Consider the following 101,129-nt stretch of genomic DNA (forward strand, 5'->3'; position numbering starts at 1 on the left):
CTATGACTAGCGGCCATAGGATTGCTCCCTAAATCTGTATTTTCAATATCTACATTGCTGCTAGGTTTTATTCTGGGTGTATTGTTATATTGTGGTTTTAATGCTTTCATATTTTATATTGTTTTATCTTGCGCTGCTTGGTTTTGATTTTTGTGAACCGCCTAGAGAGCTTCAGCTATTGGGCGGTGTAGAAATTAAATAAATAAATAAAATATGTAGCATGATTTTTAAAAACACATTGGCAATGCCCTCTGGATGTGAACTTCAGCTCCCATCATCCCCAGCCACATGACCGATCAGGTTGGGGGAAGGCTGTGCTAGGTACTGATAGGCAGTTGTTCTCCAAGGTTTCTGTCTAATCGCAGATGTAGGATTGAGAAAGAAAAATCCACTCAGCAAGAGTAAAAGAATAAGTAAAAGAATAAAGGAATCAGCTGGTCAGGGAAGCAACTGACCAAAGTGATTTGCTAGTGATTTGCTAGCAATCTCTCAAGATTACATGTTTGTGCATTTGAAGAATAGTTTCCTGAGGCTTCTAGCTCAAAGCTGTAGTAAAAACTGGACCAAAGGAGAAAGCCCTTATACTTAGAGGAGTTAGTCCTTGTGAGCTGAATGGGACTTTACTCCCAAGAAAGCGTACACAGGGCTGAAGTCTGTCTTTTATGAATTCCTCTTCATAATTCATAATGTCATATTTCATAATTTCAAAATGAACTTCCTGTTCCCTTTGCTGCTTCCAGAAGCTATTCTAATGGCTGTTAATACAGCTAGTGACTGTTTGGAAATTCTGGATATTCCTGTGTTTGGAATCCATGCATTCCAATGACTATTCTCTATCTTTCATTTTAATATGTCCCATGACTGAAGCCTGTTCAGACACACAGCTCTGCCTCCTTCACACAAAAAATAGGGATACAAAAATTCAAAAGCTATATTAGGGCAATCCCTTTATTAGGCTAACACAGCTTTCACAGTATTTTGTGACCCTTGGCTTGGCCTAAGAAAAGTATTGTCCTAATATGGATTTTGAAAAAATGGGGATCAACTATAAGGCTCAGGTCCAGCTTTTGCAGGGCCCTTGACAAGATGGACCCCCATGCTAGGTCTGCGGCACAGAGAGAGAGGGGGCAAGTGGCTGCTGCAGGGGCAACTTCTCCTTACTGCTGCTTGCTTGCCCACCTGCCTCAGCAGGTTGGAGCTGCTATTTATCCATCTTGCCCGGTATTGTCTATTTCTACTCTGGAGCAGCTCTCCTGCCATTGTTCCTGAGGTGCAGCACAGGAAAAGGGAAGCCCCATCACATAAAGGCATAAGAAGAGACATGCTGAATCTGACCAAGGGTCCGTCTAGCCCAGCATTGTGTTCGCACAGTGGCTAACCAGCTGCCTGTGGGAAACCCACAAGCAGGACATGAGCGCAACAGCACCCTCATGCTCGTGTTCCCCAGCATACATAGGCATACCCCCCTGATACTGGAGGCAGCGTACAGGCATCAGGACTAGTAGTCCATGATAGCCTTCTCCTCCATGACTTTGTCTAATCCCCTTCTAAAGCTATCCAAATTGGTAGCCATCACTACATCTTGTGGTAGCAAATTCCATAGTTTTATTATGTGTTGTTTGAAGAAGTACTTCCTTCTATCAGTCCTGAATCTCCCACCAGTCAGCACAGGAAATGAAGGAAAACAGGGACCAAAACTGTACACGATATTCCAGGCAGGCATTTGGGGTGGGTTAGGGTATTTTAGAAAATGTTTTTACTGTAGAATTTTACTGTTTTAAACTGTTTTATTGTATGTTGTACATCACCCAGAGTGGCTGGGTGGCCAGCCAGATGGGCGATTAATAAATTTAATAATAATAATAATAATAATAATTCCAGGTGTGGCCATGCCATAGATTTGTATAAGGGCAGTATGATATTGACAGTTTTATTTTGGATGCCTGTCCTAATTATGGCCATCCCTCTGTGCAGTGAGGAAAAGAAGGGCCCTAAGTTCAGGTTCAACAGGAGAAAAGTTGGAGAAAAAAACCCTCCTCAATCTGACCCCTAGCCTGTGAGAAGCTGCATCCTGCGAGAAGTGATGTCTGGTTCTCTGAGGACGGGTGGGATGTCCTAGAGTCTCTGTGATCTGGCTCTCATATTTAAATGTTTTCTTATTAGCGCTGCTTACGTGATACTTCTCCAAATGGACATTTAGAACAGAACTTCTTAACAATGTGATATTATTTTTCTAAACCTCCCAGCTATGATTTGGGGTGTTAAATTTGCTTTATATCTTGTCAGCTTCTCAGAACCACACTTCCCTTCAAAACAGGATACCACTTGCTTCTCTTTTGTAGGTACTGTTTGCTCCTCACAATATTTTATGTCATTTGCGTCATAAGCAGGACATGTGGACAATAGTCCACTAAGCAGTTACCTTAGCAGTTATCTTCCCTCAGCTTCCTTGTCTGAAATATCTGCTGGCCTTTCCTGAGTTCAGGGAAAATTTAATCTTTCTCATAGCAGGCTCCTGGGTCTGTAAAAGTTACAGCATGTATGCTTCTGTTGCAATGCCTCTTGTAGAATCAAACTTAATACAGGAATATATCAATATTTCAGTTGTTTCTTTATACAAATTATAGCTTAGGAGAATGTAGCAATTTTATTTATTTATTTATTACATTTATATCCCACCTTTTTTCCTCCTTATGGAACCCAAGGCGGTGTACATAATCCTCCTCTCCATTTTATTCTCACAACAGCCCTGTGAGGTAGGTTGGGCTGAGAGTCAGTGACTGGCTCAAAGTCACCCAGTGAGCTTCATGGCTGAGTGGGGACTAGAAACCGGATCTTCCGAGTCCCAGCCCAACACTCTAGCTACTACACCACACTGGCTCTCATGAGAGGACCATGTAACTTACATTATTATTTATTACATTTCAATAAATTTATGAGGAAGATGTGGAAGACCAATAACTCTTATTTTTAATAAATATTTGCAAGGTAGCCTAGTGTGGAGGCTGGTGCAGAAGTCTTGCAAGATGCAAAGGCTTCTGGGGCAACTGTTTGTCACAAAGGGATCCACATTGCTTGCAAAAGGGTGGATCTTCTACAGTTGATACAAGGACATGAAAATGTATAAGCCTGCATAGCCTGTTTTCTGGAACTCATTTCATTCTCACTGTTTGCAAAACCCTCCAGAGTGCATTTTAAGACAGGAAAGGCACTTCCAAGGCCACGTGTCATCCAGCACAGCCTGTAGCCCTGTTCAGGCATTCTCTCGGTACAAACCAGGGCCGGCCCTACCATTAGGAAGAATGCAAGCAGCAAATGTTGGGAGGCAGCAGCAAGGTGTTGGGAGACCTGTGTGCCATGTAGTCTGTTCTGTGCCCCCGACATAACTGCTGCTTTCAGATTCAGTGGCAGATGCTGCCCCACCATCAGTGCTGAAGACAGATTAATCTGCCAGTCCAGTTGGCTTTTGTAGGTGGAATGGGAGGAGCGCCATCTTGTTCTTTGCCTCAGGCAGCAATATGTCTTGGCCCAGCCCTGGTACAAATGCACAAGGAAAGGGAGCACTCCAACCCCACCCCCTGTTGTCACATCTGCTCCCCTTAGTCATGGAAGGCAACTGTAGACCCTCCTGTGTCTGTGGAGTCTCTCCTGGGACCTTCTGCACGTTGTACCACTCAGTTTGGCCTCAGCTCTGCACCTCACCCGCGTAGGACTGTGCTATTGATTAATCTGCAAATTAACAATGTGCAGCTCTTGTGTATATATAACCAAGTCTTGCGGTATCTTAAATACTTAACAGTGCAAACCTAAACATCCTAAACCCCTTAATTTTTGTGAACCGCCCAGAGAGCTTCCACTATCAGGCAGTATAGAAATGAAATGAAATAAATAAATAAAATGTTCTCAGATGTAAGCGCTATTGGGTTCAGTGGGGTTGGAGGAAAGCAAGTGTATAGGATTGCAACCTCAAGGTGCAATCCTATGCATGTTTAGACAAAAAAAAAAACACACCTCAGTTCTACAACTCCCAGCCTTCCCCAGCCAGCATAGCTGGGAGTTGTAGGACTTTATTCTCCCTAAACATCCATAGGATCGTGGCCTAAATCTATCAGTTTTTTAGATACTGACAGACTCTCTTTGGTTTTGGTGCAGCAGACTCTCAGGGTTGGATTGGAGCCCATAGAGCCCCAAAGCAGTTCTGATTCTGAGGAAGAGATAGAAACCGTGGGAGAGGAACCCACATGCTGTTCACATTCCTGAGAGCGGTAGCAACCCTGGCAGGCAGGGGGAGGGACAACTGGAGCTTCGGGATGCTAGGCGCCGGCGTAGGGACAAGCGGGAGACAGAGGGCGCCGAGAGGAGGCGTGACGTCAACAGCTGTGCCCGGATGCCCCACGGGAAAGGGGTGGACTTTCGCCTCCTAGCCGTTCAGTTCAGAGGCTTCCCGCCTTTACCCCCAAACGGAGATCAACTGATTCACTAAGGCTAGAAACCTCAAGTAGGCAGTTTCTCTTAAGTTTCTGCAATCAGCGTCTGTAAGCGTCATTAGGTTGAATGGAAATAAAGCCTTGGAAAAGAGCCCTAGCGTCTGCGTGTTGATTCTGGCTACTTGAGGATTTCAGAAGGCAGCAAGGGCGCTCCTGACACGGACTAACACGGCCACCCCTCCGGACTTTAGTGTAGATGTATTTGCCATACAAGTTGTGCGTCTTCCCACCACTTTTTAAAAACATTTAAAAAAAATGGGATTATTCTCTGAATACTGAGACACACCAACAGAAACAAAAAAGGTGCAGATTCTGTTTTATTACATTCGTATGGATTTTTACCCTCCCCAAAGCTCAAGGCAGCATGCCCCCGCCCCCTTTCTCCTGGAGCTCACCAGGAAGGGGAGGAAAGGCAGCAGTTGAGGCCGAGGGCCCCCTCGCAGAGCTGTCAGAGAGGGAGCAGGGAAGGGCAAACAGACCCGCAGCCTTATCCTACGTTGCTTGAGTCAGAAGAAAAGGCTCACCGAGTTCAGTGGACTTTCTCCCAAGTATTGGTGCATACGCTTGAGATGGCAGCCGTGCAACCCGCTCCCGCGCATTTACCTGGCGGGGAGAAAAAACCATTGAACGCCTCCGGACTTCTTCCAGAGTAAAGCCGCACAGAATCCGGGCTAACAAATAAAGCCGCAAAGGGCTCCCCCCCCCCCCGCCGCCCCGAAAGGTTTCCGCCCCGGCAGGCACTGAATTTCCAGCCCTGAAGAACCGATGGAGGAACACATCCACCCTCGCTCCATCCATGTGCTGAGGGAGCCGGATGGGAGCGGGGTAGCTTTGGGGGGTTCGCGGCAAGAGAGTTTTTGGCCTTGCATGCAGATCACAGGGTGGGGAGGGGGCGAACAAGGAGCCAGCCGCAAACCACTCCCCACTGGACGGCGTATAGAAAAGAAGGAGGGAGGGGAGGGTGCGTGTCGGGGGTCTCGATTAAGGGTGGCTGGGTGACCAGCCAGATGGGCGATTAATAAATTTAATTAATAAATAAATTTAATAATAAATAAAGACACACGGACACGCAGCTCGCACGTCCTCTCTCCATCTTGGAAGTTGGAGATGCGGCGAGGATTGCTGAAGCAGCCAAAGAGGGTCAGAGGGATCTGCCGAGTAAAGAAGCCCTTGAGGATCCCGCTTCTTGCAGGATTCGTAGTGAGTGTGGCTTTCAGGGGGCGGGGGAGATGGCGCAAGCGGGGAGATGTGGGGATAGCAGCGCCCCACGGAAAGGATTCTTCCAGGGCTGCAACCCGAAGCACCGGGCGGTACTGTTGTTGTTCAGTCGTGTCCGACTCTTCGTGACCCCACGGACCAGAGCACGCCAGGCCTTCCTGTCCTGCGCTCTCTCCCGGAGCGTGCTCAAGTCCATATTCATTGCATCGGTGATGCTATCTAGCCGTCTCATCCTCTGCCGTCCCCTTCTCCTTTTGCCTTCAGTCTTTCCCAGCGTCAGGGTCTTTTCCAGGGAGTTTTCTCTTCGCATTAGGTGGCCAAAATATTGGAGCTTCAGCTTCAGTATCTGTCCTTCCAATGAGCACTCAGGGTTGATTTCCTTTAGGACTGACTGATTTGACCTCCTTGCAGTCCAGGGGACTCGTAAGAGTCTTCTCCAGCACCACAGTTCAAAAGCATCAATTCTTCGGTGCTCAGCCTTCCTTATAGTCCAGCTCTCACAGCCAGACGTTGGTACTGGGAAAACCATAGCTTTGATTAGACGGACCTTTGTCGGCAAGGTGATGTCTCTGCTTCTTACTATGCTGTCTAGGTTTGCCATAGCTTTCCTCCCAAGGAGCAAGCGTCATTTCATGGCTACAGTCACCGTCTGCGGTGATCTTGGAGCCCAAGAAAGTAAAATCTGTCACTGCTTCCAGGCCAGTACTAGCTAGAGGCTAAACCACTGTGGCCCCTTCATGGATCACTGCCTTGTTGTGGCGAAGGGGCTTGCGTAACTCAGTGAAGCCATAAGCTATGCCATGCAGGGCCACCCAAGACAGACAGGTGATGGCAGAGAGTTCTGACAAAATGTGGTCCACTGCAGAAGGAAATGGCAACCCACTCCAGTATTCTTGCCAAGAAAACCCCATGGAACGGATCACAGGGCTAAAAGATATTATGCCGGAAGATGAGCCCCTCAGATCGGAAGGTGTCCAATATACTACTGGGGAAGAGCAGAGGGTATTTCCAAGTAGCACCAGAAAGAGTGAAGCGGCTGGGCCAAAGCCGAAAGGACACTCAGCTGTGGATGTGTCTGGTGGTGAAAAGAAAATCCGATGCTGTAAAGAACAATATTGTTTAGGAACCTGGAATGTAAGATCAATGAATCAAGGTAAGCTAGAGGTGGTCAAACATGAGATGCCAAGATTGAACATCGACATCTTGGGAATCAGCGAACTATCAGCGAATGGACAGGCATGGCGAATTTAATTCAGGTGACCATCATATCTACTACTGTGGGCAAGAATCCCTGAGAAGAAATGGAGTAGCACTCATAGTCAACAAAAGGGTGGGAAAAGCAGTACTGGGGTACAATCTTAAAAACGATAGAATGATCTCAGTACGAATCGAAGGCAAACCATTCAACATCACAGTAATTCAAGTCTATGCACCAACCACTGATGCCGAAGAAGCGGAGGTTGATCGGTTCTATGAAGACCTACAACACCTTCTAGAACTAACACCAAAAAAAGATGTCCTCTTCAGCATAGGGGATTGGAATGCTAAAGTAGGAAGTCAAGAAATCACCGGGATAACAGGCAGGCATGGCCTTGGTGTACAAAATGAAGCAGGACAAAAGCTAATAGAGTTTTGCCAAGAGAACACGCTGATCATAGCAAACACTCTTTTCCAACAGCACAAGAGGCGACTCTACACATGGACATAACCAGATGGTCAATATCGAAATCAGATTGATTATGTCCTTTGCAGCCAAAGATGGAGAAGCTCCATACAGTCAGTAAAAACAAAACCTGGAGCTGACTGGCTCAGATCATGAGCTTCTTGTTGCAAAATTTCGGCTTAAATTGAAGAACATAGGGAAAACCACTAAACCATTCAGGTATGACCTAAATCATATCCCTGATGAATATACAGTGGAGGTGAGGAATAGATTTCAGGGATTAGACCTGATAGACAGAGTGCCTGAGGAACTATGGACGGAGCTCCGTAACATTGTTCAGGAGGTAGCAACTCAATCCATCCCAAAGAAAAAGAAATGCAAGAAAGCCAAGTGGCTTTCTGATGCAGCTTTACAAGTAGCTGAGGAAAGAAGGGAAGCGAAAAGCAAGGGAGAAAGGGGAAGAGATATCCAACTGAATGCAGAGTTCCAGAGAATAGCAAGGAGAGACAAGAAGGCCTTCTTAAATGAACAATGCAAAGAAATCGAGGAAAACAACAGAATGGGAAAGACTAGAGATCTCTTCAAGAAAATCGGAGATCTCAAGGGAACGTTTTGTGCAAAGACGGGCATGATAAAGGACAAAGAAGGCAGGGACCTAACAGAAGCAGATGAGATTAAGAAGAGGTGGCAAGAATACACAGAAGAACTCTACAGGAAAGATCTGAATGTCCCTGATAGCCATGATAGTGTGCTCACTGAACTTGAGCCGGACATCCTCGAGAGTGAAGTCAAGTGGGCCTTAGGAAGCATTAGTAACAACAAAGCTAGCGGAGATGACAGTATTCCAGCTGAGCTATTTAAAATCCTAAAAGATGATGCTGTTAAAGTGCTGCACTCAATATGCCAACAAATTTGGAACGCTCAACAATGGCCGCAAGACTGGAAAAGATCAGTTTACATTCCAATTCCAAAGAAGGGCAACGCCAAAGAGTGTTCAAACTACCGCACAATTGCGCTCATTTCACATGCCAGCAAGGTGATGCTTAAAATCCTACAAGCTAGGCTTCAGCAGTATGCGAACCGAGAACTACCGGAAGTACAAGCAGGGTTTCGAAGAGGCAGAGGAACTAGAGATCAAATCGCCAACATTCGCTGCATCATGGAGAAAGCAAGAGAATTCCAGAAAAACGTCTATTTCTGCTTCATTGACTATGCTAAAGCCTTTGATTGTGTGGATCACAACAAACTGTGGCAAATTCTTAAAGTGATGGGAGTACCAGACCACCTTACCTGTCTCCTGAGAAACCTGTACGAGGGTCAAGAAGCAACAGTAAGAACCAGACATGGAACAACCGAGTGGTTCAAAATTGGGAAAGGAGTACGACAAGGCTGCATATTGTCACCCTACTTATTTAACTTATATGCAGAGTACATCATGAGAAACGCCGGGTTGGATGAATCAGAGGTCGGAATTAAGATTGCTGGGAGAATTATCAACAACCTCTGATATGCAGACGATACCACCCTAATGGCAGAAAGCGAAGAGGATCTGAAGAGCCTCTGGTTGATGGTGAAAGAGGAGAGTGCAAAAGCTGGTTTGAAACTCAACATTAAAAAAACTAAGGTCATGGCATCTGGCCCCATCACTTCCTGGCATATAGAAGGGGAAGAAATGGAAGCAGTGACAGATTTTACTTTCTTGGGCTCCAAGATCACCACAGACGGTGACTGTAGCCATGAAATTAAAAGAAGCTTGCTCCTTGGGAGGAAAGCTATGGCAAACCTAGACAGCATAGTAAGAAGCAGAGACATCACCTTGCCGACAAAGGTCCGTCTAATCAAAGCTATGGTTTTCCCAGTAGTAATGTATGGCTGTGAGAGCTGGACTATAAGGAAGGCTGAGCGCCGAAGAATTGATGCTTTCGAACTGTGGTGCTGGAGAAGACTCTTACGAGTCCCCTGGACTGCAAGGAGGTCCAATCAGTCAATCCTAAAGGAAATCAACCCTGAGTGCTCATTGGAAGGACAGATACTGAAGCTGAAGCTCCAATATTTTGGCCACCTAATGCGAAGAGAAAACTCTCTGGAAAAGACCCTGATGCTGGGAAAGACTGAAGGCAAAAGGAGAAGGGGACGACAGAGGATGAGATGGCTAGATAGCATCACCGATGCAATGAATATGAACTTGAGCACAATCCGGGAGAGAGCGCAGGACAGGAAGGCCTGGCATGTTATGGTCCATGGGGTCACGAAGAGTCGGACACGACTGAACAACAACAACAAACCACTGTGGAGTAGTGGTTAGGCAATCCTTTTCCCCACCCCCGGGCCCTTCAGATGTTCTGGACTAGAACTCATGTCATGCCATGCCAGGTTAATTCATTTCATTTGTTATATTTCTATACTGCCCCATAGCTGCGCGGTTCACAAAAATTAGTTAGACTAGAACAAGGGAGACCAAGATTTAGATCCCAACACTCGCTATGCAGCCTTGGGCCAGCCACATACATACATGCTCTCTCTCTGTTTGTCTGAGTGTAGCCCACCTGGCAAAGATGTTGCAAGGAGACAATGGGAGTGGGGAGGACCATGTAACTTATGTTATTATTTATTTATTACGTTTCAATAAGCTACTTTGGGTTGCATGGAGGAAAGTGGAAAAGAGGTGTGATAACTACATAACATACTTGGAAATAAGCCTCACTCAGTGTAGTTGGGTTTATACTTTAGCAATTGTGTTTAGGATTGCAGCTGTTTTTGAAATCTCTATTTTCCTGACCCATTTTGCATTTTCTCTTTCCTTTTGATAATTTCTCCATGGAGGTTTGCCATCTTTACTCGTTCTTGTGGTTAAAACACACACAGAATTGTAGTCTCTGAATTCCCTTCATTCTTTATTTACCAAACTAAACTAAATTAAAATTCAACACAGATTGAGATTACAATACCATTTCAAAACACAGCAGCACTAAATGGATTTTTTTTTAAACCCATCACTCAACGGCTGTCCACATTTAGACTCCACCAAAGTATTTAGTATATAAAACAGACTGTATGTGGCATTTATTATTATTATTATTAATAATAATAATAATAATAATAATAATATTTGTAGAACCTGCAACAAAATGTTGCAGTGTGCCCTCCAAACAGGAGTGCTTCTTTTCAGGATTCGACCCAGCCATGCTGCCCTCCAGGATCCTGTAAACCTGGCTGGGAATTTGGGAGTTGCAATCCCAACACATCTGGAGGGCACCAGGTTGGGGCAGACAGTTCAAAAAGGGGCTCCAGCAGGGAATTCCACACTCTTTGTATTCCTCATCCCCAGTCCATTTTCCCCCAACTAATGCTTGCCATTCCATGTCTCTTGGAGTCCACTGAGTATGAACAATTTGGGGTGGGTAGGTTTGCCCCCTTTGTTTGTTGTTTGGACTGCTGCAAACCTTGGTCTTCTTGCAAACATGCTGATGTTCCCCTTAAGAACATAAGAAGATCCCTGCTGGATCAGACCAAAAGCCTCTCTAGCCCAGCATCCTGTTTCTCACAGAAGCCAGCCAGCTGCCCCAGTGGGAAGTCGGCAAGCAGGACATAAACGCAACAGCCCACCCCTCCATTTTGTCCTTGGCTTGTAGCAGTCTGTAAGATCCTACGTCCGAACGTGGAGCTCCTACTGAGCTATCATGGCTAACTGCTGTTCATAATGGAACCGTCCTCCATCAATTTGTCTAATCCCCTTTTAAAACCTACCTTGGTAGAGTTAGGTGGTTGCCTCAGCCAGCTAGTTTGGGGTATCATGAAAGAGCAGCAACTTGTTAGTTATTTACTATAGTGGGTCTTTAATGGTAGGGAGGTGGAGAAGAGCTTGTGAGACTTCCTGCTTCAGGACACAAAATGAGCCAGATTGGATGTAATGCAAAGCAATTCCTCAGTTGTTTAACCTGGGAATTGTGGGAGGAGTGGATAGTTGTTGGGTTAACTATGGGTTGTTTAACCATAAACAGCCCAGAGTTTCTGGATTCAGATGTCACAAAACAATGTCCCTGGGCTGTTAATTGAAATTGGACGTGGTTCTCACATTTGTCTCCCCCTGTAATTCCTGGGTTAAACAACCCTGGAATTGCACAGTGTTACATGCAAACCAGGTCAATAACTTGACCAGCATTCAGTACTGTGCACTTTGATATTGCTCTACTTGAGGGAGCCAAGTGTCCCGGGACAGCCCTGACTAGACCCTCAGTGAAGAAACTTGTTCTATCTTTTTTGCTTGCCAAAATTAACAGAATTTCCTTTTCTTCTCTGCCACTGATTTCCACCCCCCCCCAGCCTAATCTCCCATTTAGAAATACTTGTAATGTCACAATAGGCCTTTAAATGCTCCCCTCACATTTTTATCAGCCCCCAATATTGTGGACACAATCATGTTTCTGGGAATCAAACAGGGCTTTATAAAAAATTTCCCCAAAGGGGTTTTCACTGGTAAGCATGGATCAAGGAAGGGAATTTCAAGTTAACAGCAAAAGTATAACAGGTTTGAACTTCTCAAAATACAAACTTTTACTTAGAACATGGAACCATCAAAAAGATAAGTGTGAGAGAGATTTATATTGATATCGAAGCAAAGGAGAAGTTAATGCATCCTTGATTCCTTGTTCTTTACTTTCCCAAACAGATTGGGCCTCGATGGCCTTGTAGGCCCCTTCCAACCCTACTGTTCTATGATTCTATGATTGTAAAGTTGGAGGCTTTTCTTTATAATTACTGCCCCTGGGCTGGATTTTAGGGTGTCTCCATGACGGACCATGTCCACCTCACTTTGCAGGCCAAGATCCCACCAAGCTGGCTATCTTCTTCCCACACAGGGATTGCCCTCTCAATATGCCTTTTTACTAGACCCCTCCCCTTTTGTTTCTAAAAAGTAAATGATTTGAAAGAAAGTTTAGAAAGTTCAGTGACTGGCACTTCCTGGATCTTCCTTGCTAGTGACCCTCCCTCTTTCTCCACCAGGCAGAGTCACTGAATGTCAGTAGGTAGGGGGAATCTGGGTATGCATAGGTATTTATCTGAGCCAGCTAATTGCACAGCAGTAGTCCTACCTGGAAAGTCTGGTTTAGATTAACCTCTGAGCATAACCAGACTGCAGACTAGAAATTCCTCCACAAAACTAAGAAGTATACAAAAACCATATTTGGGGTGAAGAGTCCTTTCACTATACCTTGTCTGCACCAGTCCCACATTTTCACATTCATTCATTTTTTTTCTCTGCTGATCAGAGGCTCCAGATATGATGGAACAAGAGAAGGAATGCCGAACTATAGTTCTCCAGGATGTGGAGAACAAGACTTCCCCAGATGCCCACTCAGGTAAGGGATGGATGCCCAGAGAATTTGTCATTATAGGTAAGGAAGTGGGACTTGGAACAAAATATTGGAGGGTGATTTTATTGTGAAACATGCTAGTTGTTTTTTAAAACAGTCCTGTAGAACTTATATGCCATATCCAGTTGTTCTCCCGTCACAGCTTGTAAGTTCTAAAAGTTTGGAGGACTTAAAAGGAATTAGTGCTGAGCTCATAGTGGGCTGGGAAGCCAGTTTATGGGTTTGAAAAGGAACGTTGGTCTGAAGAAGAGTGATGGATAGCCATGGATTACAGATCTGTGGGCAGTTCCACAAGTTTGGGTGAGAGAACTGAAAACCCAGCTCCTTCAAAAATACAGATATTGAGCAACCTCTGGTGTTTGAAGGGAACATCCACCACTACTGTCAAACCTTATCTCTGCTCCTTATGTCCTTCTCTTGATTAGGGTATGGTATTTTGACAATAAAAGTAAAAGAAGAGGAAAATCCATGGGTACTGAATAATCAGGACACTGAGGAAAGTGAGACCTTCCCAGATGCTCAGTCAGGTATGGGACCTTCCCAGATTCTCGCACGGCTAACTCAGGGTGTCGAAAGAATGAATTCAGTGTGACTCTGTTGCCAGACATATTGTAGAACACCACACGCATGCACGCAAAGCATCCAGGATTGAACATGGTGAATGCCTGTTGAGATGATGATATCGCCAACTGTTCACACAAGTGGCCTAACATACGTGAGCAGAATAACATCAGAAGAGACTACAAGTCATCGTTCATGACGAGGGAAATAGTAAGTATAGCTGACTGAATGTCATCTGAGTTGGCTCCCAAAAGTAGGCTAAAGGTGGGTAGCAAAAAGTGCAGGCCTCCGGTGGCCCCTGGAGCCCTATCTGACAGCCTCGAGACTCTCAGGATCTGTCACTGCTGAAAGGAGGTGGGAGGAGAGGAAAAAAACACTTTAGGAACAGACTCTGTGGTGCCTGCCATAGAAGCCTTGTTCCTAGAGCCTCTCTGGAGTTCCTGCCTACTTCCTAAGATGCTCTGGGGATGCTCCAGGAACCACGGAGTCTGTTCCTAGAGCACTTTTTCTTTTGCCAATTGGAACAGATTCTATTGCTGCGAGACCAAGACCTGTTGCTGTTGTGGGGGGAGCGAGTGCGTAGGGTGGGGGTGTCTGTGTGAATGCACACATTGGGCAGTCCCCACCAACCCAACAGATAGCTGTTATGACCTTTTGGGCTGAAAATATTGTGCACCTCTTATCTAAACCAAGAGTTTGCAAGCTTTCTATTTTTAAGGGCATCCTTTCTGCAACAGAGGAACCCCTTCATGTCTGCCCCAGAACCCCTATGCATTATAGACAATTCTGGGTCATGTTCTAGTGCTGCCCAGGGCAGTCCTCACTGTCACTGGGTGCAGCCTAGGAAGCAACTCTTCGTATGACTACACATTGTAGGGCAAAATCGGTAGTGGTGGGCAAACTGTGTTCAGGGAGCGGGGTTTGCTTTCCGTTTAATTATGATATTTCTATCCCACCTTTCCATTTAAAAGAATTCACAATGGAACTAACAAGCAGAAGAAAAAAAATCTAGTACAGAACATAAAAAGCCTAACATAATTGACTATGAAATTTTAAAAACCAACAACAAGTAAGCCAAATATAAAGAGGATTAATTAATATTTAATCCATGCCAAATAAAAAATCCCAAAGCTTGTCAAAATAATGCAGCCTTGTTCAGCCACCTAAAAGAGAACAGAGAAGAGGCAGAGGTGCACATCCCTAGGCTGAAATTCCACAGTGTTGGTGCCACCACTGAAAAGGCCCCACTTTACCTGGCCATCCATAAGGAATGGGACCAGGCTTTATGGGGAAAATCAGAAATAATTTCACATTATCATTGAAGTTATAAGGGAACTTTCCCCTTTTCTGATTCTTGAGTCTGGGGTGTGTTTGTCCCCATCCCCCACTTTTTGCCTTCTTGTGCCATTAGAGACAGATAGCCAACTCTGAGAAATCATTGGCCAAAACATAATTGGGATCTGCATAGAAACGAGCAGACATTCACTGGCAGCTACTTGAGATTGGAGGATCAATCCCTACTTCATCTTGTGACGTCTGTCTCTTGATCAGGGCCCCCTGACATAAACATAAAGGTGAAAGAGGAGGAGGAACTGTGGGCAAAGGATCATCTGGTTTCTGAGGACGATGAGACATCTCCAACTGACCATTCAGGTGAAGGATCTGTACAAGAAATCGGGTACATAGATCATTTATTCAGACATTGTTGCAGACTTCCTCACAATTTCCCAGGTTTCCAGAGGGGCAGCTGCATTGATTTGTTGTAGCAAAAATGAATTTTTGTGGGCCCTTGAAGATGAAGAGATTTATTGTGACTGAAGCTTCCATAGACTAGAGCTCAGTCCTCTAATTTACTGGGTTTATATATCTGTAGGGGGAAAAATCTACACGATCGGGCTAAAAGGCCAAGAAAGCAGTATATGCTATACAGGAAACCAATGAAACCGAGAGCTGGTCAGGATGCCCATGACTTTCTTAGCAAGAAAGGTAGCGGCTTAGTTCAGATGTAAAGGTTCCAGTCCCCCAAAGAATGGTTTGGATTGGGAGTGGGCCCTGTGCTTGTGTGATCCCTCCTCCTCCTCATGTAGTCAGCTTAACTAGTAGATCACTGGCTTTTGAGAAAACCATGATTTGCTGTACCATACAAACAGCGAACGGTGGTTTGTGGGAGGCTTCCAGACTAGGATCACAAACCAGGCATTCAGTCTGATTTGCAGTCCTGGTTCTGTGTGCGATCCCACTAACCGCCTTGCACACATTGGATGTACCTGTGGAAGGGGTTGAGAGAACAGACTTCTGATGTATTTCAGGTGCTCCTTTCAAGCTGATTAAGTCACCTTCTTTTGCGTCTAACAGGATTTTCTGATCTCAAACCCAAATTGAGTCCTAAGACTGAGGCGGAGGAAGAGGGTTTGATGCTGGAGCAAGAGTTCATAGAAGAAAATGAGGCTCCAGACCATAGCTCTGGTGGGGCAACAGAGAACACATCTCACTTGAAAACCATGAGGTCTTGGGGGAAACTCTGGAATTTCCACTGCAACTTAGCTGCCAACCATTACCTCCTCTTACCCCTCTCTGTTTACCAGGGGTTGCTGATGTGATGGTAAAGATGGAAGAATGGGAAGCAGCCTTCCCCCCTGCGCATGAAGGATCTGGGATGAGCCAGGCTGTCGGAGCTCCGTGCTCAGGTAAGAGATGGGTTCATCTAAGTCAGGGTACACAGGTGACTCATTCCAAATCTGTGACACCCTTTTGTTTTATAAATCATTCACAGGTTCCCTTTTCATACCTTTACCCCAGCAACATCCAGGATTTGAACGTTCTCGTAAAGTGGGTGATGGGCTTGAGAAATATTTACTTTGGCATTTGATGGAAGAGGAGGGCAGAGCAGCAAAGGTGGGGACCCACAGCAAAATGTTGCAATGTCTGCCCAGGCTCAGGGTTCTGCAGCTCAGGGTTCCAGCCAGCCTGGAAGAGAAGCCTTGTTCAGGCCTCACAGAAGCCAGGTGGCTCCAGGGGGAACGGAAAAGGACAGCTTGGTTTATCTTTTCCTATACTGGAGTGCTTAATTGGTGTGGAGCTGGGGGGAGATTTCTGGAGAGTGAGAGAGAGGCAGCAAAGAGCTCCACCAGGATCTCTCCATGCTGGGGGAATGGGCATTAAAGTGGCAAATGCAGTTCAAGTAAGGAAGTGTAAAGGGGATGGACCCTTGGGGCAAATCATCCCAACTTCGCATATTCGCTGGTAGGGTCTGAGTCAGCCATGAGAAAGAGATGTTGAGAAAGAGTTGCCCCTCTGCATTGATTAGGTTTTCCTGATGAGACAGTAAAGAAGGAAGAAGAGAAACCTGTGATCCCCCCTGCTCATGAAGGCTCAGAGTCAAGAGAGGCTGTTGGAGCTTCCTGCTCAGGTGAGAGAAGGATGTGATTTTTAATTTGGGCTCCACAGGTGGATTTGTTCTGAATCTCTGGATGTTTCTGTATATAAACCATTTACAAGTTACTTTTTCACACTTCCCCCCCTAGAAACAGACCTGGAAATGTTCCCCAGTGTGCTATAAAGCATTAGAAGGCTCAGGTTCAGGCCTAGCTGTAAAGCACTAAAAGGCTCAGGTTCAGGTCTAGCTGCCAGTCTTGTACCTGAGTGCTTTATTGCTATGGAGCTGGGGTGAGATTTCTGGAAAGTGACAGAAGGAAAAGGTTTTCTGTCCTCCCCCACTCCTGAAATCTCCCCAAATAGCACCCCCTAATCCCCCTTCCAGAATTGCTATAGAAGGTGTCCTTTTTCTTTCCTTCCTCCTGAAAACTCCCCGTATATTGCAGGAAAGGGGGGAGGGGTCTTTAACCTCATGACATGCGTTTCCCTCACCTTCCTCCTGAGGCACTAACTGACTTCTCAGGAAAAGATTTATTTAGGCCCAACAAGTTTCAGAATAAATCCTTCGTCAGGAGTTTAATTTTAACTCTGGTTTTATTTCGCAGCCAGGAACACTTTACCTAGGTCCTGCTTTAGGTGAGTCCCTATAAACCTCACCCCAGAGGGGAAACCATAGTTCTTGGTTTTCTGCCCTCCTTTTTGAATTGAATAGCACAGTCACTTTATAAGTAAAACACACAAACTTTATTTAGGGCGCAATCCTGCTGAGACAGATGTCAGCCCTGGCCTCAGAGGCTGACACCTATCTAATTAAGGGTGGGCAGAGCACAGAGGGGATTCTCTCCTCTGTGCTCCAGCCGCCCAGCATTTGTGGTTAGATGCACATTTTCACGTATCTAGCCGCAGCAAAATCATTAGGTCTTGTTTCCACTGAAATTAAGTTGATAACCATTACCTCCCCTTACTCTTTCTATTGAACCGGGATTCCTGATGCAGCGGTAAGGATGGAAGAGGGCGAATTAGCGGTCCCTCCTCCTCATGAAGTCTCCACGACAAGCCAGGCTGTCAGAGCTCCCTGCTCAGGTAAGAGATAGGTTCATCTATGTCAAGGTGCACAGCGGATTCATTCTGAATCTGTGACACCCTTTTGTTTTATAATCGTTCACAGGTTCCTTTTTTATACAGTTACCCCCAGAAACATCCAGGATTTGAACATTCTCAGAAATAGGGTCATGGACTTGAGAAACGTTTATTTTGGCATCTGATGCCAAAGAGAGAGCAGAGCAGAAAAAGTGGGGACCCACAGCAAAATACTGCAGTGTCTCCCCAGGCCCTAACAGGGATGCTTCCACTCAGGGTCCCAGCCAGCCTGGAAGAGGAGCCTTATTCATGCCTCACAGAAGGGAGGTGGCTCGAGGCCGGGGGGAGACATCTTGTTTCTTCTTCTCCTATACTTGAGTGCTTTCTTGCTATGAAGCTGAGAGAGATTTCTGGAGAGTGAGCAAGGGACAGCAGAGACCTCTAAAAGGATCTCTCCAACCTGTTGGAATCAGAATTAGAATTGTGAATGCAATTCAGTGTAAGTAAGTGTAAAGGGATGCACATGGGTAAAACATCCCAACTTCTTATATAGGCTGATAGGGTCTGAGCTGGAGGTGAGAAAGAGGTCTTGAGGTTGTGCTAGATAGTTTGATGAACATCTAACTATTTTCCAGGAACATTTTCCAGGAGTGTGGAGCTGCTGTGAAAAAGTCAAATCCCATGTTGGGGATCATTAGGAAAATATTTGAAAATGGAACTGCAAATATCATACTTCCCTTATAGAAACCTATGGTGTAACCACACTTGGAATACTGTGTACAGTTCTGGTCACTGTGCCTGAAAAAGTATATTATAGTGCTAGGAAAAGTGTAGAAGAGGGATGCCAAAGTGATCAGAGGGGTGGAGCAACTCCCCTATGAAGAAAGGTTACAAAATTTAGGGGGTGGGGTAGCTTAGAAGGCAAGTAAGCAGGAACATGATAGAGGTATATAGGACTATGCATGGTGTGGAGAAATTGTCTAGTATCTCTCAACGCTAGAACTCAGTGGGGGTCATCCTGTGAATCTGAATGGTAGAAGATTTGGGAAAGATAAAAGGAAGGAGTTCTTTACACAGTGCATAGTCAAACTATGGAATTTGCTACTACAAGATGTAGTGATGGCCACCAACTTGGATGGCTTTAAAAGGGAATTTGAATAATTCATGACTGTATATTACTGCCAGTATCAGAGGCAGTATGCCTATGTACACCAGTTGCTGGGGAACATGGGTGGGAGGGTGCTGTTGCACTCATGTCCTGCTTGTGGGTTTCCCATTGGGGCATCTGGTAGGCCACTGTATGAACAGAATGCTGGACTAGCTGGACCCGTGTCTGATCCAGCTGGGCTCTTTTGATGTTCTTAACTGGGCCAATAAAACCTAAGCTGGAAAGGGGCAACATGTCCTGTAGTTCCGAGGCAACTGTCTAACTATATAGTTAACTATATAGCATCCGAGTTAACTGGAATCACTCTGTGAGATGCTTGTGTGGCTGATTTCTCCTCCCCTTTTCTCCAGCTTCTCTCTGACTTACCTCAGAGCCTGTTCGAGAAGGTATATGCATCTATTTTGCCTCCTTGCATTAAATTGGCAGTACTAAAGAATTAAAACCACTTCCAGTTTCCAGTTGAGTATATTTATTCAAGAACCAACCAGAGAGAAGTTCAGAAATGGTCAATTGCTTTTGAAATGAAATGTAACCTAAAATTAGCTAACATAAAATGAAATGAAACCTAAAATTGGGGAGCGTGCAAGTGCGGGAGGCCCACCTGGGATTTGGCAGCATGGCTTAGTCTTGACTCTAGACAGAGGAAGATTTTGCAAACAAAGGTATTTCTGTGGGGGATTGGAAACAAACTGACCAATCAGTAGGCTGAGATCATGTGTCCTCCAGCTGATTCCTGCCTGTGTTTATTTAGTGTAAGGCATTAGTTTAGAGGAGTGTGGGGAGGCAAGCCTCAGATGTGGAGTAATGCAAAGTCTGGCCATGTCCTTTGTTCAGAGATACAGTCTATCAGTGAGCTGGGGGGAAAGTTGGATTTGTCACAGTTTCCCATTTCATGTTTGATTACAGGTGTCCTTATGTCCGCATTATGTCCACAGCCAATCAGCTATTTAGTCCTCACCTTTTCTGTCCCAGTTAACAACCAAGGTAAGTGGTGGAGGTGAGGGGAAGATAGGAGTGGGAGAAGGATACAACTGTGATCTGGGGAGTATGGGGAACCTTTGCAGGCCAGATTTGACCTGCAGGCCAGAGGTTTGCCATCCCTGATCTAAATGACATGTGAACTGGATTAAACATCCCAAACCTAATGATAGATTTTGTACTTCTAAGTGCTGAAGGTTGTTGTTGTTGTTAATAAAACATCTACATTTCCTAGGTACTGTACAAAAGGTAATAAAGCCACAGAAAAAGCGCAGAGTCTCAAAAGCTAAAGGTAAAGTCACATTTAATATTTCATTGCCTGTAATATTTCTATGCTGCCGTTTATTTATTTTCATTAGATTTCTATACCTCAACATAAGATACAATGTGAAAGTTTAAAAGTACAGTATAAAATAGAAGTAAAAACCAAAATAAAACCTAGCAGCAATGCAAAGTTTTAAAATACAGTAAGAGAGCAATCCTATGGTCACTGGACACTGTCTAGATGGCCATAGGATTTTTTGGTTTCTGGAAACCGAGGTGGTCTGATCTCGGTTTCCAGAAACTGCGCTCCCCATCCCCTGCTGCTCATAAACAGAATGTGGAGAGGGCGAAAGGGGAGGTCCCAGAGGTGGGAAGGGGAGGACACCTCCCCCACCAGCTTCATGTAGATGTTGAACAGCATGGGGAATAGAATAGAGCCTTGTGGAGCCCTGTAGCATAGCTGCCAAGGCACAGAGCAGTACTCCCTCAGCACCACCTTCTGGCATTGGCCATCCAAGTAGGAGCAGAACCACTGCAGCGCAATGCCTCTGACTCCCAACCCAGACAATGTATCCAGCTCCCAATCTTTTTGCCAAAAAAAGCCCCAAGGAAAGGAAAAGAGAAGGGAGTAAATTGTGAAAAGCCACATCATAGAATCATAGAATAGTAGGGTTGGAAGGGGCCTACAAGGCCATCGAGTCCAATCCCCTGCTCAATGCAGGAATCCAAGTCAGAGCATCGCTGACAGATGGCTGTCCAGCCTCATCTTGAATGCCTCCAGTGTGGGAGAGCCCACCACCTCCCTAGGTAATTGCCACCTCCCTAGGTAATTGATGAATTAACTAGGACTGAATTCAATGCTCTCATAGTCTATCGGCATTGTCCTTCCCCAGGCTTGTGCCCTTCAGATGTGGTGTTGGAATACAACTTCCAATGTCTCCCTGCCAGCATGGCCAGGCTAGCTGTGGGATGATTGGAGTTGCAATCCAGCAACACATCTGGGGGGCATCAAGCTAATGAAGACCAATATGCTATGCACATGTACAGATAGGATGTGTGTGTAGCTTACAAACAGTACATACTATGTACACTCAGCATAGCCACCCTGCGCTCCGTGTAAGGAAGGGCGCAATATAAATGAAATAAAATATATTAGGATCTCTCCAAAGAACCTCCCCTCCTTCATGAATTTGTCTAATCCTCTTTTAAAGGCAAGCCGGTAGCCCACGCCACATCTTGTGGCAGCACATTCCACAATTTATTCGTGCCCTGAGTACGGACGCCTTTTCCCTCTGTCCTGAATCTACTGCCCATCAATTTCACTGGGGGAGCCTGAGGTCAAGTGTTATGGGAGAGGGACAAAAATGTGTGTGTCCATTTTTTTTTCCTTTTGGCTTAAAAGGAAGTGTGCCTATTTTGTCTTGGATTGATAAGGCAGGACAAGGGCCAGAGCTCAGTGGCAGAGCTCATGCTTTGCATGCAGAAGGCCCAAGTCAAATTCACAGATCTCCAGGTTGCTGGGCTGGGAAAGGATCTGCGCCTGAGACCTCGGAGAGCCAGTGCCACCCAAAGTAGACTAGCGGGACCAATGGCTTGACTCTGTGTAAAGCAGCTTCCTGTGTTCAACGTCGCTTTAGCTATCATGAGCTATAAAACAGCTGTCACCACAACAAACATGGATTAGAAAAATCTAACATAGGTTTTGCATTGGATTCTGGCCACTCCCCCACCTCCCCACACACACGCACACATTTAAATCTTAAAACAGGTGGGTCCTGTAACAAAATGTTGCAGTGTGGAGTACTTTACTTCAGGGTAAGAGGCTGTCAGCCATTCCCTTTTCCAGGACATTCCATTCCATTCCCCCTCCCTCAATCCCATTTTCCATTTCTCTCCCTCCAGCCATTGGACTTCTACTCATTGGACTGTTTTTGGGGTCCCCCACCTTGGGATTTTTCTTCTAAAAGGATTGTGTTTGTATTTCAGCCAACACTGGGGTTTCAGCACATCATGGTACAACAAAAAGAAATGGCTCTGTGGAAGTGCTACCAAAGATGCCCTGTTCTGCTTTCCCTGTTTGCTGTTTGGGAGTGATAAGTCATGGACACAGACAGGAGTCCAAGACTTAAAACATCTTGCCGAGAAGACCAAGAAGCACGAGGAATCCCAAAGCCACATAGAGAACTGCGTGCAGCTAACCATGTTGGGTACAGATGCTGATGCACAAATGGATGAGGGCGATCATGTAAGAAAGCACAATCAAGAAGTTGAGAACAACAAGTACATCCTTTCGAAAATCATTGACTGTCTACAGTTCTGTGGTGCTTTCGAGCTAGCACTTTCCAGTCACAGCAAGACGGGTGATTCAGAAAATCCAGGAGTGTTCAAAGGACTGGTTAATCTCGTGGCATCCATCGACTCTGCCATGGAACTTCACCTGCAGAGTGCCACAGTGCTGAGAGGTCTGCCAAAGACAGTTCAAAATGAACTGCTTGACTGCATGTTGGCGGTGGCAAAGGATCACATTAAAGAGCAGTTGAAAAGCTCTCATTTTGTAGCCATCGAAGCCGATTACATAACACATTTGATGACTGACTGCCAAACTGCGCTGATTTTCCGGTACATCGATGACGATTGCTCACCAGTGGAACGCTTCTACGGATTCACCCGGGTGGAAGACTCTCGGCCTGAAACCATTGCTACAGTTTTGCTTCAGCAGCTGGGAGACGTGCTTCCGGAGGCGACAGACAAGCAGAAACTCATTGCTCAGAGCTACAGTGGGGTGAGCGCAACGCGTGGTGAGCACACAGAACTGCTGAACAGGATTCGGGAAATATTTCCCAATGCCCACTATGTCCACTGCTATGCCCATCAGTTGAACTTGGTGATGCCAGAAGCAGCGTACCAAATCCAGGGAGTGCGCATTTTCTTTGCACAGCTTTTTGCATTCCCCGAGTTCTTTGCCCACAGATCAGAAAGGAAAGCAGTTCTGGAGGCAGTTGTGAGAAGACAACACCCCAAATCATCTCAGACAGACTGGAACCTGAACATCCAAAGAGTTAATGTGGTGAATGTGGTGTCTGAGAAGAGACTGGAACTAATTGAATGTTTTCATGAAATAAGAGATGGGAGGTTTGATCTGAGCGCAGTCCATGAAGCCTATTTACTTCTTCAACTGCTGGAAGATGATGGCGAGTTCCTGTACCTCTTGTCCCTGTTCCACAGAATAATGCCTCATGTGGATACCTTCGACAGGCAACTCCAGAGACCAAACTCTGATTCTGTAGCAGTCAGGAAAGCTACCTGGGACTTTGTGAGGGCCATCAGTTCAGTCAGAGATTCTATTCCAACCTTGTTCTCCAAGTTGCCTCCAGAATCTCTGCTGCCCAGAGGCAAAACAAAAGGGACCCTGGATCAAATTGCATCACAGGTCTGCACCATCATCATTGCACATGCAAAAGAACGTTTTGCCTTTACTAGTCATCTTGCAAGTTCAACACTGGTACAGGGGTGTTTGTTTCCAGCGCATAAACAGAAATTCCTACAAGAGGCACTTAAAAACACTGTAGAGGCCTACCCCATGCTGCAGAAAGATAGACTGAAGACGGAGCTCACCATCTTGTACAAGAGCCACGAATTCTACAGTTGCGAGAATGCTTCCACACTCCTGCGCATGCTTTTGGAGAACAATCTGGAGACAACTTTGGAGCAAACTGTGACATTGCTGAGGATCCTGATCACCACTCCAGCAATGACGGCTAAAGCGGAGCAGACGTCCTCTGCTCTGAAGAGGGTCAATGCTTTCTTGCGGAACATCATGTCAGAGGACAGGCTCAGTGCCTTGGCAATGCTGTCCATTGAGAAAGAGATGATTAAGCAAATTCCAGATTTTAATCACAAGACAATTGAACTGTTTGCAAGACAGACAGAACGTCATGCCAGTTTTCTTTGCAATCAATGAGAATAAGATGCAGTCCTCCACTTTTTTCAAGGCTTGTGTTTTACTGGAAAGCTACATTTCAAAGAGCTGGGGCCAAACTCCTTGTTCAGGCAGGAGCAGGGCATCTAACTGGGGGGGATCAGGGTGGCTGCAAGGGGTGGTGGAGGCCACACACTTTCTCCCAGTACAGAACCAAGTGTGATAGCCCTTCTGAATCAACGTAAGACACCAGGCCAGCCCTAAGGTAGATAGCATTCTGCATGAGGAGTGCCTTAGGTCCCCCACCCCCAAGTCAGTCTTGCCATTTTTGTAGCTTGTGCAGAATCACAGGACACATCAGTGCAACAGGCCCAACCTCTCCCAGGCTTTCCTAGCATTGTCCATAAAGAGGGCCCAGAGCTGCCTCTCAGTAATTTTACTGCTTTGCTGCCAGTTATTTTGCTCCAATTCTGGGATCCCATTGATGTCTCACAGGCTGTAGCTGCCTTTTCTCTCTGCAGGTCTTCCCCATCATCCTTTTTCCAGACTAGTTCCTGTCTTTCCAGAGAAAGAGCACTTCCTTATCTAGGTCAGGCTGAGTGAACAGGGGCTCTTGATTGATTTAGGCCCAATAGTCTAAATAAAGCAGAAAATCAACAGCATTGGGCAATGAGAAAAGTAGTCCTTGAAGATCCCTCAGTGCAGGAGCTGGATCTTGTGGGTTTTTCTCTTCACAGGCCCCAAAGCTCTCTTTCCTCTTACACAGGCTCTTCACCTCTACTTGGCCTCTTAACCATCCCACTGGTGAGTTGGTGTGGGTTACATCTGATCTATTGCGTTGCTCAGAGATTTCATTAAATACTCGTGAAAGATTGACTGTGGGGGGTTTTGAACTTTGAATATTACCATTTCCCTGAAACGTTAGAGCCGTTGTAACTACGTGACCAATCCAAACAACCACTTTGCATGCCAACCAGGGTTGTAGTGCAAGAAAGGCCAATACCACATATCAAGGTGGTATACGCAAGAGTCGCGACTGGTGTATTGTAGAAATGGCTTCGGAAATGCTGTCTTGGGCTCAGACTAGAGAATGCAAAGCAGAGCAATAGACCCAGTGTCAGAAAGATGCCGGTAGCATGAATTTCCTTCAGCCTGTTGGAACAATGGGTTCTTCATGCAGTGATAGTGTGAATGTTTGCGTAGCACTGTGAATTCTTTCGACGTGTCCAGTTACAGTTGCCCGTGGTGAGCATAGCTTCTCAAAGCTCAAGCTCATCAAAATGTACTTGTGAGCCTCTCATCCGCCATGGTAGGTTCATGGTAGCTCTTTCGTTTCCATTGAAAATTACATCACTTGAAACCTTGATCTCTCAGCTACCGTACTACAGTTTGCACAAGCCTAACCTCACAAAGCCACATTCTGAGTGGCCCCAGCACACTATGACAAGACAGCAAAATGTGTGGCAAGCATTCTTTATTTTATAATACATGTTAAAAAAAATTAGCTGCCCCGGTCTCCTCCAATCTCGTCTGATCTCGGAAGCTAAGCAGGGTCAGTCCTGGTTAGTACTTGGATGGGAGACTGCCTAGGAATCAGGCTTCCTGCATTGAGCAGGGGGTTGGACTTGATGGCCCCTTCCAACCCTATGATTCTATACCTCCTTCTATACCTCTAAAATATTCTTAAATGTTGAACCAGATTTCCTCCCATCCTATCCTACCAGGTTGGGTGTAAATTCATTTTAGACAAGGTAGACTGACACCTTGACCAACTTTGCTTTGGAATGCAACAAATGCTATCTATTTTTGGAACCATTATTGGATCCAGAGATATCATTCCTCATCTCTTCAGCAGGATATTTTGGATTTATTATAATATTCTTTTTCTCTTTAACACCAAGAAGATGTTTGTATTTTTTCTTTGAAAATAATAAATGAATAGTTATAAATTATCCAGTTTTGAAATTGACCTCTTACGGTTGTTCTTATAGCTTCCATTCACAAAAGGTTGTTTGGTGATAACACAGACATCATTGCAATAGTGGACCGATTAACATATGTTTCATTATTATAACAAAACTAGGGAACCTCTAGGTGCTCTATTATCTTTCTCCAATCTGGTACCCATGAGATGAGAACTTCAGCTCCTGTCATCCCAGCCACATAGTCAATCAGGTTGGCGAAGGCTGCACTAAATACTGACAGGCAGCTGCCCTCCAAGTTCTTGTTCCTAGTCTCTGAGCTTCACACCTGTAGACTCTGTGCCTGTGAAGAGCTCCATTTCAAGAAACTGATAACTGAGGAATTTTCGTTGGTAACCCTCCTACCGTCCCTGGAGGGTTCCTGCCTATTCCCTGTTCTCTGTTGACTGCCATTGTGGTACCCTTGTTTGGGAGCTTCTCTTCATTCAGGCAGCCATCTCCATGATGTGCTGGCTTTCCAGCCTTGATGTTCTCCGGCTCCTCAGTACGGAAGGGACATGCCTCTAGATTCTATGAGCAGAGCAGGTATTGATCCCAGTTGCCATTTTCTGAATGAAATGAACTGTCTGACTGGGCTATGATTGGGCTCCTCACAAGAGACCTCGTGTCTGGGAAGTTCCTCTCAGGGATGACCGAAGGTGTCAAGTACGAATCCCCCAGCACCACCTTCTGAGATCGCCCCTCCGTGAAGGACTGGAGCTACCATATAACTGTCAGGAGCGCACTAGCTGCCTCTTGCAATCCCCTCCAGTAGCCAACTCAGGACACAGACGACGAGGATTCTTTCCAAGGCTTTATTCCTTTATTCCTTTATGACTCTTACAGATACTAATCACTAGCGACTAAGCAAGAAATTGCACTGGGGATAGATAGCAGAGTAGCCTAAGCTCCAGGTAAGGCAGTTGGTCCCCGTTTGAAGGAGAACCACGGGAAAACTCTGAACTTATGGGCTATGGAAAAATCCTCCCTCTTTCCCTTGGGTCCTCGGGACGCGACCATTGTTTTAGCGCCAAACGAGTGGAGCGCCTCCTTTCGGCGCCCTCCATCTGTCATCGCTCCCTGCGTCTGCGCCGAGCGTCCAGCAAGCCCCCCTCCAGCGCTCTCTCACTGCCAGGGTCACTATCTATCCCAGGTATGCTGGCAGGAGGAATCTCTGCCAGCTGCTGTGCTTGTGAGAAATGAGCGAGCTCCTCTCCCACAGATTGCTGTTCCTCCTCAGAATCAGAAGTGCTCTGGGGCTCTATGGGCTCAGTTTCCACCCTGACAATAACACTGCCTTCCAATCCCATCTTGGACAGATGCCTCAGAAGGATGCCATGGTTAATGGTAATGAAAGCTACTGAAAGGTGCAGCAGAACTAAGAGGGGCACACTCCCCTGTCCAGTTCCTGGCATAGTTCTCAAGGTGACCAAAGTAGTCACCATCCCATAACCAGGCCTGAAGCCAGACTGAAATGGTTCTAGATAATCCATCTCATCCAGAAATCCCTGAAGCTGCAAAGCCATCATATGTTCCAGTGCCTTGCCCAAGAGTGGAATATTGGAGACTGGCCAGAAATTATCCAATACATTGGGGTTCAAAGAGGGGTTTTTTTTAATGAAGGTCTTACCACTGCCTTTTTCAGGCAAGACAGAATCACACCTTGCATAAAGAGGCATTCGCCACTGCTCTTACCCACTTAGTCCCCCTAGCTGCTTTTATAAGCCAGGAAGGACAAAGGTCTAGCACACAAATGGTAGCTTTCACCTCTCCAAGGATTCTGTCCACATCCTCGGCCTGTGCAAATTGAAAAGTATCCATCATAACTGGATAAGCAGGAGCCAAAAGTTACATCCACTGGACCTGTTATCAACTATGGGCACCCAAGTTAGAATGGATATGATCCATTTTATCGGCAAAGTGTCATGCAAATGGGTCACAGCAGGCTATCAAGTGGTCCACCTGTTCTTGTGGGCAGAGCATAACAGGCCTCTGATCACACGAAAAAGCTCCGCTGAGTGACACTGAGCAGATGCAGTAGTACTAGAGAAGTACAATTTCTTCACCACCCTCATTGCCATGGAGTAGGTTTTCAAAGGAGCTCTAGCCCCCGTTTGAATGGACTCCTTCTGAGTTTTATGCCAATGTCACTCTAGTCAATGTCCCACTCATTTCATTGCCTGCAGCACCCTGGAAAACCAGGCAGCTTGTTTGGCCATCACCTCAGCCACCCAGGTTGGAATTTCTCCATTCCCGAGACCAACCAAGACTGACGGAATCGCCTCCTGAGGTGACAAGAGCCATCAGAAAACCATCCAGATCCATCAGTCTGCTAGGGCAGATCATCTTAATCAGCCCTCTGCCCTTGCAGAGGCTCCAAGTCCCTGCAAATCTAAACCCCACCAGGTAGTGATCTGTCCATGACAATGGAACTATAGAAAGTTCCTCCACTCCCAGATTACCATCACTCCACCCTACACAGAAAACCAGATCCAAAGTGTGCCCTGCTGAGTGAGTGGGGCCATATGCTAATTGGGACAGGCCCATGGTTGCCATGGAGGTCATAAAGTCCTGAGCCACTCCTGAAAAGGTGGCCTCAGTATCTGTATTGACGTCTCCCAGCACAACAGGCCATGGAGACTCCAGCGTCAAACCCAAGACCATCCTAGCTAGCTCAGGAAAGGGGACCTTTGAGCAGCAGGTCAGGCGGTACACCAACAGAATCCTTATTCTGTCCCGAACACCCACCTTCATATACACACACTCGAAACTGGAAGACATCCCATCCAGGTGGGATGGGGCACCTGGACAGCGGGATAGAATCACAATAGACCCATGCGGCTCTGCTTCCCAGCCCCCCAGGTCTTGCCTGCTGCAACATAGAGAACCCAGGAGGACAAAGCTGGGAGAGCTTTACTCATCCAGCCAGATCTCCGTGATACAGGCCAGGTCAGCATGCTCACCCAGGATCAAGTCCTAGATCGCTGTTGTTTTCCTATTCATTGATCTGGCACACAGCAGCAGTACCTTCAACCCAGGAGGACTGTCACCAGGGCTATTCAGGCTCTCTGATATGGGAAACAGATGGTGAGCAACCAACACCCTGTTGTGCCCCCCATTATGACCCCACTTCCTCCACCACCATATCTCCCTCTGCCCTCTACTGTTCCAGTGCCCACTCCCTGTACCCCTCCACCTTTCTGTTCCTTTTAAAAACACATTTTCCCCACCAACAAGCAATAATTGTACCACTGTATATATACCCAAGAAGGATATAATACCACTATATATATATATCCAAGAAGGCAGATGTATAATCCCTTCCCTCCTCCACTCTGTCAAACAGGGTGGCCCTTGCCCCTGTTCCCCCCCCCCAAAGTGATTCCCCCAGAGGGGCTGCCCCCTTTGGTGCCGTCCCTGTGGTGGCAGCCCCTGCCGGTGGTAGGCCCATCCCCAGGCTGCCCAGGTTTGTATGCACCCACCCACAGGAGCTAATGCAATCCCTTGCAGCTTGTAGAAGGTCTCTTGGAGAGAGTGCAAAGTCAGGGGTTCGGTCCTGCAAAGAGGCAGCGTTTACTGGCCCCAGAAAGTCTCTCTACCTGAGCAGTGTCTCTTCAGGTCATTCAATGTGATGACCAACGAGGCCATGGAGTCTGTACAGAAGGTGAAAAACACTACATGCAGTATGGGGCTGGGTCAGCTACTTGCTCAGTACAAACAATGCCAGTGGTCTCGTACATCCTCTTATCCTTACCAGCAACAGTCTAGAGCTGGGCAAACTTAGACGTCCGACTGGCACACTGAAAAAACAATATTCAGGACCCAAGTATTGTGGCCCTCATGGGAGGGGTGATGGGGGTAACAAACATCGCTTTTCACTTCCCTCTTCTATCTTTGCCCCTCTGCTTTTTTCCCCATATTTGGAACTTGTCTGTCTTCTTTACTGCCATCCTGGACCAGCATACCATCAGACTCTTGGGTCCTCTCCACCATCCAGAAGGGCTACAGAATCAAGTTCAACATTCTCCTTCCTTTCAGTGTTGTCCAGCCAATGGCCCCCTTGCCAGCACTGTGCACTGAGGTAGAGCTGCTCTTGGCAAAAGGGGTGATAGTATGTGTATCATTCCATCAGCTTCATAATGGCTTCTGTTCATGGTACTTCATGGTACTGAAGAAGGATGGAGGACTTTGTCCAATCCTGGATCTCTGGGATATGAATTCCTTTGTCACACCCAAGAAGTTCTGTATGTTCTTGCTACCCTCGATCCTTCTGCTGCTTTGCAACAGAGATTGGTTCACGGTCGATCTAAAAGATGCATACTTTGACATCATTGTCAAGAGGACCTACCAGTGCTTCTTCTGCTTTGCCATTACTACCAACTCTTACCAGTTCTGTGTGTTGCCCTTCGGGCTGGCCACAGCACCAGGTATCTTCACAAAATGCATGGCAGTAGTGACTGCTTTCTTGAGGGTCCAAGGGATACAGTTCTACACTTAACTCTACAATTGGCTGCTGGTCGCTTCTACCAGGCGGGAGCTGCTTCAGTCAATCAACATTATCTGTGGCCTGGTCACTGCTCTGAGGTTCTACATAAATGTAGAGAAGCTGAAATTGATGCCGACACAGAAGCTCCAGTTTGTCAGAGCGCAGTCAGACTGAGGTCAGCCAAGCATTCCTTCCACAGGACTGGTTTGGCTCCTTAATTTCTCTAGCAAAGGAACTGATCGACAGCGATGATACAATGGCATTGAACATCCAACACCTGAGATTGATGGCTGTGATGACATAATTTGTACAGTATGCTTGTCTTCACATGAGGATACTAAAAAATGGATTTATCTGAGCTTTCAGTTCCATGGAGGATGCATGATGTACTTGCCTTCAGATTCCTGATCCAGTGAAGGACTCACTGGACTGGTGGACCACATCAGTCTGCTGGAGTTGATGGTTACTTAGGGTTTTCAAGCTGGGCAGCTGGCTGACTTGTTTGCGTGGTCTTGGACAATACAACCATCATTGCTTTCCTGAACAAGCAGGGAGGAATGCAATCTCATCCCCTTATCAATCTCACCCTTCAGATTTTCCATTGGTATGTCCACCATCAGATCGGTGTGTCCTCCATCAGTACAAGCAGCATTCTTGCAGATCAGCTCAGTTGGACATTCCTTGCCTCCCATGAGTGGGAGCTGGACAGAGGGGTGTTGACAGAACTCTTCCTACATTGGGACACGCCAACGGTGGATTTATTCACATGAAGTGAGAATGCTGTTTGCCCAGTGTTCTGCAGCAGAGTGGGTCTGAATCTGAGATCCATAGGACATGCCTTTGTCTTCACTTGGGAAGGCATCCTGTTCTATCTGTTCCCTCCATTACCCCTGATTACCAAGATTCTGGCAAAAGTTGGAACAGATGGAACGAACTGTACTCTGATCATGCCGTAGTGACTGAAGCAATCCTGGTTTGCCCCCTTCTCCATCTAGCACATTTGACTGCCAGCATTGCCAAATCTACTCATTTGGGATTGAAGGAAAGTCCAACACCCGGACATTCATACCCTCTGAATGACTTCATGGAGGATCTGGTGATCAGTACAGTCCCCTCCATCCCAGCTGCAGTACAGAAGATCCTTGATGCCACCAATAAGCCTTCCATGAGACATTCTTATACCCGTAAGTAGGCAGTTTTCTATTCTTTCACCACTGTCGGTGGCTTTGACCCAATGAGGTGCCCCCTGTACCAAGTTCTGCAGTTCTACCTTTCTCTGTTCAAAAAAGGTGTGAAGCTTTGTTCAATTTGAGTATACCTTGCAGCCATCTTGGACTCTCATTTTCCTGTCGAAGGTATTTCTGTGTTCTCTCATCCACTTGTGCATTCGACAACTTATACCTCCAGTCCGACATACAGTGCTGAGTTGGAGTCTGTCCATCGTGTTACAGGCATTGACAAACAAGCCCTTCGTACCACTCTCAATGGTGGATCTCTGCCTCCTGTCCTTCAAAATGACATTTCTAGTAGCCATTACTTCGGCCAAGTGCACCAGTGAATTGTGTGCGCTGCATGTGAACCCACCGTATCTTACCTTTCACTGGGATAACGTGATCCTTCGTCCAGATGTCATTTTAATGCCTAAAGCGGTGTCGGAGTTTCACCTCAATCAGAATGTGATTTTTCCTGCCTTCTTTTCTTTATCTTGCACTCCACTTGAGTTGACACTTCACATCCTTGATGTTCACCGAGCACTAGCCTTTTATACATGGTGGACGGAGTCTTTCAGACAGTCTCCCCATCTGTTTGTCTATTATGGTGGCAAGAACAAAGCTTTTACCATCTCCTCACAGTGTTTTGCCTCATGGACCATCCATATGATGTGTATGAGCTGACAGGCCTTGAACTGTCTGCCCCAGTTTGAGCTCACTTGACTCGTGCAATGGCTACATTGGTAGCTTTCAACAAGGGAGTTGCCATTCCAGAACTCTATAGACCTGAGACCTGGTCCAAACCTTAAACGTTCATTCACCACTACCGACTGGATGTACAGGCCAGTTCGGACGTCCTATTCTGTCTGCTGTATTGCAGTACACATGGACCCGTGTCCAGTAAGTGAGCTTGCTACTCACTCATATGTGTGATGCACAGAGACCATGAAGAAGAAAGTACTTTGCTTACCTGTAACTGTAGTTCTTAGAGTGGTCATCTGTGCATTCATACAATCCATCCACTGGATTGTATGAATGCAATTGTCAATGTTGATTGAATGATTGTCAATGTTGATCTCAAGGTTGACACCAAGGGTTTCTCTCTGTTTCGAGGCTACAGTGGTTGGTCTCAAGGAACTGAGGGAATAGGTGGGAAACCACCAGGGACATGTGTACTGGGATAGTGAGCAGGATTCCCACTGAAAATTCCTTAGCAATAAAAGTTTCCCAAAATGGGAGTCCACACAGGCGCAGAGCCCATATGTGTGAATGCACGGATCACTGAAAAAACTACAGTTTTAAGTAAGCAAACTGTCTTGTCTGTGTAACTGCAGATGCAGGAATGAGAAATAAAAGATGCATTGGCGACAGAACAGGGGAGTAAAAGAATAAAGGGATTGGCTGGTCAGGGAACCAACTGAACAGAGTGATCAGGTCCAATAATCCCCCAAGCGTACGTATTTGTGCATTCAAAGAATAATTTCCTGAGCCTTTTTGGCTCAAAGCTGAACTTGGAACTGGACCAAAGGAGAAAGGTTTTTCATGTTTTTCGTGTTTTTCCGTGGCTAGAGTGTTGGACTGGTAGCTGGGAGATCCGGGTTCTAGTCCCCACTTGGCCATGGAAACTCATTGGGGGACTTTGGGCCAGTCACAGACTCTCAGCCCAACCTACCTCACAGGGTTGTTGTTGTGAGGATAAAATGGAGAGGAGGAGGATAATGTAAGCCGCCTTGGGTTCCTTGCAAGAGGAAAAAAGGCGGGATATAAATGCAATAAATAAATAAATAAATTTATTTCTTCCCTTTGAGGCTAGAGACAAGATGTTGTTTTTGTGTATCTCCCTCCCGAATTTAAGGTGTGATGCATTCCCCTTTTGCCTCTGGTAAACACATCTTTGTATCATTTAAAACAACAACAACAACATAAACCTGTTTGTTCAAGGGCAACAAACAACGGAGCATGAGAGATCTGTATAACAAATGCAACAACACAGGCTGCAGGCCTGAAACGCACTTAACTCGGAGTAAATCCCATTGAACTCAGAGAATTCATTTTGAGCAGACATGCATATGATGTGGTCAGTTCTTGAAAATTATTGTCTTACGGGGCAATCCTATGCATATCTACTTAGAAAGAAGCCCCAGTGACTTCAGGGGGACATAATCCCCGATAAGGATGTATAGGCAACATTTCCCCTTTTGAGGAGTCTACCTTCCCTTCTGATCCAAGGCTGTTCCTTCTCCTAAATTTCCCCTCCATGTTCTGACTCTATTGATATTTTGCAGTCTACTCTTTTACCTTCCTCTGGTACACACCACATGGGGCATCTTAATCTGATAATTATACCAGCTTCATCTCAGGTGCTCTTTCTAATGGGCACTTCTATACAAAATGTTCAGTTCTAAGTAGAGATGTGAAGGCCCAGGAAAAAAAGGAAAGGGGGGGGATTTGTCCCCCCCATTTTTTTTCCAAGGTCTGTTCTCATTTTTTCCTGAAAAATTGAACAGATTTGGATTATGAAATATTTTCTTTTAGAATGATGAATAAAATATTTAAGACATAGTTATCCAGCCTTTAATCCCCCCAAATGATTTCTAAAAACTATGTAATAAGATCACTTTTATAGAAAAATTCTGGAAATAATGAAGCCATGGGGTTCATGAAAAGTTTTTTTCACTCCTCTATAAGGTTCCCAGCATAGTTATTTCTTCCATTCCTTGTTAAAATTATTGATCTAATGTTTCTTTTACTGATAGACATATAGGGATGCACCAAGTCACGCTCAGTTTCCCAACATATGAGTCACTATATCATAATATGGAGGGAAATGTGCATTTTGGGGTTTTATTCTATAGAACCTTGTGTTTCTGGGCTTGTTCTGTTTAGATGCTATAGCAGTCAATTAATGAAGTTCTGATCAAAAACCCACAAGTGAAAAAAACACTGTAGGTTATCCCAACACTGCCACCAGATATGACAGAATAGCATATGTGTTATCCAACCTATATTTCTTTTCTTCCTTTTTTAATTAACTTTGAGGCTTGGTCTATAGAATTCACTGCCACAGTTTTTAATAAAGTTCTCATTTATATTTCACCACTAGGGAATGTTGCCACAGGTATAAAACCTTTTGAACTGCTGCCACTGGAATAAACCCTCTCTACCTGAAAGAAACTCTGTAGCCTGGTTCCTATAGTGTAGGCGTGGAACTCACATCACCACTAGGGAAAACTTTCAAAATGAACAAAAAAATAAGATGTTGATTAACTGACATTATTTAAAAACATGAATAAAATGTCACTCTTCAGATAATAGGTTGAGATTGCTTAAAGGTTCTTAAATTAAATATGGTTTCTTACCAAGTGAGAGAATCTTTCCTAGCTAAATAAGATCTCAACAGCTTTTCCTTCAGATTTTCCTAAACGACACCCTACAAACAGGAACAGGTTTAGGAATTTCCCTAAACGTCCTTACAAACAGGAACAAGATGCAGTACACCAGTTCTTCCTGCTTCTTGTGGCTTCTAGGATGATTCATATGTTTCAGGGACTTCTTGCTGAACTGTGGTCAAACATAAAATAGGAACCTAAAATGTATTACGTATAACTTGCTCTGCTCATAAATTTATGTTTGGTATATTAAATTTAAGAGTATAGTTTATTCACACAATAATTACAAATTTACTGAGCTTACTTGTAAAGGTTTTAATTTTAATTATAATGTTATGAGCAAACCAAGATGTAAATAATATAATTTATGTTCTTAATCAGAATGAGTTTTGATCTGTAAAGAGGGCTAAAAAACATATTACATATTTTTCCATTTCCCCCCAAATTTGTTTTTTCCTTAAAAACCTAGGAAAAGTAAGGGTTTTTCCATGGCTTTAAACTTCCCAGAAATTTTACATCTTTAGTTGTAAGACAGATTTGCAAAGTTATAATGAGAATTTTGTGCAGTTCTGAATCCGTAGCCAAATGAAGAAAATAGAACTTTGTTGAATTCAGCAAACATGTTGCAACGTACATCATTGGTTCTTTTTGTTCCTCAACCTATTGTAATCTCTGACATCCGTTCAGGGTTGGAATTCCTGCTGGCCTCATCCCAGGAACTCTGAAGTTCAAATCCTAAAAATTTACTTTTATAATTAACTTCAGGGAAGGCAGCATAGCATGGAAATATGGCTGCTCTTTACCTTTTGATCCAGTAGAGCAGCCCTTCCCCAACCAGGTGCCAGGTTGTTTGAACTACAACATTCAGCATTCTTGACCATTGGCCATGCTGGGCTGGGGTTGATAGGAGTAGAGGTCCAGAACATCTGGAAGGCATTAGGTTGCGAAAGGCTGGTATCAACTATCTTCCTACATAATATATAAGGCAGCTTCATACACTTCTCAGAGTGAAATAATCCATATCCTGCTACAGGTGAGGCCTCAATGTCAATGCATTTCGATGTTTATTTTCTGTCTTACATCTAAAATTATCCCATGATTGAAACTTGTTCAGACAAGCTCTGCCTAGTTTACCAAAAAATAAGGACACAAAAAGCAAAGGCTAATTACGCTGGACATAAGAAGAATTCCAAAATCTTTATTAGGGCAATCCTTTTATTAGGCCAACTCAAAGCCTGCACACTATTTTGTGATCTTTATTGTTATTGTCCTAAGATGTTATTGTCCTAATAACATATAAAGTTATTGTCCTAAGATGGATTTTGATAAAATGGGGTCAACTTTGTCATGTTTTCTATTTACGGAGCCCCCTGCCAAATATGAACAAATCTCAGGTCCAGCTTTTACAGGGCCTTTGGCAAGATGGACCCCCACACTAGGTCTGCGGCACAGGGGGGGGGGGCAAGTGGCTGCTGCAGGGGCAACTTCTTACTGCTGCTTGCTTGCCCACCTGCCTGAGCAGCTTGGAGCTGCTATTTATCCATTTTGCCCAGTATTGTCTATTTCTACTCTGGAGCAGCTCTCCTGCCACTGCTCCTGAGGTTCAGCCTAGGAAAGGGAGGGAAGCCCCAACCTCCTCTATGTAATGAACACCCCCCCCCCCGGCCCCAAATCCTCTCCTCAATCTGGCCCATCAGATCACAGTATTCCCACAAAGTTGGGGAGTTAGAGGAACTTGTCAACCAGTCCAAGTTGCCTCATGTTGGCACAACTCGATGTGGGGGCTGTACCTCAGTATATCAACAGGTTGACTGTACCAGACCTCCCCTTCACACACACACACACACTTAGAAACAAAAAGGCAGTGCATTCTCCGGTGAAAAATCATGGAGTTCCAGCTTTTCTCTCCACTTTATTTCTGAGGAGATTATTAGACCTTCTTTTCCCCCAGAAACAGGAAGGGGTGAGCCGTCTGGTGAAGAAATTAAAGGTTTCCAAAACCCTTTCCCCACCATCTAGTGAGTTTTATACATCCTCCCCCTCAGAAGCAGAAGGTGCACTCTGTCTAGGCAAAGACTAGGGAGCTCCATCCCAACAGGGCCTTCCTGCCCTTTTTCTCTGAAGCAACTAGACTGGGAGGAGCCATTTTTGTTTAGGGAGGCATCTGTCTCCCCCAAGCCCTAGGAGGCCAAGGGGAGGTTTCTAAGGGCAACCGCAAAAGAGCCTATTAGCTGGTCAAGATGGCTACAACTTTTTAAAAATAAATAAAAATTGCCTCAAGGTTGTATGAGGAAGCGTTCCCCTAGTGCATGGTCCTGTAGCTACACTTGTTGCTAGCATCCTGGTTCCAAAGCCTCAGCATTAGCCATTGTATTTATTTATAGTATTTTTATCCCGCTCCTCAGCCAAAAAAGGATCCCTGAGCGGCTTACAATCAATGAACAAAGAAGACAGTCCCTGCCCTCAGGCTGACAACCTAAAGAAGGCAACACACACAAGGAAAAGGTGATGGGGAGGGAAGAGGGGGAAAAATTACGTAGACTGTCAGCAGGGCTGGTGGGATGGCCCTGTTCCCCCCTCTCATCTCCCAAAGGAGGGGCAGCCCAACTGGAGCAGGCCCTGATGTGCATTAAAAACGTGGTTGTTCAGGCAGGCATTTGGGGTGGGTTAGGGTATTTTAAAAAAAAAAAATTATGGTAAAATTTTATTGTTTTAAATTGTTTTATGGTGGGTTGTACATCGCCCAGAGTGGCTGGGTGACCAGTCAGATGGGCGATTAATAAATTTAATAAATAAATAAATGATGTTCCCTTTGCCTGCTCCTGTCTCCCTTGTTCCTTCTTCTTCCCCACAGGGCCATTAAGATGGCGTGGTCGCCTTTCTTTCTACCAGGGCCTCAAGCCTTTGGCCTAAGAAACTCCTCGAATGCGCACCTCAACAGAACTTAAATTCTCTGTTCGGTTTAGGCGAGCTTCTTCCCCTTGATGAGAGATACGAGATTAGTCCCTATACATTTTTCTGCCAGCAGATAAGTTCACTAAATGTTTGAACATCTAGTAATATATGGAATGTACTCTACAAGTCTGTTGATTTGTTTTTACTTCTTTGTTTTTACTCCTATTTTAGGCAGGTACTCCTTTTGGAGAGTCTTGGGAGATGATAGAATAGGAGCAGGACTTTGAGAGGGTATGTTAAAGGGACATGGAAATTTTCATGAATCTGAATGGGTTTATTGTGCAGGCCTTTAGAATTAAGTTTATAGTTATTTCTGTCCTGTTGACACTATGTTACATCCTGAAACTGGGAAGGAGCTCTCTCCCATCCAGGCAAGTCTGATTAGCATTACCCCTGCCTTCGGGGGGAGCGGGGGGAGCAACCCATTTGAGGGCACCTTCCATCCTGAAGAAAATGGGATGGCGTGAAAGCCGGAATGGAACAGGCCAGAATGGCCCATTTATATTTTTTAAAATGCCAAAAACAGTGGCATGTTAGAAACGCTTGAGAACAGTATTTTAGGACTAAAACCCTTGTAATATATTATGCCCAGAACACATTCAGAACAGAATGGAATAACCTGGAACGGCCACTTCTGAATGAGTGAAATCAACCAAACTCACCAGTCACATACAACTCCATGGCAGGGATGCAATAAGCCACAAGATGTCCGCAGAAACCATGTTCCAATACCCATTCCAGGCAACAGTCCGTATTGAAGAAAAATGGCCTGGAACAGCAAGTTGCAAGTCAGCCAAATCAACCAAACTCACCAGTCACACATTGCTACATGGGACAGATATAATAAGTTCCAAAACGTTCCCAGAAATCACGTTTCAATAGTGGTTCCAGGCCGTAGTCTGTATTCCGCAAAACAGGCGATGGTGACCACCAGACTACACAATAACCCACGATGTTAAAATATTGTTCTCATTCGTTTCTAACACACACCATTTTTGGCATGCCTTTTAATCTAAAAGGGCAATTCCACCCTGTTCTGGGTTTTACACCATCTTGAAGAAAATGAACTTATTTTGTTAAACATTCCATTCCTATCACCTTTTATTTAAGTGGAGATGCTGGGGTGGAACCCAACAACTTATGCATGCTCTACTATTACGCTTTGGTCCCTCCTCTGAACTTTGTCTGCACAGGATTGCACAGTTGGTTGATTAATCTACAAATTAAAAATATGCCAGTGCTGTATAAACAACTCTTGAGGCATCTTAAATGGTTAATAGTGCAATCCTAATGCCAAGAGAAAACTCGCTGGAAAAGACCCTGATGCTGGGAAAGTTTGAAGGCAAAAGGAGAAGGGGATGGCAGAGGATGAGATGGCTAGATAGCATCACGGATGCAATGAATATGAACTTGAGCACACTCCAGGAGAGAGCGCAGGACAGGAAGGCCTGGCGTGCTATGGTCCATGGGGTCACGAAGAGTCGGACACGACTGAACGACTGAACGACAATCAAGTATACTCAGAAGTGCCATTGCGATTCAATGGAACTTACTCTCAAGTAAATGTGTAGGATTGCAGGTTTTTCGAGGTTCTACAAGACACTTTGCTTTTGCTGCAACAGAGTAAAATAGCTTGTTGTTGTTGTTCAGTCGTGTCCGACTCTTCGTGACCCCATGGACCATAGCACGCCAGGCCTTCCTGTCCTGTGCACTCTCCCGGAGCGTGGTCAGGTTCATATCCATTAGCTATTCCTCTGTAATTTAGTGTAGATACATTTCTTATATATGTGAAGCTTCTTTTAATTATTTTTTAAGTATATCGCTTTCTGAATATTGAGACACCACAACAAAAAGAGGGTAGAATCTGCTTTATTAAATTTCTATCGCTTTTCTCCTCCCAGTAGCAAAAGGATGCGTGCATTTCTCCCCTCCGCCGCCGCCTCCCGGCCCTTATTTTATGCTCCTTCTCCACCAGGAAAGGGAGGAAAGACAGTAGTTGGCCCAAGGTCACCCTCGCGGAGGAGTCAAAGAAGGAGCAGGAAGGAGCAGAAAGACTTGCAGCCTGATCCTGTGTTGCTTTACTCGGAACCAAGCTTCACTTAGTCCAATGGACTCCCACGTAAGCGTGCACAAGATCCGGATGGCAGCCGTGCAACGCGCCCCCGTGCATTTACGTGGGAGAAAAACAAAGCTGCCGAGGGCCCCGCCCCCCCTCTCGCCCGCTCTGAAGAATTCCGCCTCGGCAGACATTGAATGTCCAGCCCGAAGCAACCGATGGCTGAGCGCATCCACCCTCGTTCCATCCATGCGCTCAGGTGGCCGAATGGGAGGGTTTGGCTTTGGAGGATTGCATTGCAAAAGAGTTTTTGTCTTGCACGGATCGCACGGTGGGAAGGGGGAAAACAAAGAACAAGCCGCTAAGCCCTCCCCATTGAACAATATATAGACGAGGAAGGAGGAAAGGGGAGGGGGGTGTCTCGATTTATTTCCAAACTCGCTCTCCCTCTCTCCATCTTGGAAGTCGTAGTTGTGGTTGGGGAGATGCGGTGAGGATTTCTGGAGCGGCCGAACAGAGAAACACGATCGGAGGGGTCGGCTAAGCAAAGAAGCCGTTGAGGATCTTGAAAGATTAACTGGTGAGTGTGGCTTTCAGGGTGTGGGGGAGGAGACGGATTCTTCCAGGGTTGCCCCGGGCCGATCCTAAACAGAGGTGCAATGCGAGCCTAAGCCACTGTGGAGTAGAGGTTAGACCATCCTTCCCCCACCTGAGGCCTTTCAGCTGTGCCGGATTTGAAGTCTTTTCATGCCCAGCCAGGCTGGGTTAAACGGTTGGACTAGAAGGGACCGAGGTTCAAATCGCAAAACATCTACGAAGCTCACTGCTATGCGACCTTGGGCCAGTCACATACACGCATACTCTCTCTCAGCCTAGCCTACCTGGCAGGGTTGTTTTGAGGAGAAAATGTGGGTGGGGGAAGAACCATGTAAGCAACTTTGAGCTCCATGGAGGAAGAGGAGGAGAAAAGTGTGATAAATATGTAGCATATTTACTCTGATGTAAGTCCTACTCAGTTCAGTTGGGATTACACTTTAGCAACCGTGTTTAGGGTTGCAGCCATTTGGAGCCATTGCAGTTGGCTCTTTATCTCATTTTGCATAATCTCTAATCTTCTGATAATATCTCTCCCAGAAGCTTTCTGTCTTTGCTCCTTTTTGTGGTTAAACACACACCCATACACACAAACTGTCAAGTCCCAATTTACCTTGATTATTTATTTTTAAATTCTTCCACCTTTCCATCAAACTGAAGTTCAAGGCAGTTTTTCCAAACAAAACCAAATTAAAATCTAATGCAGACTGAAATTACAATACAAGTTCAGAAGACAGAAGCACCAAATAGATTTTTAAAATCAACAACATTGAACAAATTTCCACGGTTAAAACCTCCCAAACTCATTAGTAAATAAAACAGATTTTACCTGCATTTTTATACTAATAATAATGATAATAAGTGGGACCTGCCACAAAATGTTGCAGTGCACCCTCCTGAAAGAAGTGTTCCTTTTTGGGATTGGACCCAGCCATGTTCTCCTCCACGATCCTGTAAGTTGTAAGGGACTTCAGTGGGGCATTCCACACCTTCTATTACCCCCCCCCGCCCCCGTTTAATTTTTCTTTTTTAGCTAACACTTGCTATTCCATGGTCCTTCGCCTGTGGTTTGTTGGTGGGCTAAAAACTCTGCACTGTTTAACCCTAAATATCACAGAGTGCTAGGGCCGCACATCACAGCAACAACACAGGAATGCGCTGTTCCTGGGTTGTTTACAAAACCAGATGCAAAGCAGAAGCGACAAACGCATGGGGGGCAGCTTGCTCTCCCCCATAGTCCCCAGGCAATTCATGGGTTAAACAACCCATGAATTGCCATTACCCACAAACCATGGCACCGTGTGACGGTTCGCACGATACAACAACCCATCATCGATTAATTAACTCTCAAGGAGATGTGATGTGTGCTAGCCACCATTTTGAATATACAATCCCTAATTGGGTTGTGTTTAACCCAATTAGATGTGTTGTCCGAACCCACCCATCAGGGGTTATGCGAGGGTTAAACAGTTTATGGGTTAAACAACCTTCACATAACCTTACAATAAGCCAAGGGTTAACCCCTGATGGCTGAGTTCTGATGACACCCGCCAATTCGGGGTTACATATGTAAAATGGTGCCCACGAACACCGCAGCTCATCATGGGTTAAATAACCCACGGTGAACCACAGCATGTCATGCAAACCAGCTCAGCATCTTTAGTGGTAGGGAGGTGGACAGAAGCTCCTGGGACCTCCTGCCTCAGAAGACAAAATAACTTGACCAGCCATTTAATGGAGGAGGGATGTAATTTGCCATTCCATCTGAAGAAGCAAAATTGTTTGGGCCCAGCCCTGCCTACACCTTCAGTGAGAATTGCTCTCCTCCTGTCTTTTTGCTTGCCAGAATTAAATAAAATAATGGCTACGTTTGGACTTCATGATAACCCATAATAGGTTAATAAGTTACTCACAGTGGCTTATTTTTGAAATAGTCCATGATCCCCCACCACATGAATGGGCTAATAAACTACTGTGAATAGCTTATTAAGCTACTGTGTGTAATTTGACTCCCCCCCCCCCCCCCAGCAGTGGTGCTGTTTCACCTCTAAAGCACTGGAAGTTTGCAGTTGGGAGGCACTCAATCCAATATCAAAACTCCGCATTACTACTCACCGAGGAGTGAAAATCCTGAGTGCACCAAAAAAGGGGGGTGACTAGGTGACTATAAAACTTTGGGGCTTTGCAGGATGGGGACAACACTAAATACACAGCTTCCCCCAGTCGGGAGCACCTGATCCAACAACAAAACCCTGCGCAATTACTCACTGAGGAGTGAAAATCCCGAGTGCACCAAAAAGAGGGTGGTGGCTATAAAACCTCTCCTAAACAGGAGACACTGAATGCACCATCAAAGGAAAGGAAAGGTTCCTCCTGTCCAAGCACCGGGTCATTACTGACCCCTAGAGGGACGCCGCTTACCCTGGTGTTTTCATGGCAGACTATAGTGGGGTGGTTTGCCATTGCCTTCCCCAGTCGTGACTACCATCCCCCCAGCAAGCTGAGTACTCATTTTACCGACCTCAGAAGGATGGAAGGCTGAGTCGACCTGAGCCGGCTACCTGAGACCCGGCTTCCGCTGGGATCGAACTCAGGTCGTGGGGAGAGTTTTGGTTGCCACCTACCACACTGCGCCACATGAAGCTCATGCACCATCATGCACTCCCCCTCCCAGACATTGCTGGCAGAGCCACTTCTGTTCGCTATAGCGAAATTGTGCAAAAAAGCCCCCCCTACCCATTGCTGGCATAAACCCCTCTGCAATTACCCTAGAGGAGGGAAAACCCTGGGTGCAACAAAAAGGAGGTGGAACAAATAGACCTTTGGGTGGTTGCAGGATCAAGATAAAACCAATTGCACATTTCCCCCCATAGTCATTCCTGACATAGACACCTTTATTGTTGTCAAAATCGATGACAATAAAGTGGAGTTGTGCACTTCACTCCCCCTCCCAGACATTGCTGGCAGAGCCACTTCTGTTCGCTATAGTGAAATTGTGCAAGAAAGCCCCCCATACTCATTGCTGGCATAAAGCTTTTATTGTCTAAAATCACTAAAGCACTGTAGCAATCAGGGGAGTTGTGCATTTCATCCCCCCACACACACACATTGCTGGCAGAGCTCCTTCTGTTTGCTATTGCGCTACAGTGAAATTTCACAAAAGCGCAATTGCGCATCACCCCCCCCCCAGCTGCCATTTTACTGCTCATTGGAAAAGTGACCAGAGAAGGAACAGGGCGATTGGAGCTATAATTCCCTGACAATTTGCTGGATTGGGGCGGAATTGCACAAGTGAGGTGCTCTCTTGGGGAGCCTTCAGTTGCTGTAGTGGATAATTGCAGAACTCCGCTTCTTCATGGAAAAGTGAGCAGTTCTTCCCCTATTTCCCAAGTTGCAAAGTTTCAAAGTAGAGATCAGAGAAGCCTGTCATTGTATAACTTCGCTGTAGTGGAGTAGCGTGATAGCACAGGGCTGTCATTGTACTTGGGGAAAGCTGACATTTTGTAATTGTAGTGTGGTATCAGGGAAGGCTATACTTGGTTGGCTGTAGTTGTCCCTGGGCTGCTTGTCAGATCTCGGAAAAAGGGCTCTGCAGGCTGGAGCAGAGCAGCCACAGCAGTTTTGGTGGCTCTTGCCAGCCAACTCTGTAGGTGACCAGAATAAGCCACGGTGAGCGCCAGATGACACGATAACCCACGGTGGGTTGAATAACCCTTACTGCAGACCATGGGTTATCAGAGTGGGTTATTTCTGCCAAATAAGCCATTGTGAATTAAAAAATTACTGACAGATGACACGATAACCAACAATGGGTTAAATATGCCACCATGGTTTATTTAACCCATCGTGGGTTATTGTGTGGTCTAAACCCAGTCTTCAATTTCCTTTGCTTCTCCGCCACTGATCAGTCCCCCCGCACCCCCAGCCCCAACTTCCCATTTAGAATTGCTTGTAAATTCACAATAGCCCTTTAGACACTCCCCTCACCTTCTCTCTCCCCTCTCCCCCAAAATATCCTGGACACAGCCATGTTTCTGGGAATCCAATGGGGCTTTATAAAAATTTCCCCAAAGGGATTGGTAAGCATGGATCAAGGAAGGGAATTTCAAGGTAGCAGAAAAAGTACAACAGATTTAAACTTCTCAAAGTACAGACTTTTACTTAGCGTGTGGAACCATCAAAAAGATAAGTATGAGAGAGATTTATATTGATAGCGAAGCAAAGGAGAAATAAATGCATCCTTGATTCCTTGTTCTTTACTTTCCACAAACCGATTCTACAGTTAGAGGCCTTTCTCTATCATTACTGATCTTGGGCTGGATTTTGGGGTGTCTCCACGATGGACTCTGTCCACCACACCTCATAGGCCAAGATCCCACCAAGCTGGCTGTCCTCTTCCTGCATAGGGATTGCTTTCTCGATATATCTTTTTACCAGTCCCTTCCCCTTTTCTTTCTAAAAATTCAATGATTTGAAAGGAAGTTTAGGAAGTTCAGTGACTGGCACTTCCTAGATCTTACTTCCTAGTGACTCTCCCTCTTTCTCCACCAGACAGAGTCACTGAATGTCAATATGTAGGGGGAATCTGGGTATGCATAGGTATTTATCTGAGCCAGCTAATTGCACAGCAGTAGTCCTACCTGGAAATGCTGATTTATGTTAAGCACTGAGCATAAACAGAGTACAGACTAGGAATTTCTCAGCAAAATGAAGGAGCATACAACGATCACTTTTGGGGTGAAGAGTCCTTTCCCTATACCTTGTCTATACCAGTCCCCCATTTTCACATTCATTCTGGATTGAGTTCAGTTATCTTCATTAGTACACAATGTATCTCAGACCCCACGTCTCATAGGATTGTGTTGTTGTTTTTGTCCTCAAACAGGCTTTCTAATTCGCAAGGCAGGCTTTATTTTCCAGCTTTAATAATACTGGATCCCTGATCACTGAGGATTGGAGGAAAGAGAGATCACATCAAAACATAGTTTGGGTGAGAGAACAGAAAAATTAATCGAAAATTTTAGGACGCAACATTCTTGGATTTGTATGCAAACAAACTGTGTTCTTTCTGTCACCCTAGATGGTCAAAATCTCTTTCCTGGGCACTGCTTCTGGTATTACTCTCCTGATCAGAGGCTCCAGATATGATGGAACAAGGGAAGGAATGCCAAACTCTAGACCTTCAGAGATTGGAGAACAAGACTTCACCAGATGCCCACTCAGGTAAGGGATGGATGCCCAGAGAATTTGTCATTATAGATAAGGAAGTGAGACTTGCAACAAAATGTTGGAGTGTGGTTTTATTTTTAAACACACTTGTTTTCTTTTAAAACACTCCTGAAGAACATGTGAGCCCTACTCAGTCGTTCTCCTCTCACAGCTTGGAAATTCTAAAAAATTTGAGAACTGACAAGGAATTAGTGTTGGGCTCATAGTATGATGGGACACCAGCATATGGGTTTGAGAAGGAACATCATGTGGTCTGAAGAAGAGGGATAGATAGCCATGGATTATGGATCAGCAGGTGGTGCCACAGGGCCATAATTTGGGTGAGGGAACCAAGAACCTAGCTAATTCAAGACCTTTATATAGATATAGGGCAACCCCTGGTATTTGAAGAGAACCTAGTCAACATCCAACACTACTATCAAACTTTACCTCCTCTCCTTATTATGTCCTTCTCTTGAATAGGGTATGCTACTATGACAATAAAAGTGAAAGAGGAGGAGGAGGTGGAGGAGGAAAAACCGTGGGTACCAAATAATCAGGACTCAGAGGAAATCGAGACCTTCCTATACGCTAACTTAGGTATGGGACCTTTCTAGATTCTCACTCAGCTAACTCAGGGAGCCTAAAGAATGAATTCAGAATCTGTTGCCAGCCATGTTTTTAAAAAATCACACACGGTATACAGGATTGAATAGGCTGAGTGCCAGTTGAGATGATGATCTAACCAACTGAATGCTTGCAAATAACTGGTCACACAAGTGGTCTAACTCATGAGAGTGGCATAATGTCAGAAGAAATCAGAAGTAGGAAAATGATTAGGCAAATGATAAGTTTAGCTGGCTGAATACCATCTGAATTTGCTTCTTTAATCTGGGGTATGTTTGTCTTCCCCACTTTTTGCCTTCTTGTACCATTGGAGACAGATAGCCAACTCAAAGAAATCATTAGTATATTGGCCAAAACAATGTTGAGATTTGCAAAGAAACTAGTAGACATTCACTGCCTGCTGCTTGAGATTGGAGGATCCATCCCTACTTCATCTTGTGACATCTTTCTCTTGATTAGGGCTCCCTGACATAAAGATAAAGGTGAAAGAAGAGGAGGAATTGTGGGCAGTGGATCATCAGATTCCTGAGGAAAACAATATTCCCCCAACTGCCCATTCAGGTAAAAGATCTGTTCAAGCAATCTGATGCATAGGTAATTTATTCAGAATCTGAAGCATACTTCCTCACTATTTCCCAGGATTCCAGGGGGGTAGCTGTGTTAACTTGTTGCAGCAAAATTGATTTCTTGTAGGCCCTTGAAGGTGAACAATTGTATTGCGACAGAAGCTTCTGTAGGTTAGACTCCAGTTTCTCACATACATAATGTGGTCTCCTCCCATTTACTGGGTTTGTATATGGGGAAAAACCTACATGGTGAGGATAAAAGCCAAGAAAGCAGTATATGCTGTGCATGACACCAGTGAAAACGAGCCAGTCAGGGTGGCAGTGACCCCATCCCAATGTTAGCATAGCAAGTAAGATACTGACCTAATTAGTGGCCAGGTTCACACATCACTTTAAGCCATGGTGGCTTAATAAGCTACTCACAATAGCTTATTCTGAAAATAAGCTACTGTTATCCCCCACACGATCAGCCAAATAAGCTACTGTGAGTAGCTTATTTTCCCTGCCCTTGCCCCTCCTCCCTCTCCAGTCCTCCCACTCTGTTGGATGGTATCCCAGCTTCACTTGGGTTGCAGTTGTCATGGAAAAGTGAGTAGTGTCAGTCTTATCACAGAGGGCTGTAAATGTGATACTTTGCAATAGGGGAAACATGCGATCAAGGGAAGTTGTGCTGTATAGCCCGATTTTGCTTTTTTCACGGAGAAGTGGCCAGAAAAGGGAAAATGGGGTGGCAGTTATAACTTCTTGGCAGTTTGCTAAAATGGGGTGAAATTGCACAAGTGTGGAGCCCTCAGGGGGAGCCTCCAAAAGCTGTAGTGCATAACTGCAATTTTGCTTCCTCGGGGAAAAGTGTGCAGAAAAGGAAAAACGGGGTGGGAGTTATAACTCCTTGGCAGTTTTCTGGAATAAGACGAAATTGCACAAGTGGGGACCCCTTTTATGGAGCCTCCAAATGCTGCACCACTTTTTCATGGTGGCTCCCCATTTATGGAATAAACTCCCTGGTGAGGCCCACCTGGCTCCAACATCATCATCTTTTTGGCGTCAGGTTAAAACTGCCCTCTTCTCTCAGGCATTTGGCAGCGTATAATGAGTCTCTGATTGTCTCTGGCCGATGGTGTGTGTTATTTGTTTTATGTCATTATGTGAATGGTTTTTATATTTTATATAATGTATTTTAATGGTTTTTTATTTTTGTGAACCACCCAGAGAGCTTTGGCTATGGGGCGGTATAGAAATATAAGAAATGAAACGAAACGAAACAACACAGTTTTACGTTTTCATGGAAAAGTGAGCATGTTTTTCCCCTACTCCCCCATTTTCCCCTATTCCACAAGTGCCTCTGTTCCTCTTTATTTTTTTATTTTTCCTTTGCACTTTTGTGTATTTCCGAATGTGCACATTTTCAGAGTTGCGAACAGGGATCTTTTCCTCTTTACTTTTCTGTTACAGAGATTCACAAATGCACATTGGTACATTTTCACAGTAGTGATCAGGGAAGTCTGTGACTGTGTCACTTTGCTGGAGTGGGATTGCACGATCTGGGAAGGATGGCCAGAAAAGGAAGAAGGGAGTGGGAGCTCTAGGTCCTTGACAGTTTGCTGGAATGGGGCAAAATTGCACAAGTGGGTGCCTTCATGGGGAGCCTCCAGAAGCTGTAGTAGATAATGGCAGAACTGCAGTTCTTCATGAAAAATTGAGCAGTTCTTCCCCTATTTCCCAAGTTGCACAGTTTCAAAGTAGCCGTCAGAGAAGCCTGTCGTTGTGTAACTTTGCTGTAGCAGGGTAGTGTGATAGTGCGAGGCTGTCATTGTGCTCGGCGGAAGCTGTCATTTTGTAACTGTGGTGTGGTATTAGGGAAAGCTGTGCTTGTTTGGCTGCGGTTGTCCCTGGGCTGACTGTCAGTTCTTGGAAAAAGTCTGCAGGCTGGAGTAGAGCAGCTGCAGCGGTTTTGGTTGCTCTTGCCAGCCAACTCCATAGGCAATTAGAATAAGCCACGGTGAGCACCAGATGACATGATAAGCCATGGTGGCTTAAATAAACCTTGCTGCAGACCATGACTTATCAGAGTGGCTTATTTTGGGGAAATAAGCTATTGTGGTACAGGAAAACCACATGCAGACAACATGTAAACCACTAAGGCTCATTCAGAAAAATAAACCATCACGGCTTATTGTGATGTGTGAACCCAGTTAGTATGTCATGACTGCAAATCATGGGTTAATTAAGCCATGATTTTTAAGGATGCACACCATGTTCAAGCTGTTTCTGGTTTGCATAAGCAACCTATGAACACCCTGTTTGTAGGTTGTTATTGTGACATCCAAACCTGGACCCTTTGGCTTGTTGATGAGTTGGACAACCCAGAATTAAACTGTGATTTGTTGTTACCACCATGACATACGAACTGGCCCAGTGAATTGGTTCAGATGTAAAGCTGCCAGTGGCCCAGACAAGAGTTTGGAGGATTGGGAGTGAGCCCTGTACTTGCGCAATCCCACCTTCTGCCTCGCCTTCCTTCCCTCCCTCCCTCCCTCCCTCCCTCCCTCTCCTCATGCAGTCAGCTCAATGAGTAGATAACCATAGTTTACTGTTCCATACAAACTAACAAACTGTGATTTGTGAGAGGCTTCCAGACCAGGAGCACAACCAGGGATTCAACGTGGTTTGCAGTCCTAGTTTTCTGTGCGATCCCACCAACCCCGTCACACACATTGGATGTACGTGTGGAAGGTTTTGAATGAGCAACATTTTAGTGTATTTCAAATGCTTGTTTCAAGCTGATTAAGTCACCTTTTTTTGCGCATAACAGGATTTTCTGATCTCAAGTCCAAGTTGAGCCCCAATGCTAAGCAAGGTGAAGAAGCTCTGATTCTGGAGCAAAAGATAGTAGAAGAAAATGACGCTGCAGACCACAACTCAGGTGAGGCAACAAAAAAGACATCTCACTTGAAAACCATGAGGTCTTGGGGGAAACTCTGGAATTTCCACTGAAACTTAGCTGCCGACCATTACCTCCTCTTACCCCTCTCTGTTTACCAGGGTTTGCTGATGTGATGGTAAAGATGGAAGAATGGGAAGCAGCCGTCCCCCCTGCGCATGAAGGATCTGGGATGAGCCAGGCTGTCGGAGCTCCGTGCTCAGGTAAGAGATGGGTTCATCTAAGTCAGCGTGCACAGGTGACTCATTCCGAATCTGTGACACCCATAAATGGGTCATAGGTTCCCTTTTCATACCTTTACCCCAGCAACATCCAGGATTTGAACGTTCTCGTAAATCGGGTGACTGGCTTGAGAAATATTTGCCTTGGCATCTGATGGAAGAGGAGGATAGAGCAGCAGCAAAAGTGGGGACCCGCAGCAAAACGTTGCAGTGTCTGCCCAGGCCCCAAGAGGGATGCTGCAGCCCAGGGTTCCAGCCAGCCTGGAAGAGGAGCCTTGTTCAGGCCTCACAGAAGCCAGGTGGCTCCAGGGCGAAAGGAAAAGGACAGCTTGGTTTTTCTTTTCCTGTACTGGAGTGCTTAATTGGTGTGGAGCTGGGGGGAGATTTCTGGAGAGTGAGAGAGAGGCAGCAAAGAACTCCACCAGGATCTCTCCATGCTGGGGGAATGGGCATTAAAGTGGCAAATGCAGTTCAACATAAGCAAGTGTAAAGGGGATGGACCCTTGGGGCAAATCATCCCAACTTCACATATTCACTGGTAGGGACTGAGCCAGCCATGAGAAAGAGATGTTGAGGTTGTGGTAAGATAGTCTGATGAAAACATAGATCCAGTGTGCAGTTGCTGTAAAAATGCATGTTGGGGATCATTAGGAAAGAATTTGAAAATAGAACTGCCAATATCATAGTGTATTATGCAAATATAGGATTATGCATCCCATGAAGCTGAATTGTGGGAAATTTGGGAAAGTTAAAAGGAAGGAGTTCTTCACAAAACACAAGCAGGAGTGTGCTTCTGCGCTGATGTCCTGCTTGTGAGCTTCCCACTGGGGCATCTGGTGACCACTGTGTGAAAAAAAAATGCTGGACGAGATGGACCCTTGATCTGACTGTGAAGGGCATTTCTAATGTTCTTAACTGGGCCAATAAAGCATATGCTGGAAGGGGGGAAATACAGGGGCATCTTGTCCTGTAGTTCTTGCACAATGTCTGACTATATATTATTGTTTCTGAGTTAACTGGCATCACTCTATGAGACACTTATGTGGATGATTTCCTTCTCCCCTTTTCTCTGCCTTTTCTCTGACTTACCATGACAGGCAAGAGCCTGGTTAAGAAGTTATATGCATCTGCTTTTTCTCCTTGCATTAAAGTTAAGAACTAAAAAACTAAAATCACCCCTAGTTTCCAGCTGAGTACTCAAGAACCAAAAAGGGAGAAGTTCAGAAATAGTTGCTTTTAAAATGAAATTCATCCTAAAATTAGCTAATTAAAACTTCATTACTAGGAACCTACGTCCTAAGAATAACTAGCCAGAGCATCTTGTAGGTGGGGGAGGAAGGCAGTGTGTCAGTGGGGGAGGCCTGCCTGGGACTTAACAGCATGGCTTAGTCTTGCATATTGAAACTAATCAATCAATAGCCTGAGATCGTGCATCCTCCAGCTGATTCTTGCCTGTGTTTATTTGACCTAAGGCATAAAGTCACAGGATAGCAACAAGTCAAGCCTCAGATGTGGAGTAATGCAAAGTCTGCTACCTATGAATGTCTGGGCATGTCCTTTGTTCAGAAACATGACCTAGCAGGGAGTGGGGGAAAGTTGGGTTTGTCACAGTGCCCCATTTCGTGTTTGGTTACAGGTGTCCTAATGTCCGCACAGCCAATCAACTATGTACTCCTCTCCTTATCTGCCCCAGGTAACAACCAAGGTAAGTGTTGAGGGTGGTGGGCAGATAGGAGAGGGAGAAGAAATATAAACGACTCTGATGCGGTTTAATTCTGTATCCATTCTAAATCAAGGATGGGGAACTGTATTTGGAAGGGGGGCGGGGAGATGACCCTCACCCAGTCCTCCATGGGCTGAATGACATCATGGGGCTGGGCACCATTCCCTGACATCATTTGGTCCTGGAGCTCCTCCAGCCACCACTTCAGCCAGGGACCTGGCATTGCTGTGCACAGGCCTTCCCCAGCCTTAAATTTTTTAAAATTCATTTGCATTTTCCAACGGTAACAAGAACATCAATCCCTCCCTCCCAATCCCCAAAACTAACAAATAATTACACAATATGTCAAATACAGTTAAATACACAATAATTTACAATACACCTGTAAATTATACAATTAAAATATTGTATATATTGTTAATTGGTCGGTTTCTATGCCAGATTAGAATCTACTACACCAAAAATCCAGTTGATTAGTTGGAGGTTCATCTTCAACATTTAGTTCAAGGAAAACCATTAAGCCTGGGGAAGGCTCCCCCAGCTTGGGGAAGACCTGTAGCCAGCAAAACCATCCGTTCGAGTGGATGCAGAACAGACAAAGCACCGCCCCCCCTGAGCAAAGGCGACTGGGCAGGCTTGGCTTTGCTCTGTCCAGGCTTTCCGTGGCCAGAGAAAGGCTGGGCGGAGTGAAGCCGTCCAGGTGGGAGGATGAATTCCATGCTAAATAAGGGGAATCGCCATAATGCTCCCTATCTCACAATTGGACAGGAGAGTGGCACTCAGGGTGGGGTAGGGGAATCTCTACTTTAACTTAGATCAGAGATAGCAGCGGGGATCCCCCTCCTCCTCCCCCCTCCTCCCCACACCCCCTGGCCCCATGGAGATTGCCCACGCCTCTGCAGGTAGGGGAAACTGCAGGCCGGATTTGGCCTGTGGTCTGGTGATTCTCCATTCCTGATCAAAATGACATGTTAACTAGATTAAATATCCCAAACCTAATTATAGATCTTGAATGTCTAATTGCTGAAGGTGGTGGTGGTTGGAGTTATTATTATTAATAAAAATGTACACTTCCTAGGTACTGTACAAAAAGTAGAAAAACCACTGGCGATATGCAGAGGCTCACAAGCTAAAGGTAAAATTACGTTTATTTTTTATTTTTTTGCGATTAATATTTCTGTACTGCCTTTTTTGCCAAAAAGCCCCAAGGAAAGCAAGAGGGAAAGAGGGTCAGTTGAGAAAAGTCAGATGAATTAACTAGGACTGAATTCGGTGCTCTAACAATATCATCCTTCCCCACTCTGGTGCCCTCCAAATGTGAGGTTGAACTGTAATTCCCATCATCCCCCAGCCTGCATGGCTGTGCTGGCTGGGGGATGATGGGAGTTGCCCTGCACAACACATCTGAAGGGCACCACTATGGCGAAGACCAGTCTGTGTTATGTACTTATACAGATAGGCGAGTGTTTGTATATACTGCTTATATACAGTAATACAGTGAGGTGCTTCGCATATAATGACAACTCATAATATGTTGAATTCTTGGTTGTCGTTCGGTGTGAACCATGCCCTAGCCCTAACCAGCTCTGGGTTGTTAACCACAAGCAACCCAGGAAGCAATCCTATGGTTTGTTGTTGGGTTGTGAACTCTGGATCCCTTGGTGTCATTGTGTGCAAAGCCAAACCATGGGGTTCCAGGCTACAGAATCAGTGGGCAAGCAAGGTGAAGAAAAAAGGCTGCTCTGCATGCTGCCACGATCTCATTAGCCCTTTTCCCTTACTGGGAGAAATGGCAGAGTTTGCCTGGCAACAGCAGCGAGGCTGACGGTTCCGCCGTCTCCCTCCTGCAGCTTGGCACTGCCCCTGATAGGGTTGGGATGCTGGGGCAGCCTCATTGCCTTGCACATACTAAGCGATGCCTCGATGATTATGTGGTAGCTTGGAATTCCCCCCTCCCCCGTGCACACCCAGGTGCAGATAATTGGCCTGCTGGTGATGCCGATCCCGTGATGGTTTGGGTTGCATTAAGCACCTGGCACTTGTCTCCACTTCCTGTCCTTTGAGATATATCCCTCCGTTGCTATGCCATCCTGAATTGCCTTTAACACGTGCTGTGCTCAAAGTCCATTGTGTACCATCCTTAAAACTACTAGCGAGTCCCATTTCTCACCCCAAAGAAAGCATTTGTCCTGCGTACACAGTGCCCACCACTCACCCCAAATTAAGCATCTCTCCCCCTCACCCAGTGCCCACTTACCCACCATCAGCCTTCAGAAAAGTGCCCACAAATTACCCCCAAAGAGGCAGCCTCCAGTCATCCCCAAAACAGCTCCTAGTGAGTTCCATCCCTCACCCCAAATTAAGTATCACTCTTGCTCACAGCGTGCCCATTCATCCACTACCTGCCTTTAGCAAAGTCCTTGCAAAGAACACCCCCAAATAGCCAGTTTCCTGTATACCAGACCTTTACACTGCCCTTGGCAATCTACAGTAGACGTGCCTCTTTTAAAAGAACTTACCCAAGGATGTTCCCAGCTCCTTCTTTCTGTGTAGGGGTGGGTATTAAAGGTTGGGTGAAAATCACAGGGAGGAATGGTGGCTGACTTCTCGCTGGTCATCCATTACTAGTTCTCATAGTGAACTAATAGACCTGACTGGACTTATCTGGAACATATGATGGTTGGAAAATCTCTACACTCCACAGAGCCAAGAATGGGTGAGGAGGATTCACGAGATGCGTTTTGTCCTTATTCTTCCTCACTATTCTCCACCACAGATGAGCCCACCTCACAACCCTCTCAGCGGACAGGGACACAGCAGTCGCAGATGCATTCCCGGGTCAACGGTATCCAAGACTCGCAGAGAATACGTGCGAAGTTCTGGTCTCATCGTGAGCTGGGTCTGTTCATCGATCTATGGATCAGTCCAGAGGCACAGCAGACCTTGCAAAGAAACTACAGAAACGAAAGTGTGTACACCTGGATTTCTGAAGAAATGGCAGCCCAGGGCTTTACACGCAGCCCTGCCCAGTGCAGGGAGAAGATAAATGGACTTAAAAAGAAGTTTAAAGAGGTAACTACCCACAACAAACAGTTGGGTGTTGAACCACGCACCATGCCATTCTATGACAAGTTGGCTACAATACTGCTTAAGAGGAAGGATGTGGCGCCAGGATATATTGCTGGCAGTGGCATCCCAGTGGCACATCAGCTGAAAGTTAGGCATCACGCCAAGCAGGTGAGCCTTTTGCCTCAGAGGGACTTCTTGCCTACTCAGGACCCATCACGGAGAGCATATGCAAGCCAGTCGCCTCCACCGCAGCCCCACCAACCACTTGGTGGGGCAGCGTGTCGGCGTAGAGCCCCCTCGCTCTCAATGCCGCCCACCGCAAACACCGCTGTCCAGTGTTCTGCACCCTCAGCAACAGGTCCATGTGTGCCTAGCGCTGCACCTCCCACCAAACTACCACGTATGGAGCCGGAGAGAGAAGGGCAACCCACACCTTCTCAGGACCTTGTTCGGGCCAAGAGAGAACACACTGCCTGCTCAGGGAGCCCATCACTTTTGGCAGTGCAAGGGACTCAGCCTGCGTCGAGGACTAGCAGCCCAACTCTGCCCTCTAGAACAGGTAGTCCAACGGTGTTTCAGACTATGCAGAAGCACCTTGGTGTGCGTTCACGGGCCCTGGTTACTAGCTGTCGTTCCTCCCCCACTCCCTCCCCAGCGCAGGAGACAGAGCAAGAATCTCGAGGTGTGACTTGGAACACTTTTCCCCAGGCGATGCTATCAGAAGTAGATTTGGCCACAGAGGCAATCATGGAGGTGAGCACCGCTCTCCTTCCTGACAGCTCCGTGCTCGAGAGGGTCCCGCCACCACTGTCCCAGGGCAAAGAGCAGGAGCTGTCACATTTCCTCACCGATGTTGACGATGTCATTATGCGCTCTTTGGCCCGAACGGGGGAACCGCCAGCTGAAGAGGAATTACTGAATGACAGTATTATTCTACCTGAAACTGAAGAGCGGGAAGGACGCAGTGCGGATGAAACCCCCCTGATTGAAACTACCTTGTCTCGGCTGTTTGAGGACCGGAGCAGCACAACCTTTCTAGGATTCCCAGCTGGGTCAAGAGAGCAGGACCATTCACAGTACACAGATGCCACTGGTGAGTTACGATCCTGCTTCTCGGAGGTGGGGGGTTGGCTTGGAAATGCTGTTCTGAGAGGGTGAAAGCCATTGGGGGTTGATAAGAGTCCTAGTTATAGCCAGTGTAAATGTAACTTATCATGCATTGACATTTTAAAAGTGTTTTGGCAGCCTACGCTGAGCAAGCTATTCGTTAAAAGTAGATTTAAAAAGCAGCGAAAGCATGGCATTTATGGTATCTTGCTTGTTAATTAAAAACACCTAAAACAGGCATGATAAAATAATTGCGATAAAAAACAGGTATCACTATATCAGCTAAGCAATATATGACCTGAAACCATTGTCCAATCCCCTCCCTTTGAAACCCCTGCAGAGGAGGAGCAACCTCTCAAAGCAGAGGACCGGGAAAGTGGTCCTCTGAAGGCCCGGTGCAAACCCCTGGAAGAAACGCCACAGGAGAGAGTGGAGCCTGAGGGGCCGCTGACAAATGCACAGAGAGCTGCACGGCTGAGGAACAGGCGCAAGACTGACCGTGTTCAGCTTGCAAAGGACTTGGTGCGGGCCATAGAAATGACAGGGGAACACACGTGTGAGGTTCTCCAGGAGCTGGATGCAAAGGAGTCTCAGCGGAGGGCGAGGGACCACCTGCTGTCAGTTTGGGCAACACGCCACACTGCTCGAAGCATACGGGACTGTGGAGAGTTGATGTCTACTACTCTGCGGGAGTCCATGCGGGCCTCTGACCAGGCGTTTGAAAGGGCTATGGCAGAGAGGACAGCCGCCATCGAAAGGCAGACTCATGTGTTAGACAAGCTAGCAGCTGCCATGATGGCAACGTTGCCTGGACCACAGCCGCATGCCCCCTTTCAGCAATTCCCATATGGCCCACAGCCCTTCCTGCATGCCTCATCACCCACCGCTCACCATCACCCACAGGCTCAGGTACCCCAAATTGGGTCCCCAGTCAGGGAACACCAACCGCACCACATAGAGCATCAACCAGTTGTGCCTGCCTTGCCCCCAGAACCATGTCTCCATCAGCAAGTTGAGCAGCAACAGGTTGAGGCACCGGTGCAAATGCAGTACCAACCCCCCGAAATCATTGCAGATCCTCCAGCACTAGCACAGAGCCCAGTTCAACCCCAGATCCACACCCCAGAAAACCTTACCTAAGACTCAGCAGCCAGTGCTGCATATGCAGACCTTGATCTGCCTAGCAAGGGGCGGAGGGTGCCTGTGAGTACGAGAGGATGGGGTCACTGACACTCAGTGTAACCTTTTCAGACCTATTCTTTGAAAGTTCATTGCTATCTAGAAACGCTAATAAAGTTGACATGTTACAGTAGAAAGAGCAGTGCCCCATTCTTTCAGCACAGCAAGATAGGAGAGGAAGCTTCTCAAGGAAGCGTCTCTTTATGAGAGAACATGTAACCAGTGAAACGAAGCTGGAAGAAAAGGAGAGCAAGCTTAGTATGTCTTTGTGAAGCGTGTACATTCCAACAGTCTGTCTGAGAGGAGGTATAGAGGTTAGAAGAAGGGTGGGCAAGACACAGGCAGTGCAGGATTTATTCCTTCCATAGGATAGTCAGGAGCTTGAAATGGAACAGTGTGTTCCTCAGGAATGCTCCACCAGGGAGCCGGTGATGGGTTGCGTTCATCATTCTGTCAGGACAGAGGGATTAACAGTTAACTTTTCTCTGTCTTCTCCTGACTTTCCCTCCTCCCTCACCCTACCATGTACATCAGCAAGAGTATACAAGAGGTAGTACATGGTTCTCTGCAGATTCCTTCTACAAAATGTGCCAAGAACAGCTGGAGTGGAGCAGTCTGTGCTTGACATAGCCCATAGACTCCACAGACTAGAGAGTCCAGTTTTCAGGCCCTGCACCCAAGTGGGTTGATGCTGTGTGGGTGAGGGAGGTGAATGATCTTACATCAGGGTAGTGCTGCTATAGGCTCCTCCTCACTGTTGTAGCACATAACTACAGAATATCAAAGGACTGGGGAGAGTAGAACACACAAGGAAGACCCTAGATGCAGTATGTTTCACGCTTTCAGTCTGCTGTTACAGGATAAGGGGGTAACTTACCATGCCATGCATTCCTCTCCCTCTTCCCTCCCCTGTTCCTCCTCCTCCACATACAGCAAGCACGCATAAGGTGCGCCATCAAAGCAGTTACCGCCTCCTGCTAATACTGTGATTTCGCCCTCCTGTCCTGTGCTCTTTCCCAGCTAGTAAAGCGTTGAAAGAAAGTACGGGGGACTATGGCAAACAAGTGGCCACCGTTTATGCCATTCTGCAGTGCATTTTGGAGAACTCGGGCAGCTGCAGTTGAAACCTTAGAGCATCATAGCACTGCCAGTTCTACAGATGAGGCTTCTCCCCTGTGCTGGGAATGCCAACTGCTCAGCGTGCACAGGAGCCATCTGTCGAGCATGTATTGGAGAATTGCTGCTGCTGTGGAAAGGGCCTGTGCAACTGTTGCTGCCACTGTAACGGCAGAATAGCTGAACACTGAGCTCTCCATCTTTATTTGTTCGATGGTGTCTGCCAAGAACAGAAGCAGGCTGGCTGTCAAGGCTCAGGGTCAAGGAATGGGATGATGCAAGGTTCTCTGACAGTTCAGGATGTCCCAGGTGACCTTTGATACTTTGCCGATGTGCGTTATAATGGTTAAAGTGTTGGGCTGGGATTGGGTGATCCGGGTTGTACTCCGCACTCAGCCATCAAGCTCACTGGGTTACTTTGGCCCAGTCACTGTCTCTCAGCCTAACCATGTCTCAGTGTTGCAAGGATAAAATGAAGAGGAGGAGGACATAAGCTGCCTTGGGTTCCTTGTAAGAGGAAAAAAGGCAGGATAGCACTGTAATTATAGATAATCCAAAGACAGGATACTGAAACACATGCAGCAATCCCCATAAGAAGACACATAGCAATTACACTGTACAAACTGGCACTCGACCTGGGCTATGTCTGGCTCAGCATCACCTTCAGTGTTGGCAAATCGACACAGCCTGTGAAATATTCAGGGAGGTGGTGTGAGTCCTGAATGAGCTGTACCTGGTGGACATGATAAAGTTGGGTGATGAGAGAAAAGTCCTTCAAGGTTTCAGAGAGCTGGGCTTTCCTCAGGTGTGGTGTGCTTGGCCCTTCCCGCACCAGGATCTTTGCTCTTAAGGGGCGCAATCCAGAGTACTACAGCATGGTTCTGCAGGTGGCGGTAGACACAAAGGGCAGGTTCATGGGCGTTTGCACAGGTGTTTCCAGGAGAAGTCATGACGCTACAATCTTTTGGAATTCCCCTGAGGCAGATAAGCTTTCAGTGGGCATGTTCTTCACTGGCCCCCCATTTCAGTGGACAGGCTGCTAAGCATGTCCATTCATTCTCTGACCAGGTTTCTGTGCTTCGGCCCTAGCTTATGGCACTACACCACTCGCCGAGAACACCTGAGGGGGAGGAACATCTACTACTACCACAGCAGGGCCAAACAGAGAACATTTGGATGGCTAAAGTCGAGATGGTGGTAGCTTTATCCACTTCTGGATGTTGAGGAAGACCTTGTTGTGGATATCATTGTCATCTGCTCCAGAGAATGGAAGGGGCCTATAAGACCATTGAGTCCAACCCCCTGCTCAATGCAGGAATCCAAGTCAGAGCAGCCCTGACAGGTGGCTGTCCAGCCTCATATTGAATGCCTCCAGTGTGGGAGAGCCCACCACCTCCCTAGGTCACGGGTTCCATTGTCGTACTGCTCTAAGAGTCAGGAAGTTTCTCCTGATGTTCAGCTGGAATCTGGCTTCCTGTAACTTGAGCCCATTATTCCGTGTCCTGTCCTCTGGGATGATCGAGAAGAGATCCTGGCCTTCCTCCCTGTGACAGCCTTTCAAGTACTTGAAGAGCGCTATCATATCTCCTCTCAGCATTCTCTTCTCAAGGCTAAATATGCCCAGTTCTTTCAGTCTCTCCTCATAGGGCTTTGTTTCCATTCCTCTGATCATCTTTGTTGCCCTCCTCTGAACCCTCTCCAGCTTGTCTGCATCCGTTTTAAAGTGTGGTGCTCAGAACTGGACACAGTACTCCAGATGAGGCCTAACCAGTGCTGAGTAGAGGGGAACTAGTACTTCCCGGGATTTGGAAGCTAGGCTTCTATTAATGCAGCCCAACATAGCATTTGCTTTTTTTGCAGCCACATCACATTGTTGGCTCATATTCAGCTTGTGATCTGCAATAATTACATCCTCCGCAACATCTGCGAGTCGAGGGGGGATGTACTCCTGGAGGATAACTCAGCTTCCAGGACCCCTGGCAGAGGAGGATACCATCCCCATAGCATCATAGTGCCTGCAGGCACCTCCATGTCCACTGAACCCCCAATCTGGGACAGTGTTACATTGGGAGGTGAGAGACATACATGCAGCAATAGCAGAGTTCCTCTAGGAGCATTATCCAGATGTTTCTGTGGTTAAGGACTGCATGTTGCTCTGCCAACTGACAGTCCTTACTGATGTCGGGAGCCCCTTTCACTCTGGCCACTTACACTCCCACCCTGTCCTTAGTTGGTTTATCGGAGGCAGACGTATGCCCACGCAGAGCATAGTACTTGCACCATATTAAGTAGCTTATTAGAATCACCTGCCTTCTAGGTTAGAAATAAGCAAACATTAAAATTATTAAGTAAATCCACGTGTGCTGCTCTCTTCGTCCAAGCTACCAGCACATGTGAAGGGGACTGCAATCTGAACTGCATTGCAAATAGAAGACTGTGTTTGGGAATACAGGTGGGGGGGGGGAACCAAACTCATTTTTGGGGAACAAACATGGGGGGGTGACTGGGAAGCTAAATGGAGTGGGGTGGCATTGATAGAGTATTGGTGAGTGGTACATTGTTCCTGTAGTTCTTCCCTCATTTTGCAGAAACAACAGAATGCGAATGGATTACTTTTCATTAAATGCCATGTTTCAAGCACTCCCACAGGGACAGCAAGCGGGAAGAGAGGGGGGAACTTTTCATTGGGACTATATGAAGGTTCCAGGAGTAGCCAAAGAGTATCACACATCCAGAATGGGGAGTGGACTAATGACAAAGAGGCAGCTGATAAACTGAAGGCTTGCCAGTACTTTGGTGCGGCAAATGCTTTTGGGATATGAGGAGGAAGGGGACAAGAAGCAAACAACCAAAGAACTGAAAGAAACAACCCCTGGTTTGATCGTCTGGCAGACAAATCAAGGGCTTATGCTGGGTAAGGCAACAATCCATGAGTAAATTACACCATGGGTTGTCATTATGTACAAACCAGGTCAGTGTATATAGCGGGGTGTCCAGCCTTTTGGGGTGAGCGCCATGGGTGCTCTCACAAAATGACTGCCATGGTGGGCATGGCCCATCACAAAGCATTCATTTCCCCGAAGGCCAACTGGTAAGTCTAAAAGAAAAGTAACTTTCCCAAGAACCTGAGACAAGGCAGAGGTGGGCTCCGAGTTCTGCACCCTCTTTGGATCCACAGTTTTCTACTCAACACCCATTTCCCTGAAGGCAAACCAGTGGGGCATAGAGACAAGTAACTTGGCCAAGAAATAAAGTGCAAGGCAGAGGTGGGCCAAACCTGTAATATGGGGGTCTGAGCCCTGAATGCCAAATTACGTGTTCGGCTCACAAAGCACAACAAAATACCCATTTTACCAAAGGCGAACTGGTGATGCTCAAAGAAAGATCACACACACACGCACACACAGGCAACACACATGCAAAGAACACAGGGAAAACACTTCCCTTGCTCCCCACCCCCCTTGTCACCAGGATTCTCCCTACCATCCCCAGCTTACCTTTTTCTGGGTGGCTCAGTGCACTTCAAAACTAAGTGCTGAACTGCAGCCAACCACCATTTTTAGTTTCCAAGAGTGCCTCGGGAACCTATATGAGGCCCAGGGACTTCCTTGGGAAATAAAGATGATCGTTCTCCAGAGCGGCACTTCCCTTTGCAGCGTGCCAGCCTTCCAGGTGAAAAAATAATAATCAGGAGGGACAGGGAACTTGGTGGGCACATTGGTGCACATGAGCATCACGCTGAAGACTGCATAGATGCCCTGGGCTCCATGCAAGGAAGGGTGGGATATAGATTAACTAAATAGAATTATGTATGGTTTCTCCAAAGAACCTCTATGAATTTGACTAATCCCCCTTTAAAGGCAAGGGGGTTGCCTACACAGTAGCCTACACCACATCTTGTGGCAGAGCACTTCCATAAATTAATTGTTTGCTGGGCATAGATGGCCTTTCCCTCTGTCCTGACTCTACTGCCCATCAATTTCACTGGGGGAGCCCGAGCTCAAGTGTTACTGGAGAGGGACAAAAATGTGTGTGTGTCCATTTTTTCCCCGTTTTTCTCAAAAGGAGGTGTGCCTGTTTTGTCTTGGATCGATAAGATAGGACAAGGGCCATAGCTCAGTGGCAGAGGTCATGCTCTGCATGCAGACTTTTCTTCAGGTTGCCAGCCTGTTCAGCCAGGCATAATCCATTCTCTTCCCCTCTCCCAGCACCCATTTTCCATGTTCTTCCCCTCCAACACTCAGCTAGCTTTCCGTGCTCTCATGCTCAGTCCTCATGGGACTGTTTTGGGGATCTCTGCCCCCCCCCATTTTTTTTTTTTACACAAGGGCGGGTTCAGCCAACCTTGGGGTTCCTCCAGGCATGCTGATGCATCCCTCCGGTGTGTAGCTAGTACAGCTTTGCCTACATAAGAATCCAGTTTCAGAGAACGATGAGTTCACTGTTAGTATTTATTTATTTGCAGGGCAACAGCGCACTTCCTCTTTGCTTCCAGCACCACAAAGAAGTGTCAAGATGAATTCTGTAGAAGCACTTCGGCAAACGCCTTTCTTCAAGTTGCCTCCAGCGACAAGCTACGACTCAAAGAGATGGGTCCGGAGAGGCCTCCTCTGATGCTCCACCAGTCTGGATGTGACAGTGTATGTGAACTCAAGGTCACAGCTCTGAACCAATGAAGTCTTCTCCCCATCATTCCCACTTGAAAGAGGCACACGACAAAGCTGTCCACTCTCTGCACTGATATTTAACATCTGTCTGGAGCCATTGGCCTTTGCCATCTGGCAAAACAGGCAAATTCAGGGTTTTGAGCATCTCGCCACAGAATATAAGGCTATTCTTCATGTGGATGATGTGCTATTATTTATTGATGATACTGATAACTCTTTACTGGCATTAATAAAGTTAATAGATACTTTGGGGGCACTATCGGGATGCACGATCAGTTGGACCAAATCAGAACTCATGCCTCTGGGGGCAAACACCCCCAGTACCCTTTTTTCTAGATGGCTATTTAAACAATGTCCAAAAGCCATCATTTGCGGTCCCCCAAAGATGTTTCACGGATGGTCAAACTAAATCTGTTACCCCTTATACATGAGATTGCCTTAGATCTAGAAAAGTGAACTTCACTCTGTGTGTGGGGAAAAAATCAATATACTAAAAATGAATGTGCTGCCTTGAATAGTATACATCCTCAGAGGGATTCCATGGTCTATACCCAAATAATTTTTCCAAAGATTTAACACATTATTTAGGAAATGTATTTGGGGAAGTTTCCCCCAATGCTTCTCAAAAAATTACAGCTAGCTGTGGAAGGAGAAGGTTTAACTTCCCTGATCTAAATCTTTATCACGAAATGTTTCTTCTCTCGTGTGCCAATTAGTGGACTGCCACCCCCTCATCACATCAGCCTCCCTGGGTAGGTTTAGAATCCACATATCCGACACCAACTGCCAAATGGATGGTGTTGGGTAGAGAAGACCTTACCCCACCACCCATTTAGGTAGCTAGAGAGACATAGCACAAGCTAACTCACCAGCTGTGCTTTGACCCTTCTCGCATGCCGAACTAACAATATGGCGCAACCCTGGCCTGAAAATTGTAGGCCACCTTTTTCTTTGAAGGCAGCGGGCTGAGAGGGTTATCCTCGCTTTGGATCAACTATCAGGTGGAGACTGTGAATTTCTCCCCTCTGCAGACCTAAAGAGAAAATATCAGTTGCATCGAAGGGCACATTGGCCGCACCTTCAAATAAAGCATATGTTGTGCTCCCTATATAGGCCAGCGGCATTCAGTGCCTCAGAGGCCCCAGAATTACTGGAGGACCTGATTAGCTCTATGCAAGCAGCCAAACCAATAATTGCTATTTATAGAAAGCTCTTGACATACGGTAAGCTTGGCATTAAAGCATTCAGAGGAGTGGAATGGAGAACTGGAATGTCACATCCAGCCATGCAAGAAGGTGGCTGTGACTTTGATACGGAATAGTTCTCCTGACCTGAAATTGCATCGAATACAAAAGAAATTGCTCTTTTAGGGTGTATTGGATGCTGCAGTGCCTGGCTTGGGAAAAACCATCACCAATAGATGCTGGTGCTGTGGGATAGCAGATACACCATTGGTGCATATGATGTGGGCATGTATAGTGGTGGTTCCCTTCTGGACAGACATTAGGTGCATCTACTTTGTCTTGGCTACTTTATTACAGTTCAAAGTTATCTCTGTGTTACTCTGTTATATTCCTACGGTGTGGAACTTCTACAACGGCCTGTGGCAGTGGACCATCCAGGCTGTCATGGTGGGCAAGAGACTCATCGTGCAGTGGTGGAAGGACAAGGTACCCTCCCCCCTGAACCATACAATGGTCTGAGGATCTCGCAGCTCTTGTCTCCTTTGAGAAAGTATATTACCAATAACCGTGATGCCCTGACAAACATTCCATGGTAAGCATACATCAGCCTTTATGAGTAACTTGGACCAGCAGTAATTTTACATGGATTTGGATTTTGTATTGGATATATTTTTTCTTGCATATGTATATTTCTATATGTATTCATAGTTGTCTTTATTTGTTTTCTTTATGTATTTATTTCTTGTGAGAGAGTTTGCTCATATTTGGAAATGTAGAAATTAAATAAAGGAATGTGAATATATATTTTTTTAAGTCAGATATTCCATTGGAAGCTTGTTCTCTGAGTTACTTTCATAATCTCTGCTACCCAGCCATAGCAGAACAAGGAGTCCCTGGATCAAATTGCATCACAAGTCTGCACCATTATCATTGCAAATGGAAAAAAATGTTTTGCCTTTACCAGTCATCTCGCAAGTGTAACACGGGTGCAGGCATGTTTGTTTCCAGCACATAACCAGATATTCCCACAAGAGGCACTTTAAAAACCTGTAGAGGCCTATCCAGTGCGGCAGAAGGGTAGAGAGCTTTCCATCTCGTACAAGAAGGAAGAATTCTACAGATGCGAGTGTCTTGCTATGGCTGAATCAGACTGTGTTAGGGCAAATTATGGAGCAACTGAAACGGCAAGGCAAGAAGACAGGCAAGTATCAAGCACAAAGGTTTCAGTCCAATATATGATCAGGCTAAGGCAGGAATGGTCAAGATACAGGCACAGACCAAAGCACAGTTAAGCAGCCAGATACAATACACAGTCCAGAAGCAGAGTCAAGCAGGAGTCTAAGGGTCAGTAGCATGGAGATTCAATCACAAGGCAAGATCAGCAAAACAAGATACATGAGACTGGGTCCAGAAAAACAATGTTCAAGCACTGGCTAGGCTAACACTGAAGGCTTATATAGCCCTAGCTTCCCGAACCTCACCCAGGGCTCAGCTGCAGCGTGTCACATGCCCTCTGGCAAAAGTCCTACGCGGGAGGAGGGTCTTGCTCTGAAGGAGTCCTTTCTTCTTGAGGAGTCCTCCTTTATCATTGAGCACTTCATCTCAAAGAACCTCTCTTGGCCTGCCTCTTGAGACAACGAGGTTCTTGGGGGCTAGGTGATTGCCCAGCCTCTGCCACTGAGGCTGAACTCTCCTCCTCCTCTAGGGACGGACTAGCAGTGATCTCCCCTGAGGGCCCAGGTTCCCCCAGATCTCCTGACATGGGTGGCTCCTTGGCATTGTCTGTCTCTGGGAGCTCTAGCATTTCCTCAGAAGAGGATTCCTCCAACCGTGAGAACGCTTCCAAACTCCTGCGCATGTTTTTGGAGAATAATCTGGAGATAATTTTGAGGCAACCCATGACACTGCTGAGGATGCTGAGCCCCAGTCCAAAGGTGACAGCAGAAGCGGAGCAGATGTCCACTGCTCCGAAGAGAGTAAATACTGTTGTAGGGCTATGCGGGGGTTGTTTAGCAATGGCAGATGGAGTGTGTAGAGCCCCTTGAGGGTTAATTAACCCATGATGGGTTGTCATGTCATCTGAAATAGGTCATGCACACAGAACCTAAAGGGCAGCAAATTCTCTGGTGAGAAATCCTGTGAATTCTAGTATTTTATTTTTATGGAGATTGGAGAGGAGAGGTAGCTATCTGGTGAAGAAACTAAAGGTTTCGGAGGGAGCAATCCTATGGCCGCTAGTCAGCGGCTAGACGGCCATAGGATATGTCAGTTTCCAGGAACTGATCTCGGAGCCTGTGCTCTGAGGTCAATTCCTGGAGAACCAACGTCCCCCTACCCCTCCGCTGCCTTGCAGGCAGCTCAGAACGGCCCCGTGCTCAGAAGAGGAGCGCGGAGCGGTGAAAACGGGGTGTTCCAGGGCGGGGAAGGCAGAAATGCCAGTACGACACATCCTATGTGTCATCTGGCAGCCGCTTCCCCCGCTCCACCTTCCCACAGCTCGACAGCTGAAATCTGCTGTCTAACTGCAAATGCAAGGTGGCTGAAGCACAGAGGGGACAATACCCTCCATGCTTCTCCTGCCCTGCATTGGATAGGTGGTCGCCTCCGAGTTCGGAGGCGGCCACCTATCCCCATAGGATTGCACCCTAAACCTTTTTTTTCTCTGGAGAGTTTTATATAGTGCTGAAGGAGTTGCACTGGTTACCAGTTGTTTTCCGGGCCAAATTCAAGGTGTTGGTTTTGACCTTTAAAACCCTATACAGTTCCGGCCCAGCCTACCTCAAGGAGCGCCTCCAGCAACACCAGACAGGCCGCTCAACAAGATCAACCTCAGATGGCCTTCTCTCTGTCCCATCAGCCAGGACAGCTAGGCCGGTGAGGACGAGGGAGAGGGCCTTCTCTGTGGTGGCCCCTACTCTGTGGCACTCCCTCCCTAGGGAACTCCGCCATGCCCCCTCTTTAATGAGCTTCCGCCACACATTAAAAACATGGTTGTTCAGGCAGGCATTTGGCATGGGTTAGGGTATTTTTAGAAATATGTTTTTAATGTAGTATTTTATTGTTTGAAACTGTTATTTTGTTGTACATTGCTCAGAGTGGCTGGTTGATTGATTAGCCAGAGTGGCTAATCAATCAGATGGGCGATTGATTAATAAACAAACAAACAAACCTCCCCCACAAAAGCAGAAGGGGAAGCATCTCTGGGAGCTCCCCACAGCTGAGGACTTTCTCACCGTTTTTCTGGTTTCTGTTTAAAGAGCTGCCTGCCCTGCCCAAGCGGGGAGGGGGGAACGTCGCCAACAGCAGAATACCCTGTTAGCTGCTCTAGAAGGCTACATTTTTCTTTATAAATAAGTAAGAATGACCTATGATTGTATGAGGAATTCAAGTGTTCCCCTCATGGCCCTGTAGCTACACACTCGTTGCTAGCATTCTAGTCCCAAAACCTCAGCATTAGCCATTAAGATGGCATGGTCGCCTTTCCTTCTACCAGGGCTTCAAGCCTTTGGCCTAAGAAACTCCTCGAATGTGCACCTCTTTTTTGTCTTTTGTTCAGTCGTTAAGTCATGTCTGACTCTTCGTGACCCCACGGACCAGAGCACGCCAGGCCTTCCTGTCCTCCGCTCTCTCCCGGAGCATGCTCAAGTTCATATTCATTGCATCAGTGATGCTATCTAGCCATCTCATCCTCTGCCGTCCCCTTCTCCTTTTGCCTTCAGTCTTTCCCAGCATCTGGGTCTTTTCCAGGGAGTTTTCTCTTCGCATTAGGTGGCCAAAATATTTCAGCTTCAGTATCTGTCCTTCCAATGAGCAGTCAGGGTTGATTTCCTGTAGGATTGACTGATCTGACCTCCTTGCAGTCCCAGGGGACTCGTAAGAGTCTTCTCCAGCACCACAGTTTGAAGGCATCAATTCTTCGGTGCTCAGCCTTCCTTATAGTCCAGCTCTCACAGCCATACGTTGCTACTGGGAAAACCATAGCTCTGATTATGCGGACCTTTGTCGGCAAGGTGATGTCTCTGCTTCTGACTATGCTGTCTAGGTTGGCCATAGCTTTCCTCCCAAGGAGCAAGCGTCTTTTAATTTCATGGCTACAGTCACCGTCTGCGGTGATCTTGGAGCCCAAGAAAATAAAATCTGTCACTGCTTCCATTTTTTCCCCTTCTATATGCCAGGAAGTGATGGGGCCAGATGCATGTATGTGCACCTCAGCAGAACTTAATTCTCTGTTCGGTTTAGGTGAGCTTCTTCCCCTTGATGAGAGATACAAGATTAGTCCCTATACATTTTTCTGCCTGTGCTCTGGCAGCACATACGATCAGAGTTAATGTACAGGTGATAATATATATATTTCAAGTCTGAGGTGGATTTGTTTTTACTCCTAATCTTTGGCCTGTACTCCTGGAGAGTCTTTGAAGACGTTATTGTAATAGAATAGATGAGAAGCCTTCCAAGCACTTTACTAGTTCATTATGTCTCTTTAAGAAGCAGTTTAAGTGCAGGCATTATAGGAACTTCACAATTTTTCTAGCAGGATGACACTATGCTATCAGGACGTAGGAGGGCTCAAGGTTTCAACTTCCTGGAGAAGTTTTCTGCACTAACAGAAAACAGGGCAGGGAGGGGCAAAAAGACCTTGTAGCCTGATCCTGTGTTGCTTTACTCAGAAGTAAGCCTGGTAGAGATCAATGGATTTATTCCCAAGTAATGGTGCGTAAGATTCGGATGGCAGTCTGTGCGTTTACCTGGCGGGGAGAAAACCATTTGAAATCCATGGGAATTATTTCAGAGTAACCCTGCAAGGAATCGGGGCTAAAAAAAAAGCGGAACAGGGGTTTCCCCTGACCTCTCTCAAGGATTCCGCCCCGGAAGGCACTGAATTTCCAAATTTCCAGCCCGAAGCAATCGATGGCCAAACACATCCACCCTCGCTCCATCCATGCGCTCCGGTAGCTGAGTGGGAGGGCTGTAGCTTTAGAGGATCGCATCGCAAGAGATTTTCCGGCTTTGCCCGGATCACATGGTGGTAAGCGGGAAAACAAAGAAGCCGCAGAGCTTTTCCCGTTGAGCGATGTATCGATGGGAAGGGAGGAAAGGGGGTGGGTGTGTCTCGATTTGTTTAAAAACTTTATCGCCCTCCCCCTCCCTCCCTCCCTCCATCTTGGAAGGCGTAGTTGTGCGCGGGGAGAGGCAGTGAGGATTTCTGGCGAAGCCAAACGGAGAGAGGGTCGGAGGGATCGGCCGAGTGAAGAAGCCCTTGAGGATCCCGCTTGTGGAAGGATTCCTGGTGAGTCTGGCTTCCAGGGGGCGCGGGAGATGTGGGGGCAGCAGAGCCCCACCGAAAGGATTCTTCCAGGGCAGCAGCTCTAAGAACATGCGAAGCCCTTGGCTGACCGCTGGTAAGCAGAGGTACGGTGTAAGCCTAAGCCAGCGTGGAGTAGTGGTTAGAGCAGCCTTTCCCCACCTGGGGCCTTTCACATGTACAGAACTAGCACTCCTATCTTCCCCAGCCAAGCTGGGTTAGACTGTTGGACTAAAACAGGGGAGAGCAAGGTTCAAATCCAACACATCTACGAAGCACACCAATCACATACGTGCATCCTTCCTCTCTCTCTCTCTCTCTCTGAACCTAGCCTACCTGGCAGGGCTGTTGCAAGGAGAAAATTGGGGGTGTGGGGAAAGGCCCATGTAAGCTTTGAGCTCCTTGAAGGAGAAGTGAGATAGAAGTGTGATAAATAACATTACTTACTAACTCAGAAGTAAGTCTCACTCAGTTTAGTTGGGTTTAAACCTTGGCACCTGTGTTTAGGATTGCAGCTGTTTAGATCCATTGAATTTTTCTCTCTTTCTGTCTCATTTTGCATTTTCTCTGTTCTCCTGAGGAGTTTGCTGTCTTCGCTCCTTCTTCTGGTTAAGACACACACAAACTTTCAAACACTAATTCCCTTTGATGCTTTTTTTTTTTAATGGTTCATCCTTTCCATCAGATTGAAGTTCAAGGCAATTTACCAAACTAAACTAAATCAAAATGCAACAAACATGGAAATTACAATTCCAGTAGTACTAAAGACAGCAGTACTAAATCGATTTTCATTTTCTTTTTTTGGAAAAACACACATCAGCTGTCCACAGTTAAAAAAACTCCAAGGCCTTCAATAAATAAAACAGATTTTATCTGGTATCATAATTGTTGTTGTTGTTGTTCAGTCGTTCAGTCGTGTCCGACTCTTCGTGACCCCATGGACCATAGCACGCCAGGCCTTCCTGTCCTGCGCTCTCTCCCGGAGCGTGCTCAAGTTCATATTCATTGCATCCGTGATGCTATCTAGCCATCTCATCCTCTGCCGTCCCCTTCTCCTTTTGCCTTCAGTCTTTCCCAGCATCAAGGTCTTTTCCAGGGAGTTTTCTCTTCGCATTAGGTGGCCAAAATATTGGAGCTTCAGCTTCATTATCTGTCCTTCCAATGAGCACTCAGGGTTGATTTCCTTTAGGATGGACTGATTTGACCTCCTTGCAGTCCAGGGCACTCGTAAGAGTCTTCTCCAGCACCACAGTTCGAAAGCATCAATTCTTCGGCGCTCAGCCTTCCTTATAGTCCAGCTCTCACAGCCATACATTACTACTGGGAAAACCATAGCTTTGATTAGACGGACCTTTGTCGGCAAGGTGATGTCTCTGCTTCTTACTATGCTGTCTAGGTTGGCCATAGCTTTCCTCCCAAGGAGCAAGCGTCTTTTAATTTCATGGCTACAGTCACCGTCTGCGGTGATCTTGGAGCCCAAGAAAGTAAAATCTGTCACTGCTTCCATTTCTTCCCCTTCTATATGCCAGGAGGTGATAGGGCCAGATGACATGATCTTCGTTTTTTTAATGTTGAGTTTCAAACCAGCTTTTGCACTCTCCTCTTTCACCCTCAACAAGAGGCTCTTGAGATCCTCTTTGCTTTCTGCCATTAGGGTGGTATCGTCTGCATATCGGAGGTTGTTGATAATTCTCCCGGCAATCTTAATTCCGACCTCTGATTCATCCAACCCGGCATTTCTCATGATGTACTCTGCATATAAGTTAAATAAGCAGGGTGACAATATGCAGCCTTGTCGTACTCCTTTCCCAATTTTGAACCAATCGGTTATCCCATCTCTGGTTCTTACTGCTGCTTCTTGATCCTCGTACAGGTTTCTCAGGAGACAGGTAAGGTGGTCTGGTACTCCCATCTCTTTCAGAATTTGCCACAGTTTGTTGTGATCCACACAATCAAAGGCTTTAGCGTAGTCAATGAAGCAGAAATAGACGTTTTTCTGGAATTCTCTTGCTTTCTCCATGATGCAGCGAATGTTGGCGATTTGATCTCTAGTTCCTCTGCCTCTTCGAAACCCAGCTTGTACTTCTGGTAGTTCTCGGTTCGCATACTGCTGAAGCCTAGCTTGTAGGATTTTGAGCATCACCTTGCTGGCATGTGAAATGAGTGCAATTGTGCGGTAGTTTGAACACTCTTTGGCGTTGCCCTTCTTTGGAATTGGAATGTAAACTGACCTTTTCCAGTCTTGTGGCCACTGTTGAGTGTTCCAGATTTGTTGGCATATTGAATGCAGCACTTTAACAGCATCATCTTTTAGGATTTTAAATAGCTCAGCTGGAATACTGTCATCTCCGCTAGCTTTGTTGTTACTAATGCTTCCTAAGGCCCACTTGACTTCACTCTCTAGGATGTCCGGCTCAAGTTCAGTGACCGCACTATCATGGCTATCAGGGACATTCAGATCTTTCCTGTATAGTTCTTCTGTGTATTCTTGCCACCTCTTCTTAATCTCATCTGCTTCTGTTAGGTCCCTGCCTTCTTTGTCCTTTATCATGCCCATCTTTGCACAAAACGTTCCCTTGAGATCTCCAATTTTCTTGAAGAGATCTCTAGTCTTTCCCATTCTGTTGTTTTCCTCAATTTCTTTGCATTGTTCATTTAAGAAGGCCTTCTTGTCTCTCCTTGCTATTCTCTGGAACTCTGCATTCAGTTGGGTATATCTTCCCCTTTCTCCCTTGCTTTTCGCTTCCCTTCTTTCCTCAGCTACTTGTAAAGCCTCATCAGACAGCCACTTGGCTTTCTTGCATTTCTTTTTCTTTGGGACGGATTTCGTTGCTGCCTCCTGAACAATGTTACGGACCTCCGTCCATAGTTCCTCAGGCACTCTGTCTATCAGGTCTAATCCCTGAAATCTATTCCTCACCTCCACTGTATCATAATAATATCATAATTATTTATTGTTTATTATTATTAGGACCCGCAACAAAATGTTGCAGTGTACCTTCCTAACAAGAGTGCTCCTTTTCAGGACTTGAGCCAGCCATGCTCTCCTCCAGGATTGTGTAAGCTTTACTGGGGATGTTGGGAGTTGTAGTCCAAGGGGGAGGCATCTGTGGGGGCTCGAGCAGGAAATCCCACACTTGCCATTCCAGGCTCTTGGAGTACACTGAGTACGGACAATTGGTGCGGGGGGGGGGGGGGGTTGCCCCCTCAGTGTTTTTGGACTACTGCAAACCTTGGGCTTCTTGCAGGTCTCCTGATACTTCCCTCTTAAGAACATAAGAAGAGCCCTGCCAGATCAGATCAAAAGCCTATCTGGCCCAGCAATTTGTTTCCCACGGTGGCAAACCAGGTACCCCAACGGGAAGCCTGCAACCAGGACATGAATGCAACAGCCCTCCCCTGCATATTGCCCTTGGTAATGACAGCCCATGGTTTAATTAACCCATGGGTTGTTGCCTTACCCAGAGTTAACCCATGATTTGGCTGCCAGATGATCAAGCAAATCATGGGTGGTTTTTTCAATTCCTGGGTTGTTTGGTTCCTTCACCCACTCCCTCCCTTTATCACACATGCCTTTGTGGCACTGTAGTACTAGCATGAAGAGTGGCTGGGTTGTTGTTTTTTACTCCTCTTGCCACTGCTTCTGTTGCCTGGCAAAACAACCCATAAACAAGCCATAGTTCTGGGTTTACATGTAACGACAACCTATGGTTTAAACAGCCCACAACCCAACAACAAGCCATGGGGCTAGTTTGCACTGTCACCAGGGTGGCTTAAGAATAATTACTGTCTGGGCATCATGTTAGGTGGCATGGCTTGTTGGAGAGTTAACCCTCAAATAACCCAACAGCAATAGCCCTGGTGGTTATTACTTAAATTGTGCTGCAGTAATCATGTGAACCAGGTCATGGGTTCTCGTCATGGATTTTGTGGTTAACAACTGACACTTAACCCATCATACTGGGTTCGGTCAAGATGTAGGGTTTTTTTTAATGGCTTGTTGTGTTGGATCAGTTTGTACATCTTCAACAGTTTTCCCTGTGTATTCAGCCAATTCCTGCTTTCCTGCAGGTGGGAAACAGATAAATGTGGGGTTCCTCTGTTCAGGAAATAGACCAACCAAGTCCTGTTCTAGAGGTGGTGTTTCGCCACCCCTCCCCCCTTCAGCCAACTTTGGTAAAACTGTACTTTTCAGTACGAGCCCTTCCTCAGCTGGAGGGAAGCCGGTATGGTCAACAGAGCCGGTATCAAGCTCATCAGGATCTCCCGAGAGTACCGACGTGGCAACTCTCCCAGGCAGAGGAGCTCTCACACTACATAATAGCGGACCTTGATGAGCTTGTGATGTGCTCTGTTGGCCATACGGACTCCCCTTCACCCAAGCAGGGGTTCATACTGGAAAGTACCGTTCAGTCAGAATTGTCTGAAGGGGGTGGGTGCTGGAACAGGACTTGGTTGGTTGGTTTGCTGAACAGAGTGACCCCACGTTTACCAGTTTCCTGCCCAGGGCAGGAGAGCAGGGATTGGCTGAATATGCAGGGGCAACAGCAGCTACAAGCGGAGGAGCAGAGAATTGCTCTGTGAGGGGCTGCCAAAGCGCAGGAGGAGGGTGCAGAAGGATATGCGCCACTGACTGATGCACAGAGAACAGCATGTTTGAGGAAAAAACACAACTGACCATATGTAGCTTTGTAGGGACTTGGTTTGTGCCCCTGGGGAGTACACCTATGAACTTTTCCTGGAGCTGGACGCTCGGGAGCTTAGCTGTAGAGTGAATTAATGTCTCCTGTCTGTGTGGACCACATCTCACAGAGCACATGAGTTTCTGGAGAGTCAGTAGCTACTGCTCTGTGTGAAAGCATGCGTGCATGCCTCAGATCGGACATTCAAGAGGGCCGTGGTGAAACAAACTGCCGCGATGGAAAGGCAGACCAACGTTCTACATGAGTTGGCAGCAGCCTTGACAGCAGCTGTTCCAGGGCAGCAGGCCCCAGCCACTTGTCATCCCTACCTGGATGCCCCCCACAGCAGCTTCTGCCTCTTCCCGCTCAGGTTCAATTTCAGCAACATGTTCAGGTGTCCCTAGTCAGCCTGCAACCCTATGACCCACAGGCACATGATGCGCTGCTTCAGCCTGTGGTTCTGGGTGTGCGCTTCCCAGAGTTTATAGTGGTACCAGACCGTGTCCAGCCGAAACCATAGTGGGGAATGCAGCACCTGCATGGCCAGGATATTGCAGTGGGTCAGCAAGCAGGCCAGGATTTCCAGCAGGCCCACATTTGGATGGAAGAAGAGACCCCCAGAGGCTGGCTCCGAGCAGTCCCCCTCCCCTCCTCCATGTGATGAATGACCAAAGTCTGCCCTTTCTTCTGCTTTCTTTCCCCCGTCCTCCTCCTAACAATTACATAGCAGCACTAGAGTGCAGAAACAGAAGTGAAAGAAATGGGTGAGGTTTCATCTCAAGGACGTTTCTAGCCAGTACAGAGCAACACCGTTGCTGGTGCAGCCCCCCTAGGTCAGGTGAACGGGGGAGGGGGTGGATCAGTTATATTTTCACTTCCATAGAGGCTAGAAGGGACGTGGGGCTAACAAGCACACATCCCATACAAATCTTTGCCTCCCTCCGTAGAAAAGCCCAACATATGAGGCGGAAAGGTGTGTCTCGAGGTGTTAATCAGGCACGGTAGTGGTGTGTGCTTATGTGAATCATGCTGTTAGTGTAGAAATAACTGTGATTTTTCTTCTGTCCCCCTGCCTCCCCCCACCCACCCCACCCTTGTCATCCACCCTCCTCAGTGCAATTCTTCAAGAGTCAGTACGGACTGCTTTGCAGATACCTATATCAAAATGAACGTAAAGTCCGTGGGATGTGCCAAGATTTGCTTGCTGCAAAGTGTAGTCTGCTTAGACTAGAGCACACGGGACTCAGGCCCCATCGGTGCAGACTTCAAAGCGTAGGCACAAGGGAGTCTAGAGGGCCTTTGTCATTTCCTAGCTGCTCTGTTTGCAGCTGACAGCACACAGCACCACCGAAACAGGAACTGTCTTAGGAAGTCAGGGGGATGCAGTGCCATAGATTAAGGGTAACGATTTCCTAATGGCCGTTAATGCCAGGGGCTTCAGTGGGGCTGAGTAGGCAGAGGAAACCTATCTACCATCCGGTTCTTTAGCATCCTTCCCCCCTCCTCTCCCTGTTCCTCCACACCTTTTCCCCCACCCACAGCTGGCGTCCATTTGCTCCATTCCCACCCAAAGCTGTCAGTACACCTGCCCTGCGGAGGGCCGCATCTCACGTCTCAAACACCAAAGTCTGTGAAGCAAGTATGGGCGACACTGCTGCAATCGTGGCCGCCATGTGCACAAGCCTGCAGTGCATCATCGAGTATCGTGACTCTGCGGAGGAGCTGTTCCAGTGGCGTTTGAGGTGCCGCACAGCGGCCGTTGAAGCCTTGGAGCAGCACCTCCACGCAGTTGGAGCAGCGGAGAAGGCAGTCCTGCGCTTCGAAAGAGACCGGCTCCGTGGCCACATGCGAAGCCTGACCCGGATGCGCCGGAGGATGTCCGCTGCAGTCAAGCAGGCACGAGAAGCTGTTGCAGCCATTGTTATGGCTGAGCACCTGAACACAGACCTGTGCTTGACGCGCCGCTGGTCTCTTCCACGCACGGAAGCGGTGTGGGCTTCAATGCTCGAGCTGGACAACTGGGACGATGCACGCTTCCGGGGCAGCTTCCGGATGTCGCGGAAGACATTTGACACCATCGCTGACGAAATCGGCCCAATCATCCAGAAGCAAAATACGGTAATGCGCCGGGCTGTCCCCGTAAAAAAAAGGTTGGCGCTGACACTGTACAAACTGGCCTTCAACCTGGGCTACCTTCCGCTCAGTACCACCTTCGGGGTCGGGAAATCAACAGCCTGTGAAATTTTCAGAGAAACGGTGCGAGCCCTGAACAAGCTGTACCTGGCTGATGTCATCAAGGTGGGAGACGAGAAGAAAAACATCCAAGGCTTCTATGAGCTTGGCTTTCCTCGGGCAGGGGGAGCCCTTGATTCATCCCACGTAAGAATTCTCGCTCCAGAGGGGAGGGGGCCAGAGTACTATAACCGGAAGTGTTTCTACAGCATGGTGTTGCAGGCAGTTGTGGACGCAAAGGGCAGGTTCATGGATGTACACGCTTTTGTTTCTGGACGAAACCATGACACAGCTATCTTTTGGAATTCACCTGTGGCAGATAAGCTAGCCGCGGGCACATTCTTCACTGCCCCTGCTGTAACAGTTAACGGAGTCCCGGTGCGTCCTCTCATCCTGGGCGACCAGGCATTTGCACTTCAACCTGGGCTCATGGCACCATACCACACGCCGAGAACACCCAAAGAAAAGAACTTTAACTACTACCACAACAGGGCAAGGCTACCAGTGGAGAGAGCGTTTAAGCGACTGAAGGCGCGGTGGTGCTCTCTTTACACGGTTCTGGATGTTGAGGAAGACCTAGTAGCGGATGTTATCATCGTGTGCTGCATCCTTCACAACATCTGCGAATCGAGGGGGGATGTGCTCCTGGAGGAGAACCCCCAGCTTCCCGGACCCGAGGCAGAGAACGACGCCGTTTCCACCGATCCCCAGAGACAGCAGCCTGCTCCACGTCCTCTGAGTCCCCACTCAGAAATAGCATTGCGTCGTGAAACGCGAGCAATACGAGCAGCTATAGCTGACTTCATCTGGGACCATTATCCACACGTTGTCCGTAGCTAAGTACTGTGTGTTATTGTGCATGGCCACTAGGCGCTTTTCTTCCTCCGCTCACCCCAGCGAAGTGCTTGTCTGCCTCCTGTATAACCCGAACAACACATCTAGTAAAATGTATTGTGTAATCCACGTCAGAGTGTTTTTTGTCAAAAAATATGTGAGGGGAGCCTGCCTCCCTCTTTGGAAGGGAAAGGCATTGGACAGACGGGGGCGGGGGGGGGGTGGAGGACAGAAAAGGTTGCACCTTTGGCTCCAACTGCTCATTTCCCCCACTGACTAGTCTCCGAGGAGGAACAGTACTGCATTTCTAGCAATATGCCAGGAGTCCACCTTCTGAAAGGCTTTACATGAGAAAGTGAGCCACTGGGCTCGAGCGGGGAGGGGTGCTGGAAAGCCGGGAACTAATAGAGTGGTGGGCGCTTTGATGTGCTCAAAGCACCTCACCAAAGGGGGGGGTAGGCGATGAGTCGAGGGAGGAGGGAAGCTTCGCAGCAGCAGGCGGGAGTGCAGGTACACAAAAGGGGCATCTCCAGCCAGCATGGCACTGCAAAGGGCAGTCAAGTCCCGCAGCTCCTTTCAGCACTGACCAAGGGTGGCAAGGATGTTTTACTGCTAACACAAGGTTGCAGTGGGAAGCAGGTGGCCTGGGGGTGGGGAACGTTTTACTGCCAACCCAAGGCTTCAAGGGGAAGGGTTTCATCGGGACAGTGTGAGCATTTCCAAGAGCAGCTGGAGTTTAATACACAGCCAGAACACACAGAGTGGACCAATGGCAAAGAGGCTGCTGACGTAGTGAAGTCTTGCCAGTAGTTGCCTACCCTTCATTGTTGCAAAGGCTCCAGGAATACATGCTGGGAGTGGGCAAGAAGGGCTGAGCGAAACAACCCATGACCTGGGAAAACAAGCTGCACAGCAGTCGTATCATCTGTGGCTGTACTGTGGGTTAGCTATGGGCAAAACAACCCACCGTGGCTTAATTAGACCATGGGCTGTCGTGCTGTGTGAACTGGCCTACTACGTCCGAATGTGGAGCTCCTATTGAGCCATCATGGCTAACTGCTGTTGATGATGGAACAGTCCTCCGTCACTTTGTCTGATCCTGTTTGTTGGAGCGAGCCAGTCGCCTCAGCAGCTAATCATAAAAGGGCAGCAAATTGTTACTTATTTACTATATTGTGTGCTTAGTGGTAGGGATGGGGAAACGTGCTTGTGGGACTTCCTGCCTCAGGAGATAAAATGAGTTGGTTCGGATGTAATGCAAGGCAATTCCTGGGTTATTTAAATGGTGAGAGAAGCAGGTAATTGTTGGGCTAACTTTGGTTCAACGATAACCAGCCCAGAGTTTCCGGGTTCTGACATTACAAAACAACGTTCATGGGTTGTTAATCGAAACTGGAAATGACTTCATGTAGGGGAAGGGCTGTGGCGCAGTGGAAATGGCTCTCGTGTTCAGCTCCCCCTGCAATTCCTGGGTTAAACAACCCAGGAACTGCCCAGTGTTACATGCAAACCAAGTCAATAATTTGACCAGCCTTCGGTACTGTGAACTTTGACATTGCTCCGCCTGAGGGAGCAAAATGTCCTGGGCCAGCCCAGACTAGACCCTCAGCGAGGAGAATTGTTCTCCTGTTCTTTGGCTCACTTTCCTCTCTGCCGCTGATTCCCCCCCATCCTAATTTCCACTTAGAACTACTTGTAACTTCACAGTAGCCCTTTAAACACTCCCCTCACCTTCTCCTCCCCACCCCCCAGTATCTTGGACACAGTCAAGCACCTGGGAATCCATTGGGGCTTTGTAAAAATTTCCCTAAAGGGATTTCCACTGGTAAGTGTGGGTCAAGGAAGACATTTTCAGGTTAGCAGGAAAAAAATACAGCCAAACAGATTTGAACTTCTCAAAGTATGAACTTAGCATGTGGAAATAACTCGCCACCAAAAAAAAAGCATGAGATAGATTTATATTGATTGGAGCAAAAGTTAAATGAATGTAATCTTTTCCTTGTTCTTTACTTTCCCAAACAGATTTTAAAACCTTTTTAATAATTACCGTCCCTGGGCTGGATTTTGAGGTGTCCCTATGATGGACCATGTCCACCTCACTGCAGGCCAAGATTCCACCAATCTTCCCATACAGGAATTGCCCTCTCAATATGCCTTTTTACCAGTCCCCTCCCCTTTTCTTTCTAAAAATTCAGTGATTTGAAAGGAAGTTTAGGAAGTTCAGTGACTGGCACTTCCTAGATCTTCCTTCCTAGTGACTCCGCCAGGCAGAGTCACTGAATGTCGCTAGGTTGGGGAAAATCTGGGTATGCATAGGTATTTATCTTAGCCAGCTAATTTCACAGCAGTAGTCCTACCTGGAAAGGCTGGTTTAGATTAACAAAGAAAAGACAGCTGCACCAATTTTAGAATTCCAAAAACAGTTCAAGATTCTTCTCTATCAGGGGCAACTGAAACATATAATACAAAGGAATCTTTAAAAACGAAGTTATATATCGTAAGAAAATACCAACAATTATAAACAATCATAAAATATTACTCTTACAAACTAATATATAAGACACCAATGTTTCAGCTGTCACAAAACAATTCCTAACTCAAACCTTACCTGAGTTCTTCAAAAATGTAATAAATAAATACCTTCCAAATAGTGCTCAGAACTTCTGGCTTCTAACTCACTGATAGAATATACACAGCTGACTTCGCAAAGTATGTATAAAGGATTTCTTTTATCCAGCTGTTCCTTACTAAGTGAATTACATGACTCAGTCTCAGCTCTTAGAGAAACAATTTCTTAAGCTGATCCTGCTTTGCTTAGAGCACAATCCTATCGTTTACACCCTGGGTACTATTCAGTGTCCACACTTGGAGGCTTGCGACCACCCAACTGAGAGCAGGAGACACACTGTGCCGTCCACTCTGTGTTTGAGCTAGACAGGCGTTTTCACCCATCTAGCAAAGATGTCGGAGAGGGGGAGGGGAGGAGGCTGGGGATCGCTCGTATCCCCAGTCCCCTCCCTTCCCCTCCTGCCTACTGGCACACCCCCTTTCCCACCTCTCTGAGCTCATATTTGTGAGCTCATAGAGGCAGCCGGTGTGGTTCTCCGCACACTGGCTGTGAGGGGGCGTGGAAGGAAGAAAGGAACTTGGACTTGTAGGGCTGAGGTCGGAGCGCCGTCTCCAGCCTTGGATCCAGGAATCCAAAAAACTATAGTCCCCTCAGACGCTGTCTAGGGGCAATGGGATTGCTCTCCCTGTGTTTTAATGGAAGAAGGTCCTATCTATCTATCTATCTATCTATCTATCTATCTATCTATCTATCTATCTATCTATCTATCTAGTGAATATATATATAGTGAAACCAAAACAATCAATAAAAAAAATCAAACTATAACCAGTATACTGTGAGAATTCATATTCCAAGATGTTACTGGTGTCCCATATCATGAAAATCCCTACAAGCGGGGGTAAATAGATGTTCACTGGAATCTAATTCAAAAAAGTAATGTAATCTGTACCATCGTTGTTATTTTCTTAAGATATGTAACTTTTAAAAGATACTTTTGTATTATATATTTCAGTTGCCCTTGACAAAGAGAAGAATCTCAAAATGTATCTGGGATTATAGCACTGTCGCAGTTGTCTTCTGTTTTGGCTTTTTACAGCTTTTTTTTAATCATTGGGTTTTTGTTTTTTTTCTGGTTTCGGTTAACCTCTGAGCAAAACCAGAGATCAGACTAGGAATTTCTGAACAAAATGTAAGAAATATATAAATACAACTTTGGGATGAAGAGTCATTTCACTGTACCTTGTCTTTTTTTAGGTGTACATTCCTATTGCACGAAAAATAGATCTGTACATTTGAACAGCTTGAACCAATACAGTCTGGGCAAAAGATACTCCAGTTCCCCATTTTCACATTCATTCTGGGTTGAATTCAGTTATCTTCATTAGTACACAATGTACCTCAGACCCTATATTTCATAGGACTGGGTTGGTTTTTCTTGCCCTTAAGCAAGATTTCTAATTCATAGACTAGGTGTGATTTTCTAGCCTTAACAATACTGCATCCCTGATTAGTACTGGAGGAAAGAGAGATCACATCAAAACATAGTTTGGGGATGAGAACAGAAAAATCCAAAAACTGTTTGGAAGCAAAATTCTTGGATTTGTATGCAAACCAACTGTGTTCCTTCTGGCACCCCAGATGGACAAAATCTCTTTCCTGAACATGGTTTCTGTTTTTTCTCTTCTGATCAGAGGCTGCAGATATGATGGAGCAAGAGAAGGAATGCCAAACTATAGTCCTCCAGGATGTGGAGAACAAGACTTCCCCAGAGGCAAACTCAGGTAAGGAAGTGGGACTTGTAATGAAATGTTGGAGTGTGATTTTATTTTTAAACATGGCTGTGGTCTTTTAAAATACTCCTGTAGAATATGTGAGCCCTATTTAGTCATTCTCCCCTCACGGCTTGTAAGTTCTAAAGTTTGGAGGACTTAAAAGAAATTAGTGCTGTGCTCATGGTGGGCTGGGAAGCCAGTTTATGGGTTTGAGAAGGAACGCTGCATGGTCTGAAGAAGAGGGATAGCTATAGGTGACAGATCAGCGGGATGTTTCACGAAGCGATAAGTTTGGGTGACAGAACCCAGCTCATTCAAAACCATTATATAGATATTGGGCAACCTCTGGTAGTTGACGAGAACCAGTCGACATCCACCACTGCTATCAAACCTTACCTCCTCTCCTTATGTCCTTCTTGTGATTAGTGTATCCTATTATGACAATAAAAGTGAAAGAGGAGAAGGAAAATCCGTGGGTACTGAATAATCAGGACTCTGAGAAAAACGAGACCGTTGTAGATGCTCACTCAGGTATGCTCACTTCACAAATGCTCACTGGGCGAACTCAGGGTGCTTAAAGAATGAATTCAGAATTTGCCGCCAACCATGTTTTCAACAATCTCATGCACAATTGAATATGCTGAATGCCAGATGAGACGATGATCTAGCAAGATGAACTCTTGCAAATAACTGTTCACACAAGTGGTCTAACTCATGTGAGCGGCATAACGTCAGAACAGACTACACGTCATCTTCCACGATTAGGGAAACTGTAAATTTAGCTGGCTAAATACCATCTCAGTTGGCTCCTAGAGGTAGGATGATGGGCTAAAGCAGAAGTTTGCAAGCTTTCTGCTTTTAAGGAAACCCATTCTATAACAGAGAGCAAAGAAATCCCTGTATGTCCGCCCCAGAACCCCTGGGCATTGTAGACAATTCCATGGCATGTCCTAGTGCTCAACAGGGCAGCTGTTTGTGTCATCTAGTGCAGCCTAGAAATCAACGCTTCCCATAACTATGCATTTCAGGGAAAGCTCAGTCGTGGTGGGCGAGCTGTGTTTGGATTTTTAGCTTTTTGTTTATCATAATATTTGTATCCCACCTTTCCATTTAAAATATTTCACAGAGCAGCTAACAGGCAAAGAAACGAATCTAATGTAGAATGTAAAAAAAACCCTACAACATAACTGACAGTGAAATCTTAAAAACCAACAGCAATTTATCAAAATAAAATATGAACAACATAAATTAATATTTAATATATGCCAAATAATTCTGAAAATCTAAAAGAATGCCAGAAGACACACAGTCTTATTTATTTATTTATTGCATTTATACGCCGCCTTTTTTCCTCTTGCAAGGAACCCAAGGCGGCTTACATTATCCTCCTCCTCTCCATTTTATCCTCACAACAACAACCCTGTGAGGTGGGTTGGGCTGAGAGTCTGTGACTGGCCCAAAGTCACCCAGTGAGCTTCCATGGCCGAGCGGGGACTAGAACCCGGATCTCCCAGCTCCTAGTCCAACACTCTTGCCACTACACCACACTGGCCAGCCACCTAAAAGAGAATGGGGAAGACGCGGAGGTGGCGGGGGGGCACATCACTCAGGTGAAATTCCAGTGTTGGAGCCACCACCGGAAAGGCCATACTTTGCCTGACTCGCCACAGGGAGGAACAATGCTTTGGGGGAAAATCAGGAAAAGAGATGGAGGGAGCAGCTCCCTTGAGAGCTGCACAAAAGTTATTTTTCTGCTTTTTCAGAGAAGTTTCCCTAACAATGGTCTCATCTGGGCATAACGATAAACTATATTTTGTCATTACTGGAAAGGACCCACACGAGAGCCAGTGTGGTATAGTGGTGAAAGTGTTGGACTGGGAGCTGGGAGATCCGGGTTCTAGTCCCCACTTGGCCATGGAAGCTCACTGGGTGACTTTGGGCCAGTCAGAGACTCTCAGCCCAACCTACCTCACAGGGTTGTTGTGAGGATAAGATGGAGAGGAGGAGGATTACGTAAGCCACCTTGGGTTCCTTGCAAGAGGGAAAAAGGTGGGATAGAAATCCAATACATAAATAAATAAATAAGCAAGCAAGCAAGCAAGCCTTGGGCTTGTGCACTGCCCCTCCTCCTCCAGTGGAACTGCAGGAAGATTGAAAGCTTTTGCTTCCGTTGTTATTATTTATTACATTTCTATACTGCCCAATAGCCGAAACTCTATGGATGGTTGTAATTTCTTGTGGAGTTTGTCATTTCTTTTCAAGCTAGACAAGCTGGCGCTAGCCTTAGCTATGGTTTTTACTTCATCTTCTGGCATCTTTCTTTTCATCAGGGCTCCTTGACATGAAGATAAAAGTGAAAGAAGAGGAGGAACTGTGCGTAATGGATCATCAGGTTCCTGAGGAAAACAATATCCTCCCAGCTGCCCATTCAGGTGAAAGATCTATTCAAGAAATTGGGGTGTATAGATAATTTATTCAGAATGTGTTGCAGACTTTTTCGCAATTTCCCAGGGTTGTGGAGAGGTGCCTGTATTAATTTGTTCCAGCAACAATGTGGGGTCTTTTAGGTGAACAGAGTTATTGAGATAGAAGCTTCCATGGACTAGAGCTCAGTTTGTCACATGTATGATGTGGCTTCCTCTAAGTTACTGGGTTGATATACGTTTAAAGGGGTGGGGATCTGAATGGAGGGGCTAAAAGCCCAAGAAAATGCAAGAAAGCAATATATGCTATGCATCACACACACACATGAAAACAAGCGTTGGTTAGGGTGGCAGTGACCCAGTCCCAATATTAGCAATACAGAAAAGATTGTGGCCTTGGTTCAGATGTAAAGCTTCCAATTCCACAAACAGGAGGAGGATTTGGGAGTGGGCCCTCCTTTCTTCCTTCCCTTCCTCTGCTCACACGGTCAGCTTAATTAGTAGATTGCTGGCTTTTTAGAAAACCATGGTTTGCTGTTCCATACAAACCAGCAAACTATATGGTTTGTGGGAGGCTTCCAAACTGGAAGCACTAGGGAGAGGGATTCAACTGGTTTTGCTGTCCTGGTTCTCCATGCAATCCCATTATCCCATTCACAGATGTTGGATGTGCATATGGGTCAAGTGATTAGCCTTTTAGTGTATTTCAGATGTTACTGGAAGAAAATGAGGTTCCAGACCACAACTCTGGTGAAGCGATAGGGAATCCACCTCATTTGAAAACCATGAAATCTTGGGGGAAATTCTGGGATTTCCACTACACCGAAGCTGCCAAATATTCCGTCCTCTTACCCCTCTTCATTGATCAGGTTTTCCTGATGTGATGATAAAGATGGAAGAAGACAAACCAGGGGTCCCCCCTGCTCATGAAGGCTCAGAGACAGGTGAGATTGTCAGAGGTTCCTGCTCAGGTGACAGATGAGCTCATCTTTAAGTCAGGATGCACAGATGGATTTATTCTGAACCTGTGGCACACTTCTTTCTATAAAGCACCCACAAGTTATTTTTTGTTCACGCTCCCCCCCCCCACCCCCGAAACATCCAGGATTTGAAAAATTCAATCCAGATCGTAAAAAACCCACAACATAATTGACAGTGAAATTTTAAAACCCAACAATATTCGATGAAAACCAAACATGCCGAATAATTACAAAAATACAAAAGCATGGGAGGACAAATCCCATCATCACAAAAGATCTTTCCGTCACTCTTCTGCTACAATCATTGTCCTTTTTAATTTTTGTACACTTTACTTTCCAAATACAGGGATTTAAAAAAAAAATAAATTTGTGAACCGCCCAGAGAGCGTCGGCTATTGGGCGGTATAGAAATGAAATAAATAAATAAATAAATAAATAAATAAATACCTCATCTTGTGACATCTTCTCTTGATCAGGGTCCCCTGACATAAACATAAAGGTCAAAGAGGAGGAGGAATCGTGGGCAAAGGATCATCAGGTTTCTGAGGAAGACAAGACCTCGCCAACTGATGAACTCAGTTGAAGGAATGAGTTGACTGAGTCTTGTCCTCAGTTAAGGACAAGACCTTGCCAACTCAGGTGAAGGATTTGTACAAGAAATCAGGGTGCATAGATAATTTATTTAGAATGGGTTGCAGTCTCCTTCACAATTCCCAGGAATCCGGAGTGGTGGCTTTATTGCAGGAAAAACAACAATTTTTTTCTTGAAGGCAAACAGATTTACTGTGACACAAGTTTCCATGGACTAGATTTATGTTCATCTCTTTTTACTGTGACACAAGTTTCCATGGATTGGATTTACCCTAGGCTAGATTTTCTTGAAGGCAAACAGATTTACTGTGACACAAGTTTCCATGAACTAGAGCTCAGTTTGTCACATACATGATGTAGTTTCCTCTAGGTTACTGGATTTATATATCTGTAGTGGGAAAAATTGGCATAGTGGGCCTGAAAGGCCAAGAAAATTCAAGCTATGCAGGATACAAATAAAAACAAGGTCTGGTCAGGGTGGTTTTGGTCTGGTCCCAATATTAGCATAGCAGAAAAGATTGTGCCTGAGCTCAGATGTAAAGCTTTCAATTCCCCAAATAAGAATTTGGAGGATTGGGAGTGTGCCCTTTGCTTGTGCGACCCTTCCTTCTGTCTCTCCTTCTCTCTCCTCGCGCAGTCAGCTTAATGAGTAGATTGCTGACTTTTCTGAAAACCATGGTTTGCTGTTCCATACACACCAGCAAACTATAGTTTGTGGGAGGCTTCCAAACTGGGAGTACAAGCTAGGGATTCATCTGGGTTTACCGTCCTGGTTCTCCAAGCAATCCCATTATCCCAATCACTCATGTTGGATGGACATAAGGGGGTTGGGTTGAGTGAGCAGTCTTTTAGTGTATTTCTGATGCTACTTTCAAGCAGATTAAGGGCACAATCCTATGCATGTTTAGACAGGGAAAAGGTCTATAACTCCCAGTATTCCCTAGCCAGCATTGTTGTAGGCCTTCTCTCTGTCTAAACATACATAGGATTGCACCCTAAGTCACTTTTTTTTGTGCTTAGCAGGCTTTTCTGATCTCAAGCCCATGTTGAATCCTCAGACTGAGCAAGGGGAAGAAGCTTTGATTTTGGAGCAAAAACTTGTGAAAGAAAATGAGGCTCCAGACCATGGCTCTGGTGAGGCAACGAAGCCATCTCATTTCAAAACTATTATGTCTTGGGGAAAACCATTACTTCCTCTTACCACCCTTTATTGACCAGGTCTTCCTGATGTGACAGTAAAGATGGAAGAAGATAAACCAGGGGTCCCCCCTGCTCATGAAGTCTCAGAGATCAGTGAGACTGTCGGAGCTTCCTGCTCAGGTGACAGATGGGTTTGTCTCTAAATCGGAGTGCACAGGTGGATTCATTCCAAATCTGTGGCATACTTCTGTACATACATCTTTCACTCTTTTATCTCAGAAACATCCAGCATTTGAACGTTCTTGGAGATAAGGTGGCGGGCTTGAGAAATGTTTGCTTTGGCATTTGATAGAGGAGGAAAAGAGCCAAGAGTGGCCAAAAGGGGTGGAGGTGGAGGGTGTTGCAAAATGTTGCAGTGTCTTCCCAGGCCCTGTGAGGGGTGCTTCAGCTCAGGGTTCCAGCCAGCCCGGAACAGGAATTGTGTTCAGGGGTCAGAGAAGGGAGGTGGATCCCGGAGTGGAGGGAAAGGGAAGAGGACATCTTGGCTTCCCGTTTGGTATCGGGATGAATCCGTATATGTGTACAGATGCACGTGTGTAGGCCTCTTCTCACTGATGACCAACACACACGTAACAGAGCTGTGGCCAGCACATGCGCCACACAGAGGAGGCGTATCTTCTCTCTGCAGCACCACTCCTTCGCCTCACACGTGCTGGATGCACATGTTAAATGCTGAATGCGCAGCAACCAGGGGGTTTAGCCAGTGCGCACATGAGTTACAATCCCGCTATTCTGTCACATGGAGGGGGTCAAGCGAATACCTCTCCTGTGTATATCAGATGCTACATTCAATGTGATTGAGTTGGGGGTGTGTGTTGTGCTTAGCAGGATTTTCCGATCTCAAGCCCGAGTTGCGCCCCAAGACTAAGGGAGGGGAAGAGATTTTGATTCCAGAACAAAAGATCATAGAAGAAAATGAGCCTCAGCCCCACAGCTCTGGTGAGTCATCTCACTTGAAACTCATTAGGTCTTGGAGAAAACTCTGGGATTTCCACCAAAACTAAACTGCCAACCATTACCTCCTCTTGCCCTTTGTATTGAACAGGGTTTCCAGATGCAACGGTGAGGATGGAAGATGGCGAACCAGCGATTCTGCCTGCTCCTGAGGTCTCTGGGACAAGACAGGTTGTCGGAGCTCCCTGCTCAGGTAAGAGATGGGTTTGACTTTTAGCGCACAGGTGGGCGTTCTGAATTTGAGGCGGACTTCAGTATATACATCATTCACAGCTTAGTTTTTCACACTTTCCTCCGAAAACATATAAGATTTGAACATTCTCTGATGGGGTTGAGAAATGTTTGCTTTGGAATCTGGGGGAGTAGAGCAATTTTTATGAATTCTCTGGGTGGTGTGCGTGAGGCCCAGGAGGAGGAGATCGGAGCAGCAGAAGTGGAAACCTGCAGCAAAATGTTGCAGTGTCTGCCCAGGCCCTAAGACAGATGATCCAGCTCATGGTTCCAGCCAGCCTGAAATAGGAGCCCTGTTCAGGCCTCACAGAAGAGAGGTTATCTGAAGGATTGTCTCCTCCCATAAGTACCTGGCCGGACCCTTAGATCAACTTCAGGAATCCTTCTTCAGGAGCCCCTGCCAAAGAAAATGAGGCAGGTGGCTACCAGGTAGAGGGCTTTTTCTGCTTTGGCACCCTGGCTGTGGAATGAGCTCCCTAGAGAGGTTTGCCTGGTGCCTACATTGTACTCTTTCAAGCGCCAAGTGAAGACCTTTTTATTTCCCCAACATTTTAGTGTTATAGTCTTTTAATTTTGCTGTGTTAAATCTGTTACTGTATTTTAAATCTCTGCACTGCTGTTAGGTTTTATTCTGGTTGTATTGTTATACTGTAGTTTTAAGCTTTTATATTTTATAGTGTACTTTGTGGTTTTAATTTTTGTGAACTGCCCAGAGAGTTTCGGCTATTGGGTGGTATAGAAATGTAATAATAATAACAATAAAGAGAGGTAGCTCCAGGAGGCCACCTTGGTGATTTTTTCTTTTCCTGTACCAGAGTGCTTAATTGCTATGGACCTGGGCGGAAATTTGTGGAGACTGACAGAGGCACAGTGAAGAGATCCAAAAGGATCTCTTCAAAATGGAGGAAATAGCATTAAAATGGCAAATGCAGTTCAATGTGAGCAAGTGTAAAGTGGGGCAAAAAAATCCCAGCTTCTCATAAAGACTGATGGGTTCTGAGACTGTGGTGGATAGTTTGATGAAAATATTGATCCAGTGTTCAGCTCTCATGAAAAAAAGCATATTCCATGTTGGCGATCATTAGGAAAGGATTCAAAAATAGAACTGCCAATATCATACTACCCTTAAACAAATCTGTGGTGTGACCACACTTGGAATACTGTGTACAATTCTGGTCACTTCATCTGAAAAAATATATTGTAGATGTGGGAAAGGAGGAGAAGAGGGCAGCCAAAATGATTAAGATGTTGGAGCAACTCCCCTAATGAGGAAAGCTTACAACTTTGGGGGGATTTAGCTTAGAAAAAAAGGCAAGTAAGCACGGACATGACAGAGGTATATAGGATTATCCATGTTGTGGTAAAAGTGTCTAGTATCTCTCACAATAATAGCGCCCATGAAGTTGAATGGTGGGAGATTCAAGAGACATAAAAAGAGGGAAATTAAACTACATAATTTGCTACCACAAGATGTAGTGATGGTTACCAACTTGGATGGCTTTAAAAGGGAATTTGATAGGTTCATGGCTATATATTAATGCCAGTATCAGAGGCAGTTTGCCTTTTCATCCCAGTTGCTGGGAACACAAGCAGGAGGGTGCTGTTGTGCTGATGTCCTTTTTGTGGGCTTCCCACTGGGGCATCTGGTTGGCCACTGTATGAACAGAATGCGGGACTAGACAGACCTTTGGCCAGTCCAGCATGGGTTGTCTTCTGCTCTTAGCTAGGCCAATAAAACCTAAGCTGGAAAGTGGGAAATAGAGAGGCATCATGACCTGTAGTCCCTAGGCAACTGTGTAGCTATATATTATTGCTTTTGAGTTAACTGGCATCACTCTGTGAGATGCTTGCATGGCTGATTTCCTCCTCCCCTTTTCTTTGAATTCTCTCTGACTTACCTCGCCAGGCAAGAGTCTGGTTGAGAATGTATAAGCAGCTACTTTTTCTCCTTGCTTAAAAGTGGCAGAACTAAAATCACTTCCATTTTCCAGTTGAGTACATTTCTTCAAGAACCAAGCAGAGAGGAGTTCAGAAATGGCCAGTTGCTTTTAAAACGAAATGAAACCTAAAATTCGCTAACCAAAACTTAATTATCAGGAGCCTACGTCCTAAGAATAACTTGCCAGAGCTCATTGTAGGTGGGGGAGGAAGGCAGCATGGAAGTGGGGAAGGCCTGCTTGTGATTTGACAGCATGGCTTAGTCTTGACTCCTCACAGAGGAAGATTTTGCAAACAAAGGTATTTCTGTGGGGAATAGGCGACTCCCAGAGAGGGACTGGAAATTCAGACTGACCAATCAGTAGCCTGAGATCATGCGTCCTCCAGCTGACTCCTGCCTGTACGTGGATGTCAAACCCCAGATGTGGAGTAATGCAAAGTTTGGTACCTATGTAAGTCTGGGCATATCCTTTGTTCAGGGACATGTTCTAGCAGGGAGTAAAGAAAAAGACTGGGTTTGTCACAGTTCCCCATCCCTGTTATAGACAATAACATACATCCATGTTTGGTTACAGGTGTCTTTGTGTCCACACAGCCAATCAGCTGTGTATTCCTCACCTTTACTGTCCCAGTTAACCAAGGTAAGTGTTGGAGGTTGAGGGGTGAAAGATGTAAGAAGAAAGCTAAACAACTGGAAAAAGGAAAGGTTCCTCCTGTGCAAGTACCGAGCCATTGCTGACTCCTAGAGGGACGCTGCTTTCGCTGGTGTTTTCATGGGCTCTGGTATAATTCTGTATCCAGTATAAACTACGTTTGTGGGGAGGTGGATGAGTCACCCACCCAGGCCTCCAAGTGTTGAATTATGTAAGGCGCAAGGCTCCATCCCTTGACACCATTTGGTCCTGGAGTTCCTCCAGGTGCTGATCCAGCCAGGGACTTAGCTTCGCTGCACACTCTGGGGAAGGCCTGCAGCCAGCAAAGCCAACCATTCGGGTGGATGCGATGCAGACAAAGCAGAGCCCTGAGTGAAGGGGACTGAGCAGGCTTGGCTTGGCTCTGTCCAGGCTTTCCATACCAGAGAAAGGCCGGGCGGGGTGAAGTGGTCCAGGTGGGAGGATGAATTCTGTGCTAAATAAGAGGAATTGCCATAATGCTCCCCACCCCCCAGCTGGGAGGGAGAGCAGCACTCAGGGTGGGATGGGGGTGGGGGATCTCTACTTTAACTCTGATCAGACATAGCAGCGGGGATCCCACTCCCCCTCCATCCACACGCCTTGGGCCCATGGAGATTGCCCAAGCCTCTGCAGGTAGTATGGGGAAACTGGAGGCTGGATTTGGCCTGTGGTCTGGAGGTTTGCCATCCCTGATCTAAATGACATGTTAACTAGATTAAATATCCCAAACCTAATGACAGATCTTGCACTTCTTAGTGCTGAAGTTGGTGGGGGTTGGAGTTGTTATTATTAATAAAAATCTACACTTCCTAGGTACTGTACAAAAAGTACAAAAACCACTGGCCATATGCAGAGGCTCACAAGCTAAAGGTAAAGTGTTGTTTAAGTTTTTTGTTATGAATATTTCTGTACTGCCCTTTTTGCCAAAAAGCCCCCTGAAAGGAAAGGGGAAGGAGGATCAGTTGGGAAAATTCAGATAAATTTACTGAATTCGGTGCTCTTACAATATCATCCTTCCCCACTCTGGTGCCCTCCAAGTGTGGTGTTGAACTCCCATCATCCCCCAGTGTGCATGGCTGTGCTGGCTGGGGGATGATTGGAGTTGCTGTCCACCACACATCTGAAGGGCACCAGTTTGGTGAAGACCAATCTATATTTTATCTATATAATAATATATGTGTAAGAGAGAAGCATTCCAGGGGGCGATCCCCACTTTTACTCTGATCAGAGATAACAGTGGGGATCCCTCTCCGCTCCTGCTCCCCACACCCCTTGGGCAGGGTCCATGGAGAGGGCCCAAGCCTAGGCAGGTAGTATGAGCAAACCGCAGGCTGGATTTTGCTTCCAGTCTAGAGGTTTGCTATCCCAGATTGTGCACTCATCATTCCCTACATTTGGTTGTTTATCGGTTTTTTAAACAACATTGTGACCCTCAAGTTTTGCTTCTGATTTTAAAGAGCGCTTTCAGTGAGTTTTTTTTTAGAGCAGGGAAACTGCGGTATTGTTTATAAAAGCAAAAGAAAATGCTTTTTCTTCTTGTGTATTTGTGCTATTTGCTATACCACAGTGCCACCCAGAGGAAAAGCAGGAAAGGAAACACTGTTTGTGTAGAGCTCAGATCTTAATTCTGCAACAAAACCAAAAGTAGATAGAGTGGATTAACAGCCTCATGTAGAAAAGCTCTAAATGACGTTAACTAGATTAAACATTCCAGACCTAATGATATATCTCTAATTTCTAAGTGCTGAAGTTAGTGGAGGTTGTAGTTATTAATAAACATTTCTGCTTCCTAGGTACTGTACAAACAGTAGAAAAGCCACAGAAAAAGCGCAGAGTCTCAAAACCTAAAGGTAAAGTGACATTCAGTATTTTGCTCTTATTAATATTTCTATAGAGTGTTTTTTGCCAAAAAGCTGTGAAGAAAGGAAAATGGAAGGAGACTCAGTTGTGAAAATCCAAACGAATGAACCAAGACTGAATTTAGTGCTCTCACAGACTGGGTTCAGACAACACGATAACCCACACCCAGCCTGGGTTGTTGTTGAAACGTGGGTTATCTTGTTGTCTGAACCCAGCCATGCTAACAAACCATGGTTTGTTAACCATAAACAACCCTTGAAGAGAAACTGTGGCTTGTTGTTGGGTTATGAACTTTGGGTTGTTCATTGTTAACAAACCAGGGACAGTTGTTAGACCCAAGGCACACAGAGACCTGGTTTGCATGTAATGAAAAACTATTATTTAATTAACCATTGTTTGTTGAATCGTGGATTGTTGTTATGTGTGAACCTGGAACAATGGGATAACTATGCATTGTTAACCATGAACAACCCACAAAGAAAACCCATGGCTTGTTGTTAGGTTGTGAACTGAGGGTTGTTTAAACCATGGGTTGTCGCTATGTGTGAAGCCAGAGCTGTGGGTTGTTCATGGGTTGTTTCACCAGGCTACAGAGGTAGTGGGCAACAATGGTAAAAAACAAAACAAAACACCAGCCACTCTACATGCCAGTACTGCAAATGCATGTAGGACAGCAGGAGGGAGTGGGCGAAAAGGGCGGGAACCAAACAATCCAGGAATTGAAAAACAACCTGCTGTTTGCTTGATTGTCCAGCAGTCAAATCATTGTTTAACTCTGGGTAAGGCAACAATGCATGGGTTAATTAAGCCATGGGTTGTCATTAGGTGTGAACCAGGTCAGAGACTGTACAAACAAGTGAACCAAAAAAGAACGGCAAAAATATTTTGAAGTGAATAAAGTAATGCATGTTGTCATCTATAGTGCCCCCAAGACCATTCAGTCCAGAGTCTAAAATTAGCTAACTGCACCAGTGCTCAGCTTCATGCCCAAATTCCTTCAGCAAAATGGAACTGTTCATACTTACAGGATTGCTATCAGGATTACTGAGCCAGTATAGGATAAGTGCTTTGCAGATACTAGCTGTTACTAGTAGTAATAGTGAAACTGTATAATAATAGCAATAACTGAATAAAACAAACGGTCCCTGCAGAGTGCCTTTCCTCTGAGCAAGGATCTAGCTTCTGTTTTGAAAAATGGACCTGAGGACCAATTGTCTCCGGACATGTGCTGAAGGCTTTCCACTGTTCATATGCTTTATTTTAAAAATTAACAGGGAATCCTATATATGTTTACTCAGAAGTAAGTTACGTTGAGTTTAATGGGGCTTACTCCTGGGAAAGTGACTATAGAATTGCAGCCTGAAAAGACAAAATGACTCAGATTTGTAGAGTGGCCCCAGAAAGGATACCTTCTCCCCCAACACACTCACAGCCACCCAAGATACACAAACACCCTCCCACCCCCCTCTCTCTCACACAACACCTTATCCTACACTCCCGCCTTCCCAGAGTTCCTAGTGCACACACATTCACAGCAGTTTTGCTTACGTTGTGCACGATATGAGGAGAGGACACTTTAGCTTCCCCACTCCCTCAACATTTCCAGTGCAGGGAAAAAAGCAGTGATTTTGGTTGCATTGGAAAATAGAAGAGAGCAGGGCATATAGTTTAATTACCTCTGCCCGCCGCCCTTTCCATCGCAAGGGAAAGAGCAGCAATTTTTCTTGTGCTGGAAACTACAAGAAAGTAGTTTTTACTATCCCCCACCCATCCCTGTTCCCATTGCAGGAGAAATGATTTTGCTTTGTTTTGGTTTGCTTGCCTTGCCTTGGCTCACCTCACCAAAAGCCACATTCTCTGCTGCAGACTACGACCAGGCAACCTACAGACAGTGCTTCTGGCTGATAAGCAGCCATGTAGTGTGTGTGTGTGTGTGTGTATGTGTGTTTTCTTACTGACATGCCTGATTAGTCAAGCAAGCAGATGGGATGGACCCGCTCCTCCACAAGGGACTAGGAGCGCTTTTCTGTGTTGTTGATTTTTTAAAATATTTTCAAGCTTTTATAGGGGATCGATTCCCACAGGCAATTTGCCCCATGAGTGGCAACTGCACAGGCCCAGTTCATCCAAATGCAGCTAGCAGGCTGCAGGAGGAAGAGAGAGAGAAGCCAGCAGCAGAGCAGCAGCACAGCTAAATCCAAATAAAGCAGTAACGACGGGCAGGATCAGGGAACTGGATGAGAAAAAAGGTAGAAGGAATTATGAGAGATAGATAGAGAGAGAAAGAGAGAGAGAGAGCGTTTGATGGACTGGCTGGCTGTGCTCCGCCCTCCTTTGCCCTGTAAAGGAGCCTCTTCCGCAGGCTCCTTATTATCATGAGTTGTGAAACAGCTATTGCCACAACGAACAAGGATTAGAATAACCCAACACAGATTGTGCATTGGATTCAGGCCGCTTTCCACCCTCCCCCAATGTAATTGTAGATATGTGGGCCCTGTAACAAAATGTTGCAGTGTAGAACAGTTTTCTTCAGGTTGCCAGCCATGTCCTTTTCCAGGATACTCTGTTCCATAACATTCCCCCTCACCAGCCCCCATTTTCCATTCTCCTCCTCCAACAGTCAGCCAAATTTCCATGCTCACTGAACATGCTCAGTCCCCTTTGGACTATTTTTGGGGTCCCCCCTCTTAGGCTTTTTCTTTCAAAAGTTCCTTTTTTTTGTACCTCAGACAACCTTGGGGTTCCCCAAAGCCTGCTGATTCTTTCCTCTTGTGTGTGGATGGTGTGGTTTTGTCTACACAAGAATCCAGTTTTAGAGAATGATGAGTTCGCTGTTAGTATTTGGACACATGTCTTTATTTATCTGCAGGGCAGCAGCACACTTCCACTCTGCTTCCAGCACCACAAGCAGGCGTCATGATGAATTCTGTAGAAGCGCTTCAGCAAACGCCTTTCTTCAAGTTGCCTCCAGGTGACAAGCTACGAATCAAAGAGCTGGGTCCAGAAAGGCCTCCTCTGACGCTCCACCAATCTGGATGTGACCGGGGGAAAGAGTACACACGGACGTTCAGCACATTGTGGTACGAGAGAAAGAAATGGCTCTGTGGAAGTGCTACGAAAGATGCCCTGTTCTGCTTTCCCTGTCTGCTGTTTGGAGGTGACAAGCCATGGACACAGACAGGAGTCAAAGATTTAGGACATCTCACTGAAAAGACCCGGAAGCACGAGGAATCCAAAAGCCACATGGAAAACTGCGTGCAGCTAACCATGTTGGGTACAAACGTTGCAGCTCAACTGGACGAAGGCAGCCGTGTAAGAAAGCATAATCAAGAAGTTGAGAACAACAGGTACATCCTTTCGAAAATCATTGACTGTCTGCGGTTCTGTGGTGCTTTTGAGCTGGCGCTTTCCAGTCACAGCAAGACGGATGATTCAGAAAATCCGGGAGTGTTCAAAGGACTGGTTAATCTTGTGGCGTCCATCGACTCTGCCATGGAACTTCACCTGCAGAGTGCCACAGTGCTGAGAGGTCTGCCAAAGACGGTTCAAAATGAACTGCTTGACTGCATGTTGGCGGTGGCAAAGGATCACATTAAAGAGCAGTTGAAAAGCTCTCATTTTGTAGCCATCGAAGCCGATTACATAACACATTTGATGACTGACTGCCAAACTGCGCTGATTTTCCGGTACATCGATGACGATTGCTCACCAGTGGAACGCTTCTACGGATTCACCCGGGTGGAAGACTCTCGGCCTGAAACCATTGCTACAGTTTTGCTTCAGCAGCTGGGAGACGTGTTTCCAGAGGCGACGGACAAGCAGAAACTCATTGCTCAGAGCTACGATGGGGTGAACATGACACGTGGTGAGCACACAGGAGTGCATAAGAGGATTAAGGACATATTTCCTAATGCTCATTATGTCCACTGCTATGCCCATCAGTTGAACTTGGTGATGCAACAAGCAGCATCCCATATCCAGGAAGTGCGCCTTTTCTTTGCACAGCTTTTTGCATTCCCCGAGTTCTTTGCTCACAGACCAGAAAGGAAAGCAGTTCTGGAGGCAGTGGTGAGAAGACAGCTCCCCAAATCATCTCAGGCAGACTGGAACTTGAACATCCAAAGAGTTAATGTGGTGACTGTGGTGTTTGAGAAGAGACTGGAGCTAATTGAATGTTTTCATGAAATCAGAGATGGGAGGTTTGATCTGAGTGCGGTCCATGAAGCCTATATGCTCCTTCGGCTGGTGGAAGACGACGGTGAGTTCCTGTACCTCTTGTCCCTGTTCCACAGAATCATGCCTCACGTGGATACCTTTGACATGCAGCTCCAGAGACCAGACTCTGATTCTGTAGCAATCAAGAAAGCGACCCTGGACTTTGTGAGGGCCATCAATTCAGTCAGAGATTCTATTCCAACCTTGCTTTCTGAGTTGCCTCCAGAATCTCTGCTGCCCAGGGGCAAAACAAAGGGGACCCTGGATCTAATCGCATCACAAGTCTGCACCATCATCGTTGCACATGCAAAAGAATGTTTTGCCTTTACCAGTCATCTTGCAAGTGCAATACTGGTGCAGGGGCATTTGTTTCCAGCACATAAACATAAATTTCCACAAGAGGCACTTAAAAAGACTGTAGAAGCGTACCCCATGCTGCAGAAGGATAGACTGAAGACGGAGCTCACCATCTTGTACAAGAGCCATGAATTCTACAGTTGCGAGAATGCTTCCACACTCCTGCGCATGCTTTTGGAGAACAATCTGGAGACAACTTTGGAGCAAACTGTGACATTGCTGAGGATCCTGATCACCACTCCAGCAATGACAGCAGAAGCAGAGCCGAAGTCCCCTGCTTTGAAGAGGGTCAACACTTTCCTGCGGAACGTGATGTCAGAGGACAAGCTCAGCGCCTTGGCAATGCTGTCTGTTGAGAAAGAGATGATTAAGCAAATTCCAGACTTTAATCACAGGACAATTGAACTGTTTGCAAGACAGACAGAACGTCACTCCAGCTTTCTGTGCAAACAATGAGAAAAAGAGGCAGTGCTCCCATTTTATTCAGTTTTGTCAGTTTTTCTGACAAACTACGTTTCAAAGAGCTGGGGCCAAACTCCTTGTTCAGGTGGGAGTGGGGTGGTGGAGGTCGCACACACGTCCACCCAGCAAGGACCCACGTGCGATTGCACAGAGTCCTTCTGAACTGAGGTAAGACACCAAGGCCAGGCTTAAGATAGATGTGTGAGGAGCACCTTAGGTGTCTGTCCCCAACACCCGTCCTCCCCCGCCAGTCAGTCTTGCCATGTTGTCAAGTTTGGTAACTTGTGCAGATTCACAAAACCCCACAATGTAACAGGTCCAACTGTTCCCAGGTGTTCCCAGCCATGTCCATGAAAAGGGTCCAGAGCTATCTTTGAGTACGTTTACTGCCAGTGCTCTCCTGCTCCAGTTCGGAAGTCTCACAGGCTGTGGCTTCTTCTTCTCTCCTCTCTCCAGGTCTTTCACACCACCTGTTTTCTAACATAGCTCCTCTCTTCCCAGAGAAAGAACACTTCCTTTTCTAGGTCAGGCTGAGGAAGCAGTGGCTCTTGAAAGATTTAGGCCTAATAGTCTAATTACAGTAGAAGAATCAGCAAGATCCCAGAGCTTAGAAGCTGGATATTGTAGGGTGTTCTTTTCACAGGCCCCAAAGTTCTCTTTCCTCTTGTATATTCCCTTATCCACAGAGCTGTAGCCCCACACTTTTAGTTGGCCTGGTAAGCATTCCATTGTTGAGCCATGTGGGTTACATCTGATCTATTTATTTCCTCACTCAGGGATTTCATTGAATACCCATTCAATTTTGCTGTTTCTTTTTAACTTTGAAAATTACAATTCCCCTGAAATATTAGAGCTTTAGTAACCACATGGCAAGCCCAGCAGCCGTATTGCATGCCAACCAGTTTTGTAGTTCAAGCGAGGCCAACACCACGTAACCCAGTGGTGCATGCAAGTGTCTCCAATAGTGTGTTATGAAAATAGCTTCCAAAAGGTGTTTGGGGCTCAGAATAGAACATGCAAAGCAGAGCAAGAGACCCAGTGCCGATAGTATGAAGAAGTTCCTTGAGCCTGTTGGACCAATGGGGTCTTCATGTACTGATAATGAGAAGGTCTGGGGAGCGCTACGAATTCTCCTGATGTTTCCAGTTACCATTGCCAGTGGTGAGCACAGCTTCTCAAAGCTGAAACTCATCGAAACATATTTGTGATCTATCATGGTGGATGAGAGGCTCATAGCACTTCTTATCATATCCATTGAGAATGACAGGCTCTAAACCTGGGTCTCTCGCCCACTGTGCTACAGTTTGCACAAGTCAAACCTCGCATGGTGACAAGACAACAAAACTATCACAGGCTTTACTTTTTTAAACATTTTTTGTGTTCCTGCAATTGTCTTTTGGCAAGCATTCTTTATTTTATAATACCCATTAACAGAAATATATTTTTAAAAGTAGATGAAAATATTGTTAACCAGTTTTCCTGCAAGGTTATACTGGTTAACAAGGTTATATTATATTGATGTATAAGCTAACTCCTATTTCTCATTCTAGACATAGACTGACAGCTTTGACCAAGTTGCTTTGGAATGCAACAGTGTTATTAATTGCTGGAACGAGAGATATCATTCCTTATTTGTTCAGCAGGATATTTTGGATTTTATAATATTCTTTTTCTCTTTAACAGGATTTCTGTCTCTAAAAATAATAGAAAAGTTAGGTTTTCTAAAAATCTAATTTAGAAATTGACCTTTTGCAACTTTCTTTTTAAATTATTTTACAGTGCTTGTAGGTTTTGTAGTACTTACAGTGCAGGGATGGGATGTTTTTGGCCCTGCAAAGTTTGACTACAACCCCATAATCCCTGACCATTAGCCATGCTTGCTGAAGCTGATGGGAGTTGGTCCAGCAACACCTGGAGGGGCACAAATTTCCACCCCTGTTATAGTGCTTGGTAATGTCATCTCAAAGTAAAGTAAAGCTGTGATCCACAGATGTGCAGTGTCTCATCAGCACTAATAATATTTTAAAGTCTTTGGGCAGGTCAAGCCTATAGTTAAGACACTGAGAGTCTCTGCCTCTTTGTCTGCCACAACATGCCGCCCCTAGTAAGCAATCTCATTAACCTGGTTCAGATGACACGACAACCCATCATGGGTTAATTTACCAGTGAGGGGCTGTGGCACGTGCCGCCTGCCATTATAAATATGTAACCCCCAGCCAGGGGTTGGCGTGGCTTGTTATGTTGGCAATTCTAGGCAGCAGGAATTATTTGAGGGTTAAACAACCCTCGCATAACCCCAAAGCAGAGGCAGGCAAAGAGTGAACAGGAAGAGCTTTAGGCTACCCTTACTACTTGTAAGTAACAAGGAAATGGGGACATGGAAAAATCAGCATCTTCCCTATGAGCTGGTTCACACGTAATGGCAATTGTGGGTTAATTAATCACGAATCGTCGATACCTTGCAGGGGCAAGTGAGCATGCTACCTCCAGCATCCTCATCACTTCTGCTTTCAATTAACAGCATATGATTGCTCTGTTCAGAGATTGTTAGTGTGACGTCCGAGCCCAGACACTTTGGGTTGTATAGGGGTTAAACAAACCAGAGTTAAGCCAACAACAAAACATAGGTTAACTATGCTGCCCCTTCTGTTTCTGAGGGGAGCGGGAGGTCTGGCACAATTAACCTCTTGATACTGATTATTTGGACCCATTCCAATCTGGGTTTTGTCCTGGTTATGGCACTGAACCAGCTTTGGTTGCCCTAGTGGATGACCTTTATCGATCGAGGGACAGGGGGAGTGCAGCCCGGTTAATCCTGCTTGATCTCTCGTCGGCTTTTGACACCATCGACCATGGTACCCTCCTGGATCGACTCCATGAGATGGGTATCAGAGGCACTGTGTTACAGTGGTTCTGGTCCTACCTATGGGGCTGATATCAGAAAGTACCATTGGGTGACCATTCCTCAGCCCCTTGGCAATTGAGCTGTGGGGTTCTGCAGGGTACCATCTTGTCCCAAGTGTTATTTAACATCTATATGAAGCTGTTGGGAGTGGTCATTAGGGAGTTTGGAGCCAAGTACCATCAGGATGCTGATGCTATCTCCCTGTGACATCTGAATTGGGAGAGACTGTGCAAGTCCTGGATCAGTGCCTGAACTCAGTAATGGGCTGGATGAGGGCCTATAAAGGGAAACTGAATCCTGGCAAGACAGAAGCCCTATAGGTGAGTGGTTCCCAAATCTGGGAGATACAGTCAGGGCCAGAAATATCGGAACAAGGATAACTGTTTTGGCAGTTGGCCTCTGTACACCACCACATTGAAGTTGAAAGGAAACACACCCAGATGGGAGCAAAGTCAGGACTTTCAGCTGTAATTCAAGGGGTTTGACAAAAGTGGGGCACCAACCATTCAGGAAGTACAGCCAGTGGCATACACACACACCCATCGTTGGTGGCTCATAAGTAATGGAACAAGCCAACATCATTTCAAACTTAAGGATCGC

At 46.1% G+C, this 101,129-nt stretch overlaps 4 protein-coding genes across 5 annotated transcripts; all 4 read left to right on the plus strand.

The window, feature by feature from the left end:
- The first annotated feature begins 5,414 nt into the window (after positions 1-5,414).
- Positions 5,415-26,038, plus strand: LOC146355698 (uncharacterized). The gene is made up of 11 exons (XM_084831064.1): positions 5,415-5,687; positions 12,639-12,728; positions 13,169-13,270; positions 14,856-14,957; positions 15,660-15,770; positions 15,890-15,991; positions 16,612-16,713; positions 17,676-17,762; positions 19,834-19,911; positions 20,141-20,197; positions 22,156-26,038. Exons 2-11 carry the CDS (start codon positions 12,650-12,652, stop codon positions 22,296-22,298), a joined length of 963 nt encoding a protein of 320 aa, XP_084687190.1. The 5' UTR covers positions 5,415-5,687; positions 12,639-12,649; the 3' UTR covers positions 22,299-26,038.
- Positions 22,370-24,130, plus strand: LOC146355699 (zinc finger MYM-type protein 1-like). The gene has a single exon (XM_084829964.1). It carries the CDS (start codon positions 22,370-22,372, stop codon positions 24,128-24,130), a length of 1,761 nt encoding a protein of 586 aa, XP_084686090.1.
- Positions 26,039-40,439: 14,401 nt separating the features above from the next.
- On the plus strand, positions 40,440-65,150 carry LOC146355700 (uncharacterized). 2 transcript variants are annotated; one of them, XM_084830678.1, is made up of 12 exons: positions 40,440-40,726; positions 45,626-45,730; positions 45,821-45,963; positions 46,432-46,548; positions 47,035-47,136; positions 49,954-50,064; positions 50,184-50,285; positions 51,940-52,008; positions 53,105-53,161; positions 54,803-56,188; positions 56,543-58,806; positions 62,963-65,150. In XM_084830678.1, exons 3-11 carry the CDS (start codon positions 45,885-45,887, stop codon positions 57,340-57,342), a joined length of 2,823 nt encoding a protein of 940 aa, XP_084686804.1. In that variant the 5' UTR covers positions 40,440-40,726; positions 45,626-45,730; positions 45,821-45,884; the 3' UTR covers positions 57,343-58,806; positions 62,963-65,150. The 2 variants fall into 2 exon arrangements, with proteins under 2 accessions (XP_084686804.1, XP_084686805.1); XM_084830679.1 differs by lacking the exon at positions 46,432-46,548.
- A 4,153-nt stretch (positions 65,151-69,303) lies between these two features.
- On the plus strand, positions 69,304-100,913 carry LOC146355701 (zinc finger MYM-type protein 1-like). Its single transcript, XM_084830660.1, has 14 exons — positions 69,304-69,374; positions 69,517-69,635; positions 81,659-81,748; positions 82,166-82,270; positions 84,070-84,171; positions 85,032-85,106; positions 86,754-86,867; positions 86,952-87,053; positions 87,759-87,872; positions 87,979-88,080; positions 90,632-90,697; positions 91,544-91,600; positions 92,524-92,580; positions 95,460-100,913. The coding sequence occupies exons 3-14, from the start codon at positions 81,670-81,672 to the stop codon at positions 97,616-97,618; spliced, it is 3,132 nt and encodes a 1,043-aa protein (XP_084686786.1). The 5' UTR covers positions 69,304-69,374; positions 69,517-69,635; positions 81,659-81,669; the 3' UTR covers positions 97,619-100,913.
- Positions 100,914-101,129: the final 216 nt, after the last annotated feature.

Source organism: Heloderma suspectum, chromosome 2, assembly GCF_057233095.1.
Source record: "Heloderma suspectum isolate Gila_16-S chromosome 2, 16-S_ref, whole genome shotgun sequence".
NCBI lineage: Eukaryota > Metazoa > Chordata > Lepidosauria > Squamata > Helodermatidae > Heloderma > Heloderma suspectum.

What these genes read in the sequence shown, in the direction of transcription:
- LOC146355701 (XM_084830660.1), top strand. Translation starts at nt 81,670, where the DNA reads ATGATGGAGCAAGAGAAGGAATGCCAAACTATAGTCCTCCAGGATGTG. An exon ending in CGTTGTAGATGCTCACTCAG is followed by an intron (nt 82,271 to 84,069) that starts GTATGCTCACTT and finishes TCTTTTCATCAG; the next exon opens with GGCTCCTTGACATGAAGATA. An exon ending in CCTCCCAGCTGCCCATTCAG is followed by an intron (nt 84,172 to 85,031) that starts GTGAAAGATCTA and finishes TTCATTGATCAG; the next exon opens with GTTTTCCTGATGTGATGATA.
- LOC146355698 (XM_084831064.1), top strand. Translation starts at nt 12,650, where the DNA reads ATGATGGAACAAGAGAAGGAATGCCGAACTATAGTTCTCCAGGATGTG. An exon ending in TTCCCCAGATGCCCACTCAG is followed by an intron (nt 12,729 to 13,168) that starts GTAAGGGATGGA and finishes TCTCTTGATTAG; the next exon opens with GGTATGGTATTTTGACAATA. An exon ending in TGTCAGAGCTCCCTGCTCAG is followed by an intron (nt 17,763 to 19,833) that starts GTAAGAGATAGG and finishes GTTTGATTACAG; the next exon opens with GTGTCCTTATGTCCGCATTA.
- LOC146355700 (XM_084830678.1), top strand. Translation starts at nt 45,885, where the DNA reads ATGATGGAACAAGGGAAGGAATGCCAAACTCTAGACCTTCAGAGATTG. An exon ending in CAGAGGCTCACAAGCTAAAG is followed by an intron (nt 53,162 to 54,802) that starts GTAAAATTACGT and finishes TCTCCACCACAG; the next exon opens with ATGAGCCCACCTCACAACCC. An exon ending in ACAGTACACAGATGCCACTG is followed by an intron (nt 56,189 to 56,542) that starts GTGAGTTACGAT and finishes AAACCCCTGCAG; the next exon opens with AGGAGGAGCAACCTCTCAAA.
- LOC146355699 (XM_084829964.1), top strand. Translation starts at nt 22,370, where the DNA reads ATGTTGGGTACAGATGCTGATGCACAAATGGATGAGGGCGATCATGTA.